Source organism: Cupressus sempervirens, chromosome 6 (genome assembly GCF_028749045.1).
Source record: "Cupressus sempervirens isolate cs-2001-9-10 chromosome 6, ASM2874904v1, whole genome shotgun sequence".
Classification (NCBI taxonomy): domain Eukaryota; kingdom Viridiplantae; phylum Streptophyta; class Pinopsida; order Cupressales; family Cupressaceae; genus Cupressus; species Cupressus sempervirens.
Window position 1 is genome coordinate 2,656,740 of NC_143123.1, and position 144,179 is coordinate 2,800,918.

Here is a 144,179-nt window from a genome sequence, read left to right on the forward strand (position 1 = left end):
GTAAATTATATTTGTGTAATTAGAAAGAAAATCTATTCACCAATAGTGACATGAAATGATAATGCTCCTAATGATGAGATGTAGGATGGTATGATAATGGATGCAAGTGTATGTGGGTGGATATTTTTGCTAAAAATTTTAAGGATATGACAACTATGATGTAAGGATTTTCTAAGACATAAAGATATATGATAGATGTTTGGGGAAGACCTTACCTCTAATGATATGATACCTAGGAGGCCTAAAGGATGTGTAATTTGATGTCAAAGTGAAAAGGAAATGTTTTCCCTATGTGTAAGCTCAAGATGTGATAGTGATCTCAACTCTAGGATAGATTTGTGACCTTTTGGAAGACTAATGATGATCAAGTGTGGACCCCAACTTTTAGCTCAAAGTGATGAGGGACACAAATGACAAAGATAGATTACCCTAGGACAATGCTTAGTTAATGAGATAACTGTGATAGTGTGATGGATGTAGGATGTAGGATAGACAACTCTCAACAAAGTGACACCAAATGCTCAAGTATGATGGAGATGATGGAGGAATTTGATTTATGGTTTTGGTTTGGATAGAGATGGATTTCTAAAGCATGACCTAAGGATAATGAATCTATAAAATGCCTAGCTAAGGAGGATAAGAACCTGTATGATAATCCTAAAGGATAAATCTATGATGTGATAAGTGCAATGTATGTGTGGAAAAAGAGGAGTCTAATCAAACTAGTTATGGCTAGTGTAGTTGATGAGGCTTTGATTGACCCCATGTCTTAAGGTTAAGTTTTGAATTTTATGGTCCCACTCGGTTTGTAGAGAAACCTCAATACCTTCTTTCTCAACTTGATCTAGTTTAGCAAGTCTTGGATTAAGCGTGTTTTTCTTGTATTCTGCTTCTATCTTTCTATAGACTACTAACTATTGAGTTTTAACCTTATTAACTTGGGTTTTGGTTGGTCTAACATGAGGTTTCCATTGGGCTTATCTCAACTATGGGTAAAGGCAGTGACTACGCTAAGTATACTTTTTACTTAGGTTGGACAACATCAATCTCTTGGATAGTAAATGGATCTAAGTAGATAAGAAATGGTTTTTATCAAAGGATGATATAATGGCTTTAGTTTAAAAATTAAGAGGTGAAGTAAAACAAGATAGACTTAGGGTTGTTGTGAAAAGACTTGCTAACAATCATTTTGAAACAACAAGGGCAAGACTCTTTTGATAATGGTTATGGTGTATTATGAGAAAACAATCTCTTAAAGGACAAAGAAACTTTGAGAGAGATGGACAAGTGATATCTTTAGAAAAAGGATTTGATAGTAACAAAAGTGTATGTTTTACAAATGTTTTCCATGAGGTCTTTTTAAAAAATAAGACAATCCAAGCACACTTTTATCCCTAAGGTCAATTTGGTTTCAATGTGTTACTCATTAGGCCTGTCGGGATGATCCCATCTTGATGTTTTATGGATCTAGTGTGATATTTCCCTCTAATCAAAGAGGTGAGTCAATACAAGATTTGATAGACAAACTTACACATCAATGATCCTTCAAGGTATGACAAATAGAAGCCCCCTTCTATGGGGACAATGACTCTTGGGAATAAAATCCAAGCAAACTTATGCCTCTAATAGGGAAAACACATATGTCACCATGAGTAACACACCCAAGATAAAAGGGTAGCTACTAACTTGGTTTATAATTAGATCTGTAGAGTCGGCCAAATAGTTGTTATGTATGTGATTCACTTAAGAATCTATTCTAACCATGCTGAAATCTTGGGAAAGTTTTCCCACCTCGAGCTACCACCAAAAATGCGCAACTTGAACTTGTCCAATGGAGAAAAAAAATTATCTTTCTTCTCATTTATATATTGGCCAGAGCATTTTACCAATTTGAGCTTCTATCCAAAGGAGATGTGCTTCCTAGAGGATGATGAACTCGCTAGAAGCACTCCTATATTGTTGCAGATGATCTTGCTAACAACTTTTGATACATATGTCACATAATTAAATGGTTCTATTTTTCAAGAAATAAAAGATAACTAAAAGATGTGTTAGAAGGCACAATCCTAAGACATGTAAGACATCTTATTCATTCCAATTTTGAAGCTTTTAGTTGTCTCGCCTATCTATGACTTGAAAACACTAATTAGCATGAAATATTCCATTCCAACTTGACAGTGATGGCCAACATAAGAAATCAAGTCAACATAAGAAATAAGGCGTGAAAGCTTTTAAAAAGGAGAGAATAAGGACAATTTTCCTTTAAAACATTTGCAATTGGATGATTTTTTTTTAAGCCCCAAAGTTTAGAAATGTGTCAATTTGCAATGTTCATTGATTTTTAGGCTTTTGAGATTGAATTAAAGTGTTTTGTGCCCAAAATTGAAGTGTGGGTTATAGAAATGGTTCATTGATCCTTCACATTCAAGATTGTGTTTTGTTGCTTAATCATTCATTCCATTAAAAAAAAAAATGTGATTTCCTTTAAGCATTCAAGATTGAATTGATCAAATTGTTAAGTCCAAATTGAGATGTGAGTTTATTCCATGGTTAAACATGCAAGTAAATTTTTATTTTATTTTTAAATGAATTGAACTAGAACCTGCACACCACTCCATCTACAAATACTCTCACAATGTACCCAAATTAAAAATGATAGTGAACCTAATGAAGTCAATCCTCGATTCTGTAATGTGAAAATGCAATCAAATTGGTGAGAACATTGCTTGAAACTGGTGAATAACAAGATATAAAAAATCAACTCGCGGAAGAGATACTTATAGAGAAAACTCACCACACCATGATCCTGTGGTCATAATGAGCATTCCTACCAAAGAATATAATCATGGGTTTGAAAAAAGGAAGATTGGTTATAGTTACTATGAGTTAGTTTTAGTATAGAGCGATCTCGCAAGAAGTACAAGCGAACCCACATACACATACTAGTGATCTCATGGAAAGAATGAAGGCGGGAATGAAAAAAAGTATAAAGAGAAGGGAAATGGCCACATGATAGAAAAGATTTAAAAAATTAAAGTGATCCTACCTTTGCGGGTTCACACTTCCATTAATAGTTTCCTTCGAACTCTTGGCTACGGGATCGAGAAAACACGATTTCTTGAGGTTTTGTTGTGTGAAATAGATAAGGTGGTTGGGAATGCGTTCTCTAGATTGGCACTTGTAAACCTACAAACAAGGTTAAAGACCTAACATGCACAACCATAAACACAATACATCAATTTTAATGTGGTTACTAAAAATAATCATAAAATGATTGAGAATGACTTGAATGTGAGGTCCCACCAAACGTGTCAAGATGTATGTTGTAATATTTCGTGTGTAAAGAAAATTAATATAAATTTAATATTCAAAAACTAAAAATATAACAAACGAATGAAAGGAAAAAAGCAACATAGAAGGAGAATGCAAACCAAGTATGTTGAGCTCCCCAAGTGCAACCTTGATACTTAGATATGTCCAAACGATGGTTCCATGTATGCTCAAGCTTCGTACAATGGATTATGGTTAAGTATGGTGGTGAGTGAAGGGTTTAACAATGGTAACATGGGTGGATTTTGTCACCATATATGGTATTTTGATAGTTTTACTACTACATTTGAGCTTGAATTGCGACGATAGGCCATCACAATTATGACACTAACCCATCACCCAACTGACATCAAGAGAGATTGACTCCTATTGAATAGGCATCAGACTTTTATCGTCGTAAGTTGTGATGGCAAGGCCAACCATCACAATTATGATGGACATAGGTGTTGTAAATTAAGCTAACATACTGGCAAACTATTCATTTTCATTCACAATTGTGACAAAAATATGTCAAAGACATCGTTGCAATTGCAACATCTATGCAACAAAAATGCTATGGGCCCCATAGCAAGCCATTGAAAATGTCTATTGCAATTAAGACAAGAATGTGGTAGGAATGTTGCGAGATCAATGGCTAGTCATCGCAATTGCAACGATAATAAAAGAAAAATTGGCAACAGAAATTGAATAGCTATGAAGCAATCATAGGTTAATATTGTCAAGCAATCATAGGTTAATATTGAGCTTCACATGGTTTCAAGAATAGTTTAATATTCTCTACTAATCAAGGCCAACCACATGAAGGTGGAAGCTCATTTGGCCCCACCCTCGCCACCCCCCTCCCCCCCCCCCCCCCAATATCTAAATTTCTCGTTAACATCTAAAATCTTTAAGAAAGGATCAATGTTTAAAGTACAAAAAAAGGTTCCAGCCCTACGAAAGTGACATCATTTTCCCATCTTCTAGTGCATGTCATTTTTTTGTCGCATCCAAAATAAGATTATGCCACTCCAAATTGAGAATGCACGTAAAGTTGCATTATGTATGCATGGATAATAGAAAGAGCTAAAAAAAACCTAGCACATTTACACTTATTTAATAGGTCTATACAAACCTCTGAAAAAAATTCAAATTTTTTGGGTTTTGTTAGCTGCACCTAATGTCATATGCATATGAATTGAGATTGCATATTGAACTATGGCATCCTTCTGCATTGCCTAAAACTAATAGATTCACACAGTTAGTTGTCATACAATCATAGGTTAATGTTGAGCTTTACTTGGTTTAAAGAATAGCTTAATACTATGTACTAAGAAGAGCCAACCACATGAAGTTGGAAGTTCATTTGGCCCCACCCCCACCCCCCCAAAGATCTCATTTGGCCCCACCCCCACCCCCACAATATCTCATTTGGCCCCACCCCCATCCCCCTAACATCTAAATTCCCCATTAAAATCTAAAATATATAAGAAAAGATCAATCTTTAAAATACAAAAAAAGGTTCTAGACCTGCAAAAGTGACATCATTTTCCCATCTTCTAGTGCATGTCATTTTTTCATCGCATCCAAAATAAGATTTTGTAGCTCTAAATCAAGAATGCACATGCAGTTGCGTTCAAATGCATGGATAATAGGTGAAGCTAATAAAACACAATACGATTACATTTATTTAATAGGTCTATTAAGTTTTTAAAATTATAGACCATCATGAACAATGTTCATAATGGTCTATAACTTAAAATACCTAGTCAAAAACCTCTAACAAAAATACAAACATGTTGTGTTTTTTAGCTCTGCCTAATGTCATATGCACATGAATTGACATTGCATATTGAATTATGGAATCCATCTACATTGCCTAAATCCAAGAGATTCACACAACTAGGTTTCATAGAATCATAGGTTAAAGGTCAGCTTCACTTGGTTTTGAGAATAGTTTAATATTCTCTATATTCTCTACTAATCAGGGCCAACCACATGAAGGTGGAAGCTCATTTGTCCCCTCCCCCCCCCACCCCACTAACATATAAATTCCACGTTAACATATAAAATCTTTAAGAAAGGATCAATCTTTAAAGTACTTGGATTGTCCTCATTGCCTCATGCTACTCTTGGGGGAAGTCCATCTTCATTTCTCATGAGCAATTCATCACACGGGCACATCCAAGAATGTCCTCATCACCTCCTACATAAAATGAATCCACTATTAGAAAATAACCCCTAAGAAATAATAGTTCAAATGAAATAAACACATGAAAAATGAGAGAGAAAAAGAGGAATCTACTTACCAATAGGCGTTGCCATTGCATATGTGGCCATACTACATGTTGAGTGAATTTTTTTTTTTATTGTGCCAAGATCTATTTGTTTATATACATATGTTTATATATGTATATACATACATATATACATACATGCATACATACATATATAGAGATCACGAGGGCATGGCAACGAAATGCAACGATCAGAAGGGCACATACATACATACATATATATGCATACATATTTACATGCATACATATATATACATACATGCATGCATACGTACATATATACATACATAAATACATACATGTATATACAGAGAGGTCCTTTTTAAGGTGCTAAGTGACTTACCTCAAGATCCTCCAAAAAAATAATGCAGACCATGAAAAATGGGCACAGTTTGCAAAAAAATTTACAAAAACATATCATAGCAGATGTTTTTAGGAAAAAAACAAGTCATAACCTAGTTAAATGGGTCTAGTTGTTGATTAGTTGGGTTGATATATACGTATATTTAACTAGGTTATGACTTTTGCAAGGGAATGAACCTCGTGATTATGGCATTTATGTAGAAGTAGAACTTGCTTCTTCAACTCCTTACACTCAACTCTTCACTAAAGTTATTATTCTAACAATGAGAATATCTTACAAATTCCTGGGAGCTAAGGGACCCTAAACCTATGCTACATTTTCTAGAGACATGGGAGAAGTTACTACCAGCTTCAGTACTTCATAACATTTTGGATCATATAGTGATGCCCAAATTAATAGCAGCAATAGATCCTTGGGATGCAGAGATCATAAGGGTACGACAACAAATTTCTATAGAATGGTCATCATATTAGGTACAATAAAATGTACAAGTTGCAGAGATCAGAAGGGCACAACAATGAGAGGTAGAGATCACAAGGGCACAACAATGAAATGCAGCAATCACAATGGCATGGCAACAAAATCCTATATCTCCACATGATAGATACATACATACATACATACATACATGTATGTATGTATACAAAGAGATCTTTTTTAAGGTGCTTATTACATCATAGCACAACATAAAAAATTGATCCAACTACATACATATTCCAGAATCCAAATAATTAAACAATAAAACTCACTCAACCCGTGCTAAGTGACTTAGCTCAAGATCTTGAACAAAAATAATGCAAATTTAATGGACAATATGTATTTGTGTATGTATGTATACTATATGTAGGGGAAATATAATGCCCATTAACAATGACATTAACTCTACCCATTTTTCTTGGTTTGTATATAAATGTATATACCTACATACATACATACATATATACATATAGATACATACATACATACATATATATACACATATATACATACATACATACATATGCATCTTTTTCATGGTTTAGAGGATGTCATTGTTGTAGAGGCTTCTGCAAGGGAATGAGCCTCATGATTATGACATTTACACAAAACAAATGGGCAATGATTAATGTCATGTTTTCTTTTCCTTCTTTTTTATTTTATGTAGTACTCCATATGGCCTATAGCAAAATACTTATTGCACCTGCATTTTCTTTTACATTGCAACAGCAACAGTAGATACTTGGGATCCTCATAGGGAGAGTGTGCCAATACATGCATGGTTACATCCTTGGCTTTCATTGTTGGGCCAGTGTATGGAGCCTTTATATCAAACCATTCATTATAAATTAGGGCATGTCCTTCATGCTTGGCATTCAAGTGATCCATCTGCATAAGAAATTTTATCACCTTGGAAAACTATATTTGATCATGCTAGCTAGGAACACCTGATTGTTCCTTTTATTGTACCTAATCTGATGATAATTCTATAGGAATTTGTAATAAACTTAGCTAATCAACAACTAGACCCATTTAACATGGTTATGGCTTGTATATATACATATATTTAATTGGGTTATGGCTTCTATAAGGGAATGAGCCTTATGATTATGGCATTTACACAGAAGCAAAATTAGCTTCTTCAACTCCTTACACTCAACTTTAACTGAACTTATTCTTCTAGTGGTGAGAATAGCTACTAAAAATTCCTAGGAGCCAAGGGACCCTGAACCTACGCTATATTTTTTAGAGACAAGGGAGAAGTTACTATCGGCTTCAGTACATCATTACATTCTAGATTATATATTGATGCTCAAACTAACAACAGCGGTAGTTACTTAGGATCCTCACAAGGAGAGTGTGCCAATACATGCATGGTTACATCCTTGGCTTCCATTTTTGGGCCAGCGTATGGAACCATTATATCCAACCATTCATTATAAATTGGGGAATGCACTTCAAGTGATGCATTTTCATATGCAATTTTATCACCTTGGAAAACTGTATTTGATCCTACTAGCTGGGAACAACTAATTGTTCATTTTATTGTACCTAATATGATGAGAGTTATACAAGCATTTGTAATCAACCTAGATAATCAACAACTAGACCAATTTAATTAGGTTATGGCTCAGGCATGTTCTATTCCCATTTATCATATGGTTGCAATGTTGGAGGTAGTATTTTTTATTTGTGCAGGATATGGAGAAGAGCAATGATGTTGGCAAACATGAAAATTTAATAATGTGAAGTCACCTTAAGGAACTTTTTTATGCTCTTGGAAAACATGTCATCAAAAATGTTCATCAAGACCTTTTTTTGTTCTACATGTTTTTGCATGGAGCCTTCACACACTTAGTGCTCACAAATGTCTACTTAAGAATGTATGTGAACTTGCAATGCACTGCTATGTGGTGAAATTTGTAGAAAAATCATATAATCCTTCATCAAACAAGGTCTTCCACTTGGTGTGCTCATTCATTAAGTTAAGCACTCAAATTTGCATTTCAAATCATGATTTATCTATTTTGGGCTTCAGAACTAGTACAAAAACCTAGAAAGAGTACCTAAGAAGAGATGGATCTCACATTCATTCATTAATAAAATATAGCATTCATTCATTATCACATGAAGTAAAAAAAAATTATGAGCATCCATAAAATAATCTCATAATGTCCAAAGCTAACATCTAACATTATTTCATCCTTTTAACATTCATTAATAGTGGTACATAAACACATAACATTCAATACCATGTGAAATAAGGTATTTAAACATGCCTCAACCAATTATAATTTAATTTTGGATCACCTACCTGATTAGTTTGGAATTTTGTTCTCACTGAAAATTATAAAATGCAATAACAATTGTGCCAAAAAGAGCATAAAAAGATGAGTATCTTGCACGAATCATATTTTTTAGCTCTTTTGGCACAATCATTCTTACAATTTTTTGGCTCAAACTCCAATTGGTCAGTATGTGTTTTGAAAAGATATTCTTGGACTGTGCATCAGGAAAAAAAGAAATATCAAACTTGAAAAAGATGTACATAAATACAATGAATTTTATAAACTTACAAAGAGGACCATAGAATTATAAGAAACTATTGTGGCTTGTACTATTTGAAAATTATAGTTGCAAGTGATAAAGTTATAGACCTTTGATTCAGAGAGCGCAAATAATGGAAATGAAGTATTGCAAAAAGTACAAGCTCAACTGCCCCCACCATGTAGATGGAACTATTAATTAGAGAATAGTTACATCCATACATACATGGTTAAGTGCTACCTAACTATGTCTAAGGTGTCTGTACACATGAGGCACACTCTGCCTACTAGGCTACCTACATACCTATATCCATGGGATCAAGACCCTTGAACTACTCACTCTAAAAAATATGAAGTTATGGTTTCTAATTGTTTTGATGTAGTTGTATTCCTATAACTACTGGTGAGCTTTACTCACCTAATACAGCTCTTCACCATCATACACCACTCGAGTGAACCAGGCAATTTTCTATAATTATGATACTATAATACCCTAGTGCAACCTTTGTGTTGTATTTTATAGTTAATGTAAGGTTAACCTATATTGCATCCTAACTCGCTCCTTATATAGTTATGTTTAAAATCTTGTAACAGTAATCAATGGGTCTAAATAGACTAATCAAGTTAATGCTGAAACACATAATTTAGCCTTCTATTTTCAAAAGCCAAGTACACTAGGTACATAAAATGTCTTAAAATATAAGCTATGTGAGTTAACATATAATTTCTTTAAATAGTTGAGTGCTACCTAACTATCTCCAAGGCATCTGCACACTGGAGGCATACTCTGCCTACCAGGCTACCTACATACCTATATCCACGGGATCAAGACCCTTGAACTATTCACTTTAATGAATATGTTGTTTTGGTTTCTAATTGTTTTGATGTAGTTGTATTCCTATAACCACTGGAGAGCTTTACTCACCTAATACATCTCTTCTCCATCATACACCCACTCGGGCGAATCAAGTGGTTTTCTATAATTACAATGTTGTAATATCATGGTGCAACCTTTGTGTTGTAGTTTATAGTTAATGTAAGGGTTACTTATATACGTCTTAACTCACTCCTTATATAGTTATGTTTAAAATATTGTAACAATACCCATGGCCATGCTACCTGTTGAGTGAGTTTTATTATTTTTCTATTGTACCAAGAACTCTCTATTTATATACATATACACATACATACATATCTATACATACATTCATATATATATATATATACATATTTGTATACATATACATACATATATATGTATATACATACATACATGCATATATACATATACAGAGATCACAAGGGCATGGAAACAAGATGCCGAGATCACAAGGGCATGACAATGAAATGTAACGATCACAAGATCATGACAATGAAATCCTAGATCTCCACTGATCTCCACAATCCACAAGATCTCTTTATAGATACATATATACATATATACATACGTACATATATATACATACATATACATACATCCATAAATATACACATACGTACATACATACATTTGCAAATGCAATTTTTTCACCTTGGAAAATTGCATTTGATCTTGCTAACTAGGAACAGCTAATTGTTTAGTTTATTGTACCTAGTCTAATGATAGTTCTACAAGAATTTTTAATCAACCCAGCTAATCAGAAACTAGACCAATTTAACTAGGTTATGGCTTGTTTCTTTCTAAAAATATCTACTATGATATCTTTTTCTAAAATTTCTTGCCCATTTTTCCTAGTCTACATTACTTTTGTGTAGGATCTTGAGCTAAGTCACTTAGCATGGGTTGAGTGATTTTTATTGTTTTATTATTTGAATTGTGGAATATGGGATTTTTTTTATCATTAGCTTTGTTCAAGTCCTAATTTTAATGAAGTAACAAAGTGGTTTTTAGGGTGGAAAGGACTATATAATGAAGAAGAAACTTGAAATGTTGAATGTTGAAATGTTGAAATGAAAGCTATCAAGTATCAAACACCTATGGGAGAGTTACAACACATTGTGAAGTTGATTTTAGATGTAAAAAAAATGAAACAAAAAAAACATGACATAAATCATTGCCCATTTGTTTTGATTGTAGAGAGCTCCGAACAAGGGTGGAGAGCTCTGAATGTTGGTGGAGATTTCATTGTCGTGCCCTTGTGAATGTAGCATTTTGTTGGTGTGCCCTTATGATCTATGCATTTCTTTATCATGCCCTTGATGGAGATCAGTGGAGATCTAGGATTCCATTGCCGTGCCCTTGTGATCTCTTCATTTTGTTGCCATGCCCTTGTGATCTTTGTGCCCTTGCTGTGTGATTTCGTTGTCGTGTCATGTCCTTGTGATCTCTATGCCCTTTGCAATAGTACATTACTTGGGGTCAAATTATGATGGTAATTTGTGATGGTGGTATAATTTGTGGTGTTTGGGCCCAAATGTAGTAGTGCTTCCTTTATGACTTTCTTCAAGGGGAGAAGAGGTACCTACGTAAATATTCTTTTATTTTCCTTCTAAACATGTATCTCTTTATATTTCCCTCAACAAATGATCAGAGAAGCTTCTCTTTATGTATATGTATGTGTATATATACATATATATACACACATATGTGTGTGTCTATGTATGTATGTATGTATTTATATAGATATATCTATATTTATATACATACATACATAGACACACACATATATACATACATATGCATGTGTGTGTGTGTGTGTGTGTGTGTGTGTGTGTGTGTGTGTGTGTGTGTGTGTGTGTACATATATACAAACATACATATACAAAGATCACAAGGGCATGGAAATGAGATGCAAAGATATATATATACATGCATACATACATACATATATACATACATACATACATACATCAATATATGTAATTTTATCACCTTGGAAAAATGTATTTGATCTTTACTCAATTAAAAAGAGATAATATAATTTTTTAGTACAGATTTCTGCATACTTAGTTTGGTATGAATAGTTTCAATTGAATTCATCTAAGGAGAGTGAGTCTACTTATGATGATAATGGCTCCATGTATTGGTTCTTTACAAGAGAGAGACTTACAAAAGATTAGATGTTGTATATAGATATGGGATGATTCATTTGTGATGCCAATATATCCCCTTCCATAATGAATTTCTATATCATCAATTTTCTAGATACAAATCACTAGACTTGGTCTTTTAAAATGGTGGGACTAAGATATAAACCTCAAACAAGGGTTGCATTCTATGGTGGGGTAGGAGAAAGATGGTTGTGTGAATGGTTAATTAGGAAAGTTGCAAAAAATCAAGGTGTTAGTTGCAAGTAGTTTCATTAATTTGATAGGGGAATCAAATTTGAAAGCACGATGGTCAAAATTGGCATGTCCATCCTTATGATAGATGTCTCTGTCTCATAATAGAAAATTACCTCAAATAACAAGCAAAAAATTATTAAATAAATGGAAAATCAGAAGAACATTCACCTATAATATTTTTAAAGTACAAAAATATAATAAAAATATAATTTGGTGCAAAAAGCCATGAGCAATGTGGCTATTCCATTGTCCAGTAGTGGAAACTCTTCATGTTAAATATGAAGTTCTTGAAATTAAAAAAGATAACTATCAGAGATCTATATTTGTGTTTTAGTGATAACAAATATACAATCTAATTTTAAGAAAAATAATAGTCTTAAATGTATATGATTAAATAAAATAAACAAGAGTACTAGTTGTAGTTGTATAATTCTAGTATTGTGTATTATATTAAACAAAATGTTCAATAAAACAAGTATGAAGTAACATAAATGGATCATCTTCTCAATCTTATTATGAATTAATGTAAATGCATCCAATCATTACCTGGGCGATATTATGCATGAGATCTTTACTCAATCACCAATAGATAACATAATCTATAAGTATAGATTTCTGCATACTTAGTTTGGTATGAATAAATTCAATTGAATGCAAGGATAATTTCTTGTGTGAATTCAAGACATGAATGATTAATTTAGTTTAGCACAAGTACTATGCAAGTGTGTATGTCTGCATATAAAGTAGTTCACATAGTGAACTGATTTGCATACATGCATGCACATATGCATACAATCATCATAAGCAGTTATCCTTGAATCTGACCAAAGCTATTATATATGAATAAGAGATACATGTTTAGAAGGAAAATAAAAGAACATTTACATATGTACCTCTTCTCCCCTTAAAGAAAATTGCAGAGCAAGGACATGGAGATCACAAGGGAATGGCAACAAAATCCTAGATCTCCACTAATCTCCACCAATGTTCAGAGCTCACCACCCTCATTCAAAACTTTCCACCCTCTTTTGCACACAGCTCTCCACAATCAATCAAAACAAATGGGGAATGATTAATGTCATGTTTTCTTTTCTTTTTTATTTATAATCCATTATCCATAATCCACAAGATATCTTTGTATATATACATACATACATATATACATACATACATACATACATACATATACATACATACATATATACATACATACATGAAAACAACAATGCACTTTCTAAGAGTTTACAATTGTTCAACAAAATTAATGTTTTACAAGAAAATGTACATGAAGAATTGTTGGCTCAAAAGCAAGAACATGGTGTTGAAACAATACAAAAAGTGCTTGACATGAGAGGTCCACAACTGAGGGTGTTGACCAGTCTTGAAAACTTGAATGCTAAAATGAAAGCTATCAATGATCAAACACCTATGCCAAAGTTACAACACATTTTGAAGCTGAATTTAGATAAGGTAGAGATAGATATTCAAAAGTTTGATAAACAAAATTTAAGGCATGAGAGCGAAGGAGAAGAAGTGGCTTTAGAAAGAGAACGAGAAGGAGCGGCTTTAGAAAGAGACTGCAAGGTAGAAACAACAGCTAGAAAACATAGAGGATATTATGGGAGCTAGGAAAGTGTTGCATTAGGTACTATGTCATTGGAAACAGTAGTTAAATTGGCATAGTTGTTGATTAATTAGGTTGATTACATCATTATTATATGATCCAATGGTAATGTTATTATTTTGACATACATGAAAACATTATTATTATTTATTATTTTATATACATACATGAAAACAACAATGCACTTTCTAAGAGTTTATAATTGTTCAACAAAATTAATATTTTAAAAGAAAATACACTTACACAAATGTTAGCTCAGAAGCAAGAACATGGTGTTAAAACAATATAGAAAGTGCTTGACATGAGAGGTCCGCAAGTGAGGGTGTTGACCAATCTTGCAAACTTGAATGCTAGAATGAAAGCTATCAATGATCAAACACCTATGCCAGAGTTACAACACAATGTGAAGTTGATTTTAGATAAGGTAGAGGCAAATATTCAGAAGATTAATAATCAAAATTTAAGGCACGAGAGCGAAGGAGAAGGAGTGGCTTTAGAAAGAAACTGCATGACAAAAACAACAACTAGACAACATAGAGGATATTATGGGAGCCACTAGATAGAATCCACAAAAGTGTTGTGGTAGGTACTAGGACATTGGAATCACTTGCAAGTTTCTTTGAGAATTTATAGTCCAAATATCAAATGCTTATAAGAGTGTTTCAAGTATTGGCACAATCTTCCTAAAATGATTCCAAGTATCAAATTCTTATAAGAGTGTTTCAAGTTTGGAAACCACTTCAACATCATTTGCATGGTTTAGAGGTAATGTCATTGTGGTGAAGGCTTCTGCAAGGGAATGAGCCCCGTGATTATGGCATTTACACAGAAGTAGAACTTGCTTCTTCAACTCCTTGCACTCAACTCTTCACTGAAGTTATTCTTCAATTCCTTGCATATGCAATTTTATCACCTTGGAAAACTATATTTGATCCTGCTAGCTAGGAACAATTGATTGTTCATTTTATTGTACCTATAGTTCTAGAGAAATTTGTAATCAACCCAGCTAATTAGCAGTTAGATCCATTTAACTGATTATGGCAAGTTTCTTTCTAAAAATATGTGCTATGATATATTTTTGTAAAATTTCTTGTGAACTCTACCCATTTTTCCTAGTGTGCATTATTTTTGTGGAGGATCTTCAGGTATGTCATTTAACATGGGTTGAGTGAGTTTTATTATTAGTATTATTTGGATTATGGAATATGTGTGCAACTGGATCAATTTTTTTTTTTGTAGCTAAGATGTAGTAAGCACCTTAAAAAAGATCTCTAGATATACATGTTCATAAGGAGATATAAAGAGATAACTATTTAGAAGGAAAATAAACCAACATTTACATACCCTTGAATAAAATCATAGAGCTAGGGTATGGGAATAAAATCGTAGAGCAAGGGCACAACACGGCAACAAAATTGCAAACCAAGGGCACGATATGGCAACAAAATCACAGAGTAAGGGCATAGCACTGAAATCACAGAGCAATGTCATGGAAATAAAATGCAAAGATGACAAGTGCATGGAAACCAAATTGCAGAGAAAAATCACAGAGCAAGGGTGCAACAACGAAATCCAAAGATGACAAGGGAACAACAACCAAATCACAAAGCAAGGGCACGGCAACAAAATGTAGAGATCACAAGGGCATGGAAACCAAGAGCAAAGGCATGACAATGAAATGCAAAGATATATCATAGGACAAAATGTACCAAGAATGAGGGCACGATGATGTTCAGAGCTCTCCACCCTTTTTCGGAGCTCTCCACCTTTTTTGCGTGCAACTCTCCATAATCAAAACAAATGGGGAATGATTTATGTCGTGTTTTCTTTTTCCTTTTTCGGTATACTTACACAGGAATCACAATTACAATGCTTACATTGAAATTGAGATGATGTCAGAGAAAATTGTAAAAAAATAATAATAATAAGAAAATCACCACAAATTAGATTGCCATCTCAAATTTTTATCGCTATTTGACCCCAAATGGTGTAGTGTTTATGAGCTCTCAAAGTAACAATATAAGTTTTCCTCAAAAGTGCATGATTTGTGAGAGGGGAAGGGTCCAATGTATAGGCCAAGGGGTAGTGGGATGGCTAAGATGCAAGGATGGATGAAGGGTGAGGGAAGGCTAGGATTGAAGGAGAGGAAAGTGCATGGATTTTGCTTTCTTAAATCCAAAGGTCAAGATGGCTGGTCAAAGGGAGTTATGAGGGAGAAGTGTGGAAGAGGGATGTAAGAGGCTTTAAAGAGCCATTAATGCCTTTGGATAGGAATGTAACAGGGATGGGATGGGAGTTTGACTTTGCTTTGCCTTTGGAATTCTTAATCCTTGCTTAAAGTTGTGTAGATATTCAGGAAGGGATTAGGCTTAGCTTAGGAGGGGGTTATGATGCAAGTGGCATGTTAGAGGGATGCAAGTAGGCTACCATTAATGAGGTGGTTAATTAGTTGGCTAAGTGACGTTAGCATGGGTGAATAGGTTGGATTTAGCTAATGATAGGAATTTAGGAATAGTTAGAGGTTGGGGATTGATTTATTAAATGATTTATTTAATAAAAGGGGATGTGATATCAAATTAAATAGGCATAGTGCAATTAGTTTATTTAATAGAAGAATGGGGATTTAATTGATAATTAGACTTTGGGTTTGTCATTCGATTTTATCAATTGGACTATATTTAATCAAATTAATTAATTAACTAGGGGATGACAATTAATTAATTATTTATTTAATATTTAATAAATAATGTGCTAGAAGATGACTAAATAAGATTGCGTTAATGAAGTAATCAGATTTAGGTGTCTAAAAATGAATTTGCTGCTTAGCAGGTTACAACACCAAATCAATGCAATGGTAAAACTTTAAATTAGTGTCCCTTGATTACACTGAGTATATGTTTGATTATAGTCTCATAAGAATACTTGGATTGCCTATGGAAGTGGTTATATACCACAAGTCATTAAAAATAAATAAAAATAAAAATCAACATTTACAAATTTTCATCTTCAATTCCCTTTTGTTCTCTCAACAATAACTAATCATGATGGGGCCATCTTTGCAATCAAAAAGAACAATAATATGAATCAAAAATTCCTAGATTTGTGTAAAAATAGAAAAAAGAACAAGAAAAACATTTAACTTCAGTCTAGAACAATTTTTACCTTGCAAAATAAATATCATAACCCAAATGATTTTAGGTTAAAGAGCATCATTGATCTAGATATGAAACCTACGAGAAAATGCAAAATACATTGAAGGTATATTGCATGTCCATTAGTTCTAATTTAATTTAACAACTGCTATGGATGTACCTGCTGTAGACACCTAAAATCCTTTAGAAAATAAAATATTTTTATTTTCTGAAAAAAAGTCCCTGATGACATCATCATTTATTAATTATTTATTTATTTAATTTATTTATTTATTTTTATGCCATTAAATCCCTTTATCTTAATTAAAAATATTTAATTAAGGAATCCCTCCCAAAAATGTTTAAATCTTATTTAAACATTATTTCCTTATTTATTAATTATTTAATTAATAAATTGACCAAAAAACCCAAAATAAATAAAAAATTTATTTTTTTTCCAAAACTTGGCCAATTTCCTTAAGACTACTAACCGCTTCCAAAATCTTCTAATCCTTCTTTAATTTTGATTAAAGGCTAATCCCATCATTTCCTACCCCTAATCCCAACTCAAAATATTTAATTAAGATTAAATATTAATCCTCATGTTTATTAAAAAAGTTTTAATAAATATCTCCTCAACCCAAACCCTTGAAATAAATAAAACTTTATTTATTTCCTAAAAATCTATTTTATCCTCATCCTAAGAAGTTCTAGACTCTTCTAGAAAGTCTTCATCCTCATCCTAGGAAGTTCTAGACTAATCTAGAAAGTCTTTATCCTCATCCAAAGTCTAGACTCTTCTAGAAGATGTCTTTAAACCTAATCCTAATCCCCTCCTAACCTTGTCACATTCCCTAAACATGGGTTAAGACTTACTAACCCAAGCCAAAGTTAACAAATATCTCCTCTTTCACCCACCCTCATTAAATACCATCCACTTGCCTATCCCTAAGCTAATCCTAAACCATCCTAATCCATCCTCTAATCATTTGCACAAGCCTAAGCAAGCTTAAAACCTTCCTAATCAAGCCCAAGTCAAAATTTCTCTCATCTCCCTCAAAATATCCCAACTATAAAACTTTATGAAGCCCACTAGGCCATAAATGACTCTTCCAAAGCCCTTTTATTGCTCTTACAAGCCATTATGAGGGTCTTTATGAAGATTTTATCCCTTGAGCCTCCTTTGTTGACTCATCCTTCTCCTTTCCTCCATCCTCTCGCCCTGTGACATGTGTCACTCCCTGATTGGTTGTAAGGAAGCACAATCCATGTGCTCTCCTCTCATGCAATCTGAGCCCTCCATGAGCTTTTTCCCATCCTTGCATCTTAGCCCTCAATCCCTCAAGCCTCTTGCCTATAAATTGGATCTTTCCCTTTTGCAAAACAACACAATCCATGAAGTAAAGTCATAATGCGATTTTAAGAAGCCATTTTACATCAAAACTATACACTCACACCCAAATTCCAACTCCATTTGAAGCCCTTTTTGAAGCATAAGCTTGAGCATACATCCTATCTATTTAGACAAATCCACTCAACAAGAGAGCTTCTTATTGAGAGAACCCATTAATGGCTCATATTCTCAATTGAGAGCTCATCTTAGTCTATCTTGAAGTTTATGAATTTTGTTTAGTTTGTAGAAGCTTTATTTAAATTTGGTTTCTATTAGCATACTAACATTGCTCATATACACCTGCAACACCAAATTGATTGGCTTGATGTTGCTTTGTATCTTGGGTTGTCATTGCTAGAAAATAGAAGCGTAAGAAACATTTTAAAGTTCAATTAGGTAGTCTATTATATAGATATATGGTGGAAATCTCAATTCCAATAACCAAAAGCTTCAACAAAATTATTTTCATTGCTTTGTACAGGGATCTATTATAATCAAATAATAATCTCTCATTTATTTGCATGCACACTGAAGACATTTCTTATTAGCTTCCTTCTTATCAGTTTAACTCCTTTCCTCAATGAGGTCACCAAAACATTTCTAATTCAACATAAACTTGAATCAAAGAGGGAAAAAATTAATTTCCAATTTAAAAATGGCCGGATGATGGGAATTCAAACAACTCTAAAGGTAAAATAAGTTTTTTTTTTTCTAATCATTCTTTTCCTTACTATCTTTATTGTTTTGTTAGATGGCTTGAACTGCATATTTATCATATGTAACAATATATGCCTCTAGACATCAAAATAACAAAACCATAAAAAGATAATAAAAATAAATCAAACACTTCCCTAGGCATTTCCTGGAAAAGATAAGAAGTACAGGCACTAGAGTGCAATTTGCACCTCAAGGCCTTCTACATGTTCTACAAATAGTAAGGCCTAAAATGCCATGATTTTCATCAAATTCAAGAGAAGTCATGTGCCACTAAAGCTAGGTTGTGGATGAGAGACGTGATGAGAAGATTCAATAGAACATAGAAGTTGCTATTACGAGACAAAGGAAACATAAACACTCCTCTCTGCTTTCCCCATATTGTCATCAAATTCTTAGTCTATGTTATTTCTTCTATCCAGATTGTATAGACTGGAAAAAAAAAATTGAAGGATTTGAGCAATAAAATTCCACAAAGCCCGAAAAATACCTACATGTAAAAACTTGTCAGAAAGAAGAAAAAGACAAGAAGATGCAAGGATTTGCTCTAAAAAATATGCAAATTGTATTCTCGAAAATGAAAAAGATGAGAGATAATTACAAAAGAACTATCCTTATAGAAGGATATTGAAACCCGAAAAAGGGTAACCTAAAAGACAAAATCTATTTAATAATTACTAATTAGTTATTAAATGTGAATACAAAAGTGCATAAAGTAAAATCTTAAGAAGGGAGAAAAGGTAGTTTAATAAATTAAATTAAATTAGCCTTTTTCTCTAACACCCCCCTTAAGATGAGAAAGAATGCAGCTACAAACAATGCAAAAAGGGAAAAGAAACTACAATGCAATGTTAAAAGTAAACTTGGGTCCTGGCAACAAGGCCTGCTGAGGTACCCAATCACAATCAAATGTCTATGAAATGGAGAAATAGAGGAAACCCTATGGGAAAAATCCTACTCCAAAAAGAGATAGAAAAGGATGCACAAATGAAACATCTCAAGAGAAACTCTCAAGACCATAAGTACAATGAAAGCCTATATGATAGAAGCTTGAGACTCCATAGCTCCCCCAGAATGGTAGAACTCATGTGTTGATGAACATACCAATGTGGCTCCAATCTGAAGGAAACAAACGTAGTGGACAAGGCTGATAAATGTATATAAGTGTAGCTAGAAGCCCTATTTGATGTGCAAAGGAGAAAGCATGAGTATCCTAAAATGGAATCTCCGATGGAGGTGGGATAACAGGTCTATTGAATCTGTCATCTGAGAGGAGATGTGTGTCCTCTAATATATCCCCAACAACTATAGTATGTGGCTTGATGACTAGAACTACAATTGTAGGCAATGTTGAAGAGCAATCATGTGTAAGAGAAGGAATCAAAATAGGAGGGGGAGGTGTAGAAGTCACAACACTGGTCTCTGAAACAACACATAAATTTAAGCGACTTAACTTCACCTCAGTAGACTCTCCTAAAAAGAAAAGAGTGAGACTCCAATAGTGGAGATGGTGGACCAAAATATGAGAAGGAATATAGGTGGGAAGCATGATCAACAATTCTTGTAGCAATAATATTGTATGTCTCACTATCTCTAATATGCATTGAATCTTGTGCAAACTCAACTGTCTTCCTTGTCCCACTGTGTGTAATTTGATAAATAGAGAGAAGGTTAGAGGATAAAGATGGAACACAAAGTACACCATGAAATGTACCATCATCAATGTTATTAGAACCTTTCCCACATACAATCATAACAGTGTTGTTCCCCATCAAAATATGTGGAGTAGGAGAAGCCTCAAAAGAAGAGAACAAATCCTGAGGAGATGGCATATGGTGTGAAGCACCTGAATCTATTAACCATCTAGAAGAATGAGGAATAGGAGTTACATATAGTACATGACCCTTTCCTATATCTTTACCATTTGACTGAAATGATGATGATGAAGGAGATTTGTGAGAAGTAGAAGGAATATAAATGTTGCTCTTCTAAAGGAGTGATGTCAAATCTAAAACTTGTTTGGTATAGCCATCTAGCTTCTTGTTATAGCAATGTGACTCATCATGATTAGGCTTATTACAATAAGCACAATTCAATCTTTTTGTCTTTGGTTTAACCCCCTTAGGAGGAGGTGCCCCTAATAAACTATGAGTGCTAGAATCAATTTGAGACTCTATAGAATGAGATTTCGGTGTCTTCTCCTTCGTCCCTGAAGATGATTGAGCTACCAATGCGTAAGTTTATGATCTTATGAGAGAATCCAACTGAGAGAGATTAGCTTTCTTTCAAGTCAAATGATCACAAAAAACCTCAAAGGATGGCATGGTAAATCTATTACCCAAAGCATCTTTGGTAGAATAGAAGGTAGAAGCAAACATCTAAAAGTTTCCATGAAGCTTAGAAAGAATTAGGTAGATGCACTCAGTATTAGTCTTGATCTTTTCAAAACCCTGCAATAACTTCATCAAGAAGTCTTCAACGGAAGAGAAATAATCCAGTACAAGAGAGGTAAGCTTTGCTTCAATCTGAAGTGCCCTAAACTCATTCATTGTACCAAATAAGCCTTCAAACTTGGTCCACATGGCTAGAGGGATATTGCACCCATCAAGATGAAACTGTAGACTATCAGAGACCTATAAAGAAATCAATCTTATTGCCTCATCCATCTTGTTCCTATGTTGCATGACCACAAAAGGCCTTTGTAAAATTGGTTGCACTACATCTAAATAAGACCACAACCCTTTTGATCGGAGAAGTTGAGTCATCAAGATCTTCCATGTGTTATAGTTATGAGGGATCAGAAGTTATAGACAAGAAGAGGTCTTGGCCATTGTTGTAGAATGTGTTAAATTATTTTTGAATAAAATTTTGGTTTACATAAGTAAATAATAGAAACAATATGACAAAACACTTCCCACAATGCAAAAAATTGAACCCCTGTTACTAGTAGGAATGCATAAATGAGAGAAGAGAAAAAAAAATTCAGTTTAGAATCACATGTACCTTTGAGGAATACTAATGAAAAATATCATAGAATCTAAATAGGGCTCAAGAAGAGATTTCCAACACTTTTTTCGAATCAAAAAATGAAGCTATAATGAAGAAGTTACGTCGCCCCCCAAAAGATAGAATTCATCAATGGACTTAAAGTGAAAAAATAGGTACCAAACTAGAAAAAAATCTAAAAAATACCTACTCCATCATCTCCATCTTGGAACTAGATTTTCAAGGCTTCTTTTGGATCGAAAAAAGACCCTCGTCTGCTCAAGATATCGCAAAAAAATGACAAGGCTCCTAGAAGTGCATTGAAAAGATTGTTTTTGTTTATAAAAAAAATACACCACCGTTGGTGAAGTGGTGGTAGTGGCTAGGCAGGTAGTGGGCAATGGTGGTTGGGCTCAGGAGGAGCAATGGCCGCAGGAAGGAGGGCAATGCTAGAAAAATTTTGACAGCGATTGGAAACAAAAAAAAGACCGAAGCAGTGCCGAAAAACTGTGGCGTGCAGGGAAAGATTGTCAGAGGTCGGCAAAGGCAGTTGCGATGCCAAAAAATGGCAATAGTGCCATTTTCTCTTTTTTATGTTTTTATTTTTTTAAACCTCGATATGTGTGCAAGAGGTCATACGATCCTTCTGGGCCAAAAAAATTGCCTCCCAAATCAACATTGTCCAAAAATGACAAACTTTATATGAACATGGGGGTTTTGATGCCTTCTAAATCCAACTGTGAGGTTTGTTTGGCCTCAAAGTGCTCCAAAAATTAGAGACCCCATGTTTTCACAAAAATATCCAAAAAACACCTTATATGTTCTGTCAAACCCTCATTCTTCTTTTGTTTCTAAAATCTGAACAAGTTATAGCAGATATGGCTCTGATACCATGAAGGATTTGAACAATACAAATCCTAAAGAATACCTACATGTAAAAACCTATCACAGAGAAAAAAAAGACAATAAAAGGTAAGGGTTTTCTTTAAAAAAATGCAAATTGTATTCTCAAAAAATGAAAAAGATGAGAGATAATTAAAAAAGATCTATCCTTATAGAAGGCTATTGAAACCCGAAAAAGGATAACCTAAAAGGCAAAGTCATTTAATAATTACTAATTAATTATTGAATGTGAATGCAAAAGTGCATAAAGTGAAATCTTAAGAAGGGGTAAAAGGGAATTTAATAAATTAAATTAAATTAACCTTTTTCTCTAACATTTTTCCTCTGTGGCAATTCACAGTGTGTGCAAATCACAAAGGTAATCCAAGTATTCTTTTGTGACTATGAATCAAGAATTTGTAAAAAATAACTATTGTAATCACTGATTATTAATCTCCTATCTTGAAAGATTATTTAACTATCGAAAACTAATTCACAGCCAAATATTGAATAACAATACAATTACAACTTCATAAATATTATGTAGAAAGAAATTTGAACATGATGACACAATATTTTTAGACAATATTATCCTTAGAAAAACCTCCAAAGGAAAACTAGTTCTTCATATGGAAAATATATTAATCTTCACCAATATAAGAGTTACAAAAGAATTCCTTGCCTCTCACTGACAAAACTCCGACAAATTCCCAATATCTCCCATTGATATCCCCCACTGTTATCCCAATGCTAACACTGTGCCCTCGTTCTCACTCCAAGATTATTCACTTTCACTATGAATACATTTGCTATCATTGCAAATGATTTCACCAAACTTGATCTGCTAATATTGCAAATACATTTTCTTTTACTACAAATGTGTCTTCAAGACTTGATCTCCAAACTTGATGATTACAAATTCCCTTATCCCCCCTTTTATACTACTCTCGTTGAAAAGGAAACAATGACCGACATTGGGTGAGATAAAATAAATCTTAACAACCATAATTAAATTGGTTGTAAGAATTTAATAATTATTTAATTATTTAATTAACCAAGGTTCTTAGTAAAATAAATAATTATTTAATTAGGGTTGGACAACTTTCTTGCTACAAAAATTAACACTCCCTCTTAGCAAGGAAGTTGTTTTGCATGACACCCAACTTATCCCTGAAGAAGATGAATATAGCCTTCCCTAATGCCTTAGTCAAAGTGTATGCTACCTATTCATCTATAAGTATGTATTGTAGTTGAACAACCCCTCTCTGTACACAATCTTTGATGAAATGATATATGATGTCTATATGTTGAGATCTATTATGAAACATTGGATTCTCAAACAACTTGATGCAACTCTGATTGTCACAATGTATCACAGTAGTTTCAACTCTCTAACCAAACAAGGCTACTAGCAACTTCCGAATCCATATAGCTTCACATGTCGCCATACTAGCTGCTATGTATTCTACTTGTGCTGAACTCAAAGACACAAACTTTCGCTTCCTATTAAATCAAGAAACACCTCCTAATTCCAAACTAAAACAACACCCTGAAGTGCTCCTTTTGTCTATCATATTTCCTACCCAATTTCTATTAGTATAGCCATCAACCTGATAACTTCACCTCCAACATATTTGATCTTATACTCAATTGTACCACACAAGTAAAGAAGCATATGCTTAGTTGTTTTCCAGTGCACTCTCTTTGGTTCAACCATGAATTGACTAAGAGAGTTTATTGCAAAAGCTATATTTTTTGGTTTAGGCACTTCCTCCCACACATCATTCTGCATTATTGAGTAATATTCCTCAATTGTAGCATCTCTCCATACCTGATGTTGTGCAACCTACTAATAGCTAGAAGGCTCATTGTCTATCAACTTTCTAAATAATGTCACATAGTCATTGAACTTGGCTAGTTGTCTATGTTGTCTAATACTCTTCCTAGCAGATCCAACAAATTCCTGAGTATCCCTCAGTGTCTCTTAAACCTCATGATTCCTACTAGTAACTATAGAGGATGAAATATCAATCTCTAAGCCTTCTAGATGCATTTCCTGTTGCACCTATTACTCCATACTCTATAAATCTTCACCACCTGAGCCTATGCTAGTACTAGTAACTATACTTGATCTTTGTTGCCCTTGACTAGGTCTTGGAGCTTCTATTGGTTGATCACTCTAATCATCTGCTGGCAAATCTCTAAACCTTCTAAATGCCTTGTCCTCCATGAACTTTGTTGGTAAACAGATTGTTCACTTTAATTAACTCTTTGAATGCCCAATACTTTTGAACAATGATTGATTACTTTAAGAATTTGGTATAGCTCTGATACCATGTAAGAATTTGCCTTAGGGTAAAATGACGCCAAGATCAAGAAGCTCAAGATCAAAGCACAATATGGACCAATAAAGTATGATCAAAATAACAATATGAAAATGAATTTATTGATGAATCTTTGGATATCAGATCATTCAAGAATTGATATTATTGTTTACCGCATAGATTAATTAAGTAATGCACACAGATAATGAACATGAACAGCAACAACAGTACTCCTTTATTCGCATATGCCAACAAATCACATACAGAGCATACCATCTAACAAGATAAGATGCTTTACAATGATCCCAAATGGGGTATAAATACTTCCCGCCGAACCTTCCCGAAGGGGGTCTATCGGCTAGAAAACAATCCTAATCTACCCGTCGACTATCAAATATACAATCTCCGATGGCATAACCCAGTCAGCTACAAAATGCAAAATATACCGACAATATCATCCCCCCTAAAAGAAAAGTCATCTCCTAATGACTAACAAAATAGGAGACAACTTGCATACAACAAAACAAAAAATACTAGAGAGAAGATGGTGCCCCTAAAGAGTGTTTTTGGCAACGCAACTCATAGACCTACTCCATTTGGATGCTCAAATCCTTCTGTATTTGTGAATTAACCTCTATGGCCTCCTTCAGAAGAAGCGCCACATCCATAGCCTACATGCTGGCTAACTATAACTCTTGTTCTGTTGCATCCTTATCCCACACAGCTGCTTCCTCATCCCTCAACAAAGTTGCCCGCTCAACTACCCATGCTACCTGCTGACTGGCCAAATCTGCTGCTAGCTTCTCTCTAGCCTCCCTCTCAACTATCAGAGATCTCTCTACTGCAATCCTGTCTGTTGCCCTATCCACCTCTGCATGCCTATGAGCATAATAAACCTCCTTATACAGTCCCACAATCTCATGCACCAGCTTCTCCAGCGGAGTGTTGCATGGCCCCAACTCTAGCTCAAGGGCCCAATCTGCCAACATTTCCAGTGTCTCAACTGCTGGCCAACCTCTCTCCTCAAAACATGAATAGAATCACTATGGAAAAATCCCCCTGATGTAAGCTCGAACCAAATGCCACTCTCTCCGTCGAGTCATAGCCTACAATTCCACATCATGTCCCTTCTTTAGCGCAACCTTCATAGCCGTGAGGTAGCCCCTACACCTATCCTCATCTGACCCATAATCCTCCTTTGCAAAACCCTCCATCATCCATTGTGCATTACTATTCTCTTCCTCATCAGTGAGGACCATGCCCACATCTAGTCTGGCCTCCTCTGCTCTTGGCGCAACCTCAACCTATGGCACCCCCACCTCTTGAGGCTCTGGTACTATAGCTGATACTTTGAGATGCCTGGGGGACTGAATGGATGGACCAACTTGGCATGGATGAGTGAGAACTATTGTCTAGAGAAAGCACTGGCTCTATCCATCACCTCTAGCTACTCTGATTGTGTGGGCTCCATGCTTTCCTCCTACTGTACTGGTTGGGCTGACTAGACTGTATGTATTGGCTTGATGACTGCTAACAAGGAAGATGAAATGGTGACAACTACATCACAATCAATCACATCCAAGTGAACCTAGGGCTTCAGCTTCGACGCTTGCAACTCTACCCTCTGTGAGACTAGCTCCACTGGTGGAACTGGAACAACATCTACTATGATCGTGGAGAAAGTAACACCTAGAGTGGTCATCAGTGCAACAACATCTATCGTCGATGGGACATCTGCTACCACAGGTGGAGTCATCATGACTGGTACATGATGTTGACCAAAAGGAGGAATGTGTGAAGTGGAAATGGACAAGTGCACCGAGGTTGACAACTGTGGCGAGGTGAAAAATGTGGGCTCACTATCTACTAGTTTGTTGCCAACCTCCGCGGAAGTACTCTCTTCCTCATACTCTGCCATGTTGCTCTCTGAAGTCTCCTCTCATCCGCTGTCAGTGTCCCCATGAGCTGCCTGCAATCTCCAAAATATCTTCTTTTGTCCTGCTGCTATCCCACTAGTGTCCAGATGTCTCCAATAAAATATCGGAGGCTCTCCTTGTTCCAACTTTCCCCAAGGTGGTGCCTCAAAATCTTCCATGGGTATCTGATTAACCACGGCCTCCAAAAATAAACCAATTGCATGGTGTGGCATAAAGAATGTGCGATGCTAGAGTGTCATGAACTCCTCCATCCTGTCAGTAAGAACTATAGCCCAATCATACATTGTGTCATTCATGATGCCATTCATGAATACTATATGTGGCAATACTATATCTAAAGCCTGAGTTGCCCCTATCAACTTGCTCTTGATAACGTCCATAATGCACCTCCAATGGCCTTCCCAAATAAAATCCTTTTGAAGCCCCCTGGATTTAGATCCCTTGATCACTGACTCCATCTCGTCGGGTGTAAGATCGTAACCCACTAATTGAATTAGTGTTCCTTCCATTTTTGAGAGAGCTTGTGATTCTTTATTTCCACCTTCTTACCTCTCGAACCAGGAATGCCAAAAATCCTCGTGAAATCCCTAGGCTTAAAAGAAACTGTCATCCGATGCTTTTTGTACAAAAATGTGCTTGTTCTGTTGTGTCGATTATATGCTTCTATCATGGTCCACAAAACTAATTCAAATAATTGGATAGAAATATTGGAAGCTGGATGGCCCAATGCTCTTGTGCCCGTATCAAAATTTTCTTAACCAAGTTGGTGTCCAGAGTTTCCTACCACCACTTCTAACATTCATTGCCATTGAGTCCCTCAAACTGGATAGTGAGATGAGTGAGTTCTACCCTGACTTTCTATTTCTTACTACTAGAGGTGGATGGCCTTGCCACTCGAATTCTAGAGGCTAAAACCTTGGCATTCTTCTCCATACTTATCTTTAGTTGGTACTTCCACTGCTTCCATTTCCTTGCTGATTCCATACGATAATAGCTTCTTTCCTCCTTATATAATATAGGGTTCCTCCTTGCATGCAGGCTAAACAAATAAAGTGCAAGCTAAATAACCATCTACAGAAGAATTAGAAATGCTCTGCATAATACCACCCATGGAAGAGAAAAAACTAGTCGTGGAAGAGATTCAATCTTGAGAGGAATAGAAGAGGTCCCCAGAGAAGAAGTAAAGTTGTGGGATGGGAGAAGAGAACACTGCCGCGAAGAGGAAGTTTAGGCCATGGAAACAGGCATCTGCGTGTTGGTGCCTCCAAACTTCAATGTGCAAGGGCCAATGAATCTGTGGAGGAATAATACTAACAAGAGCAATCGCAACAATGATGCATACATAAGCTTATAAAATCCTACAAGAGTTGCTTCTGGTGCCAATGAAAATCCACTGAAAGGGGTTTCCTTACCACAGTTAAATGAATGGAAAGTCTTAACCAAGAAATATATCAAGGACCAACGAGCCAAAGTGAAAATACAACTCCACAAAACTCAACCCCTTCTCTGTTCTTTGATTTACTTCTTCTAGGCGAAACTCTCTTCCCAGACACTTGCAAGATCTTATTTAGCATTGAAACATAATCATGCACTTGAGTTATCTCACAGCATGTTTTTGTTTTCAAAGCGCATTAAACCATCGATTGAGCTCTGGAGCGCTTCTACCCAACAATCGAAGAGACTTTTTTTTTTGTAAAAAGGGCTCCTTTTGAATCCGCTTAAGAAAAATTCCCCAAATCCCTCCCTCGGATTCAAACCTTGGGCAACCACTTCTTTGGATGCCTCTTTATGGAATCTAGCACAAGTAATGGACAATCTTGGTTATCTTGATCAGTGGTCCTTGCACCGCAGGAGAGAAGATATGACAAAGTTCTAACCCATGGAGAAATCAAGTCATATCCCATGGAAGGTAGTGTAGCCTATGAAAAAGAAAATTAATCGGTAGAAAGAAGATAGTGTGGGAGGAAACATAGCCCGCGAGAATAAGACAGCATGGGAATAACACTCTACAGAGGATGAGAGACTCCACGCGTGGACAAACAAAAAGAGTCTATGGGAATATAGCCTGCAAGTAATCAGCAACCATCTGCAGGAGTGAGGACACCCATAGGATCGCCTATGACATGATGCCCGAGGGACAGGTGTCTGCGAGAGAACCTGCCCACGGAGCACCAGTCTGCAGGGCTTCCCACTAGCACACTGCCTTTTATTATTATTATTTTTTTTTACAACTCAAGCTTGGAAAAAGAAAAAGAACTCAAATACGACTGAGAAAAATTACAACTTAGCTTTTCACCTTGACTTCGCCATCCTGCGACAACGAGGGAATTTGGCCTTTGGTATTCTATGATGCTGGAGGCATGTCTCTAGCATGATATATCTTCAACTTTGACCTATTCACTACCTAAGATACCTCTTGCCCATCCAAGGTCCACAATTTTATTGCTCCATTGTTGCTGACCCTAGATCTAGTATGGTCTGATCCATCTTACCTTAAAATTTCTCAATTTGATTTCATTCTGACCGTTGTACTTCAGTACCAACTACCCTGGCTGAAACTTGTTGAGTTTGAGATGCTTATCATGCCACGCCTTATGTATGTTCTATGTCACCTCTGTGACCCACTGTCCCAACAATTACTTCTCCTTGAGCTTATTCAAATTATGCAGTCACTCCCTTAAGCTTTCCATGTCACCTAGCTTATTTTCCAGTGCTATTCTCAGGCTTGGTATCATGAACTCCACTGGTACCATTGCCTCCTATCCAAACATTAATTGGAAATGTGTGTGTCCTATTGTCACTTTGTATGTTGTATGATATGCCCACAGAGAAGAAGGTAGCTTTTCCTCCCAATCCTCCCCTTCGACTACACAAGACTTGTGGATAATGGATACCAGAATCTTGTTTGTAGCTTCGACCTATCTATTTTCTCTTGAATAGTATGGGCTCGATAATAAATGGCAGATCTTGAATTCGGTGATGAGTAGTCTAATGACATAATTAACAAAATGTCCACCCCTATCACTTATTAACTATAATGGAATTCCATACCTGGTAATGATCTTCTCATAAATAAACCTTGTTGTGATGACGACCGAGTTATCTGGTAGTGTGTGTGCCTCCACCCACTTCGTCAAATACTCCATTGCAACAATAATGTACCAGCACCATCTAATCCTGCTCACCTTCAAGGGTCCAATGAAATCCAATCCCCATCGTTCAAAGAGTTCCTACACATGTGAAGGATTGAGTGGCATAAAGTCTCTCTTCAACGGCTTCTCGGCCCGTTGGCAAGTGTCACAACCGACGACCCATTCCCGCACGTCATTGTACACCGTCGACCACCACAATCCTGCCAGTAGTATCTTTCTCACTGCAATGTCAAGTCCCATATGTCAACCTGCTAGTCCCTCATCTGCTTCCTTTAATACTTTTGGTATTTCTTCCTCCAACACACACCGTCTGAGAATATGATCTAGCCCCATCTTGTAGAGAAATCCATTGATCAACTAGAAGGTACGGCTCCTAATTATCAACTTGCGCCTTTCGTTTGGTGGCATTTCACTAGGGAATTTTTTTGTCAACAGGTATTCTCCAATGCTCCTATACCATTCTGACAGTACTACAATCTGAAACAATTGTGCATCAGGAAAGTCATCATTCACGTCATTCGCAAGTTCCCCTATTTTGATTCTCAACAGATGTTCAGCGCTGACATGCTTCTTCCTCGACCGTACAATGATTTTGAAGGTAAAATCTTGCAATAGAAGAAACCATTTGCTTATTCTTCCTTGAATGACAGGTTTATTGATGAGGTACAACAAATCTTGATGGTCCACATAGAACACAAATGGTGTCCCCAGCAAGTAGTGTTGAAACTTCTGTACTGCCTACACCATGCCCAATGCTTCTCATTCTGTGGTGTTGTATTTCTATTCTACTTTAGATAACAATCCACAGGCAAAGTATATTGGGTGATCCAAGCCGTGGGTACCTGTCTGCGCCAAGGTTGCTCTGATCACATAGTTGGATGCGTCGACATGAACATGGAATTCTTTATCCCAATTTGGATATGCCAAGACAGGTGTCATAGCCAATCGTACCTTCAGTGCTTCAAATGCCTCATCATGTTCCTTCTCCCATCTGAATGATTCTCCCTTGCAGGTTAACCTATCCAGCTGACAGGACACCTTGGCAAAAAAAATTATAAACCTTCTATAATAACCTATATGTCCAAGGAAAGACTTTACCTCTGTCACATTAGTGGATGGCTGCATTTCCAGGATGACTCTGACTTTTTCTAGGTCAGTCTTCAATCATTCTTTACAGACAATGTGTCCAAGCAGTCTTCCTTGTGAAACCATGAATCTGCACTTCTTGGGGTTCAAAGCTAGCCATGCCCATCGACATCTCTCCATACATTTGCCAAGTGCTGCAAGATGCCTATCATTTGCATTGAATATAGACCAATCGTCAAGGAACGCTTTGAAGTTGCCGATAGACATCTTGTCAAAGATGTGCAGTATGATCCGTTGGAAGGTGGCAGGCACGTTGCACAAGCCAAATGGCATCCGATTGTATGCATACACCCCATCTTCGATGATAAATGTTGTCTTCAACTTGTCCTCCTCCACTATAGAGATCTAATTGTATCCAAAGAACCCATCCATAAAGGAGTAAATTTCATGTTCGACGACCTCCTCCAAGATGCTATCTGTAAATTGAATTGGAAAGGGATCCTTGATCATAACTGCATTAAGACATCTAAAGTCCACACAAATCCGAATCTGGCTAGTGTCCTTATTTAGTGAGATAACTATAGGTGACACCTATTCACTTGTCTATACATTGAAAATAATTTTGGCTTCAAGCATCAAGTTGATTTCCTCTATAACTCATGCCGCATAGTTCTTATTCATTATGTAGGGTTGCTTCCATATCGGCACTGCTCTGTCAACCAGTGTGATGCAGTGCACACACAACTCCAGAGGTATTCCCTTCAAATCCTTGTATTTCCATGCAAATACATCCTTATATTCCAAGAATATCTTGAATGTTGTTGCTTTCAATACTGGTTCCCAGTTATCCCCCACCAATATGTTTCTTGGTTCAACTTCCTCTCCCAAATTCATAGTTTGCAGTGTGGCTTCATTATACTTGATTGTCTCCCCCTCACTGAATGTATGGGTAGGTGTGACATCCAACAAGGGATCTCCTTCCTTTATCTCAGTGAATTCTCTTGGAAATTCATCTCCCCTCAGACCTTCCTCAATTGTCAATACATTGCAACTCTAGAATAGTTCATAGTCCTCTATTTGCTGGTGGTAGAGACTGTTAACCGAATCCAAATCTTCATCTATTAATCCTCCTTTCAACCGCAAGACTCCCCCCTAATCCAATTCCATACACTGCCTTCCTTCATCTTCCTCTTCAAAATCTGATGACAAAGCTTCTTCTCCCACCATCTGAGTGTACAAATCAATGATGAACTTTCTCCCTTTTCTTTCCAGTGATAAAGTGTTCCTCTTGCAATCGTGTTTAACTCTGGCTTGAATAAGCCATCCACGGCCCAGAATGGTGTCGTATCCTTCTCTTCAGCGAGATGACGAAAAAGTCAAGCAGGAAAGGTTGTGTGCCAATTGTTATCGATTGTGCCATTAGAATGTCGAGAGGTTTTATGCCATGTTGGTATGCTATTAGTAACTAAAATGTAGGTGGCCACAGCATCAATTGTCCCAACTTCCTCTAGGTATCCTCAGGTAAGACGTTCACACCAGACCCGCTATCAATAATTGTGTCCGTCAGCACACTTTTGAGAATCCCCATCTCGACAACCGCTAGATGTTGTCTGGATGCAAGTGCCAACAACATTGGATCTTCTTCACCGGTGGTAATTTCCTTCCCTCTTCCTGGTTCTCCTATCACTGGCGCCATATTTGTGAGTGTTGATCTGAACTAAGGCATTATGATCAACAGATCATTGATTTTGACAGGTACCTTCATTTGTAGTATTTTTCATACAATGTTCTATTCGGCGCAGTTCCTTGGTGAGGTGCCCGTGGTGTCCTTCAACTGAGATGTCTCAGTGTGTGTTGCTTTCTCAATTTTTTTCTATACTTCTTCTAGCCTCTTCTTTTCTTCCACGGGGTCAAGGTATAGTCTTGCTTGTTTCCACGTGATTTCTAGCACCTCCTCTTCGTTCGTCTCGATGATAATCAAATTCATGCCAGACTTCGAGCACTCAGCATCATCATGATCACCTGGTCTGCACCATCTACATAATAATTTTGGTGTGTTTTTCATTGTACAATCTTGGGCAAAGTGGCCCCACAAATTGCAGGCTCAGCATTGAATGATCGACTATCCATTCACATCATACTGAATTTGACTTTGGCTACCATTGTTATTGTTATTGTTCGCATTATTGTTGTTCTGCTCGCATCTATTATTCCTATATCCTTCGGACATGGCAGCCTCTGTGCTTGTGTTCCTGCTTCCTCCAGGCGTGGAAGCCTCCTATGCCAGGAACACCTATTGAGGTCCTCTAGTTTTCCTGTTGAAGGGACATTATTTTGTGGAATGTCCCATGATCTGGAAAATGTTGCAGAATTGGTTCTTTGGACAGGACCCTTTAGTGTGACCTTCTATCTTACACTACATACACCATAGCTTGTTTCCCTTTGTTTCTTTTTGCATGTTCTTAAATTCCTTCATCATATGAATCATGTCCTTCTGGAGGGCTCAAAATTTTTTGCTACTGTTTTCCTCATCGCTACTTTATTCTTCCGAGGATGCATCGTCTTCTAACTCAGAGGAGCTATTCTTATTCTTCTTCTTTTTCATCTTTTGCTCACTTTCCAGGTTTAGTGCCCAGTTGTATGCTTCAGTGTATGACAACGGGGCATGATCTTCATCTTCTTTTGCAATTTTGAGTGTAGACCTTCAATGAACCACCTTTTCTGTAATCCATCAACTGGCTTATTCTCCATTTTGTTGATCAAGTCCTTCAACTTCCTAGCATAGATTCGAACTGTTTCATTTTTCCATTGTCTTGTATTGTGTATGTCTGCTACAATTTCATTGTTATCGTGGAGTAGTTGAAATTCAGCCGTAAACTCCTTCTTGAGGTTATCCCAAGTGATTAAGTTATGGGGATCTGCATCGGTGAACCAATCAATTGCAACACCCCGTAGGGTTGCCGAAAACTACCAGACCCATTCGTTTGTATCTGTTATGCCATTTTCCCTCCAAATCATTTCGCATGTTTTACAGTGTCGAATCAGATCGATCGTACCATCACCATCAAATTTTACCAACTTTTCATTTGGTCCTACCATCACTACTAGAATTTGTGCATGGGTGTTCTTTGGTCCTGCAACACTGGCGTTGTTCACTCCCACACCGTGGCTTTGCACTCCCACACCGACGATCTACAATCCCACACCGGTAGATTATTCTCCCACACCGATGGACTGGTCTCCCACACTGGTGGACTATTCTCCCACACCAGTGGTCTCAATAGCTGCGAACGGTGGTGAAGAAGGATCTTCTAAAGTTGTCCCTTCCAAAAGTGTATCCCGGATGAAGAGTTCACTCCATGCTCTTGCTCCCTCGGCACTCCGAGCCGTGCGAGTCAATTCTCTTCCGTCTAGAATCTCTTCCTATGGCGAATACAAATTCAAAAAATCCTCCCTTACTTCCTCCACCAATTCCACCCATTGTCAAGTCTCCTCCAACAATTCTTCCGTGCTTCTGTGTCCGTCGGTAATCTTCTAGAACCTCCTGCATTTGGCTTGCTATGCCAAAATTAAATTTTCTTGCACAGTACGTATGCCATCTTTCCCCTTTATCTTATTTTGATCTTTGTTAAGCTGATTTGGCATTAAGCTTCATTCCTCCCTCCTTCCAGGTTCATATGGAAATGGCGCCAAATGTTTACCACATAGATTAATTAAGTAATGGACACAGATAATGAACACAAATAGCAACAACAGTACTCCTTTATTTGCATATGCCAACAGATTACATACAGAGCATACCATCCGATAAGATAAGATGCTTTACAATGATCCTAGATGGGGTATAAACATCTCCTAACAAACCTTCCCGAAGGGGGTCCGTCGGCTAGAAAACAATCCTAATCTACCTGTTGGCTATCAAATATACAATCTCTAATGGCATAACCCAGTCGGCTACAGAATGCAAAATCTACCGATGATAATTGTACATGTACACTAGAAGTTCTTGTATATAAAGGCCTCTAGAACGACCAGAAGTTAGTGAAATGATAAGCCTCACAACAAAGCACATTCTGCCAAGAGTGGATTATCCTCCATTGAGCATAGAAGTTAGTGTGATGATGAGAGGATAAGCTTACATAGGTGTGTCATGTAAAATTATGTTGTAGACACCATGTGCTTAATTAGAGTGCAAACAACTATGTTGTCTACATAACGACTCAGTTGATTATGCAAACTCCAATGTTGTAGACACCATGTGCTAAATTAGAGTTGCTAATTCATGTGTTGTCAAAAAGACAACTCATATGAGTACGCATAGTCCTAGGTGCCTAACCTAATAAATAACAGAATAATGCATTTATCCTAAGTAAACTTAAGTAAAGTTTAAATAATTATTATTTACACTAACAAATAGTTGGGAAATCGTAGTTAAACGATTGATTTCTCTCTTAATTTTATAGGTACAGCTCCCTTATGGTTATGATTTGCAATGAATTTGTTTGTTCCTAATTCTAAAAGGGGTTTGTTCTTGACCAGAGAACAAAAGAGGTAAACCAAGTTAGGCCTAAATAGGAAATAACTCAAGCAAAGATTGCGGTGTTAATGCTAATCAAATTTGTGAATTCACACATGTTATGAACTCGCAGAATTTGACAATACAACAATGAATTCTATCTATGAATTAGCTATTTAATAGAATGATTCTAACTCTAATATGCAAAGGACTAACTTAAATAATAATGCAAGACAAAGTCTCTTTTAACCTTCAATAACACTATTATTATCTTTGCTTCACTACATTGAACAAGGGAACAAAGTGTTGGCAATATGTCCAATCAATCAAATAAGGTAAGTTATGGTTGTCATTTATGGCAACATATTTGTTTTGCAGATCAGTCTTGTTTATCTATAAAGAAAATTGTCGAAGTGTCAGACAATGTTACAACAGCATAACAATTTTGATGATAACAGAATATTCTCTTGCACAGTTAACCAAAGATGTCGGACATCATAGTGATGATGTATACCAGTGTGCATGTCCATACAATAACCTGAGTTCAAATTATGAAGAAATTAGTAACGTAGTGATGACTCAGCGCAGAACAGAGCATGTTAGAAAATTGTGTTAAATGACTTGATTTATTATTTTAATTATTATTTCTTTATGAGCCAACTCTAATGATGATTATGTGAGCCGACTAAGGAAGAATTTATCAATTTGTTGATATAAGTAAAGAATTTCATTTGCGAAGTTAAGTGAGGAAGTATATAATGATAATGATGTGTGATCAGTGATTGCAAAATTGATATGATCTTGTGAAATGAGAGTAACAAGTGAATGTGACATTGTGATATATGATGTGAAGCATTGTTATACTAGATATGATGCAGATTAAGTTGTGCGGAGTCACTCTTGTATGAAGAATTGTCAATCAGAAGACTTGCGAAGTATAGCAAGTATCTCAAAATTGTATGTATACTTATTTATTGGAGATCGCATTGTATAGTTGCATGTTAGGGAAGTGGGCTCTTCTTGCACACATTTGTATATGATCCACCAACTCCTAATAGGGTTGAAAAAAATCCTAATAGGGTTGAGGCTTCTAACAAGACCTAGTCTCCTAATAGGGACTCGAGACACTATACATTCAACATAGACTCCTAACAAGGTTAATATCCTTAACCAAATTCTTTATATAGTGATCCATCTAGTGGGTTTCATCCCCACCAGGGTTTTCCCTTGGCTAGGGTTTCCCTAGTTAAAAAAATATGGTGTTATGATCTCTCTTTGTGTATGATTGTTTATATTGTTTAGCATTATTGATTTACTTTCTTATGCATGTGGTAAAGTAATTAATAATATTTAGTAGTGGGAAAAAATTTTGAAAATACTAATTCACCCCCCTCCCCCCCTCTTAGTATTATCTATTTCTAACACAAAGCTCTTTTTATTTCTTAACTCAATTCAACTGAAAGTGATATCTTAAACTATCACAAACCATGGAACAGTAAATAATTGATATAAAACACATTCAACTTGTCTCTGCAACATGAAGTATTTCACACCAAAAATTAGCCAACCTTTCATTAATCTTTCAATTAGGTATATATAGGATTATGAGATGACCATTACAAACTAGAACTTAAACTGGTTCATCTCCTCAAAAATAAGAAATGGCAAGGAGCCAATTATCAATTACAATTTCTCATCAAAATATGAAAGGGTGGGAGAGATTTCACTTCACCTTCTTTCCCTTTTCTAACTTCCCCTTATAGGCCTTGGTGGCGACAATGATTAGAATAAGATCTTCATGCCGATGAACATGAATGTTGGTGTATCTCAGGAGCCACTTGGAGTGTTCTTGAGCCAGGTCTTTGATGGCATTCAACTATTCTTGTGTTTCTTCCATCGACACGTGTATACACCCATTGAGCCATTGGAGATCTGACACTCTGTTTTGATGATCAAATGATTTCTCTATTAGATTATTCAGATAACTAGAGAAATTCTTTTGCATAATAGCAACTCCTACTATTCCTTTCCCTTGCCCACTGGTTTGGGAGTTAGTGTGTATGCCTTTTAGTAATTTATATTTTATGCCATTTTCATCTTTAACTTTTCTCTCTATTTCTTTTAATCCTTCTTCTATCACCAAAATCATTTCAGCTTTGAATTGCATACTTTGTTGCCATTCAAATAAGGGTGCATCTCCCTTTGGCAGGATTTTTGCCTCCACTACTTCCTTAGCCTTCATTTGAATGATCATTTTTAATAATGAGATGCAATCCTCACTCTTGGCCTTTTCTATTGACAGGGTAGCCTCGTTAGCCGAGATGTTATCTTTCTCTATTTCAAGCCTTAGCACTGCATTACCGAGTAGCTCTATAACTGCAAGTGCTTCAAACTTGGGTTTTCCACTCCACTTCCCACCAATTTTCTCGAAGTGCTTGTCTTCTTGTAGCTGGGAGATGATAGCTTGAATGTATGTGGCCATAGGACCGCTAGTAGGTGACACTCCAAAAATACTTGCTAGTAGGGTAATTAGTTGCCTAATGAAGCAATTAAGCTTGTGGACCTTTGCCTTCATTCTGACTTTGGCTAGTTTGAGACCTTCGAGTTATCCCTCTATCACTTCATTTGTTGATTTTCACCAACCCACTTTGGTATCATGCCTAACTTCTCCAAGGTCTAGAGACTACAATGCGAAGTCCTCTATAGTTAGGTCTTCAATTCTTCCCTCCTTGGTGGGCTTAGCAATCTCCATAGTTAAGTATCATGTAGTAGGGTCTTGGCTAAGAATTGATAGATTATTTTGCTTCTTAACTTTACTCAATGCCGACCCTCTTTGTTTGGGGCTCCCTCTTCTTTTCTTTTCCTCTTTCTATCTAAAGTATCTTCAAGCCATGACTTAGCGCCAATTACCTTAGATGTTGTTCCTAATGTATCCACGCTGAACATTTTCCTCTTAATAGGAGATAATGTCTTTGAAGCTGAAGAGAAAGGATTCTTTGGAGCTAGGGAAATGAGTTTTGGAGCTTCGAACACTTTCTCCACTTCAAATGCTTTCTCTACTACAGATGTTTTCTGTACTCCAAATGTTTCCTTTGCTACTTCACCTAACTTTGTAGATTCACTTTCACTACTCCCTCCATCTCCAAGGTCAACTACTTGTCCAGATGTTTTCTTTACTGCTTCACCTAACTCTGTAGATTCACTTTCACTACTCCCTCCATCTCCAAGGTCAAACACTTGTATTTGGGGGCTACTTGGAAGGAGTAATGTGGTGCTTATGGATGGAATTGGACTATTGTAGGATGAGAGAGCCACTGTGACTGCACTGTTCTTCAATTTTTATGCCCTCTTCTTCTCGGTCTATCTCTATTCTAATCAAAAACATTGAACCATCCTTACAAGTTTTATCAAGTGGTATGTTCTTGTTAGGAGGTTGATCACCTCGTCCAACTAGTTGAGCAGGTCCTTGAGTGAGAGGTAGGATTGTGCCTGAAGCACCACTTTGAGAAGATGAAGGTGTTGCCACATTTGGGGAGGACTAGGCGAGTGTGCCTTTTCTCCTACTTCACCGTGTCGTGGTCCACTCGACCCACTTTCGAGTTCTCTTGTAGATTTTGGCCATCATCATATCTAGATCTTCCACAGCTTCTTCATAAGGTTTTGAACTTATGGGAGTGTTCCTCAGCTTGGTCAAATAAGTATTGTTATACATATTTTGATCATTGTCTTCAACTCTATCTACATCAATGTTTACCTTATACATCTTCACTTGGTGGATTGTCAACCTTGCAAAGGCTCAATCACGGCTCTCAAACTCATCTTTGCAATTGGCCCAATAATCCTCAATGGTAGTGGTGTGTTTTATCATGCTCCCAATTTGTAGGACGTCTCTGGCATACCCATTTGGGTCAAACATAGGCCTCAAGACTTCATACATGTCCAGCTTATATTTCCTTTCGAACACCTTCATCATGTTCTTGGCATTGGACCAAGTGTTGCAGCTGAAGGCTCCAACTCTCATGAGGAATTCATAGCCTTTCTTCTTCACGCTTTCGCTCAATATGTTCACTTACAAAGCTTGTCGTATAATCTCAATCAACACAATCATGTCACTTGGATACCTTGGTAGTTTCAATGGAAATCGATCAAATGCAGCAAGACACAAATAAGAAAATGATGAGAACTGAATAAAGTAACATCCAAACTGACTAATAGCGGCCATGGCTTCTGGGTTGAATCTCCTTTCTGGGCATCCCTGTAGTTCCTTGCAAATCCTCATGGTAAACGCATCATTCACCTTAACATAATCTGCATAACTATTCTGTAATTGGAGATATAGGTAAAACTCATAAGCCTTAACATCATCATGGAAATTCTATAATCTTGGAAGACCTGGTCATAAGTGCAATGAAGCCAGCATGTAAATCAAGAAGGAAGACATTTAGAATGTATTGTAAAACTTGGTCACCTAGAGAGCATTGGACAAAATCTCAATTACCTTTTACACCCAATCAATGTACTAGGCGTCCGAACATATAACTTGAACTAGAAAGAAGTATTGCTCAATGAAATTTAAAGCTTCTACCTCACCTCTCAACCTATATAGAAGGACCAAATTTTCAATTATTTCTAGCTTAAGGTTGGTTCTAAAAAAAGTTTTAGGAACTTTTCTCTTATCACTTCGTGGCTTCTGGAACCAAGTTCTCATGATCTCCTTCCTCCAAATCATCTTCTTTGTTAAGAATTCTAAGGCAGCCCCACCAATAGTCAAGTCAGAGAACTCCTCTTGCTCTGGCACACGAAGACAGTTCATCATTGTTTGCCTATCAATTGAGATTAATATCATATCATCAAGTAGAACAATTTACCAAGTTTCTAGGTTATAGTGATGAATGCATTTGTAAAACAACTCTGAGGCTTGGATTGCAACCAAAAAACCAGCAGCCTCAACTAAACCGCATCCTTAGAGTTTTTCAGTAATGGGGTGAATTCATTCATATTTCACCCTCCTTTGGAAATCTTCCATGTAATAGAAGTGGAGGGCTGTGTCCACGAAATTCTGCAATTGGGACGTGATCACAGTCAAACCATTGAAACCCACAAACTTGGTTACCATGAGTTTGTGAATAAGATTTTGAATTGAAAGATTGAATGAGACAACAACTGCAATAGTCATAGACTTTTTAAAGGCTATGTGTATTGATAGAATGAGGAATCAAGGAACAAATGTAACTCATTCAACTGCTTATGCATCTTTATATGAGATTCTTGATTCATCCATTATTCTTTAGTATTTGTGCCACACGGATGAAATTTAAGGAAATACCTATTTGATAGTAAATGCAAAAGCTCAACGAACATTTAGGGGTCTTTTCACTATTCCACTAAGCTCAACGGTAACTTTCTATAAGCTCATTACTTACTTTTCTATTTTCCTTTAAGTTTTGAAAAGTTACCATTGGGGTACTCCATTGGGAAAAATCCACCCAATGAGATTCTTATTATATCTTCTTTCCATAATGGTTTGATCCATTCTAATATCATTCTAACACACTTCAAATCTAGTACAAGGGCCAAACTCAATAATTGGCTTGATCTTTCTTGAATAATCAGAAAATTGTCTTCATGGGTTGGAAACCAACCGACTAGAAGATAATTTCCATTCTTCCGCTAATGCTTCCTTCTAGGTTGAATCTTTGCCAATTTCATTCCTAGTCGTTAAGGACACTTAATTAAGGCACAAGGATCTATTTGAGAACCATTATACATCTTGTTTTTCACCTCATATTGCTTTGCAGAAAACTGTCTTCGTGGGTTGGAAAGTTATCGAGGAGAAGACAATTTCGAGTTTTCTGCCAAGGTTGAATATTAGAGTAATAACAAATCCGAATAATGTTTAGGAGTCTTATCTTGGATTCAAACATCAATTTTATTTGAAATCCTACACCTTTTGGAATTCTTGAGTTATATATGTCTCAAAATGATCTTTTGTGGGAAATTGCCTTCATGGGTTAGAAACCTACCAAGGAGAAGACAATTCTCGAATTTCAGCAAATGCTCTTTTATGAAGAGATGATATGCTATGAGCAAATAGAGCACATCTTTGATATGCAATGAGTAAATTTTATCTCTATCAGACTAGGTACTAACTTACCCAACCAATCACAAAGTAAAAACAAACACCCACCCAGCTATAAAGAGAGAGAAGGCAAGATGGGAAAATCTGATAGAGATCACCTAGCCTTCAGGGATCTAGACCTAGACTCAAACATTTTAAGAAAAAGATTGATCTCATCTAAAACACATAACTCACTTTTTCCAATAGACTAGAAAGCCAAAGTGGGGCAACAAACTTAATATCATGTTTGACTATAATTCTTCTAGTCCCTAGAATATATGCCTTTGAGGTTTCACTATACCCAACAAAGTAACCCCTCTCTACAATCTAATCTAACTTGGTACATGTATCACCTGGAATATGACAATATGCCAAACTCCTAAATATTTTGAAGTGACTGACATCTGGTTTCTTTATTGTGAAAGCTTCCTCTAGTGTCATCTTTCCTAGTACCTTATGTGGAACCCTATTCTGAATGTAAACTATTGTACTACACACCTCTTCCCATAAGTAACGGGGCATGTCATGATCATGTAGCATAGCTCTTGTTACCTCTGATGTAGAATGATTCTTCCTCTCAGCAACTCCATTCTGATGTGGATTGTAAGGAATAGTCCACTCTCTCTTGATTCCTTCCCTAGTACAGAACTCCTAGAAGACGTTTCCTTTGTACTCACCGCCATTTTCTGACCAAAGAACCTTTATCTTCTTGTCACATTCTCCACAAGAGTCTTGAACTCTTGGAATTGACTAAAAATCTCATCCTTGGTCTTCAAGAAATATATTTAGGTCTTCCTAGAGAAATCACCAATAAAAGTAATATAGTACTCATATCCTCTTAGAGGCTTTATCAACATTAGTCCACATACATCTGAATGTACTAGATCAAGAACACCCTCAAATCTAGTATCACTCCTTGGAAAAGATGTTTTTGCAAACTTCCCCAACACACATCCCTTGCATACATCATCATGCTTTGTGCTCACCTCTGGAACACCTATCATTATATCAAGAAGCAATTTAAGTGCTCCATCATGAATATGGCCCACCCTCCTATGCCATAGCTCTCCAAGATCTCTAAGATTATTGTTGCTTATGAGTGCCTTAAGAGTCACAAACTACAACCTATAAAGGCAACCACTCCTAACTCCAATAGTTATGGGTGATTTACAATCCTTATGCTTAACTAACACACGAGTCCCTCTAAAGAGTACATTATATCCATTGTCCTGAAGAACAGATACAGAAATCAAATTCATACCTAATCCTGGCACATGCAACACATCATGAAGTGGAATTATCTTTCCATTCTCCCTCTGAAACTGAACACTCTCTTTCCCAACTAGGTTGAGTTTGGACAAGTTTCCCATAGAAATATGGATATTGGTGTTCTCCTCCTTGTAACTAAAGAAGTACTCTCTAACTCTTGTCATATGAAATTGCGCCCCACTATCTATATACCAAACACACTATGAGGTTGAGCTAACCATACAAGCTATGAGTGCAAACTCATCTTCTATTCTACTGGAGAGTTCTACTGCACTGAAGTTGCTACCTGTTTTTTTACCTTCTTAGTTTTTGGGCAATCATTGACATAGTGACCATACCTGTGACAACCAAAGCACTTGACCTTAGAAAGGTCCTTCTTCTTCTTCTCACTTTGTGAATTCGATCATTTTCTAGACCCCTTCTTTGCTTTCCCTTTTCTTGCTAGGACAAATTTTCCTATTCCACCTCATTTTTTTAACTGTTCATGGCCCCATTGACAAGACATTATTTAAACTCCTAAATGAAATTAGTCCATAGTCGATCCCAACTCAATAAGGTGTCTCGTCCACTAACAACTTTAACAAAGACACTCCATTTCTTAGTAAACCCATTTAGGGTTGTTCTCACTAGCTCGTCATCACTAGGACTATCTCCAACAGCTGCTAACTCATCCTTGACAAGTCTAAGCCTCATGAGGTAATTTGTGATGACTTCTCCCTGGTTCATCCAGGTATTTTTCAAATTCTCTCTGAGAATCGTCTTCATGTTGGCATTCTAGTACAAAGTCAAAATGGCATCCCACATCTCCTTCATTGTATTTGGCTTTGAGATATGTGGAACAATATGATCCTCGACACCATCAAGGATTATCCTCCTTGCCTTGGCATCATCCTTCTTGTATGTTGCAAGCTATCTCACATCTGTAGGTATAGCTACAACACTAGTAACATAATCCTTAATACCATTCTCTTCCAACAATAAAGAAAGTTTGGCCTTCCAGACACCAAAATTCAAGCCACCATCCAATTTGTCCTGATCTCTCAAACCAATTGAAGCCATCTCAAGGGATTAAAGCAATAATAAATCTAAAGAGATTAAACTAGGTTTTAATAACCCTTAATTTCTTTCCTAGGGCACAACTTCTTTACCCTCAACAGTGATACCATGTGAAAAATAACTATTACAATCAATGATTATTAATCTCCTATCTTGTAAGATTATTTACCTATCAAAAACTAATTCATAGCCAAATATTGAATAATAACACAATTGCAACTTCACAAATATTCCACAGAAATAAATTTGAACATGATGACACAATATTTTTGGACTAATTTGTCCCTGGCAAAACCCCCAAGGGAAAACCAGTTCTTCATATGGAAAATATATTAATCTTTAGCAATATAAGAGTTACAAAAGAATTCCTTGCCTCTCACTGGAAAAACTCTGACAAACTCCCAGTATCTCCTATTGATATCCCATGTTTACCATACAGGGTAAAAGGATACTTATCACATTCAATAGATTAAGATATAACACAAAACACAAACTTTATTCATATATGCACTCCAAGTACAATGATTACAATGATAATGATTATGATCCTCCAATAGCCCCTACGAATTATGTACATATAATTTCTCAAAGGGGTGACTCAACCATCACGTACCCTTTCGAATACAATTCTACCCATTGGCTACAATATAGAATTTATCGACAATATCATCCCCCTCAAAAATTATAAGTCGTCTCCGGACAAAATAATAGAGACAACTCTTACAACAAAAACCAAACCCACTAATTACATCAAGACTTAAACAACTAAGAAAAGGGAAGTGTCCCTCCTGTAGTAGACATTCGTGCTCTAAGCTCTAAGCTCGTCCAGCTCTGCTTGAAGCTTATACACTTGCCCTATTCATACTTTTAAATTTGCTTCAGCCTCCATCTAAAGGTCCAAGGCTGACTGCATCATTTCAACAATCTATCCAAGCTCCCTCTCCTTCTTCGCTACTACGTTCTCTCTCTGTTGCCACCTCTTTCTTTGCTGCCACCTTTTGTAGCTAACTCTGTCAAGCCAAAAGTGTTGCCTGCTCAAATTCCTAGGCTTCCCTCTCTACATCTAGTTCCACTTTCATTGTTGCTACCCTAGCAGCTGACTCCTCTTGAGCCCTCTCTATGGATGCCTAGTCTATCTGGCTCCTCTAAAGGGTGTAATAAGCATCCCTATGTATCTTGACTATCTCCTGAGTCAGAACCTCTATGCGGGTTTCCATACTTTTCTCTCTCGTAGAGGCCTAATCCTTGCGCATCTCAGTAGTCTCTATACTCGACCATCCACACTCCTCAAAACAAACTATAAAGGCCACTAGACATCCCACTCTCATGAAAGATTTAATGTTCTCTACCTCCTTCACTACTGAATCCAAGGCTTGTATCTTTGCATAGGCCACCACTTGGCGAGCACGAGTCACTACATCAGCAAAAAAATGTCTTGAAAACCTCTCCCGCCACTCTTTCTAGCCAGACTGTAGGCTATCGCTAGGCATCCATGGTCGTCTCCACTGTTTCCGCCATCTGCTTAATGGTGCTAGGTGGTATCTCATTAGTGTGTGTTGAGTGACTCTCCTCCACCTGTATCTATAGAGGATCTCTTTCTGAAGCTACCTCTCGTGTAGGTATGAGAATGCTTGTTACTCATGGTGCTAGCATACGATTAAACCTCATACTTAAGTATGAGCTCAACCTCTGAACTCTACTCTCTATCTGGCTCCTTAGGGGATGCTAACAATGTTGTATCTACCATAACCACTACGTCTAAACCTACCATGTCCAAGTGGACACCCATTGTCCTCAAACCCTCTCTTGTCAGTATCTCCATCGCTCCCTCCTGAGTGTCTATCTCCTCATTTGGAATAAATATATCAGCCCCTGCCTCTGGTATAGCTAGCAAGCCCTCTTTGCCCACTCCTTCAGGTAACCCCACAGCTACCTTCGGTACGGTTGTATCAGGTACTGTTGTATTGACTGAAGGGTCGGCCCTCCCTGAAGGTGTTAATATTGTTGGTCGTGTTGTTGGCTGCAGTGTTGGTCATGCTATTAGTCTGGCTGCTATGGTGATCGACGTCATGGCAATAGGTTGCCTAATCTATCCAAACCTAGGAATGTGAACGCCTGTGAGTACTAAGTATGAGTGTGAGGTAGCTATGAGGGTCCTCGAAAATAGTAGGGGTGGTGCTGTAATAACTTTGACTTCCTCATCATCATCCTCGTCTTCCACTTCCTCCTCTAAGTCGTCACTATCCTCGAAAGATGTGTCTTACCTCCCACTATCCGTGTTCCCATGCTCAGAACTTTCTACCTCCTATCGCATCCTTTTCTGTCTGATGGCCTTCTACCCTCTACGAGTATCAAGATGCATCCACTGCATAATTGGTGGCTCCCCTGGTTCTATCAGGCTTGGCTTGATTTCGAACATCTCATTCGGTATCATTCGCGCAGTAGCATCAAGAAATAGACCAATGGCATAGTATGGCATGTAAAAGTTTTTGTGTTGCAGTGACATGAACTTCTACATGTGCTTAGCCAACAAGGATGCCCAATCATACACTATGCCATGCATGATATCATTCATCATGGTCACCCGCAAAAATGAAATGTCTAATGCCATACTCAAACCGGTGAGTCCACTCTTCACTAAATCCACCAGACAGCGCCAGCGTCCTTCCAACACCTTAGATTTCTTTAGTCCTCTTGCCTTCGAAGAATCCATCAATACTTCGCTTTCTACCTCTGGCTGTTTCGCACATACTAATTCTACAAACCGCTCCTTGGTTTTCCAGTCGAGTTTATTTAGTTTATTATTGATTTTCCTTCCTCCATGTGCATGACCGTGTATGCCGAATACCCTAGTGAAGTCTACGGCTCTGAAAGATATCACTAAATTAAGTTTGAGGTAAGGAAATGAGCATGTTCATGAGAACCTATCATAGGTTTCTACCATTGTGCGAAGAAACCCCTCGAAGTCACAAATGCAAAATACTGGCATCCACAACGCCCATTCCACTTGTGCCCTCTATATGTTGTTCTTTACAAAGTGCTCATTCGAAGCCTCCTGCCACCATTTTCTACACTCCAATCCATTCAAACCCTCGAATGTCATATTCTAAGGCATGAGATGTGTTTTTGTAGGCAGTCGTGCCCTTGCTTTCTTTTTGCCTATATTGCCTACGATACGTACACCCGATGGTAAAGACTACACATTCTTGTTCATTGTGTTGCTTGATAAATCTTCTTCCACGCTCTCTTTTCGGCTGAATGCATACTGTTACCTCTTTTTTCTATTTTCTTGAAGAACACAATCAAATGGTTAGGTGAGTTGTAATTTTCCCTCCTATAATTTATTTTGAAGTTTTCTTTTACTATCTTGGCATCCGTATGGTTTCTCCCTTCAATGCTAAGTTTGTCCCTGCTCTATCTGGTTATACAACTAGATGTGTCCTATACCCCTCTGAAATGTATATTGGCCTCTCTTCACTTATTAAATCATCCAAACAACTGTACTTCTCCTCTGGACTTAGACCTCAATGCTAAATTCGTATATTATATGGTAGCATTTTGTAGCTTCCTAAAGTTTTATTCTGTTTGGTCGTTCGGTGACTCATTTGTTCCTTACTTGTATGGTTCGTATAGTCAATGCTCAGCAACTTGTTCTGGTCATACGATTGTACTCTCCTTCATGTTATATTGCTCTTGACCATACGGAATGCCTCCCTTCAAGAAGTTTGTATGGTGTTATAACTTTATTCTTGTTCTCCTCTCTGTGTTTAGTTGTACAATTGTACAAGTGGCTTATTCTTCCACAGATGGTCATATGGTGCATCAAGTCATGGGCTCCTATCTCCTGTCTATCCAAAGGTCGTATGGTAGCAATTACTAAGTCATATGGTGTGCAATCTTGAATTTTCTCTACTTTTAACCCAATGGTCATACGGTCTAATATCTTGTAAGATAATAGTCGTACGGTATTCAGCTTCTTATCACCTGTTCCATTGATTGTACGGTGATGTTTTCATGTGCCTCCTTTATGCCTTCCTTGTTACTGTACGGTACTTTTCCTCTAATGGCCCCAAGGCCATACGGTATTTGGAGTGCTCACACACCTGTTTTATCAAGTCATACACTCTTACACTTTGCTATGTGGTTAGTCGTACGATGGTCTTATAGCTCCATGTTGCCCTTTCAATTTTATGTTCGTACAGTATCTTCTTCCTTCTAATGTTGGTCGTATGATATCTTCTTCCTTCTATTGCTGACTGTATGGTATTCACATGCTTTTCTAGGTTGTACGGTACAGCAATATAAGGCTATCAATGGTCATACAGTGCCTTTTTTCATTGCTTTATGAGCGTTCTTTTATATTCTTGCTTCTGCCTACTATGAAAATTTTAATTCTTTATTATTATTTACACTTATTTTTCATATATACATCAATACTTATTATTTTTTATACTATCTCTCAGTTGTTGGTCCACAGGAGCGCGTTACTTCTTTTATGATAGACTTTCAACTTCAACCCATTCACTGTGTCAAGCACTTCCTTCCCTTATGGCATCCATAATTTTACTGCCCCATTATCGCCAACTTTGCGAATTTTGTATGGTCCAACCCATTTCACTTTAAATTTTCCTAGTCTAATCTTGTTACACCCATTATACTTTAAAACTAATTGGCCTGGTTCAAATTTATTCAATTTTAAATGCTTGTCATGCCATACCTTATGCCTGTTCTGTGTAACTTTCATGGTCCATTGTGCCTACAGTCATCGCTCATCAAGTTTATTTAAGTTATACAATCTTTCTCTCAAACTTTCCATATCTCCTAGCTTATTTTCAATTGTGATTCTCAAACTTGGTACCATGAATTCCAGTGGTACCATAGCCTCCTGCCCATACATCAACAAAAACAAAGTGTGCCCTAGAGTTACCTTATACGAAGTACGGTACACCCATAATGTTGATGGTAGCTTTTCTTTCCAATTCTCTCCTTCGACTGCACACGATTTATAAATCACTCTGACTAAGATCTTATTTGTAGCTTCTACTTGTCGGTTGGCTCTTGGGTAGTACAAGCTCGGCAGAGAATAGTATATCTTCAATTCTATGGTCAGCAGCTGGATGACGTGATTGACGAAGTGTGTCCCATAGTCACTTGTCAATTGTAGTGGAATCTCGTACCTTGTGATAATTTTCTCGTAAATAAATTTCGTCGTGCTTACCGCAGAGTTGTCAAGTAGGGCTCGCGCCTCTACCCACTTGGTAAGGTACTCCATTGCCACCATGATGTACCTGCATCTTCTAGTTTTACTTATCTTGAGCGGTCTGAAAAAGTCCAACTTGCATCTTTCAAATAACTCTTGTGCGTGTGAAGGATTCAGAGGTATGAAGTCCCTCTTCATAGGTTTCCCAGCTCTCTAACATGTACCGCATGCCATGACCCACTCCTTGGCATCGTTGTGCACAATTGGCCACCATAACCTTGTCAAAAGTATCTTCCAAGCAATTGTATCTAGTCCATGTGTCCTCCTTCTAGTCCTTCATGTGCTTCCTTTAACACCTTTGAAATTTCCTCTTCTAGAACACATCATCTTAAAATCTAGTTAGGTTCCATTTTGTACAATAACCTGTTGATCAACTGAAACATCTAACTCCTTAGCACTAGTTTCCTTCTCTCATTCGACAGCATCATCCTAAGAAATTGTCCCATTGAAAGATATTCTTTCATACGGGTGTACCAGGATGGCAATATGGCAATCTAAAATAGTTGTGCATTAGGAAAATCATCATCAACCCCCATCGGTGGCTCTCTTGATTTTATCCTTGATAAGTGGTTTGTGTTTACATGACTCTTTCCTAGCCATACCACAATTTTGAATGTAAACTCCCGCAACAATAATAGCCATCTCCTTATCCTTCTCTGAATGATTGGCTTGTTTACAAGATACACAATGTTTGATGGTCTACATAAAATACAAATGGCATCGCCAGTAGATAATGTCTAAATTTTTGTACTGTGTACACTATTATGATTGCCTCTCACTTCGTTGTACTGTAATTTTTCTCTGCTTTAGATAACAATCTACTCACAAAGTATACTAGATAATCCAATCTGTGATCACCCGTCTATGCCAATGTTTCTCCAATCATGTAGTTCAATGCATCAATAGGAACATGAAACTCCTTATCCCATTTTGGATAAGCCAGGATAGGTGTTGTAGCTAGTCGGGTTTTTAGTCCTCCAAAGCTTCATTCTGCTCTACATCCCATTTGTATGGTTCTCCTTTGCAGGTTAGTTTGTCTAGTGGGTAGGATACTCTCGCAAAGCCCTTAATGAACCTTCGGTAATATCCAATATGTCTGAGGAAGGATTTTACCTCTGTCACATCTGTCGACAATGGCATTTCCAAGATTACCCAAACTTTGTCAAGATCTATCTTCAGCCCTGCTTTGCATACTATGTTCCCTAATAGCTTTCCCTGCGGTACCATGAACCTACACTTCTTCGGGTTTAGTGCCAATCTCAGCCGTCTGCATCTTTCCATGCATTCTCCAGGTGTAGTAATATGCTTATCCACGCTAAAAATTGACCAATCATCCAAGAATGCCTTAAATTTCTCTACTGACATTTTATCAAATATGTGCAATATAATTCTCTGGAATGTTGTCAGAGTAGTACACAGTTCGAATGGCATCCTGTTGTAGGCATATATTCCATCTTCAATGATGAACATTGTTCTAAGCCTATCTTCTTCAGCGATGGATATCTAGTTGTATGCAAAGAATCCATCCATAAATGGATAGATCTCATGCCTCACAACTTCTTCCTGAATGCTATCGGTGAATGGTATTAGAAACGGATCTCTAATCATTAATGCATTTACGCATCGAAAGTCCACACATATTCTTATCTAAGTGGTGTCCTTCAAAGATATCACAATCGGTGATACCCACTCGCTCGTCTGCACCATAAAAATAACTCTTACTTCCAGCATTCGATTGATCTCATCAGTGACCTGGGTGGCATAATTTGTGATCATCTGATACAGCTACTTCTATACGAGTATTGTTCCTTCTATCAGCAGTATCCGATGGACACAACTTTGGCGATGCTCCTTTCAAGTCCTTATACATCCATGCGAACACGTCCTTGTACTCCATAAATATTTTGAATGATGTAGCTTTCAGGACTAGATTCCAATCATCTCCCACAAAGATATTTTTTAGATTGGCTTCATCTTCTAAGTTCATCGTCTTTACAGTAGGCTCTTCATACTTTGTCTTCACTAAACGTATTTGTAGGCGTTTCATCTATATGTGCTTCTCCCTCCACTTCACTATACTCCTTCAAAAACTCATTCCCTTATTTTCCCTCTTTGACCCCTAACATGTTACAACTCAAAAAGAGCTCATAGTCCTCCATCTACCAATGGAGTAAGTCATTCATCGAGTCTAGGTCATCATTGTTTGACCCTCCTAATCTCAATATTCCCTCTTCATTAGGTTCCATTCTTTTCTTCCCCTCGTCATCACCACTACCTTCACCTTTGAAATTCGATGACATTGCCTCCTCACCTACCATCTGTGTGTAAGTTGATTACAAATCTTCAACCTTCGCCTTCCATGGACAAGGTATTCTGTTTCCAATCATGTTTCACCTTCACCTACACACCACCCAGCCCCGTCTGAGGATGGTGTCATACCCTTTTTTTTTACTAGGATGACCATGAAATCCAATAAGAATGGTTGTGTTCCTATGGTTACAAGTTGTGCCATCAGGGTCCCTAAAGGCTTGATCCTATGTTGATCAGCAGTGAGTAGTTGAAAAGTAGGTGGCCACAACGTAGGTTGTCCCAACTTTTTCCATATATCTTATGGTAATACATTCACTCCTGACCCTCCATCGACGATTGTTTCTATGAGTACAATTCCAGGATACCCATCTCTACTACTATAGAATGTCTTCTCGTTGTGAGTGCTAGTAGCATTGGGTCTATTGCAGTCACTCCATTGCCATCCTTTCCTATCTCTTTCGTTGCTTTCAGGAGTGGTGTCATGTTCAGCATTGTCGTTCATAACTGAGGCATTGTAAGAAGGTCATTCAGTTTCATAGGGACTTCCATTTGCATTACCTGTCTTATAATATTTTGTTCTACCACGTTTCTCTTCAAGGTGTCGGCAGTGTCTTTTGTTTGTAATTTTTCAGCTTCCATTTGTTTTTCCAATTTCGTTCGTGCTTGCTGCAACCTCTTCTTTTCTTCCTCTATATCTAGGTATATTGCCTTCTTTGTTTGCTTACAAGTGATGGCTAGTGTCTCCTCACATGTTTTGATGCTTAACAAGTTCACCCCTTGCTTAAGGCATTTCAAATCCTCATGGTCTCTCGAACCACACCATCTACTTAACAGTTGTGGCATTTCCTTCGTGGTATAGTCTCTGACAAAGTGCCCCTAGAAATTTCACACACGGCATTGTATCATCGATTGTCCACTCACGTCGTACTGTATCCAACTTCAGCCCTTGTTATTGTTATTATTATTATTGTTACCACCTCGTCTGCATTAGTTATTGTTACAGTATCCTCTTGAGGTTGTGTCGTTGTTCGTGTTCATTCTTGCTCCTGAGGTGGACACTTCCTATGTTAGTAACACTTGCTGATGTCCCTTCGTTTTTATATTGAATAGGCATTCCTTGGTGGAATGTCCCGCAATCTGGCAGATATTGCAAAATTATTTTTTTAAGCAGGAGCCCTCTGTGTGGCCCTCCTCACTGTCCATACGCCACAATTCCCCTTTCACCGAGTCAGGATTCTTTTTCAGATTTTTGAACTCCGTCATCCGTAACATATCCTTCTGCAATGCTCGAACTTTCTTACTTGATTCTTCGTCGCTGCTGCTACTTTCAGAAGATGAATCCTCTAAGTCCAACAATTTGTGTTTCTTCTTTTTGTTTGTTTTCTGCTCACTCTCTAGGTCCATCGCCCGATTATACGCATCTATGTACGATGTTCGAGGTACAATTTTCATCTTTTTCTTCAATGTTGGTTGTAGCCCTTCAACAAACCATCTTTTCTTTAATCTGTCCGCTGGTTGGCTCTCCATTTTCCCCACCAGCTCCTTCAACCTTCTTGCATATACCTAAATTGTTTCATTCTTCCCCTGTTTCGTATTGTATATTTCTACTACTATTTCATTATCATCCCTCAGTAGTCAAAATTCTGCTATGAATTCTTTCTTGACATTCGGTCATGTAGTTAATTTCTAAGGATCGATATCTGAAAACCAATCAATCACTACACCCTGGAGGGTCTCCAGAAACTGTCAGATCTAGTCATCTTGGTCGTTATGTCGTTTTCCATCTAGATTGTTTCACATGTTTTACAATGTTTGATTGGATCGGTCGTCTTATCACCATTGAACTTCGACAATTCTTCCTTTTGTCCTATCATTGCTACTTTTTCCTGATTTTGTGGTACTTGTGTAGTACCCAAATTGTTCTGAGCACCTACGTTGTTCTAAGTACCCACATTGTTCTGAGCACCCATGTTGTTTTGCACAACCACGGTGCTTCGGACAACCAACCTACTTTGGACAACCACGTTAACAGGTGTGAAAAGTTCTTCCTCAAGCGAAGAAGTTTGATTATCTACTTGTATCCGTTTGTTGGGTGTATCGAAAACGAAGAGTTCACTCCACACTTGTGCTCCTTTGGCATTTCGAGTTGTGCGAGTTACTTCCCTTCCATTTTGATTCTCTACCCTCGGCATATACAAGTTAAGGAACTCCTCCCTTGTCTCTTCCACCAAATTCAATCAATCTCAAGTTTCTTCTAGCAATTCCTCGGCACTCATTGGTCTGCTAAGTGAATGCACTCCCTCCGTCTATGCTCCTTCACCCTCTCGATGTTCGTCGGTAGTTGTTGAAGCTTTTGTCTACGCTCTTCCTATTGTGCTAAAATTAATACTTCTTGTGTTGTGTGTATCTCATCCTTATCTTTTATCTTATTCCTATCTTTATTAAGCAAATTCGGCATTAATCTTCTTAACACTCCCTTTGTTCCAAGTTCGACTAACAACAGTGCCAAATGTTTACTGTAGAGGGTAAAAGGATACTTATTGCATTCAGTAGATTAAGATGTAACACAAAACACAGACTTTATTCATATATGCACTCCATGTACAATGCTTACAAAGATAATGATTATGATCCTCCAATAGTCCCTAAGGACAATGTACATATACTTTCTAGAGGGGTGACTCAATCATCACGCGCCCTTTCAAATACAATTCTACGCGTTAGCTACAATATAAAATTTATCGACAACATCCTCCACTGCTATCCCAACACTAGCAATGTGCCCTCGCTCCCACTACAAGATTAGTCACTTTCACTAGGAATACATTTGCTATCACTGCAAATGATTTCACAAAACTTGATCTGCTAACACTGCAAATACATTTGCTATTACTACAAAGGTGTCTTCAAGATTTGATCTCCGAACTTAATGATTAAAATACCCCCTAGCCCCCCTTTTATACTACTATCATTGAAAAGAAAACGACCGACATTGAATGAGATAAAATAAATCTTAATAACCACAATTAAATTGGTTGTAAACATTTAATAATTAAACAATTATTTAATCAACCAAGGTCCTCGGTAGAATAATTAGGGCTGGACAACTTTCTTGTTACAAAAATTAACAGAAATAGGAAAAGATTCCTCGCTTTGGAAGTGATTGTGAGTGGAGACTACAGTGTAAATGAAGTGCCAGCTGAAACGCTTCTAATTCCACGCGTTTATAACACATGCATTTTTAAATGTCAATGCTTTCCTTTTTATGCGCATAGATTCAATAACTTTGTGCTGCATCTGTGCGGTATGCCTCTCAGCATAACTACCGAAAAAACTGTTCATGGCCAATCCACTCTCTATGTCTTGGTGGCACAGCCTGAAGAATTGTTGGTGCCCATTCTCTAGGTGAGCGAGCCCCATTTTCTAATAACATATTATAATTAAATCTATTAGATTCTACAATTTATGTTGATGTATATTATTTTTTCTTCTAGAATTGATTGTGTAACAGTTTTTAGCATCAACATTTCAGATCATATTACATGATCCATCATCAAAATGCAGGGGAGCAAAGGAAATGAAAATGATGATGGATACAGTTTTTAACATTTTCATTTCCTTTGCTATCCTGCATTCTGCTGATGGATCATATATTATGATCCAAAACATTGATGCTAAAAACTGTTGCACAATCAATAAGACCATATTTTGACTCCAATCGCTGAAGTTTGGCAAAACTTGGTAATTTAAGTTTAAAAAATTAATTTCAATTTTTCCCGAGTTTTGTCTCAAAAGTCTCAAAAGTCAATAATTTATAAAATGCTTAAAACAAGGTGAAAGTTAACAAAAACTTTGCGTGCACGAGTTTCTCCTGCATATCTATTTGTGCACTGAAGCTTTGCTCAAAGCAACCAATCTATCCATAGCATCTTTGGATACATTCTCATTTGTAGCCTTTTACTTGTATTATTTTAATGGTTTATTTTCTTATCTGCCACTATCTTTAATTATTTTTAAAGCCTTCACAACAATTACACTCCACTCTCTCCTCAGCTGCCATTTTAAGTTAATGCTTGGCAGTGATTAGTTTGATTCCCTCAAAATGTCCTTACATGCACTCAAACCAGTAAAAGTCATCACTCAGTCAACTTAATCTGTCTACAAGTAAACCTGTTATGACTCTAGAAAATGTAATGTTACAATTCGATGTTTTCCAAAATCATTAGCCGATCTGATGAAATTTCTGTAACCAGTAAATCTCTCTTAGACACAGTAGGCCACAGATTTATTTTTGTTCATTCAAATGCCATATATATTTATACAGATACAGCAGTGGACCTTGTGATCCAGACATCAAATAAAATCTCGCACTTACAAAAAGCAGAGAGATGAGACTAGCACCAAACCCTTGTTACAAAAGAATCATTGTTAAGATAAAACTCAAAAACCAGCCAAATTTTACCTAGCATTAACAACTAAATGATTTGGGAAAGTGTTTCATCCTGAATGTTTTTCGAAGGCATCTGCAATTGTGATGAAAATGCTGTAAATATTAAACCTCACGAAAAGACAATAAGCCTTACTAATATTAACTCAAAATGTCATAATTATACATACACATATGCCAGTCAACCTTGTAAGCCAAACAAAGAGCCTGAACTTGAAGGAAATGCTCGGATATGCATAGAGCATTAATTCCTTATTGCAAAGGAGTCAATATTCAGACACAAACTTTGAAACTCGTCCAAATTTCTCCAACCTGTCTACAGCTAAAATTGGTGTTTTCCCTGGCTAATAATTATCACTCATCATAAAGACATATCATGGCAGACCACTTATAGCTGCCTTGATACATGGAAATAAATTACTCTTGTTCCCACATCAGCCCTCTGATTTCTCCACTGCCTTTATAACTGTATGTTCTTGCATCACTGCAGTTATACATTCAAGACATATTCAAGCAGGAAAGCCGCTTTCACATTGGTTGATATTTATACTAAACAGAGGGGAAATACTTGATCAGACAAAGGTAGATATCCTGCCAATGATTATTGAGGCCTGCCACCTTCATCTTCCCAAACATTTTCCCAGGCACCTGATTCCACTTTAGGTTCTTCAATGTAGTAGTTTTCAGGTGTCTCTTGACCAGCAATTTCTTTGGATCCAGGCCTGAACATGCCTATTGATTTTCTCCGAACTCCAAGCAACCTCAGCACAAACCTAGCAATTTCTCCATATAATAGACCTGTCCGATCAAACAGCTGCAAGATGTGGCAGCATACCAAGAAACAGAAGTCAGGCTTACTTCTATAAATGACAATATCATTACATTTTTTAAATATTCATAGATGTTCATCCAAAACTACCTGGAGAAGAGCAGTTATGAAAAAATGAAATGCCTGAGTGTTCTCATCAACAAGGTTGGCAATTCGTCCAAAGATATTGACAACACCATGTAACTGTATTTTGAAACAGGTACACAAATTAGGCCTCTCGAAGTATTAAAAATGCTAATTCTTTAGTGCATAAGGAACTTTAAATTAGTTGTGTGATTTTGGTGTCCTGCTCAAGGCACATTAGGCAGTACACAATCCATATCCAAGTATAACTACGTAAGCCCATGATAGAAGTTAGTTAAGCATCGAGTCACATAAATATCAAAACTTGATCAACTGCTAAGAGAGAAAGCATTTGGACATACAAATGAACATCTAGGGAATTCGTTTGAGATGGTAAGATATTCTGAACCAGGTATCTAGTTGCTAGCTCCAACCCAGATTGGACTCCAGAATGATGGAAGAATCAGTCCATGCTTAAAGCAAGAAGTTGTGGAACAGTTTCTATCAATGTTACTGCCAAACAGATGAAAAATATTGATGCAGGGCGTCCAATACTGAATGAAGCAACCTACAATTTTAGGCAGGCAATTACAATTGGCACAATTTCCATAATTAAAATTTCTTTATTGTAATTTAAAAAGGAGGAATGAAGCAGGATTAATATTGGCAGCTATTAGAGGGTTACTCCTATTAAGATAATATATTTAATATTTTTATTAAGATATTATCTCCTTAGTTAAATACTTTCTATAATGGTCAACTACTTGTCTGTAGTCCGTCTTTCAGTCTAGATAGGAATGTTTCCTATCTTATCTCTTTTGTCTTCAGTCCAAATAGGAATATTTCCTATCCTGTCTTCAGTTTTGTTTCTAATTTTGTCTTCAGTCTACGTTGTTTCTTTTAGAAACAACATCCTTGTAATTCTTTATGAGGAACACATTTGTTCCCCTATTAATCAATCAATCATCCGGAAATCTGTTAATCTGCCAATTCTTGAATCTTGTAACATGGTATCAGAACTAATACTTGAGTATTTTGAAAAAATTATAATTTCATTCGAATTTATTGGCTCAAATTTTTCAAAACTTGGTTAGGTTTCTTCCTTGGAAATCGCGGAGATTTGTTCTGGATGTTTTTTTTCACTTTCAAATCGAAGTTTTTTTTTACCTACAATCCACGATTCTTCTCTGCAACCCGTAGCATTTTTTTCTTTGGAAATTGCGGGTTTTCTTCTGCAGAAATCGTAGCTTGTTGGAATAATAGGTTATGATAAAAACACACAGGTCTAGTGCATGGGTCTGAATAAAAACACAGGGATTTGATCCATGGCACATCGTCTACCGAAAACGTGTTCAATCTGCCATTCTTTTATATATCCTGGTTCGGGTGGTAATTTGGTACAAATCCGCCTATCTCAAATCCGCCTGTATCCGCCATTTTTTTGCCCTCAAAACCTTCATTGGCCATCTACTGTTATTTTGCTCAAAACCCTAATTTTCGGGGTCCAAAAAGTTTTTTTGGTTTCATATTTCTAGTGGGTTTTTCAAGATCTCAAATGGGTCTTCATCAGATTTTTGTGGGTGCCTTGTTTTCCGTGCCTCAATTTTTGAGCTGATGGATTTGAAATTCGACTTCAGATTCTTTTTGGGTTTTGTATTAGTTCTTCTAGGTACTTGTCGATTTTTTCTAGGTCAGCTAGGAATTTGCTTTGTTTTATGTGCCTATTGAATTTTGGTCTTGAAGTTTGTACTTGAATTGTTCGAAATGGCATCTTTAACTAATCTGATGTTGGAGGGCAATCTACGATTCAATGGCCGCAATTATAACCACTAGAAGTAGCGAATGTTAACCATCTTCGACTATAGTCGTTTGGATGAGCTTGTTCTAGGCACAAAGACTCATCCGACCTTCGACCAAGCAAAACAGGACAAATTTGATGATTGCAATCGAGAGACTGTTATGCTTCTTAAGCTCTCTGTCATCGATGATCAGCTACCGCAAATTCCTTCTGACAAGTCAACTGCAAAAATCTAGAACTATTTGAAGGAGCTACATGAAACATCTAACAAAAGTCGAGCATTCTTTTTGAAGAATCAGCTGTTCTCCATTATGATGGATGAATGTATGTCCTTGCAAAAGCATCTAACAAAGACTAAGGACATCCGCGATCAGCTCGAAGCTATTGGTCAAAAAATGGAGGAAGAGGATATGGTAGTCATCACTTTGAAAAGTCTACCATCATCCTATGAGCACTTCATAGAAACACTCAGCATTGCGTCAACTAATGTTGATCTGAAGTTTCCAGAATTATGCACCAAACTTTTGCAACAGGATCGTTGAATACAGTAGTTTGGCAGCAGTGCTTCTACAACCACCTCAGAGTAGGCATTTGCTACAAAATCCTTTCAACTGAACATCAGCAACCATCAATCTTCTCAGCCTTTCCAGCATCAACCTTCTGCTCAATCCCTGGATGGCTCTACAAAGCAAAATGTACAATGTAATTACTGTCACAAGTTTGGCCATATGAAGTTCGAGTGTCGGAAATGTTTGGCTGCCCAAGCAAGGCAAAATGCTTCCCAGCCAACAGCACAAGTTGTTGAGCTTCCTAATCAAGGCGAAGCTGCATTTTTTGCCTTCTAAATCAGTTTCTGGTTTTTTGGGTTTGTTGATTTTCTCCTTAAAAATCATTTCATGTTGTCTATAATATGCAAGGTTGCGTGAGATTCTAGGTTTTACCATTTTTTCCACAAAAACGAAGTTTTGTAATTGCAATCTGTTTTGAGTCATAGCACTCTTTTTGGTTTCAGCATTCTATAGATCCATGGAGGGTCTCAATTATCCCTGAATGTTCCGACATCCATATGTTGACCATTAAGGGAGGGTATTACGATAATATCTTTAATATCTTTATTAAGATATTATCTCCTTAGTTAAATACTTACTATAATGGTCAACTACTTGTCTGTAGTCTGTCTTTCAGTCTAGATAAGAATGTTTCCTATCCTGTCTCTTTTGTCTTCAGTCCAAATAGGAATGTTTCCTATCCTGTCTTCAGTTTTGTTTCTAATTTTGTCTTCAGTCTACGTTGTTTCTTTTTAGAAACAACATCCTTGTAATTCTTTATAAGGAACACATTTGTTCCCCTATTAATCAATCAATCATCCGGAAATCCGTTAATCTGCCAATTCTTGAATCTTGTAACAACTGCTTTATTTCAGCACATGCTTGCTTTCTCTCTATACTCTTTGCCTGATGGACAACTATGGTGGCAGCTTTAGTCCTGCGCCCTGGTGTTTTCTTTTTTGCAAAAATTGAGGATTCATGTTCTCAGTAAGGGAGATGAGGCATTTTGAGCACGACTAAAGGGGAGATTTCTGGAGTTTTGCATTTGTTGAGGACTCAAAGTGATGAAATAAGAGTTTATATTCTGTAAAGAGTCTGTAAATTTGTTTTAGTTTTATTGCAGTGTGATAAAATAACAGAAAGCTGTGCGTGTGCAGACCTGGAACTTTGTTGTCTTGAACCGTCAATATTGTTTCTGGTTGGATGTTATTATCTTATATGTTTCCAGAATGTTGAAGATGACTTGAGTTGTTCAGATTGTTATATTTTTATATCAGAAAAATACACATAAAAGAGATGCTTTTCCTTTCTATCTCTAGTCAAGCTTTCCTGTTATATTAGGCTGCTTGGAACGACACACATTGAGTCTGGATCCTCATCTGAATCAACTGCCATCAGACCAAATCCCATCCTTAGATTAGATGGGTGAGAAGAGCAATGTTAGTGTTGCGAAAGCCATTGGATACAAATGAATTTCAGGTAACTTGCTGGCAGATGACTTGGGGGAGTTAAAACAACTAGAACTACAGAATTAGCTCAGAGACTAGGGGGATCCTAGCAAGACTTGTTGAAATAGAGATAGCTCAAAGAAAAAATGTTCACCTTGAAAATGTTAGAGATGAAAAACAAAAAATGGCACAAGAAGCTCAAGGACATGAAGAGGAAGTGGTGGATACTGCAGAGACCAGATTTCTTAGAGCCATGGCAAAGATTTCAGGTACATCCAGGTCAGATACACCTTCGTATAATGGTCGTCAAAGTGGTGAATAACTCATAGTCTGGATTACAGAGATAGATACTTTGAATCAAAAGAAGAGTCTCAGAAGGTAAAATTTGCTGACACGAGATTAAAAAATCATGCAGCTTTATGGCAAGATTATGTACAAACTGGAAAACAAAGAAAGGGGAAGAGAAAATTTAAGAGAGAGATATGGCAATAAAACTAGAGACCAAGTTCTTACCTTCAGTTATCAGCTGAGTTTATTCAGAACATTACAAAACATGGGATAAAGGGAAGCAGATGTAAAGGAAGATAATATCGAGTTCTACAAACTCATTATAAAGGTTGCAAATGCAGCAAATAACCCAGAAAAGACCAAGTATGTGAATGAACTGTGTTAAATATCCAAGATGAAAGTAGTTTGTTATACTTTAGAGAAAACCTCTACAAGTGCTTTAAAGGCAGAATTTATCTAGCAGGCAACATAAAATTCAAGAGGAAGAGCAAGGTCCCCTATTGCAAAAGAACAAATAAACAGTAGCAAAGAATGAGCATGTGATGAAGAAATTGGTACTTGAACAAACTAATGAATTCAACAAGGTACGGAGGAAGAAATTGTTACGGAGAAAGTATGAAGTTCAAGCTCCTGCTACCAACACAGAGAAGTTACACATAGTACACTTGAATGTCCTCAAATGCAACAAGACAATGGAATAAAGAGTATAGCTAGATATCATGTCACACAAGTAGATGTAGAAAGTGTTGCATCACCTCAGCATACAAAAGAACCAAAATAAATGAACCACTAGAGTTCTGGGAGAGTGATACTAAAAACTCGAGGAGAAACAAGACCTTGAACAAAGGAAAAGTTTAAGACTCTGCAAATCAAGTGAATTAAGTAGTGCAAGCTAATTGTGGACAACGGTAGTATTAACTTTCAGAGCAGCATACAAATAATCATAGTTTCATATTCACCATGCAAATACTTTGGAAATATATACATACATACATACATACATATATATATATATATATATATATATATATATATATATATATATATATATATATATATATATATATATATATATATATATATATATATATATATATATTCCTGAAATTTCGCCCATACAGTTCTTCTTTATTCTAAAATTAGAAAGCTGCTAAAACAACTTGTAACAAACATGTCAACCTGAGCACTAACAGTAATTTCCGACATTGTCCCCCTTGGTTAGAACACAGAAAAAACTTCCACATTTTCAACTATCGTAAGCCCATCTCTTGTGGCTCATGATCTGATTCAAAGAAAAGGAACCTCTCACCAACCTCAGGTTTTTCACATTGGTTTACTACAAACTTAGACACAAACAAGAAAGCACTTTGTTGTTCACCTCATATGGTTTTCCAGATTACCAATGACCGTTTCAAGATCCATGAACTCCTTTAAACTGGCGCTTTTGTTCATTCCACTATGTAATACAAGGAGGTTACATTAGGAAAACACAATTATAAGTAGAAATAGTTGCTGTTGTAGATCATGATGCTCGATCTCCAAAGCATAGGAAATTTTCAATTGCCAACACTTTTTTTTATTTTTTATTGTTCATTTGGCAAGTTCATTTGCATCAATTGGAGAAACTAAACTGGGTTCAACACCATCCCAAAGATCGTTTTCTATCAAATGTAAAAACATCTATATTTAACATGGCTGAATGTGACGACCTTCAAATATCTCAACAAAAATTTATCCATGATAACCTCCACACTTACTTGGACATAACACAAAATAATACCTTTGCCTGAAAGGAAAAAGAAATATATCCTTATTTTTAAATTACAAAGCTTAAAAATCTTCCCAACAAAGCATATCAAGTCGGGAGAGTAGCAGCTTCAAAACAAAAATGCTCTCCAAACTCTATGACCGTTAGATTTAGCAGCAGCCCAAAACAAAACAGTGGCCATATTGTTGTGAATTCACAAGCACCACAAAGACTCAATTTCACTCTTGGCATGAATGACATCCACACCTCTTTCCACTTGTCCCTTAATACTGAAAATGGAAAAAATGGTGTAATAGAAGGTCAATAATTGCATGCAAGACTCGATAGAGCAAATGAGGAAGGTACACCAATCGAAACAATTATTCAATCCTCCAATCATTAATTTGCCTCACACCATGCCTACATTCTGTCTCTGCTATGCATGGCTTAAAAACAAATGTCGTAAGATGATGCCCGGTTGCAAGTTGCTGCTGTTGAATAGATTCACTACGTACTTGTACAAACATTTTTGAGTGCCTTATGAATTGATAATAAACATCATAATACCTAGCTTTTTAGTAGAAGGCCAAATCTACAATTACATGTTAACTGTCCAGTCAGATTGCCAACTTAAATATCAGTATTAAAATACTATCGCCGCAGAATTAGCAGGGCAATGAATTTGGGTTTAAGACTGGTACTGACAAAATCCTCTTACATTCTATTGTGTTGATTTTGTCAGTGATACCTACCATGAATAGAAAAATAAAATGCTTCAATATCAACATATACTCTCTTTTTAATATTGAAAGAAAAGAGCAACATGGGAGCCTGATGACCAAGTGTATCACTTGTTTTGACTACTGCAAACCCTACAGACTTCCACTACAGATGCTATGCTCAGCACACCAACATGTTCATCCAAATACAAAATGGCATACTTCTGCAGGAGAAGCTTCTACTTCCTTGCTCTAATACCATATTAACTTTCAGAGCAGCACTCTATGATCAAGATTTTGTATCCACCATTCAAATCATTTTCGAATAATGTGATTATATAGAAAGAAATCTACCTGAAGTTTCTCCCAGACAGTTCTATGGGTTCTTAGACTCACCGTGACTCAGCGAATCCTGAGCCAGGTGAAACTCAACAAGTCTGGGGGCTGGACTTGGGCTCAGCCGGGTCTAGGCAAGATTCACCGAGACTCGCAAAGACTCAGTGAGTGTGGATGCTCAGACTTGGGCAAACTGAATTTTACTGTTTAAGTCTCAAACTTTTAATGTTTTTTGGTGTATGATTCCAGAATATACATGAAATGTAACATTTTACTCCCCATCTTTGTTTTCGAGTCAATCTCACTCTCTTCAGTAGAATATATACTTGAGATAAAACATTTACGTATTAGTCACATTTCAATATGTATTTCCCTTTTTAATAATTTAAGATATATTTCATGTATATATTGTCAGAATGTTTGAGAGTGCTTCAAAATCTCTAGGAGTTGCAATGCAAATTCTAACTTTTAGAGGATCTTATAACTTTTCAGGCTTCGTAAATCTCAGTAATCAACAGGCTCCTATCGACATTCTCGCACACTCTCTATCTCACTCACTTCTTTTGTCTTGAACTCTAGACCTATCGCTTTCCCTATCACTTTTCCTCTATCCCATCTCTCTATCTCTCTATATCTTGCTCTCTCCTCTCTCCCCCAAGATCTAGACCTATCTCTCTACCTCTCTCTCCCCTCAAACCCCCACAAGGGATGCTATAGTCAAACTCATTTTGGTGTTTCCCACACACCCCCATCAAGCTATAAGTCTAAGTGTTGAATCAGGGTAGCTGTGAGATAGACTCTTTACCTAAGGTTCAAATTCTGCAAGCATTCAGCTCGTCTCATCCTCTTCATTCTAATTGATGTCGCTGCTATTCAAGTGAATGGCATCTCTTCTTGGTTCTTCTTATCTTTCTCTCCATAATTGTATGTCTTCTCTTCAGCGTGTAAGCTGGTTGCCTTACATCAGTTGCCAGAAGTTCATCATGCTCCAATGGCATTTCTTAAGTTTCTTGTTTTCATGTTTTACTAAGCTCTCCCCATGTTTTGGCACCACCTCTCATCTTTTGGTGTTATCTCTGGCGTGGCCTTCTTTTGTCTCCTTCATGGCATCCATTTAGGATCATCGCCGGCTATCTTCTTGCTGGTGGAACTCAACATTACATACATTGAGCCTTCATTACCACTTATTATTCATAACTATCGGCTTTTCATCTCCCCACGTAAAGTTGATTTGAACGTGTTCCAAGTGGTAATTGGTTCAGTGGTGTAACTCTTCCTCTCTAAATGAACATTCAGATTCGTCATTTTCTTTCGTGTGGTCTGCTTCAGTGACAACAGTGTTATCTATCAAAAGCCTACAGTTGATCAAGTTCTGTTTATATTCAGAAGACAAATCAGTGCATATTATCTCTAGCAAATTATGTTCTTAGCATGCAATATATAGAATCTCTAGATAGAGTTTCCGGCAGTATGTGACCTTGGTAGTCACGGGTTATGCATAGAATTTGTTGTGCTGTGCTCCTCTGATAAGAAGAACAACCATTTGATATTTTAATTCTCATGCTCGATGTTTTGAGCAATAGTAGAATCCTGCTTTAATAAACTGTAAGCTCTTGATCGTATTGTGATCTGCATGCAGCTATATAGATTGCTATGATGCACATCTCTCATATATCTGCATGCCTTAAGGAGAATTATATGAGTTTAAAGCTGAAGTCTTGTAACTTTGATTAGAAAAGATTGATAACAATTGAAGTTTGCCGGGTTGGATTGTTTCCCTTTTAGAGGAGGGTTTTTCACAGGATACCTCTTGTGGTTCTTTGCATTATTTATTTCAGTTTTTTCATTTATGCTTTCTGGTTACATTTTCAGCACTAAGCAAGTAAAAGGGTACTGATGAAGTGCGATCCAAAAATCTACATAATACATATCCCTTGTTGCAAATCTTTCCATATTCATAGTTAAAAAATATTATGGCTTCTATATCATTCAAGACCTTTGTTAGATGCCTTCATAGGAAGGATTTCTACTCCTTTGAGTGGCTGAGCTAGAGACTTGTAGTATTTGTTTCAATATTTGTTTGGAACATTCGATGTCATGGATTTTAAATTCCATGAGTTTTGTATACAATTGAGTATATTTTATATATCTAAGTGTGCTATTTTATGAAGCTATAGTTTGTATTTAAACTTTATAATTATGCAATTGATATAAACTTGTGTATGTGATCAAATTAACTTATACTTAATGATGTTACTATGTCTTTAAGTTTTATTTGATAAAAGGTGCATGAAACAAAATTTAAATCCTTAAAAATCCCTGAATTTCTTGGATTTTTCACTCTGCCAAGTCCTGGGTCCAAGTTTTGTTTCTATGGCTCCACCTTATTTGAAAAATTGAGAGTTAACAACTTGTATCAAACACAAAACAAGTTGATCACTAATAATAATTCCCAACTAGTACAAATAATTTGATGTCACAAGAAATGGTGGATAAGCTGAAATTGAAGAGGACAAGGCATTCTAGTCCCTACAAATTTCCTTCGTTGCAAAGAGGTCATCAACTCTCAATGAATCAATAATGTTTGGTCAAGTTTTCAAATTGGAAATTACAAAGCTTAAGTTTGTGTGATATAGAAGTTTGATAAAGATATTATAATGGAAGAAGAAATACATACACTACTATGAGGGATGGAAATAAATTTACATTGAGATCATTGAAGAAAAAAGTTGCAATCGATAACAATTCTATTGTATGTTTGAACATGAGAACAATTGTTAAGAGCGGCAAAAGAAGTTGGGAGTGATCCACGTGAAGAAGGTAATAGCAAAAATAGAAGTAATACTGAAAATAAACATTAAATTTTCAAAAATGTGAGAATAATCTAGAAAGGAGACTCAATATGCCATTTTCAAGAGTAAATTTCAGAACTGTACTTGCCCAAAGAAAGAAGAGGATTCATAATGAGTTACAATAGAAGGTACTAGGACCATGTCCAGTCTTAATGGAATTTGCAGAAGTGCTTATGAAATAGAACTTCCAGAAATTGCACCAATTTTTGAAGTGCAAGATCTGTATCCTTGTCATAAAGGACAAACAAGTTCAGAAGTAAATGAGTGTTCAGATGTACAGATGACAAAAAACATATAAAGAAGATGAAGGAATGAAGAAGAAAAGGAAGATGGGATTTTTAGACATAGGGAATACTCAAAGTAGGGGTGAATCAGTATTCCAACACTTTTTGCCCAAATATGGATAGCAGAAATCAACCTTAAACAAGCATAAACAATTAAATTAAATAGTAACAATAAGCATATCCCACAAAGAAACTCATAACACCATATTTTGTTAACTAGGGAAACCCTAGCCAGGGGAAAACCATGGTGGGGATAGTACCCATGAGATGATCCACTTATCACAAATACCTTGTGAAAGGTTTTGACCCTGTTAGGAGTCTTTTACATACATATAGTGTATTTGTCCTTGTTAGAGATCTCTATTACGAAGTAATTGGTAAATATTTGCATGTTATTAACAATGATCAATAGATCAATATATACAAAAAGTATGAATGATGTTTCCTTGGGAAAAGATCATAAAGAATAGAAACATTTTATTCTAGCTAATAGAAAACTAACACTTAACTTCAGGCTAACCAAATATTAGAAACATTCTAATATTTACAATAGATTACAAATAGATAACCAGATAATAATAGGATCTAGCTATTATCGTAATACCCTCTCTTAATGGTTAATCTATCCACAACACCAAGCTGTCCTCTAAATTTGACAAACTTATCAGCACTAAGAGGCTTGGTGAGAATGTCTGCAGCCTGACCCACTATAGAAACATACTGCAAGTCTATTGTCTTGTCTTCAACCGTCGTATGTAGTGACAATGAACATCCACATGCTTGGTTCGTTCATGGCAGACTAGATTCCAACTAATTTGATAACGCCTTCATTATCAACAAACCAAGTGGTCAATCTTGCTGGTGACATTTGCATATCCCAAGCATCTGAAAAAGCCAAACAGCTTCACAACCTGACTTAACTGTTCCTCTGTATTCAGCCTCTATGGCAGAGAGATAAATTGTTTGTTACTTCTTACTGGTCTATGTGATAGCACTTGATCCCAAACTGAACACATATCCAGAAGTAGACTTTTTATCGTCAACAAAGTTGGCCCAATCTAAATCTGTGAACCCACTAAGTTTAGGATTAGAACTCCAAGAGTAAAGAAGTTCATAATCTCTTGTGCTCTTCACATAATAAAGCACACACTTTGTTGCCATCCAATGATCAGCCTTGGGAGTTGTCATAAAGCGTAAGATGTAGCTTACTTTGAAGTTGATATTAAACCTAGTAGCAAAGAGGTAGATGAGACTGCCTACTAGTTTCCTGTATGTAGTAACATCAATGGGAGGAGAATCAGACTTGGCTGATAACTTGAGACCTTTCTCCATGGGTGTAGATGCAGGCTTGCAATTCTACATACGTAATTTGTCTAACAAAGCCCTAGGATATTTAGACTGAGAAATGAATATAATAGAAGACTATTGCCAAACCTCAACACCTAGGCACTAATGCATTAGCCCAAGGTCAGTGATATCAAAAGATTGGCATAAACTCTATTTGATTCCCTGAATCAAAGATGCCAAACTGCCAGTGATGATCAAATCATCCACATAAATAAGCAGAAGGATGATGTCACTATCAGTAGTCTTGATGTACAAATTTGAGTCTGAATAACTCCTCTAGAAGCCTTGATCACTTAGGTACTTATCAATTTTCATGTATCATGCCCTAGGGGCCTGCTTCAAGCCATAAAGAGTTTTCCCCTATCTAAGAACTTGGTGTTCTTTACCAACAACCTTGAAACCAGGAGACTGTGTCATATAGACATCTTCTTGTAGCTCACCATTCAAGAAAGCACTTTTGACGTCCATCTAATGGACCTTCCAGCCAAACTATGCTGCCATGGGTAGGACTAATATGATTGTGCTCATCTTTGTAATAGGAGCAAAGGTCTCCTCATAATCAATGCCATGATGTTGAGAAAAGTCCTTTGCAACTAAATGAACTTTGTACTTATCCAAAGTACCATCAGATTTGTATTTGATTTTGTAAACCCATTTGCAGCCAATGGGTTTCTTCCCTGGTGGAAAATTAGAAAGGACCTAGGTGTTATTTTTCAGGAGGCTCTGGTGTTCAGATGTCATGGCATGTTCCCACTTTGGAATTCCTTTAGCCTCAGAATATGTTTGAGGTTCACACACACTGTGAATGTTGGCCATGAGATCAAAGTTAAATGACTCTGTAGGTTTGTTTTTCTTCCGAGCAGTTCTCCCATCAATGAGTTCATCATCACGAAGATCAGCGTCTTAGCCCACCACTTAGGCCGGAGAGGACAATGGCCAACATTAGTATCAGGAGATGCTCTATGGTCAAGTTCCTCACTAGAAGAATCGAGGTCAAATTAAGGTAAAGCATCTGCATATCTAGGTGATCCTGTAGGAGAAGCCAGAGGTGTGTATAGAAATCATTGGTATAACTAGAGCTGCAAGAGTTGTTGGAGCCCTCTCATCAGGTGGACCTAATGGAAGCCAAACTCTCAAATCATGAGCCTTCATAGACTGGTCTATTGGATCAGGAACAGAAGAAACAGGCATGAATGGTCATCACTACTCATCAAAGACTACATCACGACTGTACGAGAGACGAGATGTCTCAGTGTCAATCAAGTGGTAGGCTTTGTGAAGACTATTGCATCCAGCAAGCATGAGTTTCTGACTCTTGGCATCCAACTTGGTGTATGCCACATCAGGGATCCAAACAAAAGCAAGAGAGCCAAAAACCTTCAAGTCACTGATTATGGGCTTGCGACTTGACCAAGCCTCTTTCGTAGTCTTACTTTTAACCGCCACTGTGAGCAATCAATTCAAAAGATAAATTGCAGCGTTAACTGCTTCTGCTCAGATTGCTTAGATTGAGCAACTAAGTGTTTCTGACATTCAACCTTCATGTGTCTATACTTATGACAATAGTTGCATTGAGTGTTGTTTTTCCTAGAGCCTTCTGAAGTTGGACCAGAGGACTTATGTTGAGAAGATTGTTGAGATTTGCCTTTATCCTTTTGAAACGATTTCGTAGCAAAGGCTTGCTCTCTAGAGGTGGAGCTAGAATTGTTACCGAATAGTTGTTTCCACTGATCTTGCTGAAGCAGAAGTGTGCATAGATTTGGTGAACTTCATATCAACACTAGTAGAAGTGATGTTGAGAGTCTCAATAAAATTCTCGTAGGACTTGGGAAAATTTTTAAGGATTATGACCACAATGTCCTCTTCCTCCCTCTTGCATCCAATGGCAAGTAACTAATCACAAATTTCCTGAATCCTATTCTAGTGTTCCTAGAGCGATTTCCGCTCATTCATGATAATAGAAAACAACGTTCTTGAAAAAGAAAGCTTTGCTTTTGTCTGAAGTCTCATGAAGTTTCTTGAGATGCTCCCATATCTTGGCAACTGTTTTGTCGGATGGAATATGAGGGAGTTGGTCATTAGCTATGGATAATTTGAGAAGCATCACCACCTCTTGATTATTTAGATACCATGTATCCTAATCAATATCAGCTATAATTAGATGCTTTGTAACACCCAGAACAATCTAATCAATATTCTGATATTCAAAGATTGCTAGTATTCACTGCTTCCATGTTCCATAGTTCCGACCATTGAATTTTGAATTGCCCTCAAGCATAATATTAGTCAAAGATGCCATAGCACTTTTTTCAGAGAAAAAGCATGAAAATCTATGAAGGCACGTACTTGGAGGCAAAAAAATGAAAGACCTAGAAAAAATGAAGAGGTACCCAGAAGAGAGCTCAGAAAACCCACAAAGAATATGTTGCTAGATTTTGGATCTGCTAGCTAGATAATTACGGCACAAAAATCGAGGCACCCAAAACAACAGACGATATGGTTGAGATCTTGAAAAACCCACCAAGAATTTGTAGAAAAAAATTGATCTAGTATAGAAAATAAGGATTTCGACCAAAAATGGCACTGGCTGCAAAAAAGTGGCAGATTTGCAAAACAAATGTTGTTTCAAGGCGCAAATCTGGTGCTCAAGGTTTAAGAAACCCTAGACATCGCTCAAGGAGCTTAAAACGCCACAAAATAAACTAGAAATCCCATCGAAAACCATGGGCAAAAAATGGTGTCTGTACAGACACGGTTTGCAGTCAAAAAACACCAGAGTAATGCCTGAAAAAACAGCAACTTTGAAAACCTTACAAAGGCTAAAAATGGTGTTTTCAAAAAAACATGATTTGTCACAGGAAACCCTAGCCGAACCAAAGGTTTTGGAAGCTAATTGCACGGAAATAATTTTGAAAATAAAAGGTAGATAATTTCAACCAAGAAATTATAATTATTTTCGGAAAAAATTATTGTATTGGCTCTAATACAATATTACGCAGTAATTAGTAAATATTTGTCTATTATTCACACTGATCAATAGATCAATATATACAAAAAAAATTAATGATATTTCTTTAGGAAATGATTGTAAAGAATAGAAACATTCTATTCTTGCCAATAGAAAACTAACAGTTAACTACAAGCTAACTAAATATTAGAAACATTCTAATATTTACAATAGATTACAAATAGATAACCATTAGAAAATAATAGGAGCTACCTATTATCATAATAGTCTCAACCTTGTTAGAACGTGTATTACAAAATGGTGAACTCACTACTCTTGCAACAATATACAACTTTACAAGTAATATAAGATATTACCAGAACTATGACTATGTTGATATCTCAAATATCCAATTAGTCATTTGCTATCCCTTGCATCTAATCACGCATATAAACCTTTGCTCTACTCTAGTCATCAAAATAGCATCTAACCAACATAAACAAAACTCGCACATATCAATCATAGCATAAGCATAAGCATTGGCATCTTCACTCGTCCAAAAATCTACCTTTATACTATTTTCCTCAACTCTGTTCAATCGGCCTTGCATCTTTACCAACACATTACCGAAAAATACTATTAAAGGTAATTAGCCTTGAAGGTTATTTTATGTAATGTCCCAACATGTTGCAAAAATAAGGTAATTAGATTTGATATTTTAAACTTGTCCAAATAAATTAAATATTAAAAAGATGACTTGACTTTAATTAATTAATTAAAAGTGACTTTAATAAATTAAGTATTATTAAAAGTCACTTAACTAATAAAGTGAATTTATTATGTCAACTTTAAATCGTAACATAAAGTTGCATTTTGGAGGGAAATAAAATAAAGTATTCCTCTCAAAATAGGGAAAAGGATATTATAAAAAGAGGAAGAAACAAATTGTGAAGGCAATCTGAGATTGTTTTATTTTTATTTTCAGTTTTTTCCCTATGAGCTTGAAGCTTTGTTTGAAGGTTTAGTAAAACTTCGGGACGGTAACACTAGATGGTTGGTGATTTGGATGAAAACCCAAATCATCCGCCTTGGTGGATTCGCTTCAGGATTCACTGGTGCATTACACCATTCAGTTTTGTGGGCACATTCAGCCATACAGTATAAAAGTAGTGTTGATGTTTGGTAGCTTCAATCGGATAAGCCTATGAATATAGTTAATTATATATGAGATAATTTCTATATTTGAAATATAAGTTCATGGGATATATATATATATATATATATTATATATATATATATATATATATATATATATATATATATATTATGTGAGAAATTATATATTATTATTATATTAGAGAATTTAATACAATGATAATTATCATTATGTTAATGAATGGACATGACTCTTGACCCTTTCTCTATTATAAATGTAAGATCGTTGTCTTTGGAAAGTATATACCAAGATGGCAATACAACTACATTTGCAGCGATCCTCAAAAAACTAACATGGTATTGTTGTGAGGTTCTCACACCATTGCCCCAAAATTTTTGGGGACCCCCTTTTTTTCACCTTGGCAATTTTTGGATTATCCAACAATTTTTGATTTTTCAAGAATTTTGAGCCTCGGACACCTTCAGGCCAGTGGGAGACTTAGCTTATTTTCACCCAGTTCCGCTTCATTTTCCAAAGCAACCAATTTCATTCTTTAGCCGGACAAAATTTAAAGAAAAATATTTGGTAGGATAAAATTGTAAATTTGTACTTAGATGTTTTCTTTTGAAAATCCGGATATAATTGTGAAAATTTGAATAATCTTTCTAAAGGAAAATTTTGTTAGACTTGAGTTTTGGAAAATCTCAAATTTTTTTCTTTGGTGAAAATTTTAATTTTGTAGAAATTAGGCTAAATTGCAAAAATCAATTTTTGACTCTAGAAGATATTTTATTTTATTTTTGTCAAAAAATTTCTAACTGACATAGCAAAATCGATTTGGGTAAAAATTGCAAAAAATTGGCTTTAATAGATTAAAATTGTCTTGAAAAACCTTTTGCCTTTAATGAAATTAGTAATTTAATATTGAAAAATGACTTTTGGTTAGCCAAAATCCAATTTTAATGACGTATTAATTACTAAATCCTCATTAAATGGAAATATTTAACATCTCCAAGGCATCATTTAATTTCTTTTTGCAATTTGGAGCTAAATGGCAATTTAAAAATGCAATTTTCCTTTGGGCAAAATTAATTTTTGAGCTAAGTATTTAATTGCGGGCCTTAATTTTGTTTTAATTTTATTTTTTTCTTTCCTCCAGGACCAAGTCGGCTGGCTTAGAGGGAGTGGGAAGTTGGGTATAACAGGAGGCCTCTCTCCCATTTCTTCCTCACATTTCATTTCTTCCTCTCCATGCTTAGGCGAATTTTATTGGGAGCAGATTTTTGGTGATTGACGATTTGGTTTCAAGGCAGATTTCTCCACTTCCTTGGCGATTTTTTTTTTGGGACAGAATTCTCATTGTTAGGAGACTTTGCAAGGGGCAGATCTCTTCCATTACTTGGCGATTTCTGCTAGAGCAGACCTGATTTGTGTGCCATGAGCAATCTATGTGAGGGTCTGATTTTCTCCATTTAAAGACTGCACTTTTCATATCAGACTTAGGCGATTTTTGTTGGGAGAGAAGATACATGAGAAAGTCTGATTTTTGCTTTGTGGACAAGTCGAGGATAGCTTTAGATGTTTAAATTTCTGATTTGCAAAAGGGTTTGAAGTTCTTAAGGTCTAGTCCTAATTCTAAAAAGTTGCTATAAGATTATTGGTTAAGGTGAATTTTCATCATCTACAGTTGCAAGGGGTCCTTAAGCTGACATCCTTCTTTCATTCTAGTCTAAGGATTGCTTCCCTTGGTTCTACTTGCCTTCTGGTCCACCACTCTACCATCCTGTAATGGGGCGACAATCATGGAGGATGTTAGTGCAAGTAAGAATCCCAAGTGGACAAACACTAAGAAAGACAAAAAGGATATGATGCCCAAAACACCCTTCTTCTCGAAAATGAAGAGAATAACTGACACCAATATCGGTACAGTGGACATGTTTCGGATGAAAGAAAGACTGAAGGAAGGACAATCACCCTTGGCAAAGAGGATATACAAAAGTGGAATCATACATGCGGCAGCTTTTCCTCCCACATTGCCATGTCCAGAGTTGATCATGGAATGTTCACCCAGATTTGATCTAAACAGTAAATCCATCATTTTTGGTGAAGGGAAGAGAGTGTTGGCCAACATTGGCGAACAAGCAATCGAAGAAACATTCAACATTCCCCAGTACAAGGGCATAACGGTTGTGATGATGGATCAAGCAACCAAATCATTTCAAGATAACCAAGAGGCCTATTTCACGCACCTAATGCAGAATTGGATTCATAAGGGAAAGAAAGGTGTTAGCAGATCATCAAGGTTCACAATGGCAAATTTCAAACCAGAATGTGGTGATCTCGTTGTTCTTCTCAGCCGGATCATGGGCTTGGCTCAAGGGATACAATTTGAAAACTGGATGTACTTCTTCATTGATGAGATTGAAAAGGGGAAAAGAAGGTTTGATTGGGCCAAGATCATAAGCGAGAACTTAGAATTGCAACTCAAAACTATGCAAAACCAAAGGCAATTCTATATGGGCTCCTATCTATTCTACCTAATTGCTAGATTGTACAAGAATCCAAGACTTAAGGCCTTAGGAGAAGTTGGTAGTGGACCAGGACAATATTTGGTACATGAATGCTATCCGCAACTCCATTTGCACAACAACAAGGATTACAAGATATTTTGTGATGCCTTCGCCATGAAGACAGTAAGGGTATTACAAGGGACACCTGCTAAGAGACTTTCATCAGAACCATAAGCAAGAATTAAGAAGTATGGGAGTCGGTTCATCCAATTTCCTCAATTTACATGCATTAGAGTGGCAGGAAGTACAGTTTGTCCCAAGAGGCTTCCAAGATACCCACCCGACAAGGTAGTTTTAATGGAATTGGCTAGGCAACTTGAGCACTATGATAGAATGATGAGAAATGAAGGGAAAACAAGCGTTACATTCTCAATCATAATTGGCAATGATAGTTGCCCAAATTGGGCCTCCTTTGGCGCTACGGAGAAGGAATTGGAATGGTATCATCTAGGATGGTACAGAGCAAGGCAAGGATTTGATCCCAATGGTCTTATCAAGGTATCTCATGGAAACGAATTCAGGCATGTTCCCACCATAGAAGACTTTTGGGCCAACACCAAAGATGACTTTCATGTGCGAAAGCTAGCTTTCTCAAGGCTGTCGGTGAACATGATGAGGGCTATCAGATGGAGAGACCTTGATATTCTGGATCAACTGGAGGATGATGGAAATGTGCTGAGAGAAGACTATGATACAATAGAAGGAACTGAATTGAATCCAGTGGATTGGGATGACCATCAGGATCCTTCCTTGGAGGCAGTTACGAGAGCCGTAGATTTACACATTGAGTCGTGGTATAATGAAAGACTAAGGAAGCTGCAACGGCAAAGGATTCCCCTTACCTATGAGATGATGATGCCAAAAGAGAGACAAGCAAAATTAGTGGAACAGAGGAATGAAGGAAGTAGCCGGCAACAGGAAATGGTTAGAAACGGCAAGAAGAAAGTTTTAGAGGTAGAGAAGGGCAAAGGACATTCAGAACCTCCAACCAAGAGACAGCACACAGCGCCATCAAGAGAGAGTATAATTGAGGTTAGAAGCCAAGAGGTCAATTCAAGTGATAAAGGAGTCACGGTGGAGGTGAGCTTTGATTCGAAATCAAGTGGCTATAGTGAAAGCACCAAGTACTCCCCTCTCTCGGAGAACCAACAAGGAAATGATATGGCAAAAACTAGTGGAGAAGATGGGCCAATCGACATTGAGGCAACAAGTTAGGCACCTAAGGCTGTTGGCGATGCTTTGTTAGTCAAACCGAATCCAGATTTGGGGAGATGCATTGCACCACTATGGTTAAGGAAAATGCTTATGCGAAGAGGCAAGGTGGTAACAGCCCATACAGTTGAGGACATCCAAGGGTTAATGAAAAAAGGTGATAGCGAGAACCAAAAACAAATGGAAAAAACAGTGGCAAGAGTAATCAGGAACAACAGTTATGGTCACCGAAAGGTTCAGATTCTATTCCAACAGTCAACAAGGCAGTGGATGAAATTGTGGCCCAGGAATATGAGATAATAGAACATAACTTGGGAAGGAATACAAATGATATGGAGCGTGAGGAGGTCTAGGAAGGTATAGCATCAATTAGAGAAAGGTTGAGGAAGACAAATGAAAGAATAGTAAAGTTGGAGGCTGAGAACAGATATTGGAGAGATTGCCAGCCCATCCAACAGCTACACCAGGCAACCCTCCCTCAAGACAGCGGGAGCAATTCAGAAGAGATATCAGCTCAGCTACACGAAGTCAGGGGTTGGATCCATGATACAATCCAAGATGGGCGAAATTTCTTGCCTTCCTTAATCTCGACATTCCAATCATTAGTGGTTGTTAAAGACAAGTTTAGCTTATTTGAAGAAGAATGGAAAGATTTCCTTCCCATCAAAGATTTGGTTATTCCTAGGTTACAGGGATTCATTGGGCTACCAAAGGCATATTTGCAAAGGGCCAGGTTGGTTGATGAGAGAGGATTGAGTATAGTTGAATCTTGGTTTGTTGCATTGACTACCAGATTTAGAACACTCGAAGAAATACATAATGAGATTGCACAGCACAGCCCAAGCATCGACATTTCCATTTCAACCATGATGAGCGATGTTGGAGTGGCACTCGATTTTGAGGATGTCAGGGAAGAGGATGTCAACGAGATAGATTTTGGATCGAGGTTGGATGAGTTGGGAAAGGTTGCTATCAAGAAAAAGCATTTGGGCAACCCTTCCTCTCTAAGTGCTTTTATTGGATTTGTGAAGGAATATGAGAAGGATCATGAAAGGATACTACAAGCAGCAAGCAGCGTGGTGAAATCAGTGGAACTCGAGACGAAGCACGCACCTTGTCCTTCTATGGAAGAAGTTAACGAAAGGCTAGCTAAGTTCATTGCCTTAGCTAAGAAAATGAAAGAAAGGGGAAGAGTTATATTAGAAGATCATTTGATGTAAGCCCAAGTGGCAAATTTCTCTTTCTTCTAGAATAGGACAAGTCTCTATTTCTGATTGGCCACCATTTTGGTGCCTTCTTATTGGTTGCCACTTTTTTCACTTTTTTCATTGGTCCATTGATGAGGTGGCATCTTCTCATTGGCCGATGGGGTGGCAACCCTAATTAGGGTTTTGAGGATCCAATCTAGATCATTGATCTTGTTTTGATCTCCACCGTCCGTTGTATTTTTGGCCCCTATAAAAGGCCATTTTCTCTCATTTGTAAGGTGTTTGGAGAAATTGTTGCGAAGATAATACCAAAATTGCTCTCTTTTTCATTGTTGCGATTTGCATGTTGATTAAGAACATTAGGTGTTATTGCATGTTTTTTACTTCCACATAGTTAGATTTCTTTTCAAGTTGTTGAAGCAAATTTCATTTCAAGTTGTTTAAGCAAGAGTAAAGTAGATGGATAGTTGTATGGTAGCATTGGTAAATATTTGATAGGGATCAATACTAGACCACTAGCATCCTAGCGGCTGGTTGGGAAGCTTTGTGTGGTAAACTAGTTTATTATTCCTTTGAATCATTGCATTTGTGGAAGTGAGGCCGCTAGTCAACTTTCATTAGGTTCGATCCTCGTCCATTTGCTAACCTTCCATTCATAGGAGTAGGAGTAGAATAGTGAGTAGCTGGGTAGTCGAAGTTTAAAAGAGGAAGTTAGGGAAGTAGGTCGAGTATCAGAACACACCCATTCACCCTCCACCACCATCGCTTTCCCATCAACATCATCATTGGCAGACACATCCTCCATCATCACCACCATCAACATTATCTGCCACCTGCATATTTCACAAACCCATCACCATCACCATCATTCCACCAAAGCCCAAGTCATCCTTGAATGAATAGCGTAAGGCTGCCTACGTGATTACCAACGAATCACGTCAATAAAACTAAGTATCCACAAGTGTAAGGAACATTGGAGTTATTCTCATATCCCATGAGCGATAGCTTTTCAAGAGAGGAATTGTATGTTTGATACTCCGTATCGGATATTCAATTGATACAAAACTCGCATCAACAAGTATCAGAGCAGGTTCACTACCAAGCCTATGAAACTTGAAAGATAGTTTAAAATTAAATTTTGTAGATTATATAAAAGAGGATGTGCACAGAATAAAAGAGTAAATATAGAAGTTCATCATTAAACATGGTGGACATGATATTTGGAAACTTCTACGATAATAATTTCCATATCAAATATGAGGCAAACATTTAGAATCTGCGTGGAATTGCATTTCTGCAGTGTTGTGCACAAAAAAATTTAAAAATAAAAATAAAAAACTTCAACCCTAATAGTTAAATTAGTAATATGATATTTGATGGTATATGATATTAGATCATAACGGGTTCGAATCCCTGCCGAACACTATAAATCGTCTCAAGAGATTAGAAATCCTAAATCTCTTCATGTGTGGATACCTGGAGTGTCTTCCTCTAGACATGAACAAATTTGAACGTCTGCGCTATTTAAACTTGAGGCATTATTCTAAATTGAAGTTCCTTCCGTAACAGGTGACATAGATTTGTTCTATGAAGTGCCTTATCATGGATGTATGCAACAATTTGCAATGGAAGACCCTTCATCACAACCCTTCTCTACAGTATTCCCAGCTGGAGGATCTACAGTCCCTCTTATAATATGCTTCATCTGTGCATCAGCAACAAAAATCCCCGACAGTCTGATAGGATCCTTTGAGAGCCTCAAGAGCTTGGAAATTTGTGCAGTGCAACTTCAAATTCTTCTGGACAAAATCCAGCAAATGAAAACATTACTCGATCACCTCAAGGATTTGGGAAGGGACATCGCAACTGCAAGATCACCATCCTGATTCTGGTTTCAGAGACAAGAGTGTTGTTCATATTCAGCAAGGTATGAGGATTCGAGGGATAATAGCCACCGCCGGGTTGGTACAACTTTCCGAACTTTCAACCTTCTTGAAACCCAACCAGCTTTCACAGAGTACATGGAGATGATGATAATATTAAACGAAGGGAGAGATTAAAACTTCTTCTTGTTGCAGCAAATGATTTTATGTAGGGATGTGGGAAGCTATCAAGAAGCTTTTTGTGGCTTCGATGGGTTAATTTTCAGCACAACAATATTCCATTGTGGCTCTGAATGGAGAAAATGAGAGTTCTAGAGTTTAATGTCTGTCCAGATTTAGAAGAATTGTGGGATGTCGTGCAGTGCTCTAAACACACCCATTGGGAATAAGGGATACAAACGAAGGGAGAGCTTAAAACTTCTTGTTGCAGCAAATGATTTTATGTAGGAATGTGGGAAGCTATCGAGAAGCTTTTTGTGGCTTCGATGGGTTAATTTTCAGCACAACAATATTCCATTGTGGCTCTAAATGGAGAAAATTAGAGTTCTAGAGTTTAATGTCTGTTCAGATTTGGAAGAATTGTGGGATGACATGCAGTGCTCTAAACACACCCATCAGGAATAAGGGATAACATACATATATATATGAAATTATATATTGCCGAGAGAGGCTCATGTAAGGAATGATGTGTAAGAGAGCCTTTAAAATTTGATAGGTCTTGAGAACTAGGGACCCACCGCCAACCAAGTATATAGGTATATTAATTATATTTTTTATTTCTTGCATTGTTAATATTATGGTAGATATTTGTCAGTGTAATGAAATGGTGTAATTATAATTTGATATAATATTTGTCAACTGTTAAGAGATTTATTATGCGAATATGAAAAATGAAGATTGAGTTTATGTTATCTTATTTCTTATTTTTGAAGATTTAAAATGAATAGTTGTGTGATTGAAACATGTAAGAGGGTAATAATATTATTATTTTGCATAACCATTTATTATCCTTTATTGTTATGGTTTTTATCTCTTATTTTAATTTTATAAGAGCAACTTGCCTTGATCTTTTCCTCCGAGATTGTTCTTGCAAGAAAAAGAGGGAGACTGAGACTAAGAGGAAGACTAACATTTTTATGAAGATAACTTTGAAAGAGAGGACGCAGATAGATGATATGACTCAATCAACCTTCGGTGATCTCGATCATTTTGATTCAAAGGGAGTAAACCATGTTGTGATAGATGCTCCAGTGATCAAAATAAATAAATAAAATTGTAGTAGTCAAGAGGACTATGATTCATGAATATGCATTGTGACCATGTGAATTTAATGGGCCTACCTCCTATGTACATCATGAGGAAGTGACGACGTCCACATGATCATCACTTTTATTTGGAGAAGTTGTTGTAAGGTGACGATCTTACAATAACTTGTATTATGAAATCAAACAAATTAAGTACATGGTGAATGTCTTGCATTTCAACATTCTAGGAGGCCATTACTCAAAGAGTAATTGGTGAATATCTTTGATATTCTGGGAGGCCAATACCCTTGATATCAAATGTGATATCAAACCTTATTTGAGTAATTGGTGAATATCTTTGATATTCTAGGAGGCCAAAACTCTTGATATCAAATGTGATATCAAACCTTATTTGAGTACTTGGTGAATATCGGATGTCGATATTCTGGGAGGCCAATACTCTTGATATCAAATGTGATATCAAAATAATTAATAACTTGTGATCAAAGATATCTTTAAATTTGTCATATCTAATATTACCAATGGTGTAATATATGTCTTGTGTTTATCCTCCCTAGCTAAGAGGGAGTGTTGATGTTTGGTAGCTTCAGTTGGATAAGCCTATGAATATATTTAATTATATGAGATATAATTTCTATATTTGAAATATGAGTTCATGTGATATATATATATATATATATATATATATATATATATATATATATATATATATATATAATGTGAGAAATTATATATTATTATTATATTAGAGAATTTAATACAATGATAATTATCATTATGTTAATGAATGGACATGACTCTTGACCCTTTCTCTATTATAAATATAAGATCGTTGTCTTTGGAAAGTATATACCAAGATGGCAATACAACTACATTTGCAGCGATCCTCAGAAAACTAACAAGCAGCAACAGCAAATTTTGGGATCAGTTCAGAGTTATTTGCACAGAAGTAACTTTGAGCAGCTTTGCAAATACAAGGCATTCATTAAAAGTCAATCAGCAATGAAGAAATTGCACCTCTTTGCAACCACAAAAATTACAACGCATCAATGTATCATATATAATTAAATTGCAGGTCTGCAACTGTAATATACTGCCCGCTTTGTGTCTTTGAAAAAATTAGCTTTGACAGGCGAAACTGGATTAAACTCTAAATAATTTATTAATTCTGAAAAAATTCAGAATGTTGCCAGATCATACAAGACATACCAGATGTTACAGCACATTTCCTTGTTGAAACCCAAGTAATATGATCATGCCCAGAATTCCAAACTTGTTGTGGGCACCCCAGAAAGGCTGCACACAATCAAAAACTACGGAGTCTGATCACCACATCACTGCTGGAAAGTTTGATCTGACTGGTCTGAGGCTCAACAGCATGTATTGGCTCAAATTCCCCTTCAAATTTTCTCTGATATTTTGGGTTTATTTTTCCTTCTAGCTGATACCATACAGCTCCCAAATGCCTACAGCTGGTAAATTTGACTTCTTGGAAACATATTACAACCTGCGACTTTATCTTCTTCTCATATAATTGACTGAAAATGACTAATTTCTCCCTCAACTTGATCTGGTTGGAGCTTTCCTCTATATTTTGCCCTTGGATGATGTTGCACACGTACAGGCAATTGACTACTTGAGAGTTTCTGTTCAACCAGGCAGATCTGATGAAAAAACCCTGCAACAAGGTTGTGTCCTCAAGCTGATATCAGAAAATGACCTCTAGATGCCAAAAGAACCTTCAAATCTTCAGTTTATTCTTTTCCAATTTTCCCTCCAAGAGAAATTTCGAAATAGGGTTTCTTATTTTTCTTGTTTTAACACAAAATAATGTTTTCTTATTTCACTTCACAAAGGGTCATCATTACAAACTTTATATAATGCCTAGAGGCTTGGGCCCATTATTATAAAAGTTTTTTATAAAATAAATGGTTATAATAATCATTTTTTTTTTTTATTAACCACCCAAACTATAGAAATTATTAAATCATCCCCTCAATAATTCATATCTCGCTGATCTGGCTCCGATTTGAGTTTCGTCTGATGATAGTCCTCTGCTGTTGTTCGGCTGCTGTTAGATGACTTGCAATTTGACCCTAAAGTTTAGGAATGCTCCCAAAAAATAGGAAAGGTGCCAAAAACATTTGGAATGATCCCTGAGTCCCTCTGGTGTATCTCTGCTAACTCCTACTTTATCCCTTATAAATAAAGATTCTCCTAAAATAAAGGAGACTAGCCCCTGAGCCCAAAAATGTTGTCATCCCTTGAGACAGTTTCCTATCCATCACGTTGGCCTATGGGGCCCCTCTAATAGGCCAATCCTACTAGCTAGTGCTGACTCTAAGGGAAGCGTAAAATGGGAACATTACAGCAACTAAATGAGATAATCTTCTAAGTTAGGCAAACAAGTTAGTACATGCTAATTTCAATCTTCAAGTAATTTTTTGCAATTTCCGAGTGCGTAAATTGAATTATCAATTTTCAATTAAGGATTTATAACTATTGATACTCAATGCATCTATTTTTCATCTGTATTTCTTGATGCTTTTTGATGTAACAAATTGAACCCTTATTGTTGTGAGACAAGTTATCTAAGCAAGTAATACATATTACAATAAGTTTCATTATATCCAAGGAAAGGATATTTTAGTGGTATCAGAGCATAGTGACCATGTCAGCCTGTGAGTGTTTTGCTTGCATGTCAAGATTTTCCATTGCACGTCAGGTCAAATGGTTGAGTTAGTTGTTGCATGTCAAATTAGAAGCAGTTTATGAAGAAAGTTACCATTACACATTATTTCTGAGCAATCCTGATTAATAATATTTGTGTTGTGTGTTAGCTTTTTCTAATGCACGTCATCTTTTTCAGCTTTTTGTCAGATTTTTCAGTTGCATGTCGAATTAAATATGGTTCTATGAACCCTCAAGAAATTGTTCCACATAGCTACTACACCAGAACAATGTAGATAAGTTCTAGGAGGAATGGAAAAAAGGAGAGCAGAAAGCCCACCAAGGGTATTGAATAATCACCTTAATGATTTCTTGACTACCTTTTCACAACAGCGGCAGCAAATGCTATGGCAGTTACAAGACCGTATGATTACAGCCATGAGTCAGATGGGATTGGACCATTCACAATCAAGAAGGTCAAAAAGTGAGAATAATAGAAAAAATAGTACTAGTAAAGATGCTACAACAATTTCAAATAGAGCACTTTTGTTGTCTAGCAAAAAGGGTAGTTAGACAATTACTGGTGCGGACACGGTTGTGTCGTTTCATTGGCACCATTTCGGACATTATAAATGTCATGAACACTTATGTATTTTAGCATCATTATCGCTGTATGAAATATCATTGTTGTGTATGGAAAGCATTTGAAAAATGAATAGTATTTTGCATTGATTATATGTTTCTTTCCTGTTCACCTATGGGTTGAACATTTGGAGCCATTGCTAGTTCGAATTCGGAATAGTATGAAAGGACAAAGATAAATAAGAATAACAATACAAGACAACTGGAAGACGAATGACGACGGAGAAACAGAAATTTTTGAAGGAGAGCACAAGGCAGTGCAGAACTTTCACGTTCTGTTCCATGTAGGACTTGAAACTTTTGTATGCAGAGAAGCCACAGAGAACGGGGTTACGCTAGACAATGTGTGGGATGCTATGCACGCAAGCCCAACCACAAATAAATTGTTAGACCAACTTCCCCGTCTGATCACACAAGCCTACATGGCACAAAAGAGACACAGGGAGGAAGTAGAACGCAAGGAACGCCGTCAGGGGACCCTCAAGAAATTATATGAGAGAGACGCATGACATCAGAAAACTGAACCATGAGCTGTTGCGCCGTGTTGTCAAGGGCACTTAGAAATCTATAATTGTCGCATAAGTCAACACATGATGTATATAGAGTAAATAAATAAAAGAGTGTTCTGTTTTGTTTTGTTTTATAATGGTCTTTGTCAAATGCCCAATCTTCTAACTAAGAATAGGAATTTGAGGGAAGAAATCGACGAATTACAAACTGTGCGTGGGGAAGCCGAACGACAACGGAGAATATGACAACTCGTCGAGGAACGGACTGAGGGACAGCAGGAGGAATCACCTAGTGTGGTATTCGTAGCAGGGTTCACAGGAACCAACAAACGGTGCCACAATTCGTCGAAATGGCGGGGACAGGAACAAGGAGTTGCTAGAGGAAACACAGCATAGATTAGCAGTGCTCGAGGAGACAAAGGAGCAAATTTTTGCATTCATCACATACACCACTACGAAAGGGAACCTATGAAGAAGTAGGAGAGGAGGCGAGGCCAACAGAAGACACCGGAGCAAAAGGAAGTGTCGGAGCGGCACTACACAGTGGTCAGAGTAACCCACCAAGACCAACTTCTAATAGTTCAATGATACTATCTAGTGGTAATCAAAAGGCAAGAAGCACAATGTCTCAAAAGCAAAAACTCCTGAAGTTCATAGGCGACGGGAAGGAAGATCCCGTGAGGCATTGCCGTACATGTGAAATGATATAGACCGCCAACTCGGTCACGGATGCGGATGAATGGTTAAACCAGTTTCCAGCCAGCCTACGGGGAGTGGCGGTGGATTGGTTCTCCGACATGGACAAGGCAAAGATCTCCACACGGGATGATCTGAAGAAAGAATTCCAAGCAGAATTTCGACTGCTCCGAGACAACAATGAGGTTGTAGCGAAAATCTACAAGTGTAAACAAGGGAAGGACACTGTTCAAGCCTACAATCGAAAGCTCAAAGATCTTCTTAGCCAGATGGGTACTCAACCCACGAATGAACTAAAGAAACATTGGTTTGTAGAAGGCCTCCGCAGGGTATTGAGAAGGAAAATGAAGATAGATTCACCAACATCATACACAAATGCGTACGACTATGCCTTAAATCTAGAAAGTTAGGGCAAAACAGAAAAGAAGAATCTTCATCCTCCTCCAAGAGCAATGAATCCTCCAACGAGGGAAGCAGTGTAGACAGCGAGAAGCCCAACAAGAAAGTACAAGCACTCCAAAAAGACTTAGAGAGGATGAGAAAGGAATTCAAATCCATGATGGGAACCAGTGGCCACATGGAGGAAGGAGAATTTTGGTGTATTGATTGCAAAGAGAAAGGTCATTCAAACGGAGCGTGCCCCAAAAAGGCGATGTATGATATATGTTAGGTCTTAGGTCATTCTACAAAGGAATGTCCGTTCAACATGAAGACTAGAAGCCAACTGATACTGTTCACATAGGAACAACCATCCACTTCTGGCACAAACAATGAGACCCAAAGCAACAATAATGTCACATCCGGCAGCTATTGAAACAACTGCCGAGGAGGACGAGGCAAGAATGACAACAGGAATTGGATACAATACGATTCCAAGGGAAGGCCCATAATCCAATGTCGGGCATGTAACCAATGGGGCCACTTTGCCAGAGAGTGTCAGAAGAACGACACTCCACAAAAATTATGTCGATGGTGTGGTCTAGAGGACTACGAAGATGCTAACTACCCGAAACAAGTAAACCTCATTAGCATTGACGATGAAAAAGTTCTAGTTGTCACCCACGACTAGGCTACCTATCCTGACCCCCCATGGAGAAGCAAAGGTTGCGGGAGGCACGAGAAGACATAGAAAGGGCAATGAAGGCTACGAAAGATACTATTCCTTGGCGATTGGAGAGAGAGAACAACTTGGTCAATCAGATTCTACAAATGGAGGTGCCCCTTAGAGTTCAAGACCTATTATAAACGATACCACAACAAAGGACGGCATTATTGAATGCCCAAGCAAACCCGTCGGATACGAAGGAACAACCAATGGTACCAAGAGGGTCGGCGACAGATCCCATGTTGCTGACAGTAAGCAACGGCCATAATTTGGTGATGGTCAAGATGTGAATCCTCGGAACCATCTTGACAAACACCATCGTGGATGGTGGGTCTGAGGTGAATGTTCTTCCCAAGGAGATGTGGAGGAAATTGGGCAAGCCTACCCTGTGGCCACCCACATTCAACTTGCTCAGCACCGACCAGCAGGGGATAACGCCCCTAGGGACCTTGGTGGCTCAACAAGTAATTGTCGAGACGCGACCATTTGTGTTGAATTTCATAGTAATTCCCTTGAAGAAAAAAGGAATATGACGTCATTCTTGGAAGAGGATGGTTGGTGGAGGCGAAAATAAATCACAACTGGAAGAAGAATATCTTGTCAATGGAAAGTGGAGGGTGGAAGTTTGCGATTATCTCCGAACTGAAATGTCAAGTGAAGAAATGGCATCTCGTTAGAGTCCAAGTCAGACGGAGAGCATCGGACAAATGAGGGAAGAATGGATCCGAACGACGAAGGCGTTTTAGAATTGGATTGTTCAGGAGATGAGACTAGTTCACTAAATGGACTTTTCCATTGGCTGATGGAAGACTATGAACTTTTCCTTATGTACATGCTTGGCATTGAGGAGCCAAAGATGGGGAGGTATTCCCACAAGCGTTCGTGGAATACAGAGAAGGAAACGCGAAGATCAATAAGAGTCCACCCATTGCTTTGAAGGAAAAGAGATAAGATACAAAGAACCATCCGTATAGGCTACTAAACTTGGAGACACAAAGAATTTGAGGAACATACTCGTGGGAGATGATTAGAACTTGGTACAGAAGGCCACAGCATTTAAAATCTTTTTGGAGTACAAAGATATATTTGCATGGACTTACAAGGATTTAAAAGGAGTCTTGCCAGAGATGTGTGTCCACGGCATACAATTAGTACCCGGAGCCATACCTGTGCGGAAGCACCCATACAAAATGAACAAGAACTACGCAACCCGCGTAGATGAGGAAATACAACGAATGCTAGAAGCCGACATAATATTTATAGTTCACACAAGAGAGTGGGTGTTGCCAATTGTGATATCCATGAAGAAGGATGGGATCCAAATACGGATATGTGTGGACTTCCAGTGCCTCGACGCAGTCACAATAAAAGATCCCTTCCCAATTCTATTCACCAACACAATTTTGGAAGAAGTGGTCGGACACGAGATGTATTCCTTAATGTATCGATTCTCCAGCTATAACCAAAGCTCCATTGTTGAAGAAGACAAACTAAAAACTACTTTTGTGGTGGAGGATGGAGTGTATGCGTACAACCGAATGCCCTTCGGATTGTGTAATGCATAGTTGGAAAACTCGCCAAATGCAAAAACTCGCCAAGCTCCCCAAAAGTTTAATCGGGAAAAACTCGGCGATTTAAAAAAAGAACTCGGGAAAAACTCGGGAACCTAAAAAACCGCTGAAATTTAATTAAAAATGCATTTATTTTGCAAAATTTAATGAGAAGATGAATCTAATAAGTTAATTAAAGACAATACAAAAGAAAGAAACAAAGTTTAGATATATATAAATGCATAATGCGTACAAAATTGCATTCTCATGCAAAATGCTCATGGTAGGAAGCAAAATAGTAAATTACTAAATAGTTTCAATCTGTCAAACTAGAAGTAAATACTAAAAGTCTAAATACATCAATACAATGTCAATCACATTTTCCTCTTTCCACTTGCACTAGCAGAAAAGCGAGGGGGTCTAGTCCTACAAGAAGTGCCCCGCACTGGGATAGGGCGTGAGCTGCGTGATTGTCCTATGGCTGTGCCCCCTCGCTTGACGTCCCTACTGATTGGCTCGGCGTCCTAGAAGAGGATGCATCTCCTCCTAATGGTAATGCCTGATCCTCGCCTAAATCATCATCATCCTCGTCCTCATCCTCAATGTCATCCATAGTGAACTGAAAATCAGTGTTAGCCTCCCCCTCCATGGCCTGCCTCTCCAAATCAGCGATCTCATCTGGTGTAAACAATGGACTTGGCTCCTGTGCTGTCCAATTAGAATAAGAATCTATCTCATCTAGATCAAGCGGACCAGGTAGTTCTAAGAGCTGTACCTTTTTTATGCGAAACTTAAGATTATAGTGCACATAAACAAGATCATTAAGCCGTTTTTGAGTCATTCTGTTTCTTTTCTTTGTATGGATGGACTCAAATAAGCTCCAATTGCGCTCACAATGGGATGAGCTACAAGGTTGGGATAGGACTCTGAGAGCAAATTTTCTTAAATTGGGGGTATTGCCACCCCAACTTGCCCACCAAGCATCTGCAAAACAAAATTAAAAAAGTTATAAAGCAATAAAAAAAAAAATCAGAAGCACAACTTATCAATTAGCAAAAGTTTTAAAGTTTGATACTTTACCTGGTGCTTGAGTAGATCTTGCTCTCTTTGCTAGCATAGAAGAGAACAAAGGACCCCTTGATTCTACATAGATTTGTTGTTTGGTCACAAAAAGGCCTCTCTCCTCTTCACTTGATATCATTCTCTCAATGCATTTAGAGAGACCTTCCATGACCTCTCCATTAGGATCTAAGTAGGAATCATCAGCCCTAAAACAAATAGAAAATGATATCAAGTCTTACTACACAACTTTAAAAAGTAAAGTAAAATAAAGACTTATTAAAATCCCAACTTCAAGGACAATCAATTATCATAGTACCTGAATTTGGGATTGAGGAAGTAGCCTGCTGCATGAATAGGTTGGTGGAGCATATTGTTCCACTTCCTATCAATTATTTCCCAAATGGGGTCAACTCTGAGACTGTCCCCGTGATAGTAACTTCTAATAGCCTCTTTCGCCCTATCCATGGCCTCATAAAGACCTCCCATTGGGGATTGCTGCCCATCACATGTGCACAAGACTAGAACCAGGGGCAGAGACATCTACATTTGAAATTTGAAAAATACAAATTAGTTAATAACATAGTAAGTTATGAATTGATAATGAAACTTGAATAAACTAAAAATATAATGAAGTTACCTCCACAATCTCCTTAGCCTTTGCAAAAAAGCTATCATCAAAGACTATTCGTGCCACAGCCTCTCCTTCGGGCTTCTTTGAGTAAGGTGAAGCAACCCAATCAGCACACACAAACATTTGCTTCAAAGCCAATATGTGGTCAAGAATACTTTGCAACGTCAAGAAGACCGTTGCAAACCTTGTCATAGCAGGTCTCATCAAATCTTTGCCTTTAGTGGCTTTTCTCATCAAACTGAGAACCCATGGGTGATTATAGATATATTTCGTGACTCGCCTAGCATCTTCCACAACTGGACTCACCCAATCAAATTTTCCTATGTCCTCCAAAAGAAGGTCAAGGACATGTGCTGCACAAGGTGACCAAAAAAGTGTGGGATGCCTCTCTTGGAGGATTCTACCTAAAAGATTAGCAAAAAATCAATAATTAGTAACAAACTTTCCATATTTAGTATTTACAAATTACATCAAATCTAAATTGAATAATACCATAGCATTACATTCATGATTCATATTGATTCAAATATAAAAAATTAAATCTACTTGCTGCCACATATGCTGCTGCATTATCTGTGATTATTTGCACCACATTCTCTATTCCCACCTCCATGACAACATTCTCCAACATTAAAGGAAATGTGGCTGCATTTTTCACTTTGTTGGAGGCATCGACAGATTTCTAAAACACCACATCATCTTTGCAAGCAATCAAGAAGTTAATAATGGTTCTACTTCTTCCATCTGTCCACCCATCAGATAAAATGGTGCAGCCATACTTCTTCCACTCTTTCTTTTGGTCTTCTATCAACAATGTTGCCCTACCAACCGCTTTGTCAAGCAACCTACAAAATTTAGGTGTAATATTAAATAAAGTGTAAGTGTTAGTAAAAAATTAGGAAATAAGTTATAACAATTAAGATTTAAAATATAACAATGAACTAAAGTGAATCACAATTATTTACAATTACTAAATAGTAAAATACTAACCTTCCACTCATATCCTTGCGATTAGGCGGCTTGTACCCTTTGCCTGATATTGTCATTGCATTCACCATATTGACCCAATAGGGACTATCAGCAGCATTCATTGAGATATTGTTGAAAAATCAAAAATCAGCTGCTGCAATATCAATTTGCTCATGCACCTCCTTAAACCATGCAGTGCCCTCTAATGATGGTTGTGCTCCAGGTGTGTTCCTGGGCACAAAATAACCACCTATCCCTGATGGGGATCCGGATGGTGATGATGAAGAAGTAGGAGATGTAGAAGAAGTGGAACCGGTAAAAGAAAAATTTTGTTTGCGGATCCGTGGGCCACGAAGAGATCCTGGTATGTTCTCAAGTGCTTCTTCTTCCTCTTGCATATCAAAAGGAGCTCCTTTAGATTCAGCTATGGCTGCCCTCATAGCTAATTTTGCCCTCTCCCTATTCAATTTTTTCTCTTCAGCAGCTGCAAGTAGGGCATGGATGAATCTTTTTTCATCAGTTACCTTGAGACAAGGATTTGAGTCATGTTTCTTTATGCCTGCAAGGTGGTATTTGAGGCGGTTTATGCCTCCAGAAATAATTCTCTCACAAGGAATGCATATCACCTTCCCAATATCATTTGGACTTGGAGCTTCATAGGCATACCGCCATGCTTTATCTCTTGCATTTTTAGGCCGAGTTCCTATATATCCAGATGGGCATGGTGTTTGTGGCCACCCTTCTTGCGGGTTTGTCATGTTTTCTTAATGCTTTCCGCTGCCCTACACATAAATAATTAAATTTATTGAAAAACGAATAAACAAAGTTAGAACTTAGAAGCTAGAAGTTTAGAACAACTAGGGTTTCAACTTTCAAATGATTTGAAATCATTTAAAAACAACAACAAAAACAATAAAAGCTTTGCTTAAAACTATAAAATGTTTTCAAACAATGATAAGATGAACATACCTGGAAAGAAATTTCTCTTCTAAATTCGATTAGAATCCTCCAAAATCCACTCCAATCTGCCTTTAATCACTTGCAATCAGCTAAAACCTTCTTTGCTCCACACAAATGAAACAAACAATGCAAAAAACAATGCATTTTGACCTATTTAGGCGTCATTGGCCGCTGGTTCCCTGAACCGCAAGTTTTTTACATTAACTCGCCGAGTTTTTGACTAAAACTCGCCAATTACTCAGCGAGTTTTTGGACTCACGCCGAGTTTTTTGACAGGCGAGTTTTTGGGCAATTTACTCGCCGTCCCAAAATACTCGGCGAGTGTTTAAAACTCGCCGAGTAACCGGCGAGTCTTCCATCTATGGTGTAATGCACTTGCCATGTTTCAGAGGATCATTTTGCACATATTTGACACAATGTCGGTAGGTAACTTTCGGGCATTTTTGGATGATTGGTCCATTTTCAGTGGACAAGACAACCACTTGAAGGCACTTCACGAATGTATGGAGAGGTTTCAACAGGCAAGGCTGGCATTGAATCCAACGAAATGTCGATTCATGGTCCCTCAAGGAAAACTACTTGGGCACATTGTTTGCAAGACAGGATTAAAGATCGACCCCAATAAAGTAAGGGTGATAGTGGAAATGGAAGCCTCGACGGAGGTATCTGGAGTCAAGTCTTTTCTCGGGCACATTGGGTACTATAGACGGTTTATAAAGAACTATGCCCGAATTGCTCTGCCCCTAGACAAGTTGACACGGAAAGGAGAATGATACATCTAGATTTCCGAGCAGGAGATCGCCTTCACAGAACTGAAGAATAGATTGTTGGGGTTGCCCATATTGGCATATCCAAACTAGGGCAGGGAGTTCCACGTCCACGTGGACGCTTCAAACTTTTCCATAGGTGCAACATTGGTGCAAACCGGTGACCATGGCCTCGATCACCCAATGTATTTTGCAAGTCAGCTACTATAGAAAGCCGAGAAGAATTATAGCACCATTGAAAGGGAGGCTCTTGGGATGGTGTACTCGGTATAAAAGTTTAGACATTACCTATCGGCTACACCATTTACCTTTTACGTGGATCGCCAGGCGTTGATGTACTTGGTGAACAAACCAACTATCCAAGGCAAAATTAGTAGATGGTTGTTGGTACTATAGAAATTCACCTTCACCATGATTGTGCGACTCAGGAAGAGTCATGTCATTGTGGACCAACTCTCCTGAATCAGGTTCGGGGAGCCACCGCAAGGAGTCAATGATGATTTCTCAGATGCACACTTATTCAAAATCGCCATTCTTCCAAGATGGTACAAATCTATCAAGGAGTATCTATCGACATCTCAATTTCCAAGAGAGATGCCACCAAGCAAACGGCGGAGCTAGTTTTAAGGAGCCAGACTTTTCAACTAATAAATGGTCTTCTCTACAAGATGGGTCTTGATCAAGTACTACGGCGATGTGTAATGGAAGAAGTGCAAGGTGTTCTAAGGGAAGCACATGAAGGTTCAACAGGTGGCCACATGGGACCCGACACAATAGTACGGAAGGTTCTTCTCGCTAGGTTATGGTGGCCCACACTTTACAATGATGCACGGGAATGGGTATTGAGCTGTGATACATGCTAGAGAGCCGACAAACCACTTAAGAGGGACTTCATGCCATTAAACCCGTCCCACGCCCGAGTTGTTTACATGTTGGGGACTAGACTTCGTGGGTCCACTAAAGGCAAGTAGGGCCTGGCGTTGCCGATATATAGTGATGGAAAAAGAGTATTTAACAAAATGGGTAGAGGCACGGGCACCACCCGACAATTCTGCAATTAGTACGGTTTAGTTCTTGTATGAACAAATCATCACACGGTATGGCATACCTATTCAATTGACAAGTGATAGAGGGGGTCACTTTATCAATCACGTGATTAGATTATTGACAACGAAACTCAAGATCTTTCATTCGTTGTCAAGTCCCTACTACCCACAAGCCAATGGCCAGGCAGAAGCCACAAATAAAATTCTGGTGGCCATCATATACAAATCATGTGGCGTCAAACAAGTAGACTAGGAGGAAAAGTTGCCTTCGGCACTATGGGTCTACCGTACCACATTCAAAGTCACAACGGGACAGACGTCATTCTAGTTAATATTTGGCCAAGAAGCTGTGGTACCAGTCCAATTTATGGTCCCAAGTCTGCGAATGGCAATTGACAATAGACTCGGAGATGTGGAGAGTTTACGAGAATGCCTATATCAATTGAACAAACTGGATAAACGTAGATTAACAACACAATGGGTGACAGAGATGGTGCAAACCCGTCGAAAGGTGCGGCACGACAAACATTTGAAAGAACAAGGTTTTAGCCAGGCCAACTCGTATTTTGGTACAACGGCCACAACAAGATAAAACCAAGGAAATTCAAGCTTAAATGGCTTGGACCGTATAAAGTGAGAGAAGTCGACGACAATGGATCCATAAACCTATGGACTATCGATGGGCGAGAAATCCTTGACGCCATCAACGGGTCTAAGCTAAAAATTTATTGCAAATGACAACAAGGTGAAATGGGCGGTAATACTAGACAAGAATTTGATGTATCGACTTTTTAAAAAATTAAATTAAAAATAATAATAATAATACAAAAAAAAAGTCCACAAACATATGTTTCTGCGGCAACCAAAGGTCCCACGAACACTAAGTGTCCCGCGGGTATATGTTTCCATGGAGGGAGATGTGTGGACACGGATTGTGGTGCTACACAACAACAAAAATCCACGCCACCGGGGGTGCAAAATATAAGCCGCAGAGTTGACCTGGATATATGCCGCAAGAGGATTTTGGTGACATGAAGTATCCACGACAATTGTTGATGATAATCCACAGAAAGAAGTAAAGCCGCGAGGGGGACAAAGAGTTTACCGGAAAAGGAAAAGGGTATGTTAAAGATAAAAAAAAGCAGTGCGCAGTAGCAATATTGGTCTCAGTATACAGGAAAAGCATCTGCAGGAAGTCATAAGAAGAGATTCCGTTGAAGGAGAAAAGAAAGAAGCCACATTCCGTGGAAGAGGAAACATATTTCAAAGCATAGCATCTGCAAGAAAAAGAAGAATATCCATAGGGAAGTGAAGGACAACAAAGGCATTCAGTGTGGGAACCATTGCCGCCGAAGAAGCACTGCCACAAAAGACAAAAAGAGAGAGCAAACCCCAACTGTTTCTTTTGATTACATTAAACAACAAAACAAGAGACCGTTACTATGGAGTCCGCAATGAAAAGAAACAGTGGAAAAATCAGTTGAAGGAAAATATGGAAAAGAATGCGAGAGTGTTGGCTTTCGGGGTCCGAGTTGCAAGGCCGACAGCATCGAGTAGCAAGAAACAGAAAGTGAAGGCTGACCTGTCACACCTCACAATTCAGTTTGAAGGGTTGAATGGCAGTGGGTGTCAGAGATGGTGGCAAGAGACTACAAATACAAATTTAATCAAACAAATTCTGATACGGGCATAAGTACATTGGTCAATACAACTTCCAATGTTTTCCATTCGACTATTTGAGTCGATCCTAAGAACTATGATAGAAACGTACAACAAGAACAGAAAAACAAGTATATTTTTGTACAAGAAGCAACGTATGATAGTCTCTTTCAAACCGCAAGATTTATGTAGGGTTTTTGGCATTCCTGGCCAAGGAGGTTGCAAAGTGGTGACCAAGAATCACAAGTTTCCGCAAGAACACAAGGAATATTGGGTAAAATTGGTGGGTCATGATCTCACACCAGAGGAAATGGAGTCTTTCATGAAAGGTGCTAAGAGCCGAGGACTACAAAGACATTTCATTCGAGAGGGCCATTGGAGATGTATCATGGATGTAATGAAAAGCAGGTTGATAGGGGCAAGTAGGGCCTCAGATATCACCTTGCCTCAGATTACATTCATGAAGGGCATCATGAATGGTACCGTGTATGATTGGGCCACAGTCCTCGCCGACAAGATGGAGTTTATGACATTACAGCATCGGACATTTTTCAAGCCACATCATGCCATCGGCTTGTTTCTGAAAGCAGCCCTTCATCAAGTTCCAGTAAACGACTTTGAAGTTCCACCAAGGGGGAAATTGGCGCCAGAAGAACCTCCAGTATTCTACTGGAGATTTAGATATGGGTGGAACCGCGGCCAGTCAGAAGAGGGTATTGCAAGGGTTGGATGCATACAAGGACACAGACAACTGAAGGGAGGAAACCACATAGAGCAGTGGAGCCGACTCCAAGGAAGAGAGTACCTCGATAGAAGTTGGAAGCGATGCAACAATTGGAGGGTCCAAATTTTTTACCCCTCCCTAGTTGCCAACTTCAGCACACTTGACAGCCACTACCTCACTTATTCCTCCGTTTGGCCAGAGACATGCGCCAGTTATCATTACTCCATCGACGGCCACGACAGATGTTATGACTCCACAGAATGTTTCACCAAATCCAGTTGCACCAGCAGTACCAACAACAGAGATAGTAGAGATGCACACGCCAGAGCCCGAACCTCAGCTTCAACTAGATTTGATTGGCCCTGACGCTATGGTCACCATATCTTCATCTTTGTTGGCCAAGGCCTAGCCAACATAGCCAGCTCAGCCAGTTGAGAGCATTGAGAGGACACAGGCAGCACAAACCGAGAAGGTTGAGGTGGTGGACAGAGCCAATGCATTCCTGTGACAACAATTCCACCTCATTCCTACAAAGGTCGGACCCTCCATTCAATCCCTGAGGCATGGAGAGGTATCCCTAGGAGCAGCTACCATATTAGAGCCACAGGAGGTGGAAGTACCACAGTCCAGGAATGTGCCCGAAGAGGAGAAGGCGGCATTGGATGTGGATGTGGATGTGGCTACCGCAGGAGAGGCAGAGATGGATATAGATAGGGAGTGGAATATCGACGATGTGGGAAAAGAGGATTGAATCGGATGACGATAGATGCAAGGCATACATCAGAGCTATGGAGGTTGTGATGAAGAGAGGACGCATCGTTGCATATCAGGCTTTGACTCATACAAAGGAAATACATTTGATCCAAGCCTATATTTAGGGGGTCTGTCCTGAGCATTTTCACTCCTACTTTGAGGCCAGGGGATGGCCACCCGTGGAAACACCAAAGATGTTGGTTGATTGGGCTACAAAGCCTGAGTTGGGACCATGCAACACTCCTATGGAGAAGCTGGCACACAAGATAGTGGGGGCATATAAAGGCGTCTACTATGCTCATAGGCATGCAGAGGCGGATAGGGCATCAAAGAGGATTGCAGTTGAGAGGTCTTTGACAATTGAGAGGGAAGCTAGAGAGAAGTTAGTAGCTGAATTGGTTAGCCAGGAAACAACATGGGCTCTTGCGAGATAAGGAGAAGGCCAACCAAAAATTACAGGTAGCCAAACAAGAATTGCAAACAGCTAAGGCCCAGGCCATGGACGCAGCACTTCTCCTGAAGGAGGTAGTGGAAGTTAACACACAAACGTAGAAGAATATACACATCCACACTGATCAAGTTTATGAGTTGCGCCGACAACAAAGCACTTCAGGGACGCAACCTCCTCCCTAGTCTATATTGTTTGTATGTTGTCTCCTAATTTTGTTAGTTTTGAAGTCGCCAAGAAACGACTTTTCTTTTTTGGAGAAGACAATGTTCTCCGGCAAAAAGGGTAGTACCGTTTCGGACATTATAAATATCATGAACACTTATGTATTTTGGCATCATTATCATTGTATGAAATGTCACTATTGTGTACAGAAAGCATTTGATAAATGAATAGTATTTTGCATTGATTATATGTTTCTTTCCTATTCACCTATGGGCTGAACAACTTTGACCTACTTTAATACCAAAAAGAGAAGAACAATCATCTACTAGTTAAAAAAGAGCAGCATAAGAGGAAAGAAAATTCGAAGGAGGTATGCAAAAATCTACATGAAGAATTTGATAAACATGCAGATTCAATTCATGAGGACAAAAGGAATGCATTGGGGGGTGACTCGCAAGAGGTTTTATCATCTTTGTGAGAAGATTCGCAAGAGGATTCTATGCGGGAAATAAACATGACTTATCTTGATGTAAAGCATGAATTTGACATGGATTCTTTGGGTGATCACAATGCATCTTCTAGTGTGATAGTTTGTCTTCAATGATGACATTTTTCATACACATGAAGAAAATATGGAACAAGGCATTCATGGACACTTGGAAAAACAGGAACAAAAAAAAAATTTATGAGAAGATTTGAAAGACCATTTGGTGGTTATTGATGATTCCGAAGAGAGCAAAGAGGTCAATATTCTGATTTAGGACAGCAATAGTTTACTTTCCAGTTCTCATAAGTTTGCAGGCCTTACACATGAAATAACTAATGTAGAGGCATCCAAAGTGTTGAGTATGAAGTTCTCAATGAAAAAGTGCTTGTAAAAGTTGAAGATGTAACATTAATGCATGGTAGCAGTGCTGAATCACTGATTGTTATAACAACAGTGATATATATCTTCATCCTCAGCATAATGCAGTCCATAATTATATAAAAAACGTTGTTATGGGATAACCTAATGTTGACATTCGAGTTTGGGAAGATAATTAGGAGAAATCGATTGATGATACAACTAGTAAAAGGGCAGATTATGTGCATCACAGCACAGAAGATGTAAAGAGGATTCAAATGCAGTGCAATTAGTTGATTCACAATACCAGACAAGGCAATAGAGTAGCCCAGCAGATTGGTATAGTAGTGTTCTTGAGGTTGACATAGGATCCAAACATTTGGCTTCAGCGTGCAGGGGAGAATTGCTTGAGGCCAAGAAATATCCTCTTAGGCAGGGCTGTAATGTCCCCAAATGTTGGCAAAATAAATAAATTAAATTGTTATTTTAAAGTTGTCCAAATAAATAAAATATAAAAAAGACGACTTTATTTTAATTAATTTAATTAAAAGTGACTTTAATAAACTAAGTATTATCAGAAGTCAATTAATTAAGAGACTTTATTATAATGTCAACTTTAATTATAACATAGGGTTGCATTTTGGAGGGAAACGAAACAAAGTACTCCTCTCAAAATGGGGAAAAGCATATTATAAAACTTAAAAGGGAAAAGGAATTGTGAAGGCATTCTGAGATTGTAATTTTTATTTTTAGTCTTTTCTCTGTGAGCTTGAAGTTTTAATAAAACCCTGGGACCGTAACATTGAATGGTTTAGTGATTTGGATGAAAAACCAGATCAGCCCCCTTGGTGGATTTGCTTCAGGATACATAGTTGCATTACATTGTTCACTTTTGATGGCACATTCAGCCATATAGTATAAAAGCAGCTATAGCAAGTTTTGCAAGTTTTGGAATCAGTACCAGCTTATTTGGGCAGAAGTAAGTTTAAGAAGCTTCAGAAATTCAAGACATCCATTAGAAGTCGACCAATCAGCCATGAAGAAATAACAACTTTTTGCAAACATAAGGATTGCAGCACACAAAGGTGGCATTAATAATTAAATTCCAGGTCTGCAACTAAACGAGATAATCTTCTAATCAGGCAATCAGGTTAGTGTGTGATAGTTTCAATCTTGGAGGAATCATTCACAATTTCTGAGTGTGTAAATTAAATTATCAATTTCAATAAAAGGTTTATTACTCTTGATACTCGATGCACCTATTTTTCATCTGTACTTCTTGATGCTTTTCAACATAATAAATCGAATCCTTATTGTTGTGAGACAAGTTATCTAAGCAAGTAATACATATTACAATAAGTTTCATTAAATCCAAAGGATATTTCATTTAAATTTCATGGTAAAGAGGTAAACTTAATCTAAACCTGCACCTGTGCAGACCTGAAATTTTATTATGCCCTGAACTGTCAAGATTTTATCTGTTTGATTTATATATAAGTAACTTCTGCTTTTTGTTTTGACCTCTTGCCAAAAATTTCTGTAATACAATATTAGACTGCTTGAATCATCAGCTCTAAATGGAATATGTGATCCTCGCCTGCATCACATATCCAGAGAGCTCAGTGTTGCTCATCATGGTGCAATAAAGAATTCTGCAATGCCTTTACGTTCGTCATATGATAATGCAGGTTGAACAATTCATATATGTGTTTGTGTGTTACTGTTTACGCTTGTAACTGCTTGTATACTATCTGAATAGAACACTGAGTTTGGCCAACGCATATACGCGATCAAGAGTGAGACTAGCTAAATGATACTTCAGAAAAGTCAATAGACTGTTAAAGATCACTTATACTTTAAATTCATTTCGAGAACAGCTACACTTTTCTTGTCTGAAAACTTAACTCATTATACCGATATAAAAGATAGAACTCAAAGTAAATAAGAGAAAAGCAGTCTCACCACCCGCAGCATAGACTGCCAAAAGCTTGGCGGCGAAGGAGGTCCACCAAATGGATTATTTGGATCTTGAATCCCATTGTCATAAGGGCCTCCAGATCCAAGGCCATATCCACCCATTGGGCCTCCAATTCCATTATTGAACATTCCACCATATCCATTCATGCTACCATATCCTCGGTACATATTCCCATAAAGACCACCACCATATGATCCTCCCATCGCACTTCCATAACCTGAACCTCCCAATCCGCCATACATACTGTTTGATCCATACATACCAGAACCATATCCTGAATTGTATGGTGTCATAGCACCATAGCTTGAATTATAATTAGTTGTGGAACCAAACCCTGCATTTGGTATAAACAAACTCAGCAAACGAAGTGTATTGAAAAACATGTGTTTTTCACAATATAAACAATCTAACTGTAAAACTTCAGAGCAGCCATGCCATGCATAGAAACAAAAATGTAGCTAAATCAAACATTGCTAACTTGATAGCACAATGAATACAATATTACAAACATGTTCAAATTAAATAGGCTAACTGAATTCAGCGGCATTGATTAAGCTTTAGTTGAATAGGAACTAATGCAAACTATATATATACCATAACATAGCTAAGCACCATCACTATCATGGATTGTGGAAATCTTATCTCCTTAATATATATATATACCTCCATAGTTACTTCCATAGCCAACACCACGGTTTTGTTCCCATGGTCTTTGTGGCATAGGCCTACCAATTGTGTTTCTATTAGCAACCGGCAATCTTCTTTCAGCATCCAAATTCTTCTCTCCAATATGTGCAACTCCAGCTGCCTCTACAACGGTACTTGTGGGACCGGTCGAAGAAGGCTTGAAAGGAGAAGGACCAGATGAGCTTCCAACATGCTCCCAAGGCTTTCGTGGGGGCATATTACCTGTTTATTTCAGCAACACAAGAATCAAATAATATTATGGCTAACCTTGGGGAGTAGATATCTTACAGAGACCTCCGTAGTCGTCTTTATATTATTTAATCCTAAATAAAAGAAACTTTTGCGGAAAAAAAAAAAGAAAATTTCTCTCGGATGATCTCTTTCCTTTGATATTTCATAATCTTATTCTTCCAAGATTTCAACTTGCAATGTAAGTCTGATAATCACACCCATAACCAAATTGCCTTACGACAATGGATTTTTCTTCTTTTGAAAAGTTGTATTTTATTTAAGAATCACGACAGCTTCTTTGAAATTGAGGAAGCACTATATGACCTCTGTTTGAATGTTTTCTTTATATATTTCTAGGAATTGACTGTTCAAACTCATACCATGGATCTACCCTTTCTATCTATACTTTGGATTTCAAACAAACTAGCCCAAGGCATCAGTGAATTATCAAAATGATCCAGTCAGGACTTGGAAAATAATATTCCACAAAATAAGTTATCCTTAAGTTGTAGGTTTCAAATCACCCTGGGAATCAGCAGAAAGAAACTGCCGGCTCCGTCAAAAGGTGTTTTCAAAACCACTGATTCTTCTTTAGGGGTACTTACGAAACTACCAGTATACTGAATGGGTAGTATCCTCCTGACAGCAAACACGAAAATATGGAACGATCAGAACAAATCTGACTCTTCATATTCTAGACAAGAAGAGCTTTCAGTGTACGTTTAGGATCTTGCAGTACTCATAAACAAACATGAAAAAGGAAAACAATATCATTGCAGATTTCTTTAATAATTAAATTAAGGAGCTGTAAGAAAGACGGGCAAATTGAGGTTGATAATAAGCATAGAAACAATATATATTGATCAAATTATTGCTAACTAACTACTGACAAAAAATAATAGAATTCTCAACTTCAGTCTTTAGTGATGGGTTATAAAGTATAGTTCAAGACAGATGAAAATTTCTAAAAGCTTGGCAATTCAACTGTGAAGCTCTAATGGAGTTAACTGGCAATCCTCTTATTTTCAGAAATATTTTCTGATACTGACACTTTTTTTAAAGAGAAACATGATTTTCAAGTTTCAACTCCTAGAAACATTATTATTTGCATAAGAATTTAGAAATTATCATCATTTAGAATTTCTTCTTAGATATCATTTTAGATATTTGAATATAAATTTTCACAATTAGATTCCAATGCTTTAATCATTTTAACACAAATTTTTAACTATTGTTTCTCATCTTCATAATTATTCACAAAATGTGATCCAGAATATTAATAACTAAATTAAATATACAATTTCATCTAAAAAAATTATAAAGCATAACATAGACCTAAATTCAAATACTAAAACTCAAGCCCTATTCAAGTCACCAGAGGTAAACAAATATGAAAATTACTGGTAAGATTGCCCAAAAAATACCTTCCATCGTACCAATTTAAAATTTAAAGCAGAATAATCATCATAACCTCATTAGTTCCAATCCCAAAATGCAGGAAGCAACTGAGAGGTGCAAATCCCACAACCAAAAAAAAAAACTGGAAACCACACGTCTCGTCAGTGTTCTAATTCGCAGCCTTTTCGTGAATTTTAAAAAGTTAATATAAACCCAACAGCGGAAATTATTATTGTAGAATTTTGGTGCTTTCAACATGTACACGGTTAAATCTTAAATTCCCCAATACGATTTTAGTGAATAAACATATTAGTGTAAACCTTATAACACCCTACCCCTGAGGATATGTTAAAAAATAGAATCTTATTGTTTTCAAACTGTGGGCAACGTAAACACCTTCAAACGTTCTTATCCCCGAGCTTTATTTCAAACCAAAATAGAAGGAACTATAATTTTCTGCGGATATTATCTGTGCCACCAGTACCTGCCATTCCTCCCGAGATAATTGCAGATCATTAATCTTTAAGAGAAAACCCCTCTGTAATTTAGTTTCGTAAATCGATGATTTGAGCCTCTAACCTTAGGGGTATTCCGTGCGAAGAATTTTCATTCCTGACAACCCCTATAATCTTTGACAGAAAGTTGACAATTCACTAACAAAATATATGGTAAAGTTGCACTTTTTTTAACCGATTTATTATTGGCACAGGTTAGGGGAGAGGACCCAAGAACTTGAGCATGTATGAATTGTTGTGAGGGTAGTTGAGATACTTTGATTCAATAATAGTATTGACATAATCTATTGATTGAACAAGAGGATATAGATATTTAACTATTTGTTTGTCAATATTTATTAGCTCCTGCTAAGGCAGCAGGATACTATTGCATCCTGGTGGGTGCTACTACCTTTTTTTGGGAACCAATCAAAATGTTTTATTTTAAATATTCAAACGTTTTGTTACTAATGTTGAGATAGATTTTTTTTGAAAATTGTTATCTGTTAATTGTGCATTGGTGGATTGCATGAACAGTAGGGCAGTGGAATTAAAAAATAATTCCTGTGAAAAGGGGCACGGTGATCTCAAATGCCAATGCAATAGTTTTTTCAAGAAAAAAAATCAGCGGAGGTAGGCCAGTAAATCAACTTGCCTACCCCAAAGTCGCTTATCTCGCAACCTTCGAAAATGATGTTCTAAGGCGGTTTCCTGTTGAGTTGACTGAAAAGTAGAAGTGGCCCAGTGCAATTGGCTGGCACCCAGACCGCCGAGAAAAATCAATTTGGCTAAATATAGAAACAGAGAAAAACTAAAAAATCCCACCAAATGTCGGTGATACATTTATGTTAGCTAATCTGGATGTCATCGCTAGCCATACCGACATGAATGATATTTCTATTCCTGTGTAAATCTGGCCCAATCGTGGGAACTCACTTGTTCTAATGTATTATTTTGCTTGCAGCCATTTAAAAGTTCTGATAGGATTTTATGACATGAAACATGGGGAAGGGTGATCTTGATCGATTATTTATGTCTGACAAAACAAGTCATTAACTATGCCCTCCCATTTTTTCAACAAAAGATTGAATGGAAGATTGAATGGATTTTTGAGTGGACGTTTTGTGGCTGAGATGTCGGAGAATAGATTTGGTGTGTAGCTAACAGAACTACAAGACTGCACATCAGAAACCCAGTGAGAACAATAGTGAGGAGTTTTAGGTCTCAAATTGTAGCTCTTCTGGTATGGCACATGCTTGCTCAGAGAAGATCTACACAAAGCAGGCATGTTTAATGGTGGTTTGAGCTTGTATTACAAGATTACAACATGGATTATTGCAATGCTTACACTCTGCGTCAGCGGAGTTGTTCTTGCCTCAAGCATTTTTGTTCCCATGATCTTGGCGGTATTGTTAGGGATTGTCTGGATGCAAAGCAGTTTTATTGGTCACAATTCAGCGTATTTCGGGCTGTTGAAAAGCCACTGGAGATTGCGATTCAGCTTCTGGTCCATGCTCGCCTGTGTGCAATATTCATAATTTTCATGGCACGCCTGGTAATTTGAAATCCCTACGGAATTCATTGTATTTTTGTTTACAATTTTTCTATTTGTAATCCGTAGATTAGATCCGTGTGCAATTTCTGGTCATTCCGTTGGTTTTGAAATCCCCACAGAATTGTATTTTTTTTCACACAGTTGCAGTTGCAAGAAATAATTTTTAGTTGATTGTTTCTCCCTACTAATTTTTGCTTTATCTCTCTCACAGAGTTGGAAAAAGATTTCAAATTATCATAGGCATTAATCCATTTGCAATTCCCTACACAAAATTAATTCTTTGGCATTGGTTGCATGTTCGACACACTCATCAGGTGCTATTGCAACTTGTTCCCCTTATTGCATTATTTTGTGGTTTTTCCAAGATGAACCAGAGGAAAGAATAAGAAGCCTTCAGCACCTTAATCCTTTCTTCTTCAGAGACAGGGTGCCTGCCAGAAATGTAATAAATTTCCTTATAATCTGATCTCTCTTCAATCCTAATTTTTGCAAAAGACTTATCAAAATTGCTATTCTTTCCAATGAGGGGTTTTTGATAATGCCCACAATCTTGGAAGGGCAACCCAGATCTGAACCAAAATTAGTAAGACTCAACAACATAACTAAATTTTGTTTTTCATTTTGTTGCCTGGTATAAAATTAAGTCACATACTTTTATCATTCATAAAGTCAAATACTTACTATGAGATGTAGATAGTGATTTAGGTTTTTTCCCTTGATTGTTTTCTTCCTTATCAGAAAGCCAATTATAGCATAGATTCTGTAAATCATTGAGATTTTCTTGAGATTCACCAAAATCAATGTTTTTTTCACACACACTTCTCCCAAATATCTGAACTATGAAATTGGGCCTACAAATCAAAAAATCTCTCTGTAGTCTTTGATTATGCACAAACAGGATGAGCTCTTGGTGTAAAAGTGTAAGAGTTTCATAAACATGGCTCCAAGTTCAAATCTACGGAACATGATAGAGAGTCGAAATTGGATAAGATACAATACCCACCACTAAACTAAGTAAAATAACACATTTAATTCAAAGTTTCAAACTGGGATGGAACACCACATCCATCTGTAAAGATATGCAAATTACTATTTCCAATAGAAAAATGGCAAATAATACTTCAAAATTTCCTACTCTCAACTGCGTGTCGCACCCAGAACCTGGAACCAAGTCCCAACGAAACTAATCTAAGCTTTAACCTAAAAGAGAAAATTACCTAATTATGTGAGAAAATAAGAAATTTTATATATCATATGGGATGTGGACAAGAGGCAAAGCGTTAGGGCTTCCAAAACAGAGCTCAAATCACTCAGGAAGCAAGGGAATTCCATGTTGAACCAACGGCGTCTATTATTCAATGAGTTGTTAAAAACAAATTCTATCAATTCTACATCTGATTCTTGGTTGTGGGGTGCCCAAAAGATGAAATTTTGCGAAATTCTACAAGCAATTTGTGGGTAAGGTCTAAATTAAAGATGAGGCTGGATGCAATCGCATTCAAAATTCGTTATACGTAAAGCTCCTACATGCACAAGGTTTTCCAAAGTTATTCCAAAAACATATACATTAACTACAATGACTGGTTCAGCTCGGAACGGCTCTACCTCCAGCTCCAATCACTGCAGCCCTCATTTTTTAAAGAGATCTCTTTATTCCGTTGCAGATATAGTCTTCTGTTTATTACGAGTAGAAGCGATGGCTTTTCCATATTATAGTTTAGCTTTTTGCCAACAACCCAATTTCTATTACAGTTAATTATGTTTTTTATCAAGGTATAATATGTAGTGTGATCCTTAATTCTGCTTATTTAAATTTTGTGTTACATTGTTCATGTAATTATGTATTTAGCATTCTATGATCGATCATGTTGTAATGAGTAATTTTATCTTAACACTAAAAGCTTCAATTCTAAATACACTATGGTATAAATATAGTAGCCTATAGGTTTTCTCAGAACAAATGATAGTGATCACAAAATATGCCACCACTATTATACTATCCAATGAAATTTCACACCAAAATGGTTGCCACTACATTTAACAGATATAGTATGATAAGGTCTAGAGCACCAATTGTTACATAAACTTTGTTAAAACTCAGCTTTTTAAGATTAATGGAGCCATGGAAAAAAGAGTAGCAAAGTGTATTACTGTGAAGACTAGCTGTTACTTTTTTTTTGTTGAAAATGTGCTTTTTTAAGATTAAGGCAGCCATGGGAAAAGGAGTAGAAAGGTGCACTGCATATAATGTTCATATTATCTGATATATTTTGTAGCTTACTGCACATTTATGACAGTATTCTTGTATGAGGTGCTATTTTTCATGGGCTATATGGGTCATCTTTAATACTCTATAAATTTTCACACAATGTAGTTATAAAAATATTTATCTAATTAAATCTATCAATAGATCTTTGGATGTTATTCTTTGTATGTGATTAATGCCTAGTTGCATATTTTTAATTTTTAATCTGCAACCAGGGCTAGCACTTTTTATGCAATATAAATATATTCCAGTTGAAATGAGTTTACACACACATATATAATAGATTTTGATATTGGATATTTATCTCATTCTAATTGGACAAATTCTGGTATTTTGAGAAAAATCCTGGGCCAGCACTGACAATGACAATGGCATACCTAGATGAGTAAAGATAATTACAAAGAGATGTAACACGACAATAATGGCATCTACTTTAAGCTGCTTCGAAAGACAAGATGGAAGGAAATTTATTTTATATGTTTTCTATGCTTAGTTGAAGAGTGTCATTGAATATTAAAGTCAGAATTATTTAAGATGTTAAGATGTAAAGTTTTTTACTTGTAGGGAAAAGTCTCAAAAGTTAGCCTTTCTAGTCTTCGTGGAATGAGCTTATTTTAGTAAGCCTGTAGCTTATCTGATTTAATTCTTATCTTCTTTTCTTGTGCAATAAGCTGCCTCTCGTACAACAAGGGGATGCATATCAGATACAGCTTCTGCATTATGTTTCCCATTTATTAAAGTCACTAATGTGCATATCAAGTTTCAAGTTGATGAGAAGTAATAAGTTTTTTTATTCAATAATTTGCAAACATGATTTTAGGTAGATTTTAATTGTAGTCTTCTGCATTATGTTTGTGATTCAATAAAGTCAATGATGTACATATGAAGTTTCAAATTGATGAGGTAGTAAGTTATTGCACTTCAATTGAAACAAATCTGTTATTTTATATTCAATAATTTGCCAATATTAAATGTTAATTGTAGTCTTCTCCATGGAGTGTAAGCGAGATACCACATTTTAGACACATTTTCCCATCCAAATCAATGCTGGTCATGCTTATGGAAAGATTCAAGAAATTAAAACCATCGGTGGACACATTTTTGCAGAATTGAAGGGAAAATTGCTAAATTAAGATCACTACTTGTAGATATGAGTTCAACTTAATGAGCTAGAAATAATTTAGTGGTGATAGACTATTCTGTAAGTGAAAAATAATGGATTTATGATTCATGAAGTTAGTGTTTTGAGAAAATCAAAGTTTGATTGTTTATATTAGCAGTATCTCAGCCATCTGTCAATTGTCCTAAGGATTGCAACGTGTCCTCTGCTGAAAACCAATCTTTTACATTGTTAAAAATAATATTCATAACATTTTTAAAAGATGGTTAATATATACATCATGATAGTAGCAAACAGTAGTATTCTATGACAACATCATAATGGCAACAATAAATGTGTCATGAAAGCAGTATAGCAGCAATTAAATTAATCATGGCAGCAATGACTAAAAGAACTGTAGTGTAACAATGGCAAATATATCATGTGCCAGATTCTTAATTAACAATATAAATTATATGGTAGTTAACACAATAATTCTTTCAATTTCTAATTTCGTTGTTAATAAAAAGGTTTTAATTTTCATAATTCCTGATGTGGTATTAGACTTGGTTACTATTGTCAATCGCAAAAGAGACTTTCCATGGTTTGGTACAGCGTAGTATTGTGTGAAAGTAACTACAAACAAACGACTCTTTTTGAAACATGGTTGGCATGCAAACTTTCATAAATCATGTAACATTTTTTTAACGTGGTCATGTTATATTGCTACTGTTATTTTTTTGTTCGTTAACTTGTACAAATCTCTCTCTCCCCCTCCACACACACACACACACACACACACACACACACACACACACACACACACACACACACACACATATTGCTATCCGCAAAGGATGGCCCTCAAACTGCCTTCCCTGGAATGTGTCCCCTGTTGTCTTTGTCCTGAACATGCCATAGAACATAGATTAATTAATGTCATTCATATCATTTGATGCTACAAATCTTCTTCTATAGTAATTCTCAAGGTAAGATATTGCTTTAATAAAATATAAAAAATATTAATATAGAGCAAATATTTTAGAAATTTGAATTTTGATAGATTTTATAATCAAAACAAATAGTTTGGAAATATTCGATCTCTTCAATTTTAATTATGTCATGTACATGATATTGTTTTTAGGATATTTTTATTTCTATAAACATTTGCACAATAAAAGGTAAATGGATAAGTATATTTAATCAATATGAAGATCTAGGACAATATAGATCTCATTAGTTTTGATGTATGTACTTCTTGTATTCAATACAACTTATGATGCCTAAACATATTATCAATCTTTTATCTCAGCTGCAAACCAAAAATCTATAAACAAATTACACTTTTGAAATAACTTACAATTTTTTATTAAATATAGTAAAACAATTTTTTATTAAATATAGTAAAGGTCAATTAAATCAATGGTTATATGAAACTCCCAAGTATAGTACGAAGACCTCGAGCAACCTTTAAATTATAGATTAATATCTCTCTCTCTACTTCTTATTTGCGAATGAAAGCCATATTTGCACCTCTGATGATGAACTATGTTTTAGCATATTTATTTTCAAATACCTATCTTAGCCTATCTTTCTAAGGGTCTTACATTTCTACAATTATTAAAAAAATGTCACCTTAGTCTAAATCTAAATATTGCAACAAAGAGGCATTTTAGGTCTTCCCTTTCAAATAATCATTAAAAACTAACATTGCAAATAAACTTTTGGCAAGAACTTGACGCTTTGTGTCCTTGTTAGAAAATAAATCAGTAAAAAATTATATTGCATATATCATTAAATTGCTAAAATTGAAACAAGTAATGGACAAGGCACATTGTTTGTTTGCTCCATTTCAAACAATTAAAAATTTTAGTCTACATAAATCAAATTACATTTTATACAATATAAAGAAACAGTACAAAAATATTATATTTTAAAGTGTATACTTTTAGCTAAATAGTTGTCCAAATACATAGACAAGACATAAAACATTATGTGTTTCAGATGTAATAACAGCTATAGACCTGTTCAACTTCCAATGCCATTACAATACAAATAAATAAACATTCCTTCTATCGCTCATCCAAACTCTCACAATCTTTTACAATCAATGCTGGACTTAGAGTCTTCCACAAGCAGGATTGGAGACTTTGACAACCATATTTAGTACCTGCATCAAACATATGAATAGGTCTGAGCTCACGAATCCATAGTAATCAAACAATTTTTTGTATGAAATGCTGAACTTAAGAGTCTACGAGAAGCAAGTTCGGAGTCTTTGACAAGCCAAATTAAGTACCTTGAACATAAATATGGAATGGTCGGAGCTCACCAAGCCATTCAAATCAAACAATTAATGCAACACCTCAAAAATTGCTCCTTGAAACTTCTTTGTCAGCCAATCAAAACAGAGACTTTGAAAGCCATGGATCAACAAAGCCAGCAAAATCCCAATTTCAAATTCAAATTGTTGGAGGGAAAAATTATGTATTAATATGAAATGTTGTGAAAGAGTCCTTTTACAATTGTGATGACATTCTCTGTGAGCACAGAATACTTGCATTAACATTCTCTGTGAGCACAGAATCCATATTGTCATAAAAGAGAATATCATACTTCTCTGTGAGCCCAGATTATTAGAGGGACTGCATAGAAGAGAATATCCAACTACTGAAGATATCAGAGGGCTCAGTTAATCTAGATATTTTACAGTAAATTTTTAGCTTGATTTTTCAATGTTGTAGTTACAAAATATAATCCTGTCACTATCCATACAACATAGTATATTTATGTTCTTTCTCATATACTATGTTTTAATTTGTGGGAGAAAAATAGTCATTACTAGGATTTTATTGTTATTATTTCGGTTATTTCTCATATAATATGTTGCTGTTTGTGGGAGAAAAACAGTCAATAATAACATTCTATTCTTATTGTTTCTATAAATGTTGTTTCTATCAATTTTTTCTGAAAACAATATAGTCTTATCACAATCCATACAACATAGTATATTTATGTTCTTTCTCATATACTGGGAGAAAAATAGTCATTAATAGGACTCTATTGTTATTATTTATGTTATTTCTCATATAGTATGATGTTGTTTGTGGGAGAAAAACAGTCAATAATAACATTCTATTCTTGTTGTTTCTATCAATTTTTTCTATAATTGTTGCATTGTTGTGTCAATTCAATATTGTTATTGTCCCTCTGATACTTTGAGCTCACAAAGAAGTATGAAAGTATACTGCATGAAAGTATACTACATAGAGAAGTATAATCTAGGCTCACAAAGAAGTATGAAAGTATACTACATGAAAGAATACTACATAAAGAAGTATGAAAGTATACTTCCATACTTCTTTGTGAGCCCAGATTATCCTTTCATACTTCTCTGTGAGCCCAGATTACCCAAAAATAACAACATACTAAATGAAAGTATACTACACAGAATATATTGTTATTGTCGCATTGTTGTGTCTATTCAATATTGTCATTGTCCCTCTGATAATCTGGGCTCACAGAGAAGCATGAAAGTATACTACACATGAAATTATACTACACACTGAAGTATAATCTGGGCTCACAGAGAAGTCTGAAAGTATACTACATGAAAGAATACTACATAGAGAAGTATGAAGGTATACTTTTAGTATACTTTCATATAGTATACTTTCATACTTCTCTATGAGCCTAGATTATACTTTTAGACTTCTCTGTGAGCCCCAGATTATACTTTCATACTTCTCTGTGAGCCCAGATTACCAGGTTATATGCCGGTTAACATTTGATGTTTCTTTGTTCAGACAATATGACAGCAGGAAAGAGAAGAAGCAAAAGAACCACCCATAAATTAAGAACTCTTTATCCACGTGGTGTTAAGTTGCATGTGGTTGAGTCTGATGACAGTGATAATTCAGCTAGGCCAATTGCTGACAACACAGATTGCAATCATGCTGCCAATTCAACCAACTCCAATACTAATGACATAGATTGCAATCTTGGTGCCAATAATGGAGATAAGGTAGATGTTGTTGTAAAACCTTTTGAAGATTATAAAATTAAAAAAAAAAAAGTTACAAGGCAATCAGTGGACAGAGGAGGAGATGGAAGGTGCCATTCAAGATGTTGAAGATAATTTTTTTTCCATAAGAGGGGCAGCTAAAAAGTGGGGAATTCCTAGTAGTAGCTTAACATATTGGCTATCAGGACTCACAACAACAAAAACAAAGGGACCACCAACGATTCTATCATTGCAAGAAGAGATGGAGGTTGTTCAATGGTGTAAGGATTTAGCTTAGCTTGTTCGTGGATTGGAAGTAATTCAACTCAAATCACATGTGGCTCACATCTGTCAAACAAGGCCAAATCCATTCAAGAATGGCTTACCAGGGAGGTCATGGTGGGTGGGATTCTGCAAACGCCATCCAAATTTGACAATAAGGACTGCAGAGGGTCTAGATAGGGCTAGAGCAGTGATGCTACGACCAAGTATTGTTGCAGATTTTTATGAGAATTTAACAGAATTGTATAGTGCTAATCACTATGAACCAACTCACATATGGAACTATGATGAAACAGGGGTGCAAGCAGGCAGAAATTGTGGCATGCGGGTGATTGCAAAGTTGGGTTGCAGAAGTGTGCCCCAAGTCTTATCCAAAAGTTGTGAATGGATCACAATATTGTGTTGTGTAAATGCAGTTGGTCACAGCATACTAGGCTTCTATCTTTTCAAAGCAAAAAGAACACTTAAAAATTACATTGCTAAATGTGAAGCAGGAGCTTGCATGGCAGCACAAGCACATTCTTGGATGACAAAAGATTTATTCTTAAATTGGTTGCATCATTTTTCTAGGTCTGTACCAGGTGGTTCTTCATCCAAAAATAGGCATCTCCTCATCTTTGATGGGCATGGAAGCCATATTGCCTATGCAACAATTCAAGAGGCAAGATCTTTAGGCATAGATCTTATTACATTGCATGCTCACACTAGTCATAAACTACAGCCATTAGATGTAAGTGTTTTTTCTCCATTCAAGACATATTTCAAATTTGAAAGGTCAAAATGGATGGCCAAACATCCACATATAGAGATAAGGAGAACAGAATTAGCAGAACTTGCAAGCAAAGCTTTCAAACTTGCCCTTGTGTCTAACAACATAAAGGCTAGTTTTCGAAGGACTGGAATTTGGCCACTAGATAGAGATGCACTTTGTAATGACATGAAGCCAAGTGATGCATTCAATATACCAGATGAAAATGAAGCTGAAGGCATTGCAAGCATCTTAAGGTTAGCTGGTTATGAAGATGATGATATTGAACAATGTTTGGCACATATGACAAAATAAAAACATACAGATGATACAAATGAAAATAGAAATTCACCAACAGATGATGTATTTTCACCAACACATGTCAGCCAAACACAATATGAAAGTGACTTGCAGGCTGAAATGTCTTTGCCAGCATAGTTTGATACACCTAATTGGATTAAAGAAGGGGCAAAGGACTTGGGAGTGCAAATTGATTTCCAAAATGAGGACATTTCATTGACCATGCCTTCTCCACCTCCACTGCCAAGATCAGAAGTGGTTCATTATTATGCAGAAACAACAGATTGGGACACTTCAAATTTGGAACATAATGCAGATCAAGATGGGCAAGTTGAACCTATTCAAGATGCAATGAATACATCTGTAGCTTTTGAGACAGAAGATGAACAAGTGTTATGTAGTAAGGGTTCATTGAGAAATTTTTTGAAGCTACCAATTGAGAGGGTTACAAAAAAATTCATTCCTTCTAATAATACTATTCTTAGACTGGGTAGGAGATCTCAAATACTTACATCAAATGAGTACATGATATTGCAAGAGCAACAAGAAGCAAAGAAGGTTGAACTTGAGGAGTTAAAAGAAAGGAAGAAAAAATAATTGGAAGCAAAGAAAATTAATCAAATTGAGATACGAAAAAGGAAACATGAGCAGAAGCTTGAAAGACAGATAATAAAAGAGAGGAAGCAAGAGGAAAGGGAGAAACAACAAAAGGAGAAAGAGTTGAAAAAGAAAGAAAGACAAGAATGTAGAAAAGGTAAGCTATCAGTAAAGTAGGTGAACAAAGGACATGGACTTGGATCTGTTGTTGGAGAGGGGAGTACTTTGCTAACATCTTTGCCTGAACATCATCAAATTGTAGGAAACATGTTTGACAATATGCTCCAAGAGAGTAATCCATTAACACCTTTGCTTGAACATCATCAAATTTCAAATCTCCAAAGTACTCCCACCACCCCCCTACTTAAACATCATCAGATTTTGAGAGATATGTACAACATTTTGACCCCTACCTATGCTGCCCTTCAAAACATCCAAGCTACTGCTAGCCACAATGCCCCTCACTCTCCAATCAGACAACTCAAATTTGCTGGATTGTTAGATGAAAACATATTTGACCATACAACTCCATTTACCCCAGAAGTTGACTACTCTAGTGCAAATAATCCTATAACATATGGTCCTGTGGAGGTACCTGAACCTTTCCCTGGTTTTATGTTGAACTAAATATTTTTCTTATGCTGTTAACTATCTAATTTTTCTTAGACCATGCTAATTTTCCATTTCCACAAGATGGTCATTTTGTAATATTGATGGTTGACTTATCTACTGCAAATAATCATATAACAGGTAGTACTGTGGAGGTGCCAAAGCCCATCAATGTGCAGAGATAGATGAATCTGCACATTATTATATAAATGTCTTTCCAAAGTTCCAAACAACGTGGTTATTTTGTAATACTTATAGTTCTTCTACTATTAGGACCATGCTTATTTTCCAGTGCTTGTAAGCTGGTCATTTTGTAATTCTCAAAACATTGGATATTACATAATACCTCTGATATAAATGTCAAGAAATATATATTGCATACTGTTATACAAATTACAACTTGCATTGAGTCAAGCTTTAAATTTTTATAGATATGTTACTTGATTTTTGTATTTTAATTTCTTATATACACATTTATAGATTTACATATATATGTATTGCACACACACACACACACACACACACATTTATACATATATATACATATATATGTATATATATACATATATACATATATATGTACATACATACATATATGTATGTATATACATGTATATACATGTATATACATATACATGTATATACATGTGTATATACATGTATATACATGTGTATATACATATGTATATACATGTGTATAACATGTATATACATGTATATACATGTTATACACATGTATATACATGTATATACATGTTATACACATGTATATACATATATATATATATACATGTATATACATGTATGTACATGTGTATACACATGTATATACATGTATGTATTTACACATGTATGTACATGTATGTATATACACATGTATGTACATGTGTATTGTACATGTATGTATATACACATGTACATTTACACATGTATGTATATACACATGTATGTACATGTGTATACACATACATACATGTGTATACACATGTATATACATACACATGTACATACATGTGTATATACATACGTACATACATGTGTATACATGTGTACATATATACATGTGTATACACATGTATATACATGTCTATGTATACACACATGTATATACATACACATGTATATACATACACATGTATATACATGTGTGTATACATACATACATGTGTATATACATGTGTACATGTGTACATATATGTATACATATATATATATGTATACATATACATATACATATATATATATATATATGTATACATATATATATATATATATATATGTATACATATATATATACTTGTGTATAGACATGTATATACATGTGTGTATACATACATACATGTGTATATATATACATGTGTATATACATACACATGTATATACATGTGTGTATACATATACATGTGTATGTGTATAGACATGTATATACATGTGTGTATACATACATACATGTGTATATATATACATGTGTATATACATACACATGTATATACATGTGTTTATACATATACATGTGTATAGACATGTATATACATGTATATATACATGTATATTTATGTGTATGTATACACATGTATATACATGTGTATGTATACACATGTATATACATGTCTATACACATGTATATATATATATGTATACATATATGTATATATATATACATATATATATATATATGTATATATATATATATATATATATATATGTATATATATATATATATGTATGTATATACACTTTATAGTTTTAGAGTGACACTGACAATCTATAAACACATTGACATTTTAGCAAAAGGTGTATGGCAAGAAGTATTAAAAGATAGAAATCACAATTTCCACTTGTTTAGTGACTTTGACTCGGATGATGATAAAGATGAGCATTCTAAAGCTTGTAGATGTGTTATTATGTAGAATTTTTACATCATTTTTCAGGCCAACGAGATACAGCTTTTTATGAATGTTGTCAGCACTCTATCCAGGCTTTGATCTTTATGTGGGCCCTTGCAGAGGGATTGTGATTGTGAGTCCTATTGAAAAATTGATGGGAGGACATCGATTTGCAAACATCGGATATTGCCCTTCAGTTGTCCACTACATGATTTTGTGATCATATGCAAAAAATCATGAAAGTCTTATTCTGTTAGGGCAACTCTGATGCTTCAAATTGATGTTCTAAAAGAAATTTTCATTATACTGGTAATTTCATGTACAGGAAGTGATTTGATGAAATCTAACACTCAAGTTGTATTTCCTCTTATATTTGACATAGAAGTGGCTTGGTTTACACCACCTGAAGTTGAGGCCTTGAAAATTCAAAACAAGAAAAAATCATGATAGAGTTGTAGATTCAAAACCCCCAATGTTTTTAGCAGAAGATTCAAAATTCGTGCCATTTTATAAATATATCCTCATACAGCAGAGCACAAAAGGAAATACAAGAGTCACAAAGAGTCCATGCACAAATATAGTTATTTGCAAAAGTAGAAACCTAGAATAAAATTTTGAAATGAAATGAAATCTCCAAGCAGCTGTTGTCAATGTTGCTAGGATTTTTTTCCAGCAACTAACAAAAATCCTTAAATTAATGTCTTCCCACAAACTCTGTTGCATTTTTTTTGCAGCAACTCAAAAATAAAAAGCAATGTGACTAAAAAACAAAATGGAGTCAAAAGAAACAAAGGTACAGCATGTATAAAAAAATTGCTTGAAAAAAATAGATACATCATTGCCCAGTAAGGTCGAAGACCTTACCTGCTCGAGATTTGTCAAATCCCCATTAGAAATGTTGTGTCCACAAACACATTTGATAGAATTTGCAATCTTCTTCGACACTTTTTTGGTTTCTACAGCCATCCTGTTTTGGGTTTCCTCCCCCGCCTCCACCTAATGATGCCCATATTTGAAAAAATGAACTTAATCAAATAATTGTTGCAGGAAACCTAATTTAGCATCATATTCAGAATTGTAGGTTAGGGTTCTTGAAATTTTTAAGAAAACCAAGTAATAAACCACATACCTGTTTATGCCCTTCTTTCCACCATCAGCGCCACCGCCTTGGATTGAGTGTTGTAGCTGCGGAGTGAAACAATAAAAATGTCTGCTAAGATCTGGGTCGTCTGCACCGAGGTTGGGTTCATATGCGCAAGGGGTCATTAAAAAGACCAAAGGCCAAAGGAGACCTGTGATGAGTGGTGTTAGCTCTTGCTATGCAAAGACCTATGGCAGCGGCTGACCCAGACGGCGTGGTAGGAAGCAAAGACATGTGGCAGCGACCTACCCACACAGCGCGGTAGGAAGCAATGACCTGTGGTAGCAACTGACCCAGATGGTGCGGTAGGAAACAATGGCGAGCGATGTTTAGCTAAGATATTGCTTCTTAGTTTTAGGGTTAGGTCACTTGCATAATATGTTTAGGAAATATGATTTTAGGGTTAGGTATATGTAGGGTTAGGTATTAGTTTTAAAAGTGTTAATTTATAATAATATTTGTTTCATAATTAGATACAAAGTCATTAAATAAAATATATAACCATCTAAATATCTATGTTATATTGTGCTTGTAATAAAATGTATAAGTTCATATTGAACGTATATGTTAAAAATTTAGGGTGATCAAATGAACGAGTATTGGGACATAGTAATTCAAAGATGGGGGGTGGTAATTGACTATGATAGGTAGGGGGTTCCAAAAATGAGATTCAGAACACTTTTTACTATGACACATATAAATGATATTAATTTTAATGGTTAGAAGCCGAAATCTTAGTTATAAGTAGTTAACTAGCTGATGAAGATGTCAGAAAAAATTAAACGATTTTTATTGTCGTTATGATAGATTTTGAGAGCGTCAAAGTTAGGGTGCACGACTACTAGGTCCTCTCCCCTAATCTCCGTCCAAAATGTACTAAAGACAAAACAAATCCTTTTTTTTTCCCAAATTTATGAAAATGTAGTGATTTTTTTTCAGATTTTTTATTGTTTTCAACTACAAACTATGCAAATAATGAAGATCAAACGCTGAAATTTTCAGAAAAATCTATTATGTTTTTTTATTTTTATTAAATTGGTCAACTGTACAGTTGGATGGAGGTTTTTAGAAAAATCTATTATGTTTTTTATTTTTTGAAAATTGGTCAATTTTACAATTTTGATGGAGGATAGTCGTGTTTATTATGGCATGAGACGTACGTGTACTACAAAAAGAAAGATGGATGTGGCTATCCTCCCTACAAATTGTACTATTGACTAAATTTCTAAAAACGAAAACACAATGAAATTTTTGGAAATTTTCAGCATTTGATTTTCATGCTCTATTTATTTTGTGATCGAAAACAACAAATTTTTTGAGAAATTTTGTTGTGTTTTTGTAAATTGAAAAAGAATTATTTTTTCCTTTTCTTTGGTGCATTTTGTCTGGAGATTAGCCAGCACCAAGAAAAACACTACATAAATAGAACCAACAAAAGGACACTTTAAAACTAAACAACATAAAAGAGCTTTTCGAAGGGCCAAGACTTCTCGAGGGAGTCAATTTACATATGCAGATCAACAACAAAAGGGGCAACCTAGAGAAATCTCAATAGACTGATTAAGGAATCTTATGGTGGTCCCTTAAATTGTTGGTCTCATGGACATCATTAAAAACCTTTCATTTCATTTCATTTTATATTAGTCTAGCCTACATAGGTAGAAATGTTGAAAACATTTGCATTAGTTTCCATTGAAAATCTTGTCTTATAAAATATTTTCTTGTGTTTACAATTGTTAGCAGTGAATTTATTTCTATTTAAATTTATTAGACAAAAATTGTTACTTTCTCATTGATTGGTAAGGAGGAGATAATTTCCACAGCAAGTCAAATTATGATATTGCTATAAGGATTTAACTACGTAGTTTTTGAGTCAAACTCATTGACCTATGTTTCATGAGTAGTGATTCAACGCGAATCCATCTCTCATGAGAATAAATGGAACACTCAGCACTCATTGGATCTAGGTGATGCTCGCAAAGGTGAAGAATTGGGACTTCTCGGGAGGTCATCCATCCCAGTACTACTCCAACTCGAGCACACTTAACTACTGAGTTCCCTCCATGGTTAAATCCACTCTACATGAAACCCCATTTGCAAAATCTTCACCAAGTGTTGTGCCTTATGAACCATTCATTAGAAAGCCCCTTAAGCTCATCAATTGATAAGTAGGAGATAATTTCCTTAACAAGTCAAATTATGATATTGCTATCAAGATTTAACTATGTAGTGTTTGAGTCAAACTCATTGACCCATGTTTCATGAGTAGTGATTCAACATAAATCCATCTCTCATGAGAATAAATGGAACACTTAGCACTCATTGGATCTAGATGAAGCACCAGGACTTCCTGGGAGGTCACCCATCCCAGTACTACTCCAGCCCAAGTGCGCTTAACTATGAAGTTCCCTCCATAGTTAAACTCACTTTTCTTGCAACCCCATTTGCAAAACCTTCACCAAGTCTTGTGCCTTATGAACCATTCATTAGAAAGCCCCTTAAGCTCATCAATTGATAAGTAGGAGATAATTTCCACAACAAGTCAAATTATAATATTGCTATCAGGATTTTAGTGTCATTGATTGTTAAGATTTTTGGGAGTTTTAATTATGTTTTCATTCCATAATTAAGAAATTTTTTCCAATCATTATGTAATCAAATATTTTAGTGTCCTCTAGAAACAATGTGGAAGTCAGATGAGACCAAATCTAACAGTTGCCAAAGGCCTAACCAACCCTCTAGATGCTTCAACTAAAAACAAATAGAAAATTATTTCTCAAAACAAAAGCACGAGAAGTAGCATCAACAAGGACGCATAGTGTCAAGTTCCTGTCGAAAGCTTATAAGATCAAAGTGAAAACAAGTATAGGTCAAAGGGAAATACATTCAATTCCCCATTTGCATTGGTTAAGGATTGAGTAGAAGCATAGAAAGAGGCCGTGTGCTTTTTATGGAGAAAGAGGTAGAATGCGAAAAGGCAAGGTTCGGTTGCTGATAAAACAAGTAGTAAATCTTATTTATTGCTTTGTTATTCAACAAAAACAAATTTAAACACATAATTAAAGAATAAAGAAGATATGTTTTTGGCACATAATTTATTAGATAGAGATGATACAACTCATAGCTATAGAGAGTGAGTAGATTGCATTGTTGATTGAAAGCATATACTAAAAAAATTGTAAGCTATTATGCTATGATTGTCATTCTCAAAATGTGAGAGTGGCCCGACTATGATAGAGAAACATGGAATGAAGTATAAGTTAAAAGTGGCAATCTAGTAAGAGGAAAGGGAATAAGCCTCTATTGACAATTCTATAGAACTGATCTCACAAACACACACCACAGAAAAAAAAATGAAAGCTTCCTCTGAAGACAATGTTTGGCTTTCTCTAGGGGACAGTTGGACTGAGATAAGTTGTGATTGATTGACCAATGTTGTAGCTAATATTGCTCCCTGCCTACATTGTTGAGCTAGAAAAAATAACTCTTTCATGTTGCCAAGTCATTTATTGACTTTGTTGGCTCTCTTCTCAATCCTCGTGGAGTGCCCAGGCTAGCAGCAGGTGAGATTATAATTGAGAGCGTTTATGATGTTAGGTATCTGGAAAAGCATTACAATCAAGCTCTTGTGTGAGTCCGTCTCTACAAATATGGATAAGTTCATTTATGTTGAAGTGGATTACCTCTTATTTTAAACAGTGTAGGGTAAAATTTAATTAAGTTGATTTCTAAATTTTACAACTCTTTATCGTTTTGTGCGTAGGGATTCTTGAATTTCATTTTGAAATCATTTATAACTACTTTTCATATCCTGGTTCAAGCTTTGGTTGCATGGTCATACGGAAAGATAGGACTACTGATACAATAAGAAAATTGCAGAAAGGGTATAACGTTGTAATGGTTGTTAGATGAAACCGTAGCAATTTTTCCATTTATGTAACTTCAATTCATGCTTCAGTTTTGACCATCACTGTTAATTGCTACTTTATTAGTCACTTCTAATGTATACAAGTGATGGAAATGATATTGTGTTTGTGATGAACTTTGTTCCTCCAGATACCTTTGTCCAAAGCGTTATCCTGAAGACGGTACAGAGTTTTTGCATAAACGCGGGATTAAACTCTTTCAGTTTGGTATCAATGGACAAAAGGTACGTTTAATTACATATATGTTATGGTAATCAAGTGCATTTTTAAGATTTAAGGAACTATTAGTATTACCACATAAGCATTTTGAACCTGAGTAGCTCAGCTATCAAATAAATTGATCTGTTCTATTGCCTTAGTATGAGAAAACTAATAAAATAAAAAACTGAGGCACAGATACTTTTACATTAAATGAAATATATATTAACTCTTGTCTACAACTGTTGTATTAGCAATTCAAGAGTGCAGAATACAAGATTTGAAGTGATAACCAATTGGAATCAAATGTGCGTATATGCATGTAGAAACAGTCAGAGTAGGCTTTGAACACTGAAAATATTAAAATGTATGATGATATACCATATCGATGTCAAGAGATTTTATTGCCAAGAACCTTTTCTTAGACGTTGCAATAACCAAAATAGTTAGCATATTCCATAAATAAAGAATAAGCTAATGAATAAGCACATTGCAGTGAAAACTCCATTAATTGTCCAGATCATCAAGCATAGATGAAATATCATTGAGCAAATAGTTCATGTTTTCTAGGTGAACATCTTGCAAAGTAGTAGAAAATAAGTGATAGTGTAGTACAATGAAGTTTTTTCTTCTCAGTTATAAGTGGACTAAAACTGCAAGTTTAAATATATTCTACAATATATATGATGACATTTATGATATTACATCAACAGTTAAACATACTATTTTAATTAATATATGATAAGTTTAGAGATTAGATCCTCCAACAGAAAGAGAGTTATGTTACAATTAGTACATTGTCTGTGTAAGTTTTGGGTAACATATATATATATATATATATATACATACATATATATATATATATATATATATATATATATATATATATATATACATATGTATACATATATATATATATGTATATATATATATAGATATATATATATATATATATATATATATATATGTATATATATATACATATGTATATATATGTATACATATATATATATATATGTACATATATGTATACATATATATATATATATGTACACATATGTATACATATATATACATATGTATATATATATACATATGTATACATATGTATACATATGTATACATATGTATATATATATACATATGTATACATATGTATACATATGTATACATATGTATATATATGTATACATATGTATACATATGTATACATATGTATATATATATACATATGTATACATATGTATACATATGTATACATATGTATATATATATACATATGTATATATATGTATACATATATGTATATATATGTATACATATATGTATATATATGTATACATACATATATATATATATATATATATATATATATATATATATATATATATATATATATATATATATATATATATATATATGTATGTATATATATATATGTATGTATATATATATATATGTATGTATATATATATATATGTATATGTATGTATACATATATGTATATATATATATATATACATACATATATATATATATATGTATGTATACATACATATATGTATACATATGTATACATATATGTATACATATGTATACATATATGTATACATATGTATACATATATGTATACATATGTATACATATATGTATAATATGTATACATATATGTATATATGTATGTACATATATATATACATATATACATATATGTATACATATATATATATATATATATATATACATATATGTATATATATATATATATATACATATATGTATATATATATATATATAGTCTCAGGTCACACTATATAAATATTGTGATCTAGTAGAATGTTTAAAGTAGAAAGTAATGTTGTGGAGACTAATTTCACGATTGCCTTTTTTCTGCATTGATCATTTGAGCTGGCTACTACTGGGTTTGGTCCTGCAATATGTCATGTGAATTAAGCTATGTTAGTAAATGTTGAGTAGATGATTTAAAAACATTTTAAAAAGTCAAAGAATATTTTTGGTATGTATAATACAGTTGAGCTTGAAGTATATTACCTTTTATGCCTATTCATGATCAGTGAGGAGACTGACATTTGTGAGAACATTATTTTGGGTCAGTCTGAACTTTCCTTTTATAGATATTTCATGCAGAGTGAAGACAAATTTGGATTTGTTCTCTATATAATCTTCACATTTTGTTTCTGCAATTTGTGGGACCAACTCCTTTATTATGGAATGGTCAACTGAACAATTTATATTTTGCTTGTTTTCAGTAGCCAAGACCATTTTCAAGTGGATCTTCTATATGTAGGTCACATTTTTGTTACACTTGATGCAGTGCCCAGTTCCTTCGTCAAGAATACCGAAGCCATCAAACTTGTAATTGCATTGTGAGTAGAAGGCAGTAAAAGGATTAGAGAATGGATTGATGACTCTTAGAATGCCAGTGACCTATTTGACACTTAATGAATGTTAGTCAATAGAGATTCTTCTAAGTTTTTAAGTAACTTGATTTGGCATAATAGCTGCAATGTGGTTTTAGGTTTTGTGATTTACCTCATATGTTTGTTGTGACAATTCATTGAGCATTTCAAGAGTTCTTGAGTCATTTAGCTTGCAAATGAATGTAGATGTTCCTGTACGAAATATATTTTTTTTGTCCACCTTTGTTACAATGTTGTGGAAAAGAAGTGCTAGAGTCTCATTTCGACGAAACATTTCATCTACCAAAGCATGATGATGAGCCAAGTTTGGATGTAGTTCAAGCTGCAATAATATAACAAAGTTGAAGGTGAAGGTTTTTTCTGTTTATGATATGCATTATTATATTATTATTTTTTCATAATAGCTGGAGTAGAACAATTACCTGTGCTCTATCCTCGTCACCATCACGATCTTTGAGGTCAAATGTTACCAGTGACCTTTTTTTTTTTGCTCCAACTACTAGTGCTCCTATAGTTCCAACTGGATAATCATTAGGATTATTTAGGAGTTGACAAATTGTACTGCTTGGTATGAAGTTGTATTCATTGCAAATGCGAGGAATTGTTTCAATTTTGGTGGTCTCTTGTAGCAAAATTATACAATCACAGTCCCCACGGTCAAAGTCAGATTTTGCCTGAAAATCAAAAATGTGAACGCCCATCCCTACAATCAGTTTATCTTCAAATTGGTGGACCAAATTATCCTTCACATTAACTGTTATTGTCATTTATGCCTTTATATCAGTGACATTAGCACAAAGCACCTCACGTGTCTTGTTGATCTTGTCAAGGGTGTATTTGTAGACAACTAATACATCCCCTTCAAATATCTTGCCAATTTTTCTTTCATTAAGTTCTTCAATAGAAGTTGTACCAGTTGTTTTTACCTTTGACCTGCATATTGCCATTCTGTTCGTCTTAGTTATTGTTAATTTTCTAATAAAAAATGAAGATTAGAAATTTGCATACAACAAATTTATACCTTTTTGCATTTTGATCTTATTTCACCATTGTGCCTTTCCCGATTCTTTTAGTTGGTTCCATTTTGACTTGAGCAGTGGCTGCATCATTTTTTTGTATATTGCTTGCTTCCATTTTAACCTACAAATTGGAAAACCATGATTGAATAGCTATAGTTTTGTAGTCAGGTAGAATGCATGAACACAATAATTCTTTTCAAATTGTACTTTTCTATTCATAATCTGAATTGAATTGCATGTTTATTTTGAATGTATTGTTGTTTACACTAGGTTGGATACAAATGTTGGGTGAATTGTGAGTAAAGTTGAAAAGTGGTCGGTCCAATATGCTTTAGATTTGAAAATTTTGCATATATTTGAAGTAAAGTTAGACCATATATGGTCAATGAGTGGACAACCAATAGAATGTGTAGTATTTAAAAGGAATTTCAAGTTATGGTTGTTCATATATGATGTTAGATCTTTGCTTTTGTTGTTTGTTGTATGCATATTAATGTTGAAATCTCCTACTATGTACAATATCTCATTTTGTTTAATGCTTTTGAGTACATTATGTAGAGCTATTTCTATCTCCTCTAAGTAAGTGTTTGGTCTTGCATAAATATTAGTTAAATATATTACTTTGTTTTGAATTGTTATTTTTATTGTTAGGGTTTCCACATTTGTAGAGATGTGGTGGTGAAATTTGGTAGTACATATGGTTTTCTTTGTTAAAGTCAGTAAACCATGGATGCCAGAAATTGGAAATTGATTGTACAATTTGTTGAAAGGGATAGGTTCTTTGTCTTTTGTGTTTAGTTCTTGCAAGCATATAATATCTGAAGATATTATATGATAGTCACTTGTTAGATCATATATATGTAGATGGTATGTACGAGTGTTTGGTGTGCACAACGTCAAGTGTGATGATGATATTAAACATACTTTGTTGCAATCAAGCTTCCATGATGAAGTTGTCTATAGCCGTTCCATTTCTAGAATAATGTTCTTCTTGACTTTAAAATTATTTTGTGTAAGAGGGTTGACCAATTATAGGTTCTCAATTGTTCGTGTTTGCGAGAGGGTTGTATATGCTAGACCATGTTGTTTTACTCCTGTTGGATCAAAAGCCAATGCTTCCATTGTATGCCCTTGGGATTGATGAATGGTACGAGCACATGCGAGTTGTATGGGGAATTGTTTTCGTATACTTATTTTTTTATTTGATGTAGTTCATAGTATTGGTCTTGCAATTCGTAATATGGGTACCCATTCATGTTCAATTTCATTGGTGTATAATGATGTATACTTTATGCATTGTTGTTGCCCTATGTTTGCATCATTAAATTTGATCCAAACGATGTTGTTGTTGTCCTTTTTTGTATATGATTTGAAGATACCATCTGAGCCATTGACAATACCATCTTTGGTGTTATAGTTACCTAAGTATATTTCTACTAAGACACCTGGCTTGATGTGTATTTCACTTGGGAGTGATGTTGTATGGGTATAAAGGCAAATGGCATGGGATTGTTCTTCAAATTCATCAATAGATTTTAATGTGATTTTAAGACCAGGCATGTCTGAGAGCATTTTATTGTTATGTGCATCTACATCTGCTCTACAAAAGAGAAGAAATGGAAGTGTAGGGTCAGTAGCTATAACTTTTACACAGTGATCATTAAGGTATTCTATGTCTTCTATTGTTTGAGTACCTATACATATTCTATTCAAAATACCAATGAATGGTGGTTCTTTTTGTCTCATTTTTGTTGTCAATGAGTAGCACTTTATATTGTCCTTCTAGAAATTGTAAGGCATTAGTTCTTTAGTCTTTGGTTTGTTTGCAAAAACATTGGAATTTAAAACGGGCAATGCTTGGTATAGATCACTATAGAAGATTGTGTCCAGACCTCCAAAATAGGATGTTGGTTTTTGCATGATATCACGTAGGCGTAAGTCAATATATCTTAGGAAACTAGACCCCACTAAGGATATCTCATCGATGAGTAGGACTCGAAGTTGAGAATAATGTTTGCACATTTTGTCGAGTGTCTCACTACTTAATGTTATGAATTTTGACTTGTTGAATGGAATATACAATGTCAAATGTATTGTAGCGCCACCAATATTATATGCTGCCTTCCCTATGTATGCAACTATTATTCCCTTTGGTTTTCCAGGGTCATCATTAATTTCATTACTATATAGACGAATGGATGCATGATAAATAACTTTCGCTGTAAATGTTTTGCCTATACTAGCTCCACCTATTAGGAATAGGTGAATTGGGGTCGCTATATTTTGGTGTTTTCTTAATAGAATATCTTTCACTATCATTTGTTGTTCATTGTTAAGTGCCCAACGTAATTTGAAGTAGTCATTGTTATCTATTATTTGAGGGTGTTTGCCTATTTCAAAACTGTTATGTAATTGATGACATATTTTTTTGGTTGGTAGTATTGGAATGTCTTTTAGAATATCGTATTCTTCGTTCATTGAATTGATTTTGTTTTCTTGGTTACATTCTTCATTACTCCAATATCTACCTTGTAGCTCATTTTCCTCTTTGTCAATGTCTCCCCATTTGGAATTAATAGTGTAGCAAAATTTGGCACGATTTTTTTCTACTGTTTCCTTGTGATGGTCATATACAAATTGCCAAGTATCAAAGTTATTTAGGAGTGTTTCCATAGTTACAACAAATGGGACATATAGGAGAACTTTTTCTCTGTAATAGTTAATAGGATTGGTATGCTTGTTGTAATTTATGGGACGTATTATGTTTGTTTTAATTTTCTTCTTTATTATGTGTTTGGATTTGTGATATTGTGAAACATATTCAGCAAAGCATACATGGTTTAAACTTTCTAAACGTTGAACATAATATTCTATAAATGATTTTGCCATCACATTTTCAGAATCATCTAGCTAAATGTTCAATTGTTTGACAAATTTTAGCACAAATACTCGCTCATCATCAGTTCTTGTATCAATAAATGTACACTTTCGTGAAATTTGATTAAGTGGCATTGAGAGGACTAGATGAGCTGCTTGTTGTGCTGACATTTGTTGTAAGTTTAGTAAAGCATCCCCAAGTTTTCTTATCATGTCAACTGCATCTATATTAGTTTTTTGGTGGTCATTTCTTATTTTTTGAAATGCATTTGTCATTTATTTGTCAACTTTTGCCATAAATGAACTACAATACATTGCAGCAGCGTATGCATTTAGTACAAATTGTGCATCTATATTTTCTTTCCATAATGTAGGTATTGCACTTGCAAAACTATTATTCCAAATTTGACAAGGCCTTCTTCTAAGAAATAGAGTAGGCTTGTCTATCGTACATCTTATTGAGTCAAAATATTATGAGTTTGTTAAATGTAGTTTTTTAATAAACATGTCATATGTCCATGAAATATCATAGTTCTCTTTTTCCAAGTTTGAGATAATATCTTTTGCTCGTATTAACAATGATTCTATTTTTTCCAATAAAGGTTCTAATATCATTGTTTCTAGAAACGAAGGTATTGGGAAGTTGAAATGACATTTTCTTTTTGATGTCTTCTTACAATGTTTTGTGTGATGATGCTTGTGTAATTTTGCCAAGGATGGCTCTAAGTTGTCAACACTACAAGTTATGTAGTTGTCAACGAATTGGACTATTTCGATGTTGTTCTCTCTACCATAAATTGGTGCATTTTCAACCCAAATCAAGATATGGTCATGTTCATTCCCCCTATTCTGAAATTCAGTCACTGAGAAGAAGTCATTAATTTTTCCAAATAACAAGTGATTGGTGAATATCAATTTGCGCAATTGTTGTACTCGATGTCAGTAGTATCGTGCACATCTAATAGGGCCTTTACATACAAGGTGGTTTATGTTAGATATACCGTATGCATATTTTTTAGTATTGTGTGTTTCACTTTCAGTTGTTTTATAGAATTTAAGTAGAGTGTTTGTTAACGATTGTCAATTTTGCTCAGCACTTGTAAAGGTGAGGAAAAAGGTGGGAGGACCTAATTGTCGTATCATAGCAAAAAACATTTTTCTTTAGCAGTTGGGAATAGTCTGGAGATATTCTAATTCTCTTGAAATCTACGTATCCAATTTCTGATTTCAAAATCTTTTCTAAGTTAGGTTTTTTCTTCACATCTTTGGCAACTAGTTTCCTTCCTTTCAGTTGACCTTTTCTGATTCTCACCCACATTGTTGACAACACTTGGTGGATCAGTATTTTAATTGTTTTAAAAAATAGTTTTTTTGTGTGCATTGCAAATTGATGAGATGAGTTTAGAAGCTCCCATTGTGCAACTTTTTGATAACTTAACTTTTCAGAGGTATCGCTACTATGGGGCTCTCCATAGAATAAGGTTGGAAAATTCGTTTCCTCGGAATGTTTGTCCTTGAAAATTCCTATTGGATAAAATTCTTGTGAAGGTGCTAGATCAATAATTTTATCATTCATGTTGTGTATACTTTTGGCATCTATAAATCCATGTATCAATGTGTTTGTCCGATTTCCATTCTCTGTATCGCTAATTGAGTCAGTGTTGCTTGAAGTACTGTCACTCATTAAGTCAGCTTTTTGTTCTGGCTTATGCAATTGTAGCCATGAATCATTTATTGTTACATTTTCTGCTTTATACAATGATGTTTTTATCAATTCATGTAAAGCTTGCATTATGATAGTGGGTCGTACCGTTCCTTTTTGGAAGGCATTTTTATATTCAAGACGTCTCTTTAGAGAAACTGCAACAGTTGTTGTGTTGTCTATTGTTTGGGGAAAAGCTTTTTGAACAATGTTCAAATTTGCAGGGACATTTATTATAGACCCAGTCAAGCCCATCTGCATTTTTCTGTGTCCTCGTTCCCATATTTGTGCGAAGGCAATTCTCAAGGATACTAGCCTTTCCTCTAATTGAGTTAGCATTGTCAAATGTTGCAAAGGTTTGTTTCTAGAAATGTTTTGAGTGGATGCAAATTTTGGAAGGCTAGATTGTTTTAGAGCTTTATAACATATTTTGCATATGTTGGTTGTTTGAGATGGCCATTTAGATTTAGTCAGGATTGTATATACATCTTTTATTGATCTTGTTGGATATCTCATATCTTTTTTGAATTGCAAAGTATCACAAACTTGACAGCAATGTTCTAGTGTGTCCTGAATTGGAAGTTCATATCTTTCTACTGCTATCATTTCTCTTTGTCTTTTTTCCTCTTTTTCTTATCATTTTTTTGAATTTCTTCAACTCTCTTGAGGCTTTCATTGCTTTCATCATTACTAAATGTAGTTTTTTTTGCTTGTACATTGTTTCTCTCATAAGGTAATGCTTCTTTATGTATATATATTTTTATTAGCCTTAAACTTGTGATGGTATGTTTTTGATAGCTTTTCAACTCATTCTTTCTTTTGTTTTGTTCAATATGTTGTCCTACTTGTTCTTTATTGTGTAGTGAATTTTGTACACCATGTTTATTCTCCCTTATTATTCTTTTTAGTCTATGTAATTTAAGAGTATGGCAATTGTGTTTTGAACTTTTCATTTTAATCAGAGGTTCAAAATGTCTATTTCGTGGATTTGAATCATGGAAGAGCAAATAGTATTGTTTTCGATTCAAATGTTGATTGAAGTCAAGATATTTCTTGCCTGTAGTTAGTGAGAAAATAGAAATATGAATATTTAACCACTTTGATATCCAGTGTCTACAAAATATGTCTCACCATAGACCCTTTTCATTTCTTCTATTTGTTTCTTCAGCAAGGAGACACATTCTCCTCAAATAAGTATTGACATCATTCACATCAAGGAGTTATTTTATAGTGAGAGGTTGCAATTCGTGACTATATGCATAAAGTGCATCTGGATTTTATTTTTTAAGACATTCGCAAAAGTAATCTATTGTGCCATTTCGCAATTGAGAGGGTTTTTTGAAATCAAGTAGAAATACAAGAGAGTCGAATAAGCAATCACCGACATTGTATTTGAACTATTTGAATCTTGATAGTCCTTCCTTTGCAAGCTCTTCATCTATTTGGCAAGGTTGATTTTTATATTGCATTTTGAGACTTATTACGTTTATTAATTTACCATACCTAGAAAAATAACATGTCTTTCTAATTTAATGTTTCTCCTGTGTTTCCCTGTAAGGCAACCATAATTTTTTCCAAATTAGTATACATTGGTTCCAAGTTCAATGTTTTTCAGTATCGATGACTACTTCAATCTTTTTTGTAAATTAGTTGTATTGATATAATTTCATAATGGAAAACTTTCAACTAAATTAAAAATTATGTCTAGATATTATGAGAAATTGAAAACATGGAAGACTAGAAAAACCAATTGTTGCATTAAATTTAGAGAACATAGATGATTGACTATAACCTTTAACTAAGATGTAGTATCAGTATGGGCAAGAACTAGAGAAAACATCATAATTAAGTGTGCTTAAGCTGGAGTAGTACTGGGATGGGTGACCTCCCAGGAAGTCCCTGGTGGTTCACCTTTGTGAGCATCACCTAGATCCAAAGAGTGCTAAGTGTTCCATTTATTCTCATGAGAGATGGATTCATGTGAATTGCTACTCATGAAACATGGGTCAATGTGTTTGATTGAAAAACTACACAGGTAAATCCTTATTGCAATATCACAATGGAAGGGTGTTGTAGGTTTAATGGAAAACTTTGGTAAAAAATATTCATACAAATATGGATATTGAAAGTTAATTTAGATGCACAATTAATTGCTTGGAAGATTTTACATTGCAAAATGCCCACAGTAGATGTGTAAAAATGTTTAATGGTCCAATCACTTAATTCTCCATTTTTTCGAAGGGCAAAAAAAATAAGCAATATTATTTGGGTATGTCACTTTGTCAAGAAATGATTTTTAGTTTTTAATGATTTATCAACTATTTTTTTAACATGAACTAGATAGGGGACAAGCCCTTCTTGGGTTATGAGTTAATATCATTGGTAATGGAGTTAAACATGTCATTTGTCTCAAATATGGAGATATAGGTGCAAAGTTGTTTTTAATCATCATAATAACACTCATTATGAAGTTGCATTCAAATTTTTTTATTCTTGAACTTGACTCACTTTTTAACTATACACTAAGACTGAGATGAATTAAAAGAATGATGTTTAGCTTCAACGAATCAAGCTACAAGTATTATACAACATTGAAAGTTGTTGTTTAGATGTGTTATCCTATGGTGGTTATTTGTTCCCTCTGAAATTGTATTAAAGAGAAAAACATTATCTTGAAGGGGAAGTTGTCTATGTTCAATAATCATTTATTTCAAATTCTATAGGAGTGAAGTTATGTATATTCCATATGTAGCACACTTAGATGCCTCTCTCAATTATTAGTTTTCAAATTTTATAAAAGGTGAGATGTGTACATCCCATTTGCAGCATATTTAGGTGTATCCTACAATTTTTCTAACAAATTAGAAAAATGATAACTAAAAATTTATTAATATATTTTGCATGTATCAATAGTAGTCTACTTGTAACCTATTAGTTAAAGTTTTAATATTTAAATCAAGGAGATGTACAATTTTATTGATACCTATTACATTTACAGGTATTTTTGCATTAGTATGTATTTGAGGAATATGTATTGGCTATTATAGTAATATGTGTTGGATTAGATGTGCACATTTTTTGATGTAGGAGCATCCAGAGGTATAAGGGAAATCCTATGTCACCCAAAAAAATATACTTAGACTTAGTTTCTGTTTCATGTGTTTTCATTTTTGGATCCCATTTGGGTCAAATAAAGGTTCCAACTCTCACAGTTCCACTATCAGTGTTCGTGTAAATCCCAAAAAAATAGGAGTATGTAATTGAGCCATCATTTTGGTGAACTAGGAAGTGTAAATTGGCTAGATGAATGTAATTGTAATTTAGAGCATTCCAGAAAAAGAATCAGGTCAAAAGGCCCCATGGTTTGAAAGTCATTGCAGTTTTTCGGGTTGTGGAGACCTCCTAAGAATGCTTCAAAGTCAGGTTAGGGGCATTAAATGACCTTTAAAAGGGCTGAAAAATGGGGGACGAGGGAAGCTCATGCATAGGGCTATAGAGTGCTTCGAGAGCTTTTCGAAAATGTAAACAGTTCGTCAATCGGAGCTACGGTTCAAAAGTTATGCCTCCCAAAAGTTCGGTTACCGTTTCTGGATTCTTCTAGATTTGTGTCGACTTCTAACGCAGCTTCTGTAACCTTCTATTTGGTTGGTGGATGCCTACTAGCACTTTCTAGAATGTACTCCTAGTCCTTAACCCTCTGGGGTCTATTTAAGGAGATTTCTGGCATTGTAAAAGGCAGTTCGGAGTGGAGTTTGAGAGGAGGTACAAAAAAGAGAAATTATCTCCACATTTATGCTATTGTAAGCCCTTAGGGCATGTTTTGAAGTTTATTTTTTCTGTACTGAATATACTAGCTTATTTTTCAATTAATACAATTTCCCTTTCCTGTTGTGTCCATTCTGTTCTTGGGTTGTGTCCCCATCATTTTTGGAGTGGTTGCAGTACATGGTTATTGGGGTATCTATAAGTAGGTATTATCTATCATTGTGAAAGGACAAATTGTTACAATTATGCACATAATTATCTTGTTGTCTACATTTTTTGTAACTACCTATAAGTGGAAACGATAGTTTTAAGATCTAAAGTCTTGTGGAAGACAATACAAAAAAATCATCAAAATTTGTTTGAAGAGCTTAGGGTGCACAAAGTCAGCTACAATGGCTATGGGTACCCTTCCCCTATACAATATATAGGTTGTATTAAAGTTATTAATATTACAAGTAATTTAGATTTAAGAGTGAGATCAAATACATTGACCTTAGTTAAGAAGGACAGATCATTTAAGTTTTCTATACAAGAGTGAAGTGCATTTTGTGAATTTTATAGAAATGTATTATCAAATAAATATATCAATAGAATTTAGTAAACTAAAACATATATTGTGAAGTGTTTAGGATTAAAACCACAAAAGCAATTCGAGACCTTCAATTTGTACATCCTAAATCCTAATATAAACTTGATCTTCAAAGATTTACCCCTTGATTTTGTGTAATAGATTGTAGTCCAAAAACCTACCTACATATATGAATCTAGACTATCTAGTTTTCAAAGTAGTGATTGGAACTACTATCAAGTTAGAGAAATTACATGTCTAGATCATAGTTTTACCATATATATGTCAACCCTATGATGTTTGAACAAGATCTAACACATGACACAAAGATGTAAATGTGTATGTATTTATCCTTATGTGTGCAAAAACTAATGTAATGATTATTTTAGATGTTTGTGAATGGTACTTGATTATAAAAATATGATATGAGCTCATAAACTTTAAACAACCCAGGGATTCATCTTTACATACAAACACTAGCATTGAAATTTGAATATTCTACTTATGAGTAAGCAATTAATAATTAGTCTAGATTACATTAATGTGGACCGCTAATTGATTTTAAACTTATACAATAAAAATAAATAATTAATCTCGATTACATTATTTTGGTTGATGATTTAATGCAAAAAGAGGGGTAAAAATTTATTAAGACAAAAAGGAATACAACAAGGAGAGCTCAACAAGGAGCTCGATCCTGAGCAACAAGATCATCAAATTCTTGCACCATCTCAAAGGACAGTTGCCTCCTATCCCTAATATTCCAACCTGGATCATGACTAGAAGCCCATTTGGCTAAACAATCAGCAGTTCTATTCCATTCACGAGGAATATACGTGAACCTAATGAACTGAAAAGAGGAAGAGAAGAAAAGAATCTGCTTAACAACAGTGGCCAGCTGCCAACTAACATCCTCAAGCTCTTGCGAAGAAAGCATGTTCACCACCACCTGGGAATCAGACTCACAGATAATCTTACTCCATCCCCGCAAGCAACATTGTTCCACAGCATATAAAATAGCCTGAGCTTCCATGAGATTGTTAGTATAATCACCCTTATGAACTGAGAAGAAAAAATTAACATCCCCAAAACTACAACGAGCCACTCCGCCAATACCAGCCAGACCAGGATTCCCACGGGAAGAACCATCAATGTTAATTTTCAAAACTCCACAGGGAGGAGGAGTCCAGTGCCCATCCCGATTAACCCGACCCTTCCTCTGATGTGAAGCTGCCTGGACATAGAAGGAAACCTATGAGCTGCAACCCCATCCTGCAGATAAAAATTGAGGCGATTACAAATAGTAAGATCAACCAGATCCATACCCCCATCAAGCTCACACTTCACAAGAATAGTTTCCTGAAGAGAATGTGATATTTTCCACCAAAGATGCAAAACACCAAGCCAAACATCTTGGAATATGCGACGATTCCTCTCCAGCCAGATATGCCAAAGCATGAAAGATGGGCCAGCAATCCAAGCAGCATGGAGAGAAGAAGACTTGGAGGGAGCACTACCCAAGCGGGCCCAGAACTCAGGCAAAGAGGAAGCATGCCGACAAGAGCAACCCCAAGCGCTCCACCAGAGGTGCCATATCTAAGTAGAATAGGAGCAATGGAAGAACAGATGGGAGACAGACTCCTCTCCATTACCACACAAAACACAATAAGAGGGAACCTGAAATCCATGTTTACAAAGATTATCCCAGGTAAGAAAACGGTTGTGAGCCACTAGCCACATGAAAACATTGCACTTGGACCAAGAAACTTTATTCCAAACTTGCTTCCACCAAGGGACCTCAGCATCCCCAAATAATTGTCTAGTTATCTCCTGATACCCAGCAGAGACATGATATTTACCAGACAAGGTACCGCCCCAAGCCAAAACATCTAGACCAAGCAAAGAAGAACACTCTCTAGAGGCCAAAATTTGAGAAAGCTCCTGACGATCCATGTCTGTACCTCTAGGAGGCCAATCAGAAGAATGCTTCCATCTGTAACCAACAACAGGTCCCAATTGATAAGGAGTCTTGTAATGAGCCACTTTATCCCATCCAGCGGCAAGAAAAGAGTCACAAAGAGGTTGAAGATGAGGGTATATGGATAAATACATTTATATACAAAATAACAAATAAAGAGATAGGATAGATGTCATCAAAGACCAGGGCATATCTATATGAATAAATGTCACAATTTCTTTAAATATAAAATGCAATCTTCTAAAACTTAAGCTCCAACTAAAGAGCTCCAATTTGGAACAACTCACTTGCAGTAATTTCATCCAACTAAAAATTTAACCCACCAAAATTATGGAAATCATATATGATTCCTTTGTGATACAGTACTGCAATTAATTCAAAAATATAGGTGAATTGTAAGGGACTTTAAATTTTTCTAATTTTAATTTTGTGTATGATTTGAATTTTTTTAATTTAATTTTTGATCTTTTATTTCAAAAATAATTAGATATGTTAAAATAATATGCATAATTAAATAAGAGAAACAATATTTTCATAACTTTTTATTTACAATTTATAATAAAATTATATTTTCAAATGAAGTTTAAAATTAGTTGAAGGTCTTCGTCTCATATTTTTATTTATATTATAAACATATAAATGTACTATTTATATTTATATTTATAATCATTGATTTGTTTATTAGTAATTGTGTGATTTAAATATTTAATACGTTTCAATAAAATTATATTAGAGTATCTAAAATAGTATTCCATGAGCTTCTAAAATAAAGTATTTTACTTCCTAAGTATATAAAATAATAAGTAATGAGGTGGTTTATAAATAATTATTTTTAATTTTTTTAATCTATTAACCTACCTCACATATTAATTTTTTTTTTTATATGAACATAATGATATAATTTTATAGAATCTATGCAATGTTTTAAATGTACATATACATATTTCATAATTAAGTATAAACTATTGATATAATCTTAATATAACTAATTTCATAGAATTTTTATTTGTTCCTATTAAATTAAAAATGTTTTATTGTTGAACTGATATGAATATAAAGAGGCTTTGATTTGGATGTTAGACAATAGTTTTTGTACCAAGTACAAAAGATATTTTTAACTTTGATGTGGATAAACAAAGATAAATTAGAGAAGTTATGTTTATTGTTGATTCTTTACTACGTACACATATCCATTTCCTTCCATTTAATAACTCTCACCTTGTAGGTGTTAGGAAATTGGATTAAATTATTTTTCTATTCAATGGTCTCCATGATGAAGAATTGAGAATTTTCTTGCCATGAAGAAAGACAATTTACTCTTTGTTTGCATCTTTTTTAACTATATTAAGTACATAATTTATTTAGTCTAACTCTGATTGGGAATATAGAGGATTGCATAAGTTTTTCCCATTACCAATATAGGAGAACGCATGTCTCCAGATGCAGTGCTAAAAATGAAGTCTGAGCGAGTGTGATTCTGACAGTGATTTCTTTTTTAAAATGTTTTGTTGGCACAGTTTTATGTGGGCACTTTATATAACTGATGATGTATTTTAAAACCATTCTACTTGCAACTATTATACCTATTCTACAATAAGGTTGTGGAATAATAGGGATCATGTCAGTATGGTGATAGTATGAATTCTAGCATTCTCTTCCTTATCTATCATAAGAAAGCCCCAAACTTGAGTTTCAAACAACAAATACAAACATCCCATCATTTGATGTGAACTTAATAAATCTCAATGCAATTCACAGTTGATAGATAGCTGATAATATTTGATACTATATATTTAAAAAAGGGTATACGTAGTTAGTTCTCGAAGAGGAAACAATTTACCAACACTCAGTATTGATTTCTGTTGTTCGTTACAAACATTACATATATTTTTCACATACATAAAGAATTGCATAGAAAATTATTACATTCAAAGCCAACAACAAAATGAAAGTAGGTGTTTCATTGACAGTCAAAAAAAGAACCAAGAGTGAGCATAATTCAACTACAAATATTATTCAGCAAGTTCCATCGTCTTCTCAAAATTGACCACAGCCAGTTGCAATCAACTTAGTTGGATGTTGATGTAAAACTGAAATTTAAAGGGAATAGATGTCTCCCCCAAATCTGTCAACCCTACCACATGAATATATTCAATTCAACTTGGCATTGAAATACAGATTATGGGTGAATGTGAAAACGAATATCTAATTTATCTCATATATTTAGTCCTACATTTTCCCCTAGTAATTCTCCATCTCAATCAATAAAGGATGCATTTCTAAAACCTGTATAAATAAAACTATCTATTCACATAAGTTAGAAGAATTAAATGTGAATTCATGTATACAAGTATGCAAGACTAGGCGTGGACAATATTATATCTCTACAAAGAAGGGAAGTTTGAATGCTTTTGCTTCAATTCTAAACAACACACTTTTGTAGGTATCTTGTATCAAAAAATTGGAAATGTATCTATCAGAAGTCTACATATAACAATTCATCTTTTTGATGCATTAATAATTTTCATAAAATCATTACAGCTTGATTATGCAATAGATATTGAATTTTTCATAAACTGCGACATTATTGTAGAATAAATTTTTATATGTGATAAATATTACATCTGCTAATTTGCATGTGGTAATAGCTAATTCATCCATTTAGAATGCACCATCTTCCAATATCTGCTAGAAAGTGAATGCCAAGTGACATGTCACTATTTGCAAACATAAACAAATAATGGTAAGAGTAATGGTGCTTTATAGTTTTAGTTGATAGGGCTCCTGTCTCTTTGTCATACCATTGTCCTATGAGCTCTACATTGTCATGTCTTATAATCCATTCAAGTGCAAGAGTTGGATATGATATGACTAGGTTTATTATGCACAACAGTGTCTCGCCTTCAACACTAGCCCTGAATGGTGATAACTGACAAAACAATGTTTTGCATGCTGGATTGAAAATGGCAATCAATTCTTCTGTGCTATGATTTCTTTGAGGGAAATGGATTATAATATCTTGACAGTAAAAAATGATATGAGCCTCCCTGTATAACCTCACCAAATATTTAAGATAAATCAATTCTCCTTTTGTCATGAATGGAGATAGAACACGAATTTGATTGGTCTCTGGTATGGATTGAATGTTTCCCCATCCATTGTATGGAAACATGACAACATGGTTCTCATAAAAATATTTTTCCAGTATTTTTCTTTGGCATTCACTTGGAAGTTGTAGGATTCTTTCAAGGGCAATACATTTCGGTCTTTCGAAAAGATGATCTGTTGGTCGGTCTATTGTACAAAATGTATTCATGGTATTCATACTTGTGCAATGTCAAGAGATGAAACCTGTTGACAATGAGCAATGGATCTTAGATTTTCATAACCATGCTTGAATTGTTAGATATAGATTAACTTCATTCTTGTACCTTAGTGCACACTAGTTGGATAATGTTGGCTAAATGAACACTCAACTATAACAGTTCACCTCTTCAATAGATTTATAATTTTCAAATAGCCTTCAAATATGGGTATTGTAATAGACAATGTTTTATTCATAAACTAAACGATTTCTATATAGAAAAATTAGTATACTTTAAAAGAAAAATACTATATGGTCTCATATCATCGGATTACAACATATTAGACATAATGTATGCCTTCATAATGTTTAAGATTGCTTTTTTTCAATTACTTTACAACTTTATTATATTTTACAGCAGAATGATGTTGATTAGTTACCATTAGTGTCAAACTGGTAGTCATTATTGATAAGCAAATAAGTTTGGAAACATTATTTATTTTTTCTCCAAATCACTATAGTTTTCCATTGTACTTTCTATTGTGACTATACTATGTGTGTTGTAAACAATGTATAAACATTCGTTCAACAAAATATCACTCTAGAAAAGATTAAAAAAGGAAAATGTAAATGTGCAAAAAAATAAAGAGGATTACAAGTAAAACATTGATTTTTTTTGAAGATATAGTAACGTCAACTTTATTAGTATATTTTGAGGAAACTCATATTGTATCTGAAAATAATGGCATGGAAACATACCAGATTGTTGCAATTGATGCTGTTAGAAATATTGAAAATTCAAAGTGCTCCTAATAGACTCCAACAATCCCCGAAACTGGAAATGTAGAAAATGATTAGCCATGTAAGATTTCTACAATATCAATATATGAATTATTTAATGCATTTCCAATATAGAAAAAACCATCTGTTTAAACTTAAGTATCTTAATTTCTATTGCAACTTAGTATAATCATGAATGAAGACAGTTTCAAGTAGGAAAATACGAACTTCAAATATTGGGATTCTTAGAAAAAGATACAATGCATACTTTATATATCATTACACCTGTTTACATGTTTTTTTTTTCAGTATTCAACTGAAAAAAGGATAGAGTTATCTGTCAAGTGTTCATCAATGACAAGTAACTTTTCCGTCTAACTAAAAGGTCAAACCCCCTATGTGGTATGTGTCAATGACATCAAGTAAAGGATAAATTATCAGGTTACAACATGAGGAGACATGTGTAGTTGTAGGAATATCAATGCATTGCATACATTTGCAATCCTCAATGCATCTTGCTCAAAAAAAGGGAATTATGTACTTGCAATGCATGATCTACAACAAACTTCCACTTAATTTTGATAGCAATTTTTAGGGAATTATAGACACAAGTTGTAGAAGCGCAAGAGCTTAAACTTTCGAGGGAGAATAAGCCACCTATGGGTGCATGACTCATCTCTATTACATACACATTAATATATGCCTTGTAGTCTTCAACAGGTCTGAAGTGATTCTTGACATATATGTTTGCTAACTAATTGACAATTTCCTCATCTTCAAAAAGGTCCATGCAATTGGTAAGGAATTTTGAAACAATGTCTGAATAATATATTCTTCCATATTCATTTTGCAAGAGATCTTCACCAAGAGTAATGTGCAATGATTTCTCAACATTTGGGCAATCTATAACAAATACATTTTCCAAATGTGATGATTCAATTGCACTAGTCAATGGACAGTCCCAATCACCACCTGGACTTGGAATATATACACGATCACACATTCTGAATTGCCAAAATCTGCCATAGTTCAGTTCAAAATTAGATATGGAGTTAAAAGTATTGAATCAACCTAAGATAGTTACATATTTTCAAATCGGTGTTGCTGTTACTGTTCCCCATTCAAATATTATATTACATTAGCACATCTACAATATTGACATATGATAATAATCATAAAGGCATTCTACCATCAGTAACACAAAATTTACTAACAGAAATAATCGTATGCGATATCAAAACATCCAGAACAATTCAAGCATCTTTCAAAACACCCAGTGCATAACAAAATGCATTACTAAAAATGAATGACTGAAGAAACCACACTTTATTGATATGTGAACATCTTTCACAATATGCGATTGAAGAATAAACTTAGTGCCAAACACACAAAGTAAAACAACAGAATAACAACCTTGCTAATAAAGATCAATGGATTTTCTGAGCTTCTATAAATGAAAAACTAACGGATTACACCAGTGTTACTTGCAAATAAGAGATAACTACAATGACATGGAAATCAGTTTTAGGACCAATATAGCAGTATCTTTATTTGAGGAGCATGGTTTTCTATGTTTTTTGTTGTCTAAGTATTCCATTTGATGAAGCAATATTATATTTCAAAATGATTACAAGTAAGTGTTGGTTGGCTGACAACAAACAATTGTAGTTATGTAATAGACAACCTCACGTATGAGAACACTTATTCAGATGGGAATTTAAATTATAGAACTCAAATTTCTTGTTTAGAAGATGTAATTGGAAGAGAAACAAAAACTTGCTAATTTTAAATATGTATTTTGCTACTATCTAAAATTTGTTGCCAATTTCTCGCTCTGGCTCTATATAAACTAGATAGATACATGGGTCTAGCTCTGGCTCTGGATATGGCTCTAGCCCTCTATAAGTGGCTAATCTCTAATGGAAAATGTTATTTTTAACATTCACAGTTGCTTGCTTCAGTATAGCAACTTAAATTCAACAAATCCAGGAATAGTTTTCCTTTAATGAATGGAAATGGAACATAAAAATTAAAGCATGCAATTTGAACCTCAACCCAAATACATCTCATTTAAGATTCTAAATAGGTTACTGCTGATCACAGAAATTGCGTATTGCCTTCTTCACAATTGCATGTATCTTCTATGATTGGCTCTTGCTTTTTCATCAATATCCACACAAGACTCCAATGGCTTCTCTGTCAAAACAGAGCTGTCATTTACTAGTACTCTTGAACAGGCTTCTATGTTCTCATTGTTGTTTGCTGGTAATCCTTGTTTACCATCTACCAGTGGATTAAAAATAGTAGCGCATGTTTTTTTACCCACCGACAAAAGTCTATAAAACTCTTAAGATAGTTTTTGGACCTTTCTGAGTAAGGAAGAAATTTTTTTAATTTTATTGTGGATCTCCATTCTTGTCGTCATTAATAAGTCTTGTGTTTTCTAGATTTGGTGGGAAGATAAATCACCAATAATTTTAACAAACTCACCTCTGCTACAAAAGGGGAAAAAAATAGTTTGAAAAGGGCAAAGAATTAACAATTTGTTATATTAAAAGTTATAAGATTATAAAATAATCAAATCAGAACCATTAACGTATTGAATATTGTTATTAATTAGTGACATGATATTGGGATCTAGCATGTATTGAAACAGACACATCAAAAGCAAGTTCATGTTACTTGATGCAATTAATTTTTCAAACATGCATATCACAACTCAAATCATTTCAATTAAAACAAAAAAATGAAAGCCAAAAAAGCCAAACAAATTGAAAAAAATACATATTACGATGAAGAGACAATCAATGACAACAACAGTTGTGGCAGTAAACATAAAAATAGATTTTTTTTAAGAGTGATATAGTGACAAATGAGAAAGCTGCATGAATGTTGAAATTGGGGATAATTGAAATAGGCATAAATGTAAAAATGGAGAATTAAGTGATTGGAGCATTAAACAAATAAATAAAAATTTGCTGAGGAATACTATTCAAAAGCTTTAACTTCGCATAGCCGTATGAGGCTGAATTTCCAAAAAGAAATCTACACCACCACTCTGGCTGTTGCTTAGCATCAGATGACATGAACTAATGGGTCAACAAAATCCACCTGTGTTGAGGAGCTTTCAAATTACTTGATTCTTATGCCAGAGGTTTCAACTACAGATAGCTTGCTTGGGTTGGGACGTCCATCGCGCTTTGCTGTTTTGACAGAAAAGTAAATGATTGAGAAATCAAATGATAAATGGTGAACCAGAGAGAATAATGAAAAAAGGCACCAGCACTTTTCCATTTCCTTGAATCCGTCAATCCTTAGACGTTTTCTACCACTTTTGTTTCCTCCATTTCTAGACATTTGTGATGGAGGTCTCTAATCAAATTCAAATCAATTGGTACAAGCTTGCAACTTGAAAAAAACACCTCATATGACTTGACAACCAGACGACTATTTGATGAACTCAAATTAGTTTTACAAAAGTAATGAAATCAATAAGAGACTAAACTAAGAACTTTTCAAACCAAATCCAGCTACTTGAGTAAACCACAACAATACAAAACAAAAACACTTGCAATTTCTTTCCAATACCTAGAAAATCTAAACAACAATGCTAGGCTTTTCATATGTCGTGTTAGGGGTATGAAGAATTTTCTAGCACTAAACCTATTTAGATTTTTCTAGACTAAGATTTTTCTAGAAGAAGCTGAGATTTTTTCAGAAATTTCTATTGTGAAAAAGGAAAAAGCCTAAAATTGAGGGGAGAAAGATAAGATATGTCAAAATATGCGACTTATGGTTAGATTACAGGTAGGCACAACAATAGACCAATTGATAAGAATGGAAATTTTTTTCTTTTGCTTCAATCTCTGCTAAAAATAGAAGGTGAATTCTTTATTCTAAGATAATTAAAAACTAAACTTAGGGAATGTATTCTGTGAAGTATTTATTTTAATATAATTAAAGACTAAAACAAACAATGATAAGATAGATCTTGAGGGAAATTATATCCAATGCAAAGCAAACTAAAAGTTGATGTCACTTAGCACCTCTATGCTGGATTTTCGTAAACATGGATTTCGTTCCTCTATAAGCAGAGGTGCTAACCATGATGATATTAAAGGCATAGTCTTCTTAAACCTTTAGGCCCCGTTTGGTTGGGGAAGAC

The 144,179-nt window shown here is 35.9% G+C and overlaps 2 protein-coding genes and 2 long non-coding RNA genes across 6 annotated transcripts; 1 reads left to right on the top strand and 3 right to left on the bottom strand.

Annotated features, from left to right (window-relative positions):
• Positions 1-55,302: 55,302 nt before the first annotated feature.
• Positions 55,303-107,379, top strand: LOC149550685 (uncharacterized). The gene is made up of 2 exons (XR_016352555.1): positions 55,303-55,440; positions 107,146-107,379. It is a non-coding gene; the product is annotated as an uncharacterized LOC149550685 (long non-coding RNA).
• Positions 56,588-103,215, bottom strand: LOC149550686 (peroxisomal membrane protein 13-like). 3 transcript variants are annotated; one of them, XM_089786246.1, is made up of 6 exons: positions 102,961-103,197; positions 101,603-101,717; positions 100,824-101,069; positions 100,145-100,494; positions 57,402-57,494; positions 56,588-57,296 (listed from the first exon to the last, which is right to left on the bottom strand). In XM_089786246.1, exons 3-6 carry the CDS (start codon positions 101,062-101,064, stop codon positions 57,084-57,086), a joined length of 897 nt encoding a protein of 298 aa, XP_089642372.1. In that variant the 5' UTR covers positions 101,065-101,069; positions 101,603-101,717; positions 102,961-103,197; the 3' UTR covers positions 56,588-57,083. The 3 variants fall into 3 exon arrangements, with proteins under 3 accessions (XP_089642372.1, XP_089642371.1, XP_089642373.1); XM_089786245.1 differs by lacking the exon at positions 101,603-101,717 and having other exon boundaries at positions 102,961-103,215; XM_089786247.1 differs by lacking the exon at positions 101,603-101,717 and having other exon boundaries at positions 102,873-103,197.
• On the bottom strand, positions 88,454-90,222 carry LOC149550687 (uncharacterized). Its single transcript, XM_089789575.1, has 5 exons — positions 89,854-90,222; positions 89,533-89,756; positions 89,235-89,422; positions 88,930-89,138; positions 88,454-88,857 (listed from the first exon to the last, which is right to left on the bottom strand). Exons 1-5 carry the CDS (start codon positions 90,079-90,081, stop codon positions 88,630-88,632), a joined length of 1,077 nt encoding a protein of 358 aa, XP_089645701.1. The 5' UTR covers positions 90,082-90,222; the 3' UTR covers positions 88,454-88,629.
• LOC149550688 (uncharacterized) lies at positions 90,439-91,079 on the bottom strand. Its single transcript, XR_016353259.1, has 2 exons — positions 90,838-91,079; positions 90,439-90,692 (listed from the first exon to the last, which is right to left on the bottom strand). It is a non-coding gene; the product is annotated as an uncharacterized LOC149550688 (long non-coding RNA).
• Positions 107,380-144,179: the final 36,800 nt, after the last annotated feature.

Excerpts from the sequence above, each read along its gene's own strand:
- LOC149550687 (XM_089789575.1), bottom strand. The coding sequence starts at position 90,081 with ATGAGAAAAGCCACTAAAGGCAAAGATTTGATGAGACCTGCTATGACA. Across the intron at positions 89,139-89,234 it reads AAGATCTACTCAAGCACCAG|ATGCTTGGTGGGCAAGTTGG; the intron begins GTAAAGTATCAA and ends TTTGTTTTGCAG. Across the intron at positions 88,858-88,929 it reads TTAAGTTTCGCATAAAAAAG|GAGCCAAGTCCATTGTTTAC; the intron begins GTACAGCTCTTA and ends TGGACAGCACAG.
- LOC149550686 (XM_089786245.1), bottom strand. Across the intron at positions 100,495-100,823 it reads CTATGGAAGTAACTATGGAG|GGTTTGGTTCCACAACTAAT; the intron begins GTATATATATAT and ends TACCAAATGCAG. Across the intron at positions 57,495-100,144 it reads GGCAGTCTATGCTGCGGGTG|TTACATGGTGTTGTCAATAT; the intron begins GTGAGACTGCTT and ends TTCAAAATACAG.